General features: G+C 61.4%; 7 protein-coding genes and 1 long non-coding RNA gene across 10 annotated transcripts; 3 read left to right on the top strand and 5 right to left on the bottom strand.

Moving 5' to 3' along the window:
- Positions 1–11,436: 11,436 nt before the first annotated feature.
- Positions 11,437–20,825, bottom strand: EEF1A2 (eukaryotic translation elongation factor 1 alpha 2). Its single transcript, XM_049650465.1, has 8 exons — positions 20,723–20,825; positions 19,162–19,383; positions 17,313–17,492; positions 16,601–16,897; positions 14,988–15,138; positions 13,366–13,622; positions 12,468–12,702; positions 11,437–11,845 (listed from the first exon to the last, which is right to left on the bottom strand). Exons 2-8 carry the CDS (start codon positions 19,303–19,305, stop codon positions 11,718–11,720), a joined length of 1,392 nt encoding a protein of 463 aa, XP_049506422.1. The 5' UTR covers positions 19,306–19,383; positions 20,723–20,825; the 3' UTR covers positions 11,437–11,717.
- Positions 20,826–23,600: 2,775 nt separating this feature from the next.
- LOC125936410 (uncharacterized) lies at positions 23,601–32,770 on the top strand. Its single transcript, XR_007462011.1, has 2 exons — positions 23,601–23,990; positions 32,041–32,770. It is a non-coding gene; the product is annotated as an uncharacterized LOC125936410 (long non-coding RNA).
- A 3,763-nt stretch (positions 32,771–36,533) lies between these two features.
- Positions 36,534–38,102, top strand: PPDPF (pancreatic progenitor cell differentiation and proliferation factor). The gene is made up of 5 exons (XM_049650463.1): positions 36,534–36,677; positions 37,096–37,177; positions 37,346–37,423; positions 37,522–37,618; positions 37,696–38,102. The coding sequence occupies exons 2-5, from the start codon at positions 37,123–37,125 to the stop codon at positions 37,808–37,810; spliced, it is 345 nt and encodes a 114-aa protein (XP_049506420.1). The 5' UTR covers positions 36,534–36,677; positions 37,096–37,122; the 3' UTR covers positions 37,811–38,102.
- An 829-nt stretch (positions 38,103–38,931) lies between these two features.
- PTK6 (protein tyrosine kinase 6) lies at positions 38,932–47,177 on the bottom strand. Of its 3 annotated transcripts, XM_049650462.1 has the most exons (8): positions 46,797–47,109; positions 45,216–45,337; positions 44,742–44,902; positions 44,116–44,269; positions 42,899–43,060; positions 41,593–41,774; positions 40,198–40,351; positions 38,932–39,963 (listed from the first exon to the last, which is right to left on the bottom strand). In XM_049650462.1, exons 1-8 carry the CDS (start codon positions 47,024–47,026, stop codon positions 39,776–39,778), a joined length of 1,353 nt encoding a protein of 450 aa, XP_049506419.1. In that variant the 5' UTR covers positions 47,027–47,109; the 3' UTR covers positions 38,932–39,775. The 3 variants fall into 3 exon arrangements, with proteins under 3 accessions (XP_049506419.1, XP_049506416.1, XP_049506417.1); XM_049650459.1 differs by lacking the exon at positions 38,932–39,963 and having other exon boundaries at positions 40,260–41,774; positions 46,797–47,134; XM_049650460.1 differs by lacking the exons at positions 38,932–39,963; positions 42,899–43,060 and having other exon boundaries at positions 40,260–41,774; positions 46,797–47,177.
- Positions 47,178–50,351: 3,174 nt separating this feature from the next.
- SRMS (src-related kinase lacking C-terminal regulatory tyrosine and N-terminal myristylation sites) lies at positions 50,352–57,261 on the bottom strand. The gene is made up of 8 exons (XM_049650464.1): positions 56,663–57,261; positions 53,287–53,408; positions 52,652–52,815; positions 51,832–52,015; positions 51,565–51,723; positions 50,930–51,111; positions 50,683–50,839; positions 50,352–50,552 (listed from the first exon to the last, which is right to left on the bottom strand). Exons 1-8 carry the CDS (start codon positions 57,022–57,024, stop codon positions 50,359–50,361), a joined length of 1,524 nt encoding a protein of 507 aa, XP_049506421.1. The 5' UTR covers positions 57,025–57,261; the 3' UTR covers positions 50,352–50,358.
- A 4,032-nt stretch (positions 57,262–61,293) lies between these two features.
- FNDC11 (fibronectin type III domain containing 11) lies at positions 61,294–63,920 on the top strand. The gene is made up of 2 exons (XM_049650458.1): positions 61,294–61,382; positions 62,815–63,920. The coding sequence occupies exon 2, from the start codon at positions 62,818–62,820 to the stop codon at positions 63,817–63,819; it is 1,002 nt and encodes a 333-aa protein (XP_049506415.1). The 5' UTR covers positions 61,294–61,382; positions 62,815–62,817; the 3' UTR covers positions 63,820–63,920.
- Positions 63,921–66,146: 2,226 nt separating this feature from the next.
- On the bottom strand, positions 66,147–81,723 carry HELZ2 (helicase with zinc finger 2). Its single transcript, XM_049650457.1, has 20 exons — positions 81,658–81,723; positions 79,514–80,614; positions 79,062–79,245; positions 78,878–78,985; positions 77,996–78,516; positions 77,264–77,905; positions 75,382–76,165; positions 75,013–75,088; positions 71,143–74,929; positions 70,877–70,983; positions 70,657–70,788; positions 70,410–70,571; positions 70,181–70,328; positions 69,958–70,074; positions 69,660–69,852; positions 69,362–69,496; positions 68,940–69,158; positions 68,647–68,803; positions 68,364–68,531; positions 66,147–68,000 (listed from the first exon to the last, which is right to left on the bottom strand). Exons 2-20 carry the CDS (start codon positions 80,530–80,532, stop codon positions 67,876–67,878), a joined length of 8,784 nt encoding a protein of 2,927 aa, XP_049506414.1. The 5' UTR covers positions 80,533–80,614; positions 81,658–81,723; the 3' UTR covers positions 66,147–67,875.
- Positions 81,724–95,357: 13,634 nt separating this feature from the next.
- Positions 95,358–115,662, bottom strand: GMEB2 (glucocorticoid modulatory element binding protein 2). Its single transcript, XM_049650456.1, has 9 exons — positions 113,023–115,662; positions 109,535–109,632; positions 108,911–109,038; positions 104,121–104,224; positions 101,595–101,752; positions 99,379–99,450; positions 98,997–99,134; positions 98,655–98,777; positions 95,358–98,025 (listed from the first exon to the last, which is right to left on the bottom strand). The coding sequence occupies exons 1-9, from the start codon at positions 113,151–113,153 to the stop codon at positions 97,367–97,369; spliced, it is 1,611 nt and encodes a 536-aa protein (XP_049506413.1). The 5' UTR covers positions 113,154–115,662; the 3' UTR covers positions 95,358–97,366.
- Positions 115,663–119,117: the final 3,455 nt, after the last annotated feature.

The following is a 119,117-nucleotide window of genomic DNA, read 5'->3' as shown; positions in this document are numbered from 1 at the left end:
CGCCGCCTCGCCCCGCCCCCGTTAACCCCCGCGACGCCGCGCCGGCCGCGGGAGGGGAGGGGGGAGGGGACCCGGCTGCTCCAGGCGTCTGGCCGCCCCGGGCCGCCTGGCCCCGCTCCCGCGGCCCGGTGTGCCCTGACGAGGGAATCCGGCCCCCTGGTCGTTCCCTGGCCAGACAAGCGCCTGGCCCCAGTCGGATTCTTACCAGCTGGGCCCCTGGAATGGACGCCTGGGAGCAGGACGGAGGGACGCCCAGGACGGAGAGACAGGCACCGGCTCTTGCCGGACCCTCCGTGAAGGCCCAGCCCACTAGGAACTTATGCTCTTGGCCTCTAGGTGGGCCAGGCATGAAGACCCCTTAGACGCAGGTCCCCTGAGTGTACAGGGAGGCATCTGGAGACACTTCCCAAGAGGTTACCTGAACTGGGCTTTGGAGGAGTCCTGAAGGGAGGCAGCAGGGGAAAGGCGAGGAGGGTTTGCAGAGGCCCCTGCAGCAGGAAGAGGGCCAAAGGTGGTCAGAGACGTGAGACCTGAGACACTTGCCCCTGGGGGGCCTGGGCTTTCTAAGGCAGACCCCAGAAAGGGCCCGCGGCAGGGGGGTGGCCGGTGGGCCCCAGGGCAAGACACAGGCCGGAGGCCAATGGGGAAACGGATGCCACAGTCCAGGAGGGAAGGTTCTGGACACCAGATGGCACGGAGTCCTCCTGAGGGCAGTTGGCAGAGGTTGCCTCCTACAGCCAGGGAGCCAGGGTGTCCTGGGGGGGAGGGGTCTTTCTAGAACCTGCTTCTGGGAAGCCAAAGGACCCATGCTTCAGCCACTTAGAGGCCCCGGTGCACTCCATGCTGACAGTCCTCACCGTGTCCCCCCCGGAGCCTCCCTCTGTCCCCCGTGGGTGGTGTTGGCCGCAGGTGCCTCTCCCGACTGCAACCAGCCTCTCCCCACATTTGCCCGGCACCGAGGGGTCCACTGAGAAAGGCCCTGTGCTGAACCACCCTCACCAGTTACTAGGCTCACAAGCCAGCACGCTCTACCGCACCGGGTCCGCTGTGTCGTTTGCCCCTTTCTTTCTCTTTTTTTTTTTTTAACATTTTTATTTATTTTTGAGACAGGGAGAGACAGAACATGAACAGGGGAGGATCAGAGAGAGGGAGACACAGAATCTGAAACAGGCTGCAGGCTCTGAGCTGTCAGCACAGAGCCCGACGCGGGGCTCGAACTCACGGACCGCGAGATCATGACCTGAGCCGAAGTCGGCCGCTTAACCGACTGAGCCACCCAGGCGCCCCTGCCCCTTTCTTTCTATAGCTTTCTATATTCAGCGGAAAACAGAATGGTCAATGCAGGCACAGTGCTCATTTGTAAGTCATCTAGAATGTTGGGGATGGAGTGCCACTTAGGCCCCACATACACCTGTGCACACAGGTGTGTCCCAGGGACCACACTCTTGACCCCTACCTCCCTGCCCCTCGCTCATTAGCTACGACCAGCCAGCATGTCCCCAAATGGCTGCAGTTTTCTTGAGTATGTGTACCATCGCTGAGGTCAAGCGCAGGAAGGGGGACCCACCTGGTCACTTCAAGGGGAAGACAATGGCCTAGATCGCAAAAGGAAAGAAGCTGCCGAGACTGGCCCTGCTGCTCAGACTCTGAGCAGCCCTCGTTCCCCCTCATCCTGTTAAGAGGAAGCCCTGGTTTGTGACGTGCCACGTATGCTGGGCATGGCCTTTCCTCGGGGAGCCCCTTGTCAGGGTTCGATGTGAGAGTGAAGTGGATCCGTGGTTAGGGTCGTTTCGCAGAGGATGAAGCAGCGACTCCCAGGTATCGTTTTTGCAGACGCATGAGCATCGAGTGGGAGCAAAGTCTGTGCCGTCTGGCGTCCAGGACAAGACGTGGGTCTAAGCGTCTACCTTAGAAAGGTGTTTGGTGCTGTTACACCCTGGACACAGGCGAACCACATCTTTAAACGCTATTTCTACTGTTGCATGACATCGTTTGATAGCGGTGAGACCCCAGACCCCTCCTTGGACGCTAGGTGTCTGCTTTACTCATCACCTGCAAGCATTTTTTTAAAAAGGTGTTCCTAGTATTTCTGTTTGTCCAAGTTGTTCACCCATACCCCACCGCGTGCGCACAGACTTCTCTCCTCCGTGACGGTTCCCACCAGGTGACCCGACGTTGTTCCCTGTTGTAGGTGGACTCGGTGAAGCTGACCTGGAGACATCGGTTCCCAGCCTACATCACCAACTTGGTCTCCATTGTCTTGGTTGTAAGTTCCGGAAGGCTAAGGCGGGAGAGATCAGGGAGGCCCACAGGGAGAGTTGTGTGCTCGCCGAGACCAGAGTCAGGCGTCAACGTGACATTCGTTCTCATCCCAGAGTGTAGGGTGCCCCGAAGGTGGGAGGGGACCAGGATTCCGCAGAGACCCCAAGGGGACCCACATGCCCCAGGTTGCCTTCACAGTCCCCTGGGGGAGGCCCCTGCAGCAGGAGCACCGACAGCCAGGCTGGAGGGGAGGCTGCCGGGGACGCGCAAGCCCGCTGTTCTCTTGCACACGCAGCTTTGCCTCGACCCTCAGGGGCTGTGGCGCGTGAAGCCCACCTCAAGGCGTGAAGATCTTTGCTTCCTCTGTTTAGGATGTCCTTTCAGTGAGCTGGCTCATTGAACATGTATGCTTTCAGTGTTGTGCCATGTACAAGGATTGCATTGTCGGCAACCTGGTCAACAGTGCCCTCCACCCCTGCAGCCCAGGGAAGCAGTTCGTTGAAAATGCTAAGTTGGGGTGAATTCCATACAAGAGACAGGAATTTCATTTATTTAAAAATAGATGGGAAAGACTTTCAGGCTCAAGCCATCTTTGCCAAAACTGCACTGTGGGATCCAGAAAAGAGAAGTGGAAAAATCCAGATGCACACAGCACCCAGCTCGGGTCTGGAGGGACCTTTCACCAGGACGCAGGCGGGAGACTGTGCTGTGCGCTGTCTTTTCAGCACCTCCAGCTCCGGTCACTCCCCCCAGAACCTAGGGCCTAGCACCCTGCTCCTGGCTCTCCTCTCGGTTCCTCCTTCTGTCCCCACATCACTGGCTACACCAAGCAGCCAAGATCGGACTCCTGAGCTGAGAAACGAACATTGGCCACCGTTGCCATCTTACGGAAGGACAGCTCTGAGTTCTCACAAGTCCCCACCTGCCCCCAAAGCGCTCTTGCATGTTCCCTTCCGATCAGGGACTCACCACACGGGGCTGTGACCCCACTTCCCAGCCTGGCACCCCTGCCTTTGTGTGTGTCCTGCCATGTCCCCCAGAGACCGGCACAGGGTCCACAATGTGTGGACGGTACATATCACAGCTGCCGCTAGTGCAGGCCAAATCAAAGCACATCTGGATGATACCCTCCGTGGAGAAGCTACATGGTGACTCTTCCCACAGTGGTCAGGACAGGGAGTGGGCTTGGCATTTCCTGGAATGCAGTCCTGGGAAGTCACGACCCTGGTCTCACAGACAACACGGGACGGCGGGTCCAGAAGACATCAGAGTGCAGGGGAAGTGAGTCTAGAAGGAACAGGCTTCCACTGGCTGCTTGTCCTGGCCGAGGGAGGTCAGCGGTGAGGCTGCACTGGCCCTTCCGTGGTAGAGTAGGGGCTGCTCTGTCACCCTGCCTGTGGGGGCCCTTCTAGTACAGCCCCAGCCTGATGCTCTGTTGACAGACAAGATATTTATGCCCAGGTGTCTGGAGACACTTGAGTTCCGTGGGCCAGTGACCATGGGGACACTGGGGACAGACATTGAAAATCAGACTTCCGTGTACCCACCCGCCTCCTCCCAGTAGAGGAGGACCAAGCTCCTTCCCCAATCACGGTGCCTTCAGGAAAACAGATGATCCTGGCGGAGGCCCAGAGAGGACACTCCACCAGGCCAAGAAACAAGACTTAATTTGGGGAAATGAGAAGAGACAGGCTCTCAATCTCATAACCTGGGTCAGAGCTGTTGTCTTAATTCTGTAATTTGGACAACAGGAAGTGCCTACCCGACAGAAAGTCCCAGCCCTCCCCTCCGGGGAATTTTCCATCATTAGGAGGAGGAAGGGCTGAATTTATCCAGTTCATGGGGGAGCAGGACAATAAGGAAAAGATTCAATACGAAAGCATTGATTTTTTTTGAAACATCTCACACTAAAGTCAATGGAAATTTAACGTATAGGTTTTTTTTCAAGGATCAGAGCCCCCAGAAAGCTTCCCCAGCCCCCAGCAGAACAGCTAATCATATGAGGGCTGATTGGTATTTATCAGCCACAGGCCCTTCCTTGCACCAGGAGCCTGTGGTCGCCTGTGACAGTGGAAATGGGCTGGGGAGTGGAGGTGGATCTGGACAAGGTTCTGGGCCTTCAAGGGAACCCCCTGCTCGTGGCCCCACGCCCTCCCACCCCCTTGCCCCCCTCTCCAGGAGGGAACACGGAACACACAGGGTGGCGGTTGGGAGGGGTAACCCCTGGCCTGACCTCTGCCGCAGCTGCCGGCACAGGGAGGTCTCTGGGCATCTTCTCTGGGAGGCCCTGCTTACGGGTCTTCCCTGAAGTGGACCCCCGCCCTTCTTCTCAGTTCTGGTTCCCCAGAGTGGTAGGAAGCTGTGTCACGTGTTTGCTGCCTCCTGTTCATCTCCCCACTGGACAGGCAGTACACATACTCACAGCCCCCTGCACACACCCACAGCCCAGCGCATACACTCACAGCCCCCTGCACACACTCACAGCCCCCTGCACACACTCACAGCCCACAGAAGCTGTTCATCAACATTCTGTGAATGGCAGTCACTTTGTTCTAGGGCTGGACATCGCTTGGAGCCTCGAGCCAGGATGTGCCCTTGATGACTGCAGCCTGGGGCTTGCGTGGCTCAGGGGCTGCTGGGGTAGACCATGGAGGACATGGGCAGCTGGAGCTCAACGCCATGGAGACTGGCTCCCTGCCATCAGAGTGGTCAGCTCCCCCACACACAGGCTATCAGCATCTGGGCCCTGGCTGCCCGCCCACTGCTGGCCTGGGCTCATTCGAGTGCCCTGCCTGCTTGGCCAGATGTCCAGTAGGCTTTAGACAGAGCCATCTAACCTGGGGCAGAACCCATGGGCTGTCAGAGGCCTTCACCCACCCCTTCACCCAGCACAAGGTCACCACCAAGCCAAGCTAGGAAGAAGGGACGAAAAGGCTGGACTCTCCAGCCAGCAGACCGGCGACACGTCAGCCCAGACAGAGCTGGAGTCCTTGGCCAGCACCAAGGGCTCTGCTGGGGTGGCCCCTGATGACCCACTCTGCCAGCAGCACCAGGCTGCGCCCCAACACCAGGCTGCGTCCCATAGCATCACGGAGGCAGGGTGTTGTTGCTGCAGAGGGCAGCACTGAGATGGCCCGGTGAGCTCATCTGAGCCCTGAGACCTTGGGCAGACCAGGTAAGCGAGCTGGCAGGGCCCTGGCTCCCTCACTGGTCAGGCGGAGAGAAATGGCTCCCACCTGGTGGGGCTGCGGGGGCACTGAATGGAGCAGAGCAGCACAGTGCCCTGAGCAGCGTCGGCTGAGTGGTGTCCGGGGTCTGTGGGGGGGGGGGGGGCAGGAGGTGCCCCAGCAGCCCCGGTTCCCCACTTGGAGGCTCCCTCTCCCCTCATTTCTTACAGACCTCCACACACAGGCTGCAGTTGAAGAAAGTGCTCCATCCTTCCTCCCAGCTCAGGTGTGCTGACCCCATCCCTTCCTGACGTCCTACCCACAGAGATGAGATCCATCAGGCCAGTCGCTGTCCCCTAGGGGTGGTCTCTCTCCCCTAGGGGTGGTCTCGTTCCCCGGACACACCTTTGTCTAACATGCCTGGGGCAGGTGTTACTGGCCCCTCCTACAAGGCACAGAAAAGCCCTCCCACCGCCGCAACAGAGAATTATCTACCCCCGGATGTCAATAGTGCTGAGGTCAAGACACCATGATTTAGGTTAACAAGGTCTTCTCTTAAAATGCAAATATTTCTGGTAAGTTAACCATCCACACCTTAGCATAAAATAGTGCAAATACGTGGATTTTTCTCCCTAAGGCTCCTAACAATACCCAAGCCAAGCGATGAGCATTTTCATGGGAAAGGAGGCAGGAATCTGGGAGGGGTTGGAAAGGAGGGCGCCGCGCCAAGGGCTTTGGGCAGGCGAGCATCTGTGTGAGGGTCCACACAGGTCGGGCTCATCATCAGCTCGTGGTCAGAGCGTAACACAGTAGCCCCGCACCTTCCCCGATGCTTTTTTCTAGCTTGATGACAAAACACCGCGACTCTCTCCCCATCACAGAACAATGGAGTCTTTGCAGTTTCATAGTTCGGAGGCTTAATTTACATGTGTGACTTTGGGCAAGTTGCTGAACCTCTCTGTACCACAGTTCCTCAGCCTGTAAATGGGGCCTAATAACAGTACATACATCACAGGGTTGTTACGACAGTGAGATGAGTTAAGGTTTGTAAGGCATTTAGACCGTGCCTGGCACGAGGGAGACTTCTATAAGCATCAAAGGAAACACAAATGAATCCACCCCAGGGCCGGCTCTGAGTGCATTGAACTTACAACGTGTACTGCCTTCCTCCACCAAGATGAAGACCGTGGGTGTCGGGAGACACACAGAGTGAAGACAGGGAGGAGAGAGGGCACCCAAGGCACCCAACGTCCCGGGAGCACCCCCACCCCAGCAGAGACGGCCGCAGCCTTCCGGGAAAGCTGGGGGACACGGGAGAGCCATTTTACCCAGACGGCAGCCCTAAGGGTGCAGACAGCTGCTGTGCGGGCCCCACCCGCTCTGGGGAGCAAGAGGTTTGCTCAAAGGCCAGGAGGTGAACGGAGACATTTTACAGCCCCCCACCACGGGACCCCTCTGCTCCACCTCCCCTCCCTCCGCGTGCCCCCGGCTCCCCGTTTGGTTCAGCGCTGCCCTACACCGTGCAGGCAGCTGAGCCCTGGAACCCAGGGGCCCCGGCCCGCCTGACAGGCGCAGTTTCAAGTGGCGGCTGGCAGTCGCCAGATCCCGGGGTGGGCTCTCCGGGCCAGGCGCCCCACCAGGGCCATCGGGCACTGTGCGCCAGCCCACAGCCCCCAAGCCCCCTCCTGGGAGCCTGGGGGAACAAAGCTCCCCTTCCAACCAGAGCTGCCAGCATCGACCCCTCGGAGTATCTTCAGGGCCACAGCCCAGAGACTGACTGGCACTCGCCCTCACTGACCCCCTCCGGGCCCACCCACTCTGCCCAAGGTGGACACAGGATAAGGAGAACCCAGATGCCGTCACCTCCCCCAACCCTGGCTTTGGCCCCCACTCAGACCCAGTCCGGGCCCAGACCCTGCTGTGATGAGGCTGATTGGGCCTCCTTGCCGGCCGCCGCCACGGCCCGACTCCCGGCCCACGAGCCCGTGTCTGGGCTGGTCTTGACTCGAGGCCCCCTCCACCCTCTTTCACCTCCTCCCCCGCTGACCCCCACGGTGAGACACCGGGAGCAGCACGTGAGGCCAGGAAAGGAGCCGGCACCCTGAATCTCCTACTGACACCGTGCTCCGCTCCCACGGACTCACCCCAGCGGCGTTGGGAGCAACTGAGACATCGTACCCCTGACGGCGCGCCCGCCCCCGCTAGCTTCTCCCCGCAGGGCTATGGGACAGAGAGGACTGCCGGCAAGGCCTGGACCCGGCCTCGCACAGATGCCTCCCAGGAGCTCAGCTCTGACTCTGCAGCCTGCCAGCGGCACAGGAAGGGCCGGGACACGCGCTCGTGCGTGCACGCACATCACCTACACCCTCAGGCACTTGCACACACACGTGCGCACGCACACCGCACCAGCTCCCGAGGGCTCCGCGACGCCCACCGAGTTCTCCCCACACCCCACGGAGCCACACACGGATGCGCAGAGTTCCACATCCGGGTCACGCACAGGAACGCAGAGCCCACACTGGGAACGCGCCAGGGGCACTCCCGTGGTCCCAGTCTGAGCCACACCAGGGCACCCAGGAGGGGACTCACCCACGGCCACCCACAAGACGGTGGCTCTCTTGTGAGGAACCCCAAAATCCCATTGTTGGGTCTGAAACTGCTGCTCGGACCCAAAACTGTCACTGCCAGGGCTACCCTGGACCCCGGGGGACGGTGAGAACACGCTTTCTGCTTTGAGGGGAGGGCGCCAGGAGCCCCGGGCAGACAAGGGCAGGAGACAGATCAGATCTGGCCAGCTCAGCAGGACCCCACAGACTCATGAATTTTTCAGAGGCACCCAAAGTGAAGAGCGAAGCTGCCAGTGGGGTCCCGGGGGTCCTGCTTTAAATTATTCACAGCCGAGCAAGGGTGGTAGCATCTGGCCCCAAGGCCCCGACTTCAGGTGTAGCCTCCCTGAGCCCAGGCCGGAGCCAGCCCTGTGGCCGGCAGGCAGGGCACCTCCCTGGGCCTCCACATCTTCCTCGGCAGCCCAGGCACACGAGCCCTTTGTGAGTGCCACTCCGTGTCCCCGGCTTGGTCCCCCAGGCCTGAGGTTGTGGCTCCCCCACCCCGGGCGGCACCGTAGGGCTGTGGTGCCCACCCTCCCCCACCCACAACCCCGCCCAGCTGCCCAGGGGGCTCCTCAAGCTGACACCCTACCCCCCAAGCCCGGTGGACCCTGCCCCTTGCCCTGCTCGGCAGCCCCTGCTTGCGGTAGGAAAGGGCCCCCCCGCCACTGGGGCAAAGGAGGGCCCCCCAGCTCCCTCCACACCCCAAGCCTGCACCCCCACCTGACTCCTGCAGGCCACCGCCACGGCCCCAGCGGCCACTCCGGAGCTGGACAGCAGCAGAGACAGGAGGGGAGACCGCCGGCCGCACCTGCGAGCACGCACTTAGTGCCGCTCATTCAAACACCTCTGTCCCTGGCACCTTGCCACCTGCAATGCTACTGAGACCAGGGGCTGTCAAAGTTTGGTCCGGGCCCCTCAGGTCCCAAGAACCTTCTAGAAGGCCCTAGAGGTCGAAACTGCTTCCGTAGTCCTACCAAGACCTTGTCTCTGTCACTACTGTTCTCTCTTATATGTGGAGTTTTCCGGAGGCCGTGACGTGTGATGACGCCACACGTTTGTCACTGTGTGACGGGGTGAGAACCGAGGGCCAGAGTGTCACACGAGAGGCTGTGCGAGTCCCCCCACCCCAGCCCTCCCCTGTGACAGGGGCTCATCTCCCTGCAGTGTCTCAAGCCCGAGGTGTGGCCAGTGCCCACCGGACCCCAGAAACCCACCTTCCGAGTGTGGGCGGCTCCAGGAACAGCCTGGGCACTTCCCGCCGTCCTGCTGGCAGAGTGCTGGAGGCAGGGGAGCCCCCTTGCTGGACCCTGGGGAAAATCCCGGGGAGGCGTGCTGCCCCTGTGGAGGCCCAGAGCCACCGCACCCCGCCGGGCTGAGGCCCCGGGTTTCTGCCTCCTCCAGCCGCGATCCCCTGCCCGTCCCGTGGGCCATACGCTGAGCCTGGTACCAGGCAGGGGTGCTTCAAGGCCCGGAGCCCTGCCAGGCTCCAGATCCGGGCGCTTGGACCTTCCTGGGCCTGCCTCCATCACCTCACCCGGGGCCAGCAGAGGGGCTGTGAGCACAGACCTCTGGTGGGCAGGACCTGACCTCGTCCCACCTGAAGTGTCTAGGTGACCAGGACTCCCAGAGGGAGCCAGGTGGCGACAGCTTGGGACAGGAGGTCAGGGACCACTACAGACCATGAAGTGCTTTCACCCCAGTGGGGCTTTCTTTCACTCGTACCCTGTCCCCGGCTCACAGCTTTCTTCGACTTGACAGCCTCCTGGAGCAGACAGATTGCAGGGTCAGCGGGTCCCCCACCGGTGGCGGTAGCCTGCATCAGGAGGCACCTGGTCTCCCAAGGTCGCAGACAAAACAGACAGTCCAGTTTGAATCTCAGATAAAGAACAAGGACTTTTCTGGTGTGAATACTGCATACGACATATTAAAGAATTATCCACCGTTTATCTGAAATCCAAATTTGACTGGGTTTCCTGTGTCTGTGTTTTCCTGCTCAGGCCATCTCCCTTGGCGGCCTCCACAGATCAACCCAGACCCTTCCCATGTGGTTTTGCCCCACCAGTGCCACTGCCCGGGACACAGACTGGGAACCGCACTCTGCCTGGCTACTCGGCCCTTCCTTCTCATCACACGCTGTTCATGCGCCTGCCTGAGACCCATGCTCACTTTGGGACAGGTGGGGACACACAGCGGCCCCTCCGCGGCCCATCTCTCCTGGCTGGCAGCCTCATCCAGTGTGGTGGCCTGCCTGTGCCCCCGCAGGTTTCCCAATCCCTGGAACCTTGATGGGGCCTGTGAGGCCAGAAAGGGTCCTGCGGAAGTGACTAAATCCTGGATCTCAAGATGAGGAGACTAGCCCGGATTATCATGTAAGCCAACTACATGCATCCTTATAAGAGGAGACGGAGAGAGATCTGACATACAGAAGGGATGCCACGTGACCATGGGGCAGACATTGGAGGGATGCAGCCACAAGCCAAGCCACTTTTGGAGCCACCAGAAGCTGCGAGAGGTGAGGAACAGACCCTCCCTTAGAGCCTCTGGGGCAAACACAGCCCTGCCAAGGCCTGAATTTTGTCCCACTGGTGGTGACTTTGGCCGGTAAGAGAGGACACCTCTGTCATTTTAAGCCACCAGTTTGAGGTGATTTGTTGCAGTGACCCTAGGAGACTCACGTGGTTGACCTGCTGCCCACCCTGGAGGGGAAGCCCCCAGCAACGGAGTCTGCACTGTGAGCCTGGGTGACCCAGCTGCCCATCCCCACCCCCACCCCGAGCTCCTTCTGCAACACCAACACCGGGCACAGGCTGGGACTGCTTTCCTGGAGCAGGGATGGGGGAGCAGGGGTGGGCCTGCCATCCCCCCCCCCCCCCCCCGCCACCCCCAACCTTGATGACCAAAGTCAGGGCTTTCTCTAGGGTTTTGCGCGGCTAGAGCTCCTGGGCGAGGGGAGGGCTCAGCTCCTGGGCGAGGGGAGGGCTCAGCTGAGGAGCCGGGAGCGGGATGTAGGTGGTGGTGCCCCTCCAGCCACAGGTGACTGGCTGGGGAGGGGAGTGAGACGCGGGGGCCAGTGTGCCTGACAATCACTGGTGGGGGAGGAGCCCTCAGCTCTCAGAGACCCTCAAAACAGTCAGCCCCCTTCTGTGGATCCGAAGTGACTGATTGTGCTGGATGCCCCCAGGAGGGCATTCCAAAACTCGCCCCCCTCCGTAGCCAGCCAGACCAGCTGCACTGCGGATCGGGCCTCCAGTACTGGGCCACAGCGTGTGTGGGGACCCCCGCCCCACCACCCACCCTGGGTAAACGCGGGAGGCCATCTGGGCCGGAAGGAAGGGGCTAGGAGAGAGCGCAGGGCGGCCCCCGCCCACCCCACCCCACCCAGAAGCAGGCGCACACGGCTCTGGGGTCGCTCAGTTTATTGGTAAAACGGGCACTGAGCGCGGCGAAGTCTGGGCGCGGAAGCGGGGGCGGCGGGGGCGCTTTTCCTCTTAAAGAACTTCCACTGGACCTTGATGGCGAGCATCCAGTCGCTGACCGAGAGCCTCTTACAAGCGGAGGTGCAGACATGCGCCTGGCGTGGGGGCGGGGCGCCGGGCCGGGGGCGGGGCCGGGGGCGGGGCCGAGGGCGGGGCCGGTACGCGGCGCCGCCGGGGAGGGTCGCGCCGCGGGCGCCCGTGCTTCACTTGCCCGCCTTCTGAGCCTTCTGCGCGGACTTGGTGACCTTGCCGGCGCCGCCGCTCTTCTTTTCCACGTTCTTGATGACGCCCACGGCCACCGTCTGCCGCATGTCGCGCACGGCGAAGCGGCCTGCGGGGAGAGGGCGTGAGGGGTGGGCGAGGGCCGGCCTGGCCCCGCCCCGGCCGGGACACGCCGGGCGCAGGCGCACTCGCGCCCGCTGCTACCTGCCCAGCGGGGCTGCAGGTGGCGCGGTGCGGCCACGGCCCGAGGAGTGTGGGACGCTAGCGCTATCAGGTTCTCGGGTGGCAGGAACGACTGCAGGACCCGCCCCGGGCGTGTGGGGGTCCCAGGACGCGCGGACGCTCTTGGAGCGCGCCTGGCGAGGCACAGCTACGACGAAGCTGGCCGGCAGCCTGCACAAGGCAGCTCTCGCATAGAGGCCGGTGGGTTATCCCAGGGACGTGTGTGCGGCCAGCCAGCTGCTGTCCAGCTCCGGCAGTCAGCCCTAATGCTGCCACTAGACTGGCTATGGGGCCCGGGGCCTTCATCTACAGAGGACACCATCCCATTGCTGGCCGGCAGGGCTGCTTCATGCATGGGATGGAGGCCGCAGGTCTCCTGCTAAACTCTAAGCGGGGCAAACTGAAGGACCCCCCCCCCCCTGCCAAACCCCCCACCCGGAAGTGGTCCTCTGGCAGCCCGGACCAGCCCCACCCAGGCCGCACCTCCCTCCACCACCTGCCCAGCTCACCGAGAGGTGGGTACTGTGAGAAGCTCTCCACACACATGGGCTTCCCAGGGACCATCTCCACGATGGCTGCGTCACCGGACTTCAGGGCTTTGGGGTTGTCCTCCAGCTTCTTGCCCGAGCGCCGGTCAATCTTCTCCTTCAGCTCGGCAAACTTGCAGGCGATGTGTGCCGTGTGGCAGTCGATGACCGGTGAGTAGCCGGCACTGATCTGCCCTGGGTGGTTCAGGATGATAACCTGGAGGAAGAGGTGCACAAGGGCACAAGGCCGTCAGGCGTGCCCAGAGGGGGTGAGACGGCATCGGAGCGAAGCTTTAGGCCCAGGGGCCCAGGTGCTGGCCGTGGGGAAAGGTCAGGGACCCACACCCCTGACATGGACCCCAGGGTCCTCATCAAGCATTTGGCAAACCACGGGAGAGAAACAGCCAGCAAGTGCACTGCATGAAGGGCCACTGGGCAGGACTCATACTGTCTGCACCGGCCAGAGCTGAGGCAGGGGGATGAGAAAAGCGGACCTCAGTTATTACACTTCGGTTATATGTCAAGGAAGCCAATTTTTACACCTGTTGTCACACGAAGAGGTGATCAAGAGGGTGCCGTGAAAATGTCGAGAAGAGAAGAAAAGAAAAATGTAGAGATGTCTCCGGCAATAAACTACTAAAAACATGTTGAGGACTCAAGCGGGACCTCAGTGAGGTTCAGAGGCCGGGCCCCTCCGGTGTCCGCTCTTCCCGTGAGTGTCCTCAGCCCTGATCCAGCCTCTCCAGGCCTGGGTGGCCTCGTTTGTAAAGCGGGGGTCTACGTTTTCCCAGGCGCCAGGCTAAGGGGCGCCCAGCACCGTGCGATGACAGCCCCACCACCCTTGAGGGAACGGGCCACACCGGCCTCTGCAGCCACGCACCTGGGAAGTGAACTGGGCAGCCTCCTGGGGTGGGTCGGACTTGCTGTCCCCACACACGTTGCCTCGGCGGATGTCCTTGACCGACACGTTCTTCACGTTGAAGCCAACGTTGTCGCCAGGCAGGGCCTCGCTCAGGGCCTCATGGTGCATTTCCACTGACTTCACCTCCGTGGTGATGTTGACGGGTGCAAAGGTCACCACCATGCCCGGCCGAAGGATGCCTGTCTCCACTCGGCCCACGGGCACGGTGCCAATGCCTGGGTGGAGGGAAAGAGGGCTGTGAGGGGTGGGGGAGAGGTGTGGCCACATGAGCAGAGTGCAGAGACTGGGGAGACCCCAGACAAGGCAGACACTGAGGTTCAGACGGAAGTGGAGGCTCCCCTGGCCTGTTCTGTCGGGAACAGAGAGGACTGAACAAGAAAGAACCCCTAGTCGTGCTGGGCAGGAGCAAAGTTGGGGGGGGGAGCATGGGCAGAGGGAGGCCCATCTCGACCGGGGGCGGTACTGTGGGGACCCCTCCCTTCTCTGAGGCCCCTCCTGGCGAGGCAGCAGCAGCAGCACGGGTCAAGGTCATCCACCCAGGACTGCCTGCCTGTCTCGGGGAGCCACCCCCAGAGGGACACTGTGGCACCAGCGCTTCTCATGGATCCGCTGACGCCTGTGTGCCTGCTCAGTGGCTATGTGGGGTCCCCCAGCGTGCGTGCAGGGAGACGCTACTCCCATATCCCTGGCTGTGGTATGACAGACATTGAGGCTGGTGGCTGTTTTCTGTGCGAAGTGAGTGTGACACCCCCATTCTGCACGAGCCCTCTGGCTGGGGGTCTCCACGGTGCTCCTTGTGGGCCTCATGTTTGCTTGTGGTTTCTCTGTCATCTCACGAATAGCATTTCTCATGCCTGGGGTAGGTCATGTCTCCCACAGGACTGGGACGGTCATGGGGGAAGGGGACATGTGAGTTACCCTTATGCCACCAACTCCTGGCACAGGGCTCAGTGCTTACTTGAAGAGAGAAAGACCCTGGACAGATGGATGAACGGGTAAGGGTGGGTAGGTGTGTGGATGGATGGATGGATGGGCAGATAAATGGATAGATGGATGGGAGGGGTGGGTGGATGTCTGGATGGACAGATAGGCAGATGGTTGGGTAGATGGATGGATGGACAGATGAATGTGTGGGGTAAACAGTCGTCTGGATAGAGATGAATGGACGGATGGATGAATGAATGATGGATGGATGGTGGATGGACAGGTGGATGGATGGATGGATGGATGGATGGATGGATGGATGGATGTGTGGATTGATGGGTGGTGGATGGACATATGGATGGACGTGTGGATGGACAGATGGATGGATAGATGGCGTGGATGGATGGGTTGGATGGATGGATGGTGGATGGATGGATGGATGGATGGATGGAGCATGGATGGGAGATGGACAGGTGGATGGACGGCCCCCAGAAAGTGTGCAGCACTGAGGGACAGGCAGATAACTTGGCCTCCAACCCTCCTTGTCAGGGGCCCTGGTCTCAGGAGCTGGGTGTGAGGGGTAGACCCGGCCAGGGTGGGCTGGGCCAGCTGCCTGAGGTGGAGCGGCGTGTGTCAAGCACTGAACCATCACTCACCGCCGATCTTGTACACGTCCTGCAGTGGCAGGCGCAGGGGCTTATCTGTGGGGCGTGTAGGGGGCAGGATGGTGTCCAGGGCCTCCAGCAGGGACACGCCGCTGGCGTTCCCCTCCTTACGCTCCACTTTCCAGCCCTTGAACCACGGCATCTGGACAGGAAGAAGGTGTCGTTGGAGGCAGAGACCGCCTCCACCTGCCCCGCCCTGCCCCACAGCCCCAGGGCCTCCCCAGGACTTTCCAGAAATCCCGGTGGAGGCATGTGACCTGAGAGGGCCTGGGGAGCAGGGGAGCACGGGACTCACCGCTACCTAATGGCCAACGGTTCACCCTAAGCCTGTTCATGCCATCGAGACGCTGCGCAGCCTTGCACCATCCCCAGCCCCGGGCCACACTCCCAACATCACAGAAGCCTTGGGAAAGCAGGTCTGGCGAAAAAAGAGCGGGGCCCCTTCCCCAGCCCAGACTGCTCACACCGCACTCAGACGGAGGCGGGTTCTGGCACCCCTGAATAAGCATCCAACATGGAGCCCAGCCCAGCTCAGCCCCTCTTTCTGGCAGCCCTCAGATCCCTGGGCAGGGCCGGCACCGGAGCGGGAGCGGCCAGAGTCCGGCCAGCGGCCAGGCTAGAGGCAGAGGGTCCAGCCTCGGCCCCCAACTGCTATGCCACCTGTCTCCAGGCACGGCTGACCCGGCATGGCCCAGGGCTTCTCCTGCCTGGAGCCCCCCGACCCACTGGCCACAGGCAGGGAGAAGGGGAGGGGGCCGGAAGTGCTGCCCAGTCCACTCCCAGGGGCTGTGTCCTCCCGGCACCACAGATCAACAGACGGCTCCCTGAGCAGCAGGTCAGGAGCGGGAAGTTCAGGGCTAGGGTGTTCTGTCGGCCCTGCCAGGAGGGTGGGGAGTGGCGGCTCACTGGTTGCTCGGTGACATCCTGGGCGGGACCCACCACATGCGAGCATGCAGCCTAGCGGGTCGGGGGCAGGGTCCCCGGCTTCGGCCCAGGGCCCCCTCCACGCCCGCCCAGCTCAGTGTGGGTGGCTGCAGCACTGGCTGGACCAAATGGCCACCCTTCTAGGCCAGCGCCGTCCTCTGCCTTCACCGCGTCCAGGCCCTTGTTCTCACGTTCTGAAAACCACTTCGGGCCCCACCTCGTCACCTCCCGCTGAGTCAGAGTCCCTGAGATGCCGGCTGCGGGAGCCAGAAACTTCCCAGCTGGCCAGGGGAGAGCAGGGCCTCGGCCCTTCCCAGAGCCCAGCCCGCTCCACACCCCGGGGAGACGACAACCAACCCCATAAGGGCAGAGCCTCCTGCGACAGAGCGCTTGGGCCTAGGCCGTGGCGGCCGCTGCTCCCACACTGCCTGCCCAGAGCCGGTACCCCTGGCCAGAGAAGGGGCCTCTGCTGGCCTCATGGGCACAGCGCCTAGGCCCCGAGGAGGCGGCGGCCCGCCAGGCAGACACCCACGGGGCCAGGTGCCCAGGGTCATGCAGGTTAAGGGAACACAGCGGGGCTGAGGGGAGCCTACGGACAGGCCTTCTGACCCAGTGCCCTGGGCTCCCGGGCAGGGTTCCGAGCGGCCCCGTCCCCCCCAGCCCAGCCCCGGGCAACTCACGTTGGGGGAGGGCTCCAGCATGTTGTCGCCGTGCCAGCCGGAGATGGGCACGAAGGGCACAGTGGCGGGGTTGTAGCCGATCTTCTTGATGTAGGCGCTGACCTCCTTGACAATCTCGTCGTAGCGCTTCTCGCTGTAGGCGGGCTCCGTGGAGTCCATCTTGTTGACCCCCACGATGAGCTGCTTCACGCCCAGCGTGTAGGCCAGCAGCGCGTGCTCACGGGTCTGCCCATTCTTGGAGATGCCCGCCTCGAACTCGCCCACTCCTGCAGCCACTATGAGCACCGCGCAGTCCGCCTGCCGGGCAGGTCAGGTGCAGTGAGCCCCGGGCCCCGCCTCGCACCGGGCCCCGCCAGACAGGTGCCCCGGGACGGGCCCTCGGGGTCTGGGCCTTAGGGGCAGCAGCAGGGGCTCGTCCGTCCGTGTGAATGGCCTGACAGTGTCTGGGTCTGTCTGTCTGCAAAGGCGGCCCTGACAGTGGCCAGCGGTCCTTGTGGGCACCTCTGCCTAGCTGAGATGATGGGGCCCTTAGTCAGCTCTGTGGGGGACTCTGTCCAGGTGTGATGAGGTTATCTCTCTCTCCCTCTCCTCTCCCTCTCTCTCCTTGTGCCCTGGCAAGGGAGCAGAGGAAACCCAGCTACCCCTCAAGGCTCCCGGGCCCCCAGGTGTGTACTGTACGGGTGCCCCCTCGGCCCCCTGCAGCCCTGCCCACCTGGGACGTGCCAGTGATCATGTTCTTGATGAAGTCGCGGTGGCCGGGGGCATCGATGATGGTGATGTAGTACTTGGTGGTCTCGAACTTCCAGAGGGAGATGTCGATGGTGATGCCGCGCTCCCGCTCCGCCTTCAGTTTGTCCAGCACCCAGGCGTACTTGAAGGAGCCCTTCCCCATCTGGGGGGAGCGGGGGGGGATGGTTCAGGGAGGGGCTTGGGACTCAGCCCCTGGACCACGGCAGCATGTCACAGCGGAGAGACCTGGGTGACAGCCTCCCTCGCTCCCCACTGGAACCCCAGGACCCCGATCCCATCTCCGGAGTGAGGGAGTCAGATGCAAGGACCTCTGAGGGACACCTCGACCTCAGCCCTGCCATCCTGTGTCCCCAGGTCTGGCCTTTGCCACCTCGATGCTTGCCATCTGAATGTCCACCAGTAGGTGGCGCAAGGGCCTGGGAGTCAGGCCTGCGGAGAAGCCCCCAGGCGATTTAAACCCCTCCCCTGGCTGGGGGCTCCCCTTTATCTGAAGCTGGCGACCCCCGCACCCACAGCCGCACCCGCAGGCGCAGATCGCGGCGTCAGCCACAGGCCTGCAACACCACTGTCGAGGTGTCAAGCCCAAAATCCCTCTGTGATTTTTTTTAAGACAAAAAATAAAAAGGAAATCGGATGAGGTTGCATGGCAGGGCCGGGCTTTCCAGCTCTTTCTACAGACAGCCAAGGCTTCCTAGTAGCTCTGAGGCCCCTCCTCCCCTTCCTCGCCCCACCTGCAAACACCTGTGCCCAGCCCAGCGAGGCCCCCGTGCCGGGCCCAGAGCTGTGGTTACTGCCGCCCAGCTGGGCTGATGTGAGGCTGCCCGGCCAGGAGGGCCGCCCTGCCAGGACCCAGATGGGACCCAGCTAGACCTGAATCAGACATCCTGCGAACACCCACGGCCTCCCCCCAGCGCCAAACCCGCAGGGAAGGAGGGAGTGACGCAGCGTTTGGGCCCAGGCGCGGAGGGAGGCGGCCCGCACCCCCACACACACACACACACTCCGAGCGAGGTCAGCCCAGGCCAGCAACTGACTCCTCCTGGGCCCTGGCCCCCACCCCTCTGTCATCCAGGAGAGGACCCTTACAGCCCCCCACACGGGGGCTTCTCCCAGAGCCCAGGGGTGGGGGCAGGGATCGCAAAGAGCGGACCCCCACTCCGTGACCACTTCCCACTCGGGGGTCTCTGCCACTTGAGAGAAAGCTCAGTCACCGGGGCCCCTCTCATCCTCACCAGGCAACCAGGACCCCCCCCCCCCAAAGAGTGCCGCCCTGGACAAGCAGCCCTCCCCAGCCCAGCATGAGAAAGTGGAGCTGACAGGCTGGGGCCGGTGCCCATCAGTGAGCTATTAATAGCCACCCTGAGTCGTGGCCCAGCCCCGGGACAAGTGAGGGCAGCAGTGCCTGCAGCCCCAGCACTCGGCCCTGGGGACACGGGAACCCCACCCGTTCCAGGTTCTCAAGTCCAGTGTGGCAGAGAGTTCCGGAGCCTGCTGTGGCAGGGGGGGCAGCAGAAATGCTGCGTCCAGGCCACCTCCCCTGCCCCAGGGGCAGAGCCAGCGGGCCACCCCTCCCCCGCCAACACCAAGCACATCCTCAGAAGGAGGCAACCCCCCCCCCCCCCCCCCCCCCCGTGCCACTCCACCTGGACTCTCTCAGATATTTGTCCCCCACGCGGCTTCCTTTAGGGCTCACGCCCTCGTGCCCTGGAGGAGATCAGCTGTGCCTGGAGTCAGGGACGCGCCAGCCCGGCCTCCAAGGCGGGAAGCTGTCCCCTCAGTGTGGCGAAAAAGACAGGGGCCCCCAGGCTCACCTCCGCTGCCTCCTTCTCAAACTTCTCGATGGTCCTCTTGTCGATGCCTCCGCACTTGTAGATGAGGTGGCCCGTCGTGGTGGACTTGCCAGAGTCCACGTGGCCTATGACCACGATGTTGATGTGGGTCTTCTCCTTGCCCATTCTGCCCGGGGTGGGGGGAGGGGCCGGACCGAGCTGGAGCGCTGTGGCTCAGGATGAGGGGGCTGTCGGGCAGTGATTCTGTGGGGTGGGGTGGGGTGGGGGACAGGCCACGGAGAGCCTCAGACGGAGGCCAGCAGAGACACTGCCCTGCCCAGGTTGCCAGCACACCCCCACCCCTGCCCACGCACCTGGCCCCGAGGCAGGGGCCGCATTCCCACATTTAGTAGGGAGGGAAGACCACCCCCCAGCCTGGGCCTGGCCCTTTCGGGTCAAGTGGCAAGCCCCAGCAGTCCAATCTGCAGTAAATATCGGGGTGCTGTGCCCACAGGGCACCCCCATGAAGGAGGCTAACCCCCCCGAAGGGGGGGGGAGGAGCGCCAAGCTGGGCGAGCCCCATGACCAGCCAGGAGCCCGGTGATGAGTCACCCTGCCCCGGCTCTCCGGGGCTCTGTCCCTGATGCTTCTCCCCTACCAGGAGTCCCGGGCCCACTGCTGTGCCCCACCCCCACCAGCGTAGCTGTCGCCTGGTGGAGAGAGGGTCAGTGCTCCCCACTCCTCTCCTCCAGCAGAGAGGGAGCCATCTTCCCCTCATCCCTGCCAGGCAGGCTGGCACCAGGGGAGACAGGCTGGGCCAGAGCTCCGACAAGGCGGTGGTGCCCAGACAGGGGGCCTAGAATAGCTTGGGCCCTCCCCGGACCCGGGCAGGGGGCAGACAGTAGGGCAAGGGAGTGGGGTGCCGGCTCTGAAAGAGGAGAGAAGAATCTGGCCCCGCAGCCAAGCTCAGCAAGAGCCAGACAGAGATGCCTGCAGCCTGGTGGGGGCAGGGGGGCACCCCCTCCCCCTCTCCCTCTGGTCAGAACCCAGGTCACAGCCCCTGCCCCATCCTGGAGGTCAGTGAAGAAATCTGGGCAGCCCGGGAGGGGACAGGTGCCTGGGGGAGGGAAACAGTGCACCCTAGGGTGCAGACACCAAGCGGACACCCCTAGGCCCACCCGGTGGGGGCAGGGTGGTGAGTGCCTCCGGGCTCTCACTGCCTCCCCCTCCGCGGGCGTCTCCAGCAGCCCCCAGCAAGGACGACCCTGCCCCAACCCCGCAGGGCCCCAGCCGGTTCCAAGGTCACGGCAGCAGGGCGATCGCCACCGCCCAGAAGACCGCTCCGCTCCCCCGCCGCCACCGCCACCACCGGATAAACAAGCGCCACCGCGGTGCCCCCACCCCAGCCCCTGTCGCCCGAGGGGACCGAACCCTGGTGCCGGTCCGGGCGCGTGGGATGGCTGGCCGAAGCCCGGGGCGAGCCGCGCAGCCTGGCCAGGCGCCTCCCTGGCCCCTCTCTGCCTCCAGGTCCGGTCCCCCGAGAGAGGGCCCTCTGCGGAAAGCTGGGGATGGAGCCGGAGACCCGGAGGCCGAGCGTCCTTACCCAGAGCCGAGATCTCAGCCAGAGGGACTAGCAGCGCCGGCGCGGCGGTTTTATCTCTCCGGGAGGGGGTCCACCTATTGACGGAGCGGGCGCAATGCACCGCGCCCCTGCAGTACGGCAATGCGGTACCGGCGGGGGAGGGGGGCGGGCGGGGCCGGGGCGGGGACGCGAGGGATGCGGGGATGCGGGGACGGCGGACGCGCGCGGGCGCGGCAGGGACGCGACAGAAAGATGCGGCGAGGGAGCGAGCGACAAAGGCGCGGACGCACCCGGAGGGAGTGCAGGCAGGGAGGCGCGGAGAGAAGAGAGGGGGGCAGGGGGAGGGAGACGGAGAGGAGGGAGGCGACGGGAGAGAAACAGCCAGAGATGGAGGGCAGATGAAGCAGAGCCCGAGTGGCCAGGCTCTGGCGCTCCTGGAGAGAGCGAGACGGCACTGCAGATGCCGAGGGAGGTCTCCGGCCAGGGGTCAGCCCCAGGTACCGGAAAACACAGGTGGGGCCAGGGTAGCAGCAGGTAAGGCCTCTGCCAGGAGGGGGCAGGGACTGAGGTCAGGGGACTGAGGTCAGGGACTGAGGCCTGGCCTGGCCCTCCACGTGGTTGGTGCCCGCGGAACTAACAAGCCTCCGTTCTGCCTCCTCAGTGTGGCCTCTGCGGAATGGGTCCTTCCCCCGAGACCCTGGAGTCTGCTTGCTTCCAGGCCCCTGTGCCCGGGTGTCTGCCACGTGGCCTCACCCTGGCGTGCCCCCAGTCCGGCCCCATGGGACAGACTGAAAATACTGTGTCCAGGGTCGCCTCAGTTCGGCAGAGTGACCTGAGGCCCGAGGCGATCCACCTCCACCACCGTCCCTGCGAGGCTTCTGGAAAGGACTGTTTAACACCCTGGGCCTCTCTCCACGCAGGGAGCACTCCAGGTCTGTTCCCAGAGCCCACCGGTGCCTCCTGGGCTGCCCTGGTGTGCACGACGGGCAGGAGCCCCCAGGGAAGCAGAGTCCCAGGCCACAGATGGGGGACCTCTGAGGGTCCTGGGCAGACCAGGGCGATGGCCAAAATGGGTTTTCAGGGGAGGGACGGGGAAGCGATGTGTTGTGTGAAAACCAAGCGTACAGGCCTCTCCGCCGTTGGCACCTCTCCCCGTGGCCTCGTCTGCCATCGTCCGGCCACCGCTCCTGTCTTATTCTTCTTAGTGACTGCAGGGTCTTTAGAAATGTGTGTTGAGTGGGTGAGAGCAGAGGCTTGGTGCCCAGCTCCTTGCACGGGGGCAGTGGCTGAGAGAGCCCTCAGAGATGGGACCCTCAGAGGTCGGGGGGGGGGGGGGGGGGGGGGCGGCACAGGGGGGGGGGGGGGGGCAAGCAGGTCTCCCCTGCTCAGGGAGAGGTCTCTGAGAGAGGGACAGGCTGTCCCATTGGGCTGTGAGGACGGGGGGCCCTGCCCCACAGGACCGAGGTCTGCACCCACAGACAGACGGACTCCTGGCCCTTTCAGGCAGGGAGGGGCTCACAGATGACTCTGGGCACCTCCAAGTGCTGCTGATACTATCACGCAGGAGCCAGGAATTAAAAATAAACTCCTGGCAAGAAACGGAGACCCACCCCACCCCACCCCCCCAGCTGCCCTCTATATTTAATGCGTCCCTCCCGCCTGAAGGTTAGCAGGGGTCTGGGAGACATCGGGATTGGCTGAAGCTGGGATGGGCCAAACCAAGGCTGAGGGAGGCCCAGGCCCCTGGAGACGCCCACCCCCATTCCCCCAGAGGGACCACCAGCGCCCAGGACCCCGGGCTGCCTGCAGACCGCTCCCCGTCAACAGGTCTGGACTGCGCACCTACTCTGGGCTTACCCACAGCCGTCAGCCTGGTGGGGACGGAATCACATTGGGACACCCCTGCCAGGGGCAGGCCGGTGCCGGGAGGTGCTGCTCAGGGGAGCAGCCGCTGCCGGTGGGATGCAGCATCCTCCCTGAAGGCCCTACACGCTGACCCCGAGGGGTCTCAGGTGGTTTCTCCAAGGTGCCTCTGTGTCCCCAGGATGCGCCCCGTGCACCTGCAGCGGGGCAGCCTGCAGGGCCCTGGGAGGCTGGGCGAGGTGGCGACACTCAAGCTCTCTTGGACGGTGAGACTGCATAATGAGACACCGACAGTGCTGAACAAGCCCGTACGACTGCAGAGTCCCCAAACTAACTAACACCTCCTCGCCGTCGCATAGCATTTAATAACTACAGGTCACTGAACAGAACCGAACACCAAATACTAAATAACCCATCTCCAGGCCTTGTGAGTTCATCAAGTGCTGGGTGGGCCTACCAGGCGGCAGGGCACCCACTGACCAAGAGTCAGCTGGGCACAGACAGACAAGCCACAGTACCCAAGGTCACACAGCAAGGAGAGCGGAACCTGCCGGCAGCTTGGAAGGCCTGAGTCCGGCCAGTGTCACTCCTGGACAGAGGCCAGCCGGTTCCCGCTTGCGCTCCTCCCCTCCTCCCAGGTCAGGCTTGCCACGCCTCCCCCTCCAACTCCCCCCAACCCCCCCTCCCAAATCCGAGCCTCTAGTCACAACGGCCCCCAGAGCAGCCAAGGGGGTGGTTAGGGCGGGGGAGGGGGAGCAAAGAAGGGGCCACCGCCTCACGGCACACCTTCTGTCCCCTCCGGTGGCCCCCAGCTACCCCCAGCGGGAAGCTGTTTGGGGAGACACAGACAGCCCCCACTTTGACGGGCTGAGGTTTCATGAGCCCGTGGAAAGAAGACCCAGCTAAAATTAACCGTTATCAAGCTGTCAGCCTGGAAATAAACCCTCCTCCTATTGGCTGCTGGTGATGTCACTGCTGGGTTAATAATAACCTGCGAATGCATAACTGACCAGCTGGGCATGTGCCTTCCTGCGGGGCCAAGGCCAGTGGTCACCCTGGGAGCTGCTGCCCGGGCAGTGACTTGGGGGCAGGATGGGGGTCAGGGCTGAGCACACCCTCCAGCCTTGGGGTGTCTCAGAATGACCTCAACTCCTGGCCTCGGGCCACAGGCTCCTGTCTGTCCCCAGGACTTCCGGTGTTCACCCTCACGTGCGGGGTCAGTCACATCTCATCTCCCAGCCTCCCTGGGCAGCAGGACCCTGGACGGCCTTGGGGTCAAGGTCCTCCCTCCCCCAGCTCCCCAGGCTGGACAACCAGGGAACTGAGCTGCCCATGAGTCCGCACATTAGGTGGTGTCCATGGAGGAGGAACTGTCGGCTGCTGAACTCCCCACGGAAAAGCGAGATCGTGGCCCCAAATCAGAGAAGTAGGGGCCAGAGGGGGCGGCGGGCGGGGCCTGGGGGCCCAGCCGCCTGGTGGCAGGGCTGGGGCGGGGCTGGAGGGGGGGTGGCGGGCCGGCCGCTTGCGCCCCAATTAGACCCAAGGCTAGGCAGGGGCCCCACCGAACGTCCAGCCCTGTGATCGGTCCCTGGGCCGAGTGGAACGGGGTGCGGGGCGTGACTTACTAGACAATCTAGGCCCCCAAACGGTCCACCTTAAGAAACCCAGCGTGCCTGGAGGGTGGGAAGCCCCAAGGAGGGGGACGCAGCCCCTCAGGGAAGGGAAGGTCAGCGGCAGGGGACTGCCCTACCCGCCACCAGCCACCAGCACTTGGGGCCGCTGGTCCCCCAGCAACACAGCGGGGCGCTGTTGCCATGGCGAAGGAGCAGCGCTCCACCCAGAGCCTGGGTTAGTGTCATCAGTGCTTGGGAGGGCAGCTTCCTGCCGCCACCAGAGCTCCACCCCTGCCCTGCCCAAGCCCAGCGCCACCACCAGGGAAGGGGTCTGGCGAGCTTTGCCCTCTGAGCCCCCCAGAGTCCGGGGCTCCAGCTTAGCACCAGGAGGGGGGGGGGCCCAGCCCCCCCCATGTGGTCCATGGCAGGCTGGGGGGCCACTGGAGAGCCCAGGGGATGGGTCAGCCTCTCTGGCCAAGAAGGGGCCTCCCCTATGGTGGGGCCCAGAGACGGAGGGAGCCCCTGGGGAGGGTCTACAGACCCACTGCCCACTCCTCAGGTGCTGCAGGGAGAGGCCACAGTGCTCAGTTCAAGGAGGAGTGTCTCCAGGCAGACAACCCTGGGGATCCTGAGGCTCCTTAGCAACTCTGGGCCCATGTTTTCACCTCGTAGGTAGAGCAAACCCTCGGCAGGGCAATTGGGAATAACCTGCCTCCAGAGCAGGAGGCCTCGTGGGTGTCTTAGGGTGACTGGCGCAGGAGGCTGTTGGCGGCCTCCATCAATGGTGGAGGTCCAGAGCCTCCCCTGCCCCAGGGGAGACCTCCTCCCTACTGGCAAGACTGAGGAAGCTGGTCTTTGGTTAGAGAAAAGGTTGGGGGGTGGGTGCGGGGACTGTCCTTGGAAATACTTAGAGAAAAGTGCACAAATGACAAATGTACCTGGCCACCCAGATCAAGAAACAGAACACTCCCTCGTGCCCTCAGAGGTGACCACTGTCCTGACTTCCTAGACCGTGCATCATGCTGTCTACTCTCAGACTTCACATACATACACGGTCTACACGGTAGTTGTTTCTTCTCACTGCCGTACGGGGTTCCGCGTTCAGTGTCGCTCTACGATAAGGTTGCCGTGTGCCGCTGTGTGTGAACTTGTGCGAGGACACCGCGGGGATGGGGTTCGGAGCCACAGGTGTGCGCCGTCATCTGTTCACCGCCTCTTGGCTCTAAACTCCTGCTTCAAAACCTGCTCTGTGATGACGGACAGAATTACTTGAAGCATTTCTGCTTTACGGTGAGCAGATCGTTCCATAGGGCAGGCACTGAAGGATAAATTCACCGCTGAGAGAAAATTGATTGCTCGCTGGCTTTTTTCCTTGCTGGTATGAGGAAATTCTCCTATTTCTTTGCACATCTAGTAATTTTTGGTTGAATACTGAACGTTCTGTAAAGACTCTGGATTCTGTTATCTTCCTCTGGAGACTGTGGGTTCTTATTTTAGTGGCCATTCAATCGCTGGGCCTGTATGGGCTTGTTTTCATGCTTTTTGGTGTTGATTTGTGGAACACCCAACATAACTTCCCTCAGATTGATAAGATTCAACTTTCAGTCTTGGTCCCCCAGCCTTTCATGAGGCTCAGCTTTAACTTTTCTTAGATGGTCCTAGAGTAGACATTACTGTAGGTGGGTACTCTTCTCTCTCTCTCTCTCAATGTTTATTTATTTTGGAGAGAGAAAGAGTGTGAGTGGGGGAGGGGCAGAGAGAGAGGGAGACATGGAATCCAAAGCAGGCTCCGGGCTCTGAGCTCTCAGCACAGAGCCTGACACGGGGCTTGAACCCACAAACCGTGAGATCATGACCTGAGCCAAAGTTGACTGAGCCACCCAGGCACCCCATCTCTCTATTTTTTTTTAATTTTATTTATTTAAGTAATCTCTACCCCCAACATAGGGCCCAAACTCATGACCATGAGATCAAGAGTTGTGTGCTCCTCTGACTGAGCCAGCCCGGTGCCCCTGTAGTCTTATCTCTTAAAGAAATAAGTCAGAAGGTCTCTCCACCCCAGCCAGGTCCAGATACCAGTGGTGCCCAGCATTGGATGTCTGCTGATATTCTGGCTCTGATCTCAACTCACCCCCCCTCCCCAGGATTCATGCCCTGGAGTAACTTCTTCCCCTTGAGGGCAGAAAGAGCCTGTGGCTTGCATCCAGCCAACAGAACATGACAGAGGGGGTGAGCTATAACTCCCTTACTTGGCCTACGTTATTTAAGACCCTGTCTCGGCAGACAGACCGGAACGAGGGATTCTCCTCCTGGCCTTGAATAAGAGAACTACCAAGATGCGAGAAGGCCTGTAAGGGGCCACAGGTCAAGGAACCCCTAAGAGCTGTGAGTGGCCTCCAGCTGTCCAGCCAAAGAAAGCAGCCATGTGACCTTAGAAGAGGACCGTGAGCTTCGTAAGGAAACTGATGGCTTGGTGGCACCCTTCTGAAGCCCTGAGCAGAGGACCCAGTAAGCCGTGCCTGGACTCCTGACCCAGGGAGCTGGGTGTGCACAATAAACACATGTTTTGTAAAGCCACTAACCTGTGATCGTTTGTTATGCAGCAATAGATAACTAGTACACTAGGACACAGACCGTAGTGTCTGCTCTCCGTGAGCCCCCCACGCTCCCCCAGCCAGAAGGCACAGACCCGAGCTGCTCCCCGCGCTTCAGCCGGCCTGCGCCCCAGCCTCAGCCTGAGCCCACTTGGATGACCCTGCAAGTGTGGGTCTGCTGAACCCACCTCCCTCCACCCGCAGCCCTACTCCCTGGGCCCCCCACCGCCTGGGGCGGCTGCCGCAATTGGGTCTAGCTCCACGCTTCCTCATGGACACAGGGCTGGCCTGCCACCTGCCACTTCACCGTGGCCGGAAGCAGTAGATTCCACACATGTACATTTTTTATTCTGAAATCATTGCAAACTTAGAGAAATGTTGCAAGAGTAGGTGCCCCCAGCGTCGGGCGCCCTTCGCCGGCACCCTATTGTCAATGCCTGCCCATCTGCGTTCTCATTCTCTGTGTGTGTCCATGCAATTCTGTGTGTGTGTCCATGCAATCCTCTCTGTGTGCGTCTATGCAATTCTCCGTGTGTGTGTCTATGCATATTCTTTTTTTCAAGCCACTTGCGAAGGGGCTGTGTAAATCATTGCCCTCAGCACTCGACTGCGTCCTTCCAATTGGCACAACACTTCAGTCTTCAAGCCCTGTTCCGATGGCGCCAGCCACCCCGGCAGCTTTTCCCAGTCTGGGACCAAATGCTGGTTTCCCAAGTCACATGTCCCGATCTCCTCTAATTGGAAATAGTTCCTCTGTCATTTGTGTCTTTTATGACACTGACATTTTTTAAGAGTTGAGGCCAGTTGCTTTGAAGAGTTCCGTCTTCTGGAGCTTCTGATGTTTCTGCACAAATGAGTTCAAGTTTTATTTTTCTGGTGGGAATCCCCGCCGAGCAACACGTATTCCCCCAACGCATCCGAAGGGGAGGTGCCTCACATCAGTTAGTTCCCTGACGGGGACGTCACCCCCGACGACCCAGTGACGGTGGTGGCCACTAGCTTTGCCTGTAGCAAAGTTTTATTTTCCCCTCGTAAGTATGAGCTAATTAATGAGGATGCACCTTGGATTCTGTAGATATCCTGTTCCTCATCGATATCCTCTTTCAACCCAACACTCATTGATGATTCTTACCTGAATCCATTTTTACTATGGTGGCTGTGCTTTTTGAATTATTTTTTGTTTTTATCTTTTAAGTTGTCACACAGAAAAGGGACTCTCTGGGGAATACACAGTTGGATGAATGTTAGCACACGCACAGATGACTGTAGCCACGTTGATCAGGACACAGACTGTCCCATCCCCAAAACTCTCCTCCACGCTCTCGCTTTATGCTTAGATGGTCCTCTTGCCCCGGCGGCCGCTGAGCTGTTCTCCATTACTGTGGCGTCGTCTTGGGAGCGTCATGTGAACGGAAGCTTACACCATGTCCCTTTTGGGGCGGGTTTCTTTCCCTTAGCATAACACCTTGGAGATTCATCCAGGCCGCTGTGTCGCAACCTTTTGTTCCTTTTTATCGATGGATAATATTCCATATACAGCGAAAACACAAGTTATCTACCCGCTTCTCCCCTGAATCACATTTGAGTTGTCTCCAGTTGGGGCAGTCATGAATAAAGCTGCCGTCGACATTTGCACGCAAGTTTTTGTGTGAACACATCTGGGTTCCTCTCGGGCAAATGCCAGGAGTAGGGGCTGCTGGGTCGTGTGACAGGTGTCTGTTTAACCTGTTAAGAAACTGCCAAACTAGGGGCGCCTGGGGGGCTCAGTCGGTTAAGTGTCCAACTTCGGCTCAGGTCGTGATCTCATGGTGTGTGGGTTCGAGCCCCGTTACAGGATCTGAGCTGTCAGCCCAGAGCCCGGAGCCTGCTTCAGATTCAGTGTCTCCCTCTCTCTGCCCCTCCCCAGAGCTCATGCTCTGTCGCTCAGCAATAAATAAATGTTAAAAGAATTTTTTTAAATCTTTGTTAGATATTTGATTTGCAAATATTTCCTCCCCACCGGTGGCTTCTCTTTTTGTACTTGTATCCACAGCACAAAATTTTCCATTTTGATAAAGTCCAGTTCGTCAATGTTTTTCTTACACAGATCATGCTTTTCATGCTTTTGACATAGGCTAACCCCAGATCACAAAGATTTTCTCCCATACTTTCCTCCAAAGCCGTGAAGTTCTATGTGTCCCACCTGGAGACATTACCTGTTTTTGAGTTAATTTTCATAGAAGGTGTGGGATTTAGGTCAAGTGTTACTTTTCTTGCATAAGGATGTACAGTTCTCCCAGTACCGCCTATTGAAAAAATTATACTTTCTCTGTCGAATTGCTTTCACATCTTCTCAAAACACCGTTGGGCATGTGTGTGGGAGGGCTGTTTCCGGACGCTCTTCTGTCACAGTGATTTATGTCCGTGTCTTTGCCAAGGCCATGCTGACCTGATTACTATAGTCTTATAGCAACTGCCAGACTCAAGCAGCATGTGGAAAGCATGGTCTCTTCAACAAGTAGCACTGTGATAACTGGATAAATACACACGAAAGAATGAATTTGGACCCCTACCTCGTGCCATATACAAAAATTAATTCAAAATGGATCAAAAGCCCGAAAAAACTATACAACTGTTAGAAGAAAACACAGGTGTAAATCTTCATGACCTTGGATTTGGCAGTGGTTTCTAAGATGTGGCACCAAATACATGGGCAACAAAAGAAACAATAAGTAAACCGGACTTGAAAATGTTTAGCTTCTGTGCAAAAAAAGGACACTATTAAGACGGTGAAAATGCAACCTACAGAATGGGAGAAAATATTTACAGATCATGTTGGATAAGGGTCCAGTGTGCGGAATATATAAGGAACTCTTACAACTCAATTTAAAAATGGGTGGCAGGGGGAGGGGCACCTGGGTGGCTCAGTCAGTCAAGTGTCCCTCTTCAGCTCAGGTCACGATCTCATGGTTGTTGAGTTCGAGCCCCGCGTCGGGCTCTGTGCTGACAGGTCAGAGCCTGGAGCCTGCTTCGGATTCCATGTCTCCCTCTCTCTCTGCCCCTCTCCTGCTCACATCCTGTCTCTCTCTCTCTCCCTCTCTCTCAAAAATAAATAAATAAACTTTTAAAAAATGGGCAAGTGTATGAATATACATTTATCCAAAGGAGATCTGCAGATGGTCGATGGGCACACGAAAAGATACTGAACATTATTAGGCACTGTGAACCTATATAACAGATCATCAAAATACATGAACCCAAACTGACATAACTGAAGGGAGAAACAGGCATTCCTACAACAATTGTTGGAGACATCGGTACCCCACTGTCCATAACAACCAAACAATCAGATGGAAGGTAAGGAAACAGGACTTAACATGATGAACCAAGCAGGTCTAAGACACACACACAGAGCACGCATCAGCAGGACACGGGGCGGTCTCCAGCAGAGAGCTGACGACAGGCCCCAGGCTGCATCTTGCTGCATTTTAAAAGATAGATCCACAAAATATCTCCTTGAACCACAATAGGATGAAGTAGAAAATCTACAGGTTTGTAGAAACTAAACAACACACTCTGGAAGAAGAAACCACTAGGAAACTCCGAAGATACTCGGAGAGGAGAGAAAAGGAAAACATAAGGTATCAGAACATAAGAGACTCGGCTAAAATACCGGAAGGAGGACGTTTATGGCGATAAACACATGTGAAAACACAAGAAAGGTCTCGTGTCGACAATGTAACGTTCAGACTTAGGGAACTAGGAGGAGGAGAACAAGTTAAACCAGAGGAAATAAAGACGGGAGGGAGCCCCCGTCACAGCCAGACAGGAGATGCTGACACCAAAGTCCCAGGGACAAAGGGCCGAGAGGTGGCCGCCGGGAGACAGGACACGGGACGGGGGTCAGTGGGGACAGAGTCGCAGCTTCAGCGGATGAATCCGCCGCGGATGCAGGTGGCTCTGAGGCCGCACAACATCGGGAGCACATTTAACGCCACTGAACCGCACACTGAAAATGGCTGAGGTGGTAAATGTTGTTACGCGTATTTTACCACAATAGACGTTGTTTTGAGAAGAAGAAAGTACTGATCCGTGCTGCAGTGTGGATGAACCTGGACAGCACTAGGCTGAGGGAAAGAAGCCAGACACCGATTCCACGGAGACAGACACAGATTGGTGGTTCCCGGGGCTGGGGGAGGGACTGCTTGCTGGGCACAAGGTTTCCTTTTGGGGAGATGAAAATGCTTTGGAACTAGACAGAGGTGATGGCTGCACAACATTGCGAACGTGCGAAAATGCGCGCTCTAAAATGGTGACGTCCGTGTTCTGGGAACTTAGAACTTACCCTCCATGAAAGGATCTGGGTACCGCGATCTTTCCTTGTTCTTAGGCTTCAAACATGTTGCGGTTAGTGTAGCTTATTTGTCTTTTCACACCAACTCTAGGACCTGCTTGTCTGTTTTCACTTGCATGGCCCTAGGTCTGTGTATCAGTTCGGAGGAAGCTGGTCTTCGCTGTGTTGAGTCTCCGTTTACTTAGGTCTGGCTTGACATCTTCCTTTGGCATTTCACTTTGGGCACACACGTCTTGCTAGGTTTATACTTAAGTGCTTCACGGACAGAGGGTAACTATTAAAAATGGTATGTTTTAGGGGCGCCTGGATGGCTCAGTCGTTTGAGTGTCAGGCTCCTGATTTTGGCCCAGGTCATGATCCTAGGGTCATGGGATTGAGCCCCGCATCAGGCTCTGCCCTGAGAGCGTGGAGCCTGCTTGGGATTCTCTCTCCCTCTCTCTGCCCCTCCGCCACTCACACACACACGCTCTCTCTCTCTCTCTCTCTCTCAAAATGGGTTAATAAACTTTAATTTTTTTTTAATGTTTTTATTTATTTTTGAGACAGAGAGACAGCATGAACGGGGGAGGGGCAGAGAGAGAGGGAGACAGAATCGGAAACAGGCTCCAGGCTCTGAGCCATCAGCGCAGAGCCCGACGCGGGGCTCGAACTCACGGACCGCGAGATCGTGACCTGGGCTGAAGTCGGACGCTTAACCGACTGAGCCACCCAGGCGCCCCAATAAACTTTAAAAAAATAAAAATAAAAAAATGTCTGCTTCCAGTTGTAAATTGCCAGCGTGTCACAATATGGCTGACCCCGCCTCGTGCCGGTCACATTTGCTCTATCCGCTTGGTGTACTTTCCGTGACCACAGAGCATCATGTTGTCGGTGAGCAGGGATAGTTGTATTTCTCAGTCTCAACCCATACCCTTTGTGTTTCTTTTCCTTGCCTAGCGTACCGGCCAAGACTCCCAGGAGGTGTGGAGGAGTTGTAGCGAGAGTGGACGTCCTTGCCTCATCCCAGTCCTGGACGGGGGGTGCAGACCTTCTCCAACGTGTGCAATGCTGAACGTGCTTGGCACGAGTTCTTCGCCAGTGCTCTGTATTAGATTGAAAACCTTTCTGATCCTCGTTTCCGAGCTGTCGTCACGGACGGATGCTGGGTCCGCAGCACACGGTATGAATGCTCCCAGTTGCTGGTAACAGGTGCTTTCGAGCCTGAGTCCGATCATCCAGCATCTGGGCCTCCCAGGCCTGTTTATTGTTTCCCACACCAGTTGAGATTTTCCTGGGGCTTTCATGCCAAGTAATTTTGGGTTTTGTCCTGAAACTCAGAATTCTTGATGAATGAACTCTTTTCAGTTTGTTGTGTGCCTTGAGCACTAAAACGGTTGTTTCTGACAGTTTTCCCAGGTGTATAGTCGCATTCTGGGGAGAACATTTGTTGACCTCCTCACCCCTTCACGCCCGAAATCTGTAATGTCTTTCATTACTCAATTCATCCTTTCATCAACTGTATCTATTGAATGTCTACTACATGGCCGATTCTTTCTTAGCCATTGGGCGCACGACGGACACAAACTCTCTTCCTGTAGATTTTGTTTAACCAACAAGTAAACAAATTAGGCTATTCCCAGCAGTGAAAAGCACTGTTAATAAAGATCATGTCTAACTTTCACCACTACGTGCTCAGTGCTGGTCTAAGCGTTTACATCTTACAGGCAGGAAAACGGGAACAGCGGTGGGGCTTGTGGCCCCCGAGGACATCGTCCGGCCACACAAAGTGCCCCCACATCGTTCACCAAATATCAGTCAGCTGTTTTATTTTCTTCTGCAAATGGTGACTCCACCTACAGAGGTGCCAGTGCGTGTGCCGGAGAAGCCTGCAGAAGCTGCTGCCTGGGGCACCAGGGGCTGGGGCTGGGCTGCTGTGCTCCCGGGGGGACCCTCATTCCCCAGGAGTAGGCTGAGCCCTGAGGGCCCCAGCCCTGGCCTCTGGCTTCGGCACAGGTCTTACCTCAGGGCAAACACCTGCGGCCAGGGTGACAATCCACAGGCTCTCACAGCCTCACAGCAGGGCCGTGCCTGGTGTGCCCACTTGGGGGGAGGCAGAAGGACGCCTCGCCCGCTGCTCCCCACCAGGACGCAGGACATAGCTTCAACCTCCACGCACCTTGAGCCCAGTGTGCGAGGGGTTCTGGGTCCAGGGCCTGTGTACCTCCCTGCCCTGGGGGCTGTGACAGCACGTTCTCAAGCTCTGGGGACTGAGCCTGGGACTGAGCCCTGGGAGAGCAGGGGCTCCCACTCATCCAGCTCTGCACACACAGGCCTTGCACTGCCAGGCACAAAGTAGGCTTCCAGTACTCTCTGGAAGAACAGACAGACGAGCCTCAGCCGGGAAAGCAACGTCAACACCGGCCTCCAGCACCAAGCCCCTCCCAGCAGAGGCTGGGCAGCCCTTCTGTCCCTGGGAGCCCCAAGCTGGCCCCATCCTTCCAGGTGGCCCCCAATCCCAGCTGTCTCTGCTCAGACCCCCTCCCCCCCCCACAGGATGGGTCTGCCCCAGGGATCCCAGCCTGTCCTCCTCCTGCTCACACTGGTGTCTCCCCACCCCCAGGACACTCTCTTTGACCCACCCAGGCCCCCCAGAGTAGCATCAGCTTTTGCCATCCCCCCAACCCCAGCTGCGCCCCTTTTGAGTGACCACCATGCCCAGGATTCAGAGCAGACACCCCACTGCTTCAGAGGCTGTGGCCTGACCTCCAAGCCCCGACCCCATTTTCTGGCCATAAGCGCTGTCCAAGGTCCTCAAACCCTGAAACCACAGTCCTGTTGGAGACGTGTGTGAGACATACCACAAGACAGTCACACACTCAGCCACAGACCACAGGTCTGTGGGTCTTACTAGAATGTTCCTCCCTCCTGGTCAGTACACTGACCAATCTGCCTTACGAGTGACCCTCGGTGGCCCCAGTGGGCCGGCCTGGACCCTCCCCATCCCAGGGTCTACCAGCCTCCCTGCTCTTGCCCGGCAGCACTGAGAGCTGGGTCTCAGGGTGTCCCTGCCGGTCCCTCCCCCCATCTCCACCTTCCTCAGATCTCAGCTTAAACCTGACACCCCCTCTGCTGTCTTCCCTTACCGCATTGGGTCCCCCTGCACTCTGGACTGGCCTTTCCACTCCTGTCCGGCTCAGCCATTTGCTCATACTAGATATTCAACAAACCCACGTACTGAGTACCAGAATGGTGCAAGGTCTGAGTCAGGCCCATCTCTGTGTTCTTGGGGGCATGAGAAACCCCTCCCCAGCATCCCTCCCTCGCTTTCTGTGTCTTTACTGTGAAGAGAGTGCAGGTGCTATTGGCCTCGGTTTCCCCCACAGCACCCAGCACAGAGCTGGCACCCAGCCACCCCAGCCACCTTTGTGGACCACAAAACACCAAATCCAGTCATGCTTCAAGCCTCCTAGGAGCTGCCCCTAGCTTGGGAGGGGGGTCCGGTGCTTCTCAGGGGAGGAAGAGTCAGGCAAAGGCACAGGCACCCCGTGAGTTGGGGGGGTGCACATGGGCCTGGCCCATTCCAGGCCAGCATCAGGGGCTGGCACTGAAGCCCATGGCGGCACCCCAGCACGGACCCCAGACAGCCACTGACCCACTAACCTGACGGAGGGGCTCGAGGTGTGGTGAGTGTGAGGGTGAGGTAGAGGATGACAAATGTCCTTTAACAATTAAATGTGATTCGCACCAAGTCACACCTAGTTTATGATCCAGAATCAGCCTGACGCAGGGACAGGAAACTGGAGACAGTGGGAGTCGACGAGAGGGGAAGGTCGTCGGCTGTGAAGGCGGCTTGGGGTTGTGGTGAAATGAGAGCAAGCTGGCGGGGGCCAGGCTGTCTCCTCCATGCGTGTGGCCTGGTTGACCCCCTGCGTGAGAGCCCCCCCGGAACTGCCAGCAGGGGACTCACCCACGGGGAAGAGAGGGTGAAGGTGGAGAAGGAGTGGGCATTACCCAGACTGAGCTCCTCTTACAGTGCCCTGGGCCACACCGCTGCCCAAGCCACGTCCTGGTCAGAATGTCCGAAGCCTCGACCCCCCACCCAGCCAGATAAAGGGTCACATCCAGGGGCTGCCAGGTCCCTCCCCTCCTGAGGCCTTGACTTCCTGTCTGCTGGGTGAGAAGTTGGACTGAGGTCCAGGAATCCTGGAGGGGTCCTTGCCGGGGTCTGAAGATGGGGAGGGCCTGGCAGAGGCATTATGAGATCTCCCTGGCTTCTCCCTGATGCCCGCAGGGACTTCTCAAGACCCTCCCAACCATCAGGGAAGAGACACCCAGCCAGGGCCTAGAATGCGAAAAGCCAAGTTTGCCTCTCCCTGCAGAGGGAGGTTGGGGCTCGGGGCCTTTGACAAGGAGCTGAGGGGCTGGGGGGAGGGCTGATTTCCACAACAGAAAAGGAAGTTGTCGTCCTGGTTGACCAACCGGGGTGTGGCAAGGCCCCAGACACTTCAGGGAACATTCTGTGGTTGCCCCAAACAGGGGGCCTCTGTTTCCTGCTGGGGGAGACATCCCCAGATGGCAGTTCTTTACCTCCACTCATTCAAATGAGGCCCCCTCCCTGGCCCGCTGCCCTCCCACCCCCACCCTCCCCTGCAAGCTGTGCTCACAAGCAGGGGGATGCTGGCTGAAGCTGGAGGCCTGGGGTGTGGGTCCCAGAGCCACCAGAACTGGGACAGGGACACCCCGGAAGGGCCTCGTCCGCCACAGCCCAGCTGGAGGGCTCCAGGCACCACCCCGAGCCCACGGAGGCAGAGAAGGGAGCTGCTGGGGACCCACATCTGGTTGGAGGGCTGGGCACCAGAGGCCCCAGTCTGTCCTGGGTGACAGTGGGACTGGCTCTGTCCCCAGTGGAGAAGGCTGAAGGAGAAAGGCACTGCAGGGGCTGGGCCTGCGTGGCCACATCCAGCGCCCCCACCGCCTCTGAAGGGCTGGAGAGGTCGAGACAGGTTGGACCACCTGGGGTCCCGGGGTTTCAGGAAGGGTGGACAAGCCTTGCTCTGGGACAGGAGAGAGGGTCTCTTTAGGACAGGGGAGGTGGCGGGACAGGCACTGCTCCGGGACGGGGTAGGGAGGTCATTTAACCATCCCAATCCCAGGCCAGGCCGAGACGGGCTTCCCAGGTGGCCCCAGACTGGACCGACGCCGCAGGTCGGCACTTGCACCCTGGCCAGCCCGCGGGAGCCAGGCCACTAAGGGCGGGGCTCGGACGGACCCAGGGGCGGGCCCAATGGGACTGGAGCGGCCCGGGGCCGAGCTCGGGGCGGGGCCTCGCAGAGGCGGGGGTCGGGAGTGGGGGGTGTGTCTTGGACGAGCGGGGCGGGGCCAGTCTCGGGGCGGGGCCTCGCCTGGCCTCGCCCCCGTGACGCGAGCGCGGAGCCGCTATATAAGCGGGCGCGGCCGCGCGTGCGCACTCCGCGCGCGCTTCGGTCGTGGAGCGGCCTTAGGCGGTCTCGTCTGCAAATGGGCTCCGTGGCCTAGCGTCCCCGTCCCCGCCACCCGTGATCGCGCGCCGAGGCCCGCGAGGGGTCGCCGCCTAGGTGAGGACCCGGGCGGCGCGTGAGTGGGGTCGAGCGATCCGAAGGGGCGCCCCCGTGCGCCACGGCTGGCGGGACAGACAGACTGGCGGACGGAAGGCCGGACGGCCGGGGGCGCGGGCCGGGCTAGGGCCGGACGGGCCGGGCGGGCTGGGCAGGTGCCCGGAGCCCCGGGCCCGCGGCCCCGCGCACAAAGAGCCTTTGTTGCTCCCGCGCGGCCGGTTCGGGCCGGTTGGAGCCGCCCGCGCCCTGCGCGATGAAGGCGGCCGGGAGTTCCGGGCTCGGGCTCCGCCTCCGCTCGGGAAATAAACTCAGCGTGGCGGACTCCGGAGTCTGGGTGGGGGCGGGTACCCGAGTGGGGAACGCCCCTCCCGAGGGCCGGCGGGTGACCAGGGGGGCTCCCCGACCCCTGTGTGCGCAGGCTTCCACCGGCCATAGAAGCGACAGCATGGCAGCCATCCCCTCCAGCGGCTCGCTCGTGGCCACCCACGACTATTACCGGCGTAAGTCAGCGCCCTCGTCCTCTGCCCTACAGGTCCCGTCGGGGCGGGGGGTGGGCCGCTAGAAGCGCTGGCTCTGCCGCTGTGCTGCCAGCCAAGCCAGCTCTTGGCCTGGTGGACAGGGCAGGGGACTCGGGGCCCTGCAGAGCTGACCAGGCCTCTCTTCTCCAGGCCGCCTGGGTTCCACTTCCAGTAACAGCTCCTGCGGAAGTGCGGAGTATCCTGGGGAAGCCATCCCTCACCACCCCGGTGAGCGCAGGGCCACTCCCCTTCGGTGGGCGGCACTATGTGGAGGGATCCCACCAGGAGTAGGCAGGGGCACCACCACCCTACTTTGCCTGTCTCAGGTCTCCCCAAGGCTGACCCAGGTCACTGGTGGGCAAGCTTCTTTTTCGGGAAGTCCACTCTCCCGTTCATGGCTACAGTGTTGGAGTCCCCAGAGCGGTGAGTCCACATTCCTGGGGGCCAGCATGGGAGGTGGGGGCAGGTGGAACCCCCCCTGACCCCAAGCTCTCCCCCAGCTCGGAATCTCCCCAGGCGTCCAGCCGCTCCATCGCCTGCGACCTGGTTCTGGAAGCCGTGAGGAAGCAGCCTGGTGGCCAGCCTGGCAAAGCCAACGCCAGGCCCCAGTCCTGAGCGGCCCGTGCCAGGCTGCAGGAGGCGCTAGGCTCATCAGAGCCCGTCCCCTGCCCTCCCCCCCTCCCCTCTCTCCTCCCCTCCCCTCTTCCCCCCTCTCCTCCCCCCCCCCCCCCATAGACTAGGCGGGCTGCGGCAGAAGCACTTGGGTTCTTTTATATCAAAATAACAAAACACCAAAAAGGAAGTCGAGAGAACCCCTCTCTTTACTATCCAAGCCACACGCAAGCCTTCCCGACACCCTGTAACCGTGTGCCTTGCACCAAGTGGAAAATAAACCGAGCAGCCAGTAGCCCTGATGGTGTGTGTGACCATGTGCCCCCGGGGCCCGTGGGAGAAGCTGATGTTTCTCAACCTCACTTCCTGGCAGAGGTGGAGAGTTGGCCCTGTTCCCTGGGCCTTCCTGGGTTCCCACACTGGGGAGCCACCTCTTGGGTCTGGCCCAGGTTCACAGCGGCAAGCCACCACGGCGAGTGTGGAGCCTTGGCACCTGAGAAGGGGTGGGGGGCCTGGAAGAGCAGGCAGTTCAGAGGTTGGACGAGAAGCTCCGGGGCAGCCACTGGAGTCCTGGGCCTCTGCTTGTGGGTTTAGGGACCGTCAGCTGGAGGGACCTGGTGCCCCTGGAAGGACCTTGGCAAGGGCCCCTGCCCTTGACACCCTGGAGGGCAGTGAGGGGCCGGTACCAGAGCTGTCCCAACTGGTGTGCAGCTCATGGGGCCGGACTGTCTCCCGGAGCCTTCCTGTGAGGGTGTCGTCTCTTCTAGCCTGTTGCAGGACGCGCTCAGGGTAGGGTCCCCCAACTCTGGGGGCGGGGACCCAAAATTAAGACTGAGTCCTAAGTGGTATGGGGGCGTTCCCAAGGGACCTTCCCACCACTGGTGACCCGGCTCTGGACGAACTCCAGCCTTGGGAGGGTGTGGCTGTGTCATCCTCCGCCGGCCTCCATGGGCGGGTGTGATTGGTGGACTGTGTGTCCACACACCTTCAGTGGCCAGCAGGGATTGGCCCGGGTCTGTTGGGCAGGAGGGGGCAGCTTAGGGAGGGCGTGGATGGGGGCTTGGTATGAAGTTAGGGGCCCCACGGGCCACTGAGGGAGCCCAGCCTCCTCTTTGGCCACTCTGCCCCCACTCTGTGCTAGAAACGGCTCAGTCCAATCCAGGGCATCCCACGTAGCTGATGGCCCTCAAGGGCCTCTGTCCCGTCTGCCCTCATCGTGTCCGGGCAGGCTGCAGGGTCGGTGCAGTCTTACCCAGGCCCCCTGTGCTCCCAAAGCCAGTAGTCCGTGCTGAGGCCTGTAGGGGAGGCCTTCATTCCCACCTCACACGGACCCAGGGTGGGGGCAGGTGCCCAGTCTCCTGGCTACAGCGTCCAGATGAGGCCCTCAGGACTCCTGGTGGCGGCTGCTGATGGCCACGGCCCTGGGTAGCAGACCGCAGTGCCCCACCAGCAAATAGCCCGTTTTCACAGAGCACTGAGAAGGCCATGTCCCCCCATATCAGGAGCTGCACACAGGCCAGGTGACCCAGGGTGAGCCCGCCCAAAATCCAGGCCCCTCCTCATGCCCCACCTGGGGGAGCTGCGCCCTGGTCCTGACAGCTGATGGGCTTTGAGTCAGGACCAGGGACAGGTCCACTCCCTTTGGAAAGAAGAGTGGCCAGGCTCCTGGAGGGTTAGAGCTGGCTGTGGAGAGTCCCAGCGCTTTCCAGGAGCTGGTGTCTTTGAAGGAGCAGACAGGAGGAACGGGCAGCCTCAGCCCCCCGACTTCAAGGGGACTGCTTCCCCCGGCCCCGGGGCAGGGTGGGCCCCTGGCTGGAGGATCTCCGTCCCCCAAGCGTTCAGCCCGGTCCTGCGAACTTGTCCACAGCTTCGTCTGCCCGTACCCTTGATCCGAGGTCCAGGGCGGCACCCAGGCCCCCCTTCACAGGGCCTCGTGGCCTCAGAGGCAGCACCAGAAGGGTGTCCCTTTCACAGCGGGTTCTCGTACCTGCTGACACTGGAGAACTTCTCCCGCAGGGCTTTGAAGCAAGGTCTCTGCTCCGGGTCCCTGTTCCAGCACGACAGCATCAGCTTGTACGCAGCGGGTGGGCTCTCGGGGGGACAGGGCATTCGGTAGCCCGAGTCCACCCTCAGGAAGGCCTCGTGGTTGGACATGCCTGTGGCGGGCCGGTAGCAGGGGCTGCAGGGGCTGTCCCCTCACCACCGTCTTCCACCCTCCCGGGGGACCCCGGGCCGCTCTCCTGCGCTCTGCATCCCCTGCACCCTCCTGACGCCGTCTGGAGGCCGCCCCAGGGAGGCAGCCTGGCGCTCTGTGTGGTGCACGCCCCGAGTCCAGGTGGCGGCACCCTCCCACCCTGCCCACGGCTGGGGACGTTGTTGGGGGCCAGTACCTGCATAGGGCATCTGACCCCTGCTGAAAATCTCGTGGAGGAGAATCCCGAAGGACCAGACGTCCGACTTGATGGAGTAAAGCCCTCTTGACAGGGCCTCCGGGGCGGTCCACTTGTAGGGGATGTTGCGGCCGTGGGAAAGGTAGATGTCCTCCTGCGAGCGGAGACGTGCTGGGGCAGGCCACGGGGCAGCCTGCAGGCTCTGGCCCCGCAGCACGGACGCACGTGGGGACGCACGTGGGGAGCTGGGGTTCGCGGTGGGCCAGACTGGGCACTGATGATGGACGGTTGCCACTAGAGGGAGGTGGTGCTGGCACTGGGAGACAGGCAGGCCCTGGGCCACCAGATTCAGGGGCTGGGGGCGGGGGGTGCGCAGGAAGCACTGGGATACACGTGCCCCTCCCAGGTGGCATCCGTGTCCCAGAGGTCGGCCAGCGTGAGCACGAGCAGGGACAGTGCCTGCCACGCTGGAGGCTGCCGGTGTGTTCAAACCATGGGTTCATAGAGACAGCCCGGATGGGCTGGCCACCAAGTGAATGAGGGAAATGCCTTTCTAGAAGTACCCAGCCTCCAGTCAAGGACTACAGCATCAGGATATCAGCCCCTGAGTGGAGGGCCCTGGACTCTGGCCATCGGTGCCCCACCATGCCAGGGGAACTGAGGCAGAACCCACTCGCCCACCGACAGACCCCGCCCTGAGTGGAAGGCCCTGCCACAAGGGGGGTTTCTGGGAAGAGGGAGCCAGAGAGCCAGGCCCAACACTGAAGGAGCCGCAGGGGAGCACAGACTGAAGGGGTCAGGCAGTGGGAGCAAACAAATGAATTCTTGGCTCTCAGGAATTTGGAAACTTAGCTCCGAGGGGGCATGTGATGACCTTAAGGAGTCCCGTTAATTGTCAGAAATGTGTCTGTGTCTGTTTCTGTCTGGAGTCTCAGTGTGCACGTGTCGACCTGGGTCTAACCGTGGAAGGAGGGGACACCGGATGGGGCTGGGGAGGGGGCTCGTTACACCATTTTGTCCACGTTTGTCTTCAGAACCCTCCACGATAAAAGTGTCTTCTGTGGGGGGGACGTTTGCCCTAAGCTCACAAGCCACTCCCACCCTCTCCCCTCGCTGAGCGCTGAACGCAAGACACCATGAAAGAGTGAGCAGGTGCCCCACCCACCCAGGAGCGCCCCACGGGCCCCCCGTGTGGCTTCTCTCTCCTCCGGGGGTCCCCCTGCCCCTCCAGCTCTCAGTCCCCGGAGAGGCCTGCCCACCCCATGAAGGCTGCGCCCCGGGCCTCACCTGGGAGCTGCCGCTACTCCGGCGTCCCGCCCTGTGGCTGCTCAGCCGGCCTCCCTTGAACCCCAGCTCCATGCGCAGAGGGAGTCCTGCGTGCTCCCCGGGCCCTACCTTGATGAGCCTGGCTAGCCCAAAGTCCCCGACTTTGCAGATGTTGTTTTCCCCCACGAGGATGTTCCTGGCGGCCAGGTCCCGGTGGATGTAATTCTGCGATTCAAGGTAGCACATGCCCTCGGCCACCTGCGATGCGAGGTCCACCAGCTCCGAGACGGGCAGGGCTTTCTCGTCAGAGCCTGCAGAGGCCAGGGGAGGCCACGGTCAGAGGGGCAGGGGGCCACGTCCTCCCCTCCACCGGCCCTGTGTGCTGCTGGGACAGAGGGTGGCTGCCCGACTTGAACAGTGCACCTGTCATGGCCCTTCTGGAAGGCCAGATGTGGTCCCCGCGTGTGCCCTTTGCCCCACTCCCCGGTTCCCTTCCTGGGAATCCACACAGAAGTGTCAGTGCAGAGAAGCTCATCACAACGTTATTCACACGACTAAAAACCTCAGAAAGCTTCAACGAGAGGGGACTCGCTAAACAGGCACAGCTCGTGGGTGCGGTAGCGTGCCATCGGTGGGGCCGCCTTCTGGAGAAGGGCTCTTAGCAACGGCGCCCCAGCTAATTGGCAGTGGCCGCGTTCGCTTTGGGTGTTCGATGAGGTCCAGATGACGAGGTCTGTGAGTCCGCGCATGTTGAAGTGTGTGCGTGTCTGTGTGTGTGTGTAGCACATGAGGGCGTCTGTGTACATGCGTGTGCAAGCGTACGTGCCCATTCGGACACCAGAAGAAGGTCAGCACCTTCTAGAAAGAAAAGCCGTAAGAACCAGGCCGGCGTGTCCCCCAGGCTAAGAGGTGGGCCGGCCACGCCTGGCATTTGAACACAATGGTCTCAGTTAATGGTGAATGGAGGGCTGGCCTGTCTAGTCTTCTCTCACTTGACCTGCGGTAAATAGATAAACGGATGGTGCATTTACCACAGGATATTTTAAATCATTTCTTAAGCAGGTAAGGCTGTCAAGGAGCCCCCGGGCTGTCCCGTCCCTGGTACGGGCGCAATTTGGGTTTTCTCTTTCTTTTTTTATTAAAAATTTTTAAATGTTTATTCCTGAGAGAGACAGAGAGTTGAGCAGGGCAGGGGCAGAGAGAGAGAGGGAGACGCAGAATCCGAAGCAGACTCCAGGCTCCGAGCTGTCAGCACAAAGCCCGACGCGGGGCTCGAACCCACAAACCGCGAGATCGTGACCGGAGCCGAAGTCGGACGCTCAACCGACCGAGCCCACGTGGATTTCCTCTTTGTGCAAGTTTCCCATGCCCTCAAGCACATGGCACTTTTATCCCCAGGAAAGGAGCCCCGAGTGCGGCCCCGCGGCCAGCTCACCCCGCAGCAGCTCCAGCAGGGCTCCCCTTGGCATGAGCTCTGTGATGATGTACACGGGGTCCCCCACGGACACCACGGCATACAGCGGCAGAATGTGTTTGTGCCGAAGCTTCTTCATGGCCTGAATCTCCGCCTGGAAGGTGTGCTGGTGCGGGAGGTCATCTGCGGGGGCAGGCGGCCTCCGTGGGTGCGGCCCAGTCCCGGCCTCCTCCCGCCCGCCCACCCGCCCGCCGGCTCGCGGCAGCGGCTCGGGACGCGTGGGCGCCCTCCCCGGGGCGCCCCAGCACCGCACCACAGCGTCCACGTGAAGGCTGTGCCGAACCCACCACCTGCCGGCCACACACCGGGCTCCGCATTGATGCCCTGTCCCCAGCCTGATGTGGAGTGGCTCACCCCCCGGGTGTGTCCCCACGTGCCCCTGCCCCAATTCCTGAAGCGGGGGGTCCAAACCTCTAGTGGGTTCACAGGAGACTTTAGACGAACCCTTTCAGATGTCTAGTGATCTATTTATTTTAATAGCTTTCCATGTACGTTATGAATTTAAAATTGCCTGGGTGCCCGGGGGGCTCAGTCGGTTAAGTGTCCAACTCTTGATTTTGGCTCAGGCCATGATCTTAGGGTTCATGAGTTCGAGCCCCGCATCGGGCTCAGTGCCAACAGCATGGAGCCTGCTTGGGATTCTCTCTCTCTCTCTCTCTCTCTCTCTGCCCGTCCCCACTTGTGCTTGCTGTCTATATCTCTATCAAAATAAATAAAACTAAACTTAAAAAGAAAAGAATTTAAAATTCCCTTTTAAAACAAATGCCTTGAAGGATGCCTGGGTGGCTCGGTCGGTTAAGCGACTGACTTCGGCTCAGGTCAGGATCTCACAGTTCACGAGTTCGAGCCCCAAGTCGGGCTCTGTGCTGGGAGCCTGGAGCCTGCTTCCGATTCTGTGTCTCTCTCTCTCTGCCCCTCCCCTGCTCGCGCACACTCTCACTCTCTCTCTCAAAAATTAATATACATAAAAAATTTTTTTTCATAAAATAAACGCATTTTCGGTAAAAACATGCACATTGAAAGGAAGACGCCACGTGGACACTGTTGGAGACGACGCGTGCGATGCACATACGGCCGCAGGTGGCGCGGGGGATGCTGGGACGCTTGGCCACCCCGCCCGTCCCCAGGGCGCAAGGCCCGAAGTCCCTGCTGGGGCGCCTGGCCTGGGGCCCACTCACCTCGAGCAATCACCTTAATAGCCACTCGGACCTGGTCTTTCCAGAGCCCTTCAAAGACCTCCCCGAAGCAGCCGGACCCCAGCTTCCTGCAGAGTGTGAACTCCTCCCGTGGCATCTCCCAGTCGTCGCAGTGGGGCAGGGGCTTGGGCTCATGCTGGAGGGACAGGCAGGGTGCCGTGCCCATCACCCAGCCCACCCACTCTGACCCCAGGATGGGAGCCCCTGATCTATCCTCGGATTCAGGGCAACGCCCCAGGGCCCAGCACGCAGCCAGGCTTTCCCAGGAACTGCCCTCGTGACCCCAGCCATGTGCTGCAGACACCCTCACCTGCCCACTCTAGGCCGGTGACATCCACCTGAGTGCCAGTCCCACGGAGCTCTTGGCCCCAGGCTCCCACTGCCCCAGAGAGACTCGGGACTGGCAGGAGCACAGGCCTCTCCCTGGCCCAGGGGCAAGGGTGACCCAGCAAAGGAAGGCACGGCCCTGCCCCCACGCCCCGCTCTGTGGGAACACGGCTGGAGACGGCCAGAGTCCCCGGGGCCAGGTGTCCCCGTGCCCCCTCCACCCACGTCAGGAGAGAGGGAGGCGGGCGACGAGTGGGGGCAGCAGGTGCAGGCGACCCTACCTTCCAGCAGGGCACGGTGAGCCGCAGGCCGTGGGACAGGCTCTGGGCTTTGTGGTGGTCCACGAGCTCGGACAGGCCGGGGAAGGACACGGCCTCGCTGAGGTGCAGCCGGCCAGCACGCCTCCAGATCCTGTAGTGTCGCACGACCTGGTCGTCACGCACTGGGGTGCGGGGAGGGTGGGCTGAGGCAGGGACGCGCGTTGACACGCGCCCACCATCACGGTCCCCTCTCGAGAAGCGCTCGCGGGCCCCGCGTCCCGCCCCCGGCACGCCCAGCGGCGATGGGAGAAAACCCAGACCCAGGACCGCTGGGACGAGCCGCCCCGGACGGCCGAGTGTCCGCCCGCCGGAGGGAGGTCCTGGCTGTGGCAGACAGAGAGGCATAGGCCAGCGGGGCTGGGTTTGGGGGCAAGCAGCCCCAGGGTCAACTGCACGGGGGACACAGAGCGGGGAGAAGGGCCGGGGAGGCCGTACCTGAGAGAACATAGTCGGCGCCCGGCTTTTCGCTGACCCTGACCAGGAAGGCCCCGGCTGTGTTGCCCTCTGCCCGCAGCCTGTGCAGCGCTTCGGAGCGGGAGATGCGGCCAAAAAACCAGCTGCAGGGCAGGTTGCGGCGGGGGGGGGGGGGGGGGCAGTCCTGAGCCCACACTGACCTTCGTCCCCTGCCCTCTCTGCCCCCGCTTCCTCCCACCTGCCCATGCTGAATCCCAGCCCCCAGATGGCCCGTCCGGACACCAAGGAAAGGCCTGCCCGGGGAGTCCCCTGTCTGTGGGCTCAGAGCCACTCCTGTCCCAGAGACGTGCCATCCTGTCCCGTGAGAGGGACCACGTTGTTCCGTGACCCTGGCCGCAGACGCTCTGCTGTAGGACTGTGGGGCCTGGGTCGGCGTCTGAGCGGCAAGGCTCTGCACGTGCGCCCTCACACACGGGTACCCACACTCACGCCTGCTCATACACACTGGTGCCCAGGCACGGGCGAGCCCCGGACTCTGGGCTGCAGGGTGGGGTCTGCAGAATTACCCAGGTGACTTCTGCTGCCGGCTGCTCAGCCCTCAGCTCCCCCTTTTCCTGCAGGGGTCCCTGGAACAGGAAGCCCCCGCGGGGGGCCTCGTGAGGGCCACGCCCCACCCTGAGCCTGGCCGAGGTAGCACCTCTGGAGTCTCTCTCATTGGCTCACCCCTGCAACCACCCTGCTTCCTTCCTGCTTTACAAATGCACTAGGTTCTCAGGACCTCGGGGCCTTAGCACCAATCACGCCCACCTCTGCACGATCCCCGTGGCCGGACCCTGCCTTCTGAAGCTGTGCGGTTTACGACCCTGTTGCTCGGCCCTCTTCAGCAGGAGGAAACCCCCACGCCCGTTCACCGTGCGACAGCACCGGCTCGCAGCAGCTCCTGGGGCCTCTCACGCTGGACCGTCCTGGCCCAGAGCTCGGGGGGCTGTGCGGACGCCCACTCCAGGCTGCCCTTGTGGCCCAAGTTTCCTGGGCAGCCCCTTGGGACCAACCACCACCTCCAGGAGCCTCCCTGCCGGTGATGCGAAAGCCCGTGGCCCACGCCCAGACCCGGCATGTCGCAATTACCTTCCTGCTCCCTCTAACTAGGTCATGCATCTGGTTTGGGTTGTTTGGAAGGTGAGCGAAGCTTTGCTCCCCAAAAGGCTCAGTCCCTGCCTCGGACGCCTACGCAGACCACATCCCTGTCGGCTGGCCCGGAAGCCCACCGTGGACCCTTCTGTCCTGTTTGGGTCCTGGCACCTCCAAGTGACCGTGGGGGAGCCCAGGGAAGGGGCCGCCTGCCTCTGTGGCTCTGTATCCCCAGAGGTCGCACAGAGAAAGCCTCGTCAGCTCTCCCGGGACAGCGTGGTGGGGTCTGGCCCCGACTAGGGACCATAGGGAGATGGCGTCCCATGTCCCCCATCCTCACCGGCCTCCCCAGAGGCCGCAGCAGTGCAGAGCTCTGTCCTGAGGGCTGCCCTGCCCTGAGCTCCCGAGGGGCCACAGGGCCCAGAGTGGGGGGGCCTTGGGGTGACCCACGAGGGCCATGGGGACACTCACGGTTCAGACTCCACCGTCTCCTTCTCGGCCAGGTAGCTGTGGGGCACGTAGCCCTCAGCTAGGGCCCTGCCTGCCTCGTCCAGCTGCACAGCCCAGCACCACTCCTCCCCCTTCCTGGCCACGTGGAGCAGGTCCCCGGCCCGGAAGCTCAGCTCTTTGTCCGTCCGGGCCTCGAAGTCCCACAGGCCCACGTACCGGGGGCCCGGGTGAGGCTGGTCCCGGGACACCATGGCGGGTGCAGCGGCTGGACTGGCTTCCTGGCCTCAACACCTGTCACCGGGCTGGTGGCGGCACCACCTGTGGCTAGGAACGGCGGGTGGGGCCCGCCCTGACAGGCCACTTCCACCCGGCCGAGAAGCCAGCCCACTTCCTGGTGCCGAGGCGGCTAAGCCAGGCCGGCCGCACCTGCAGCCGGGATGGGCCTCTGCCCTGGGCTCCACCCATCCTCCTGCCCACCGAGGCCAAGTCAGTCTGGGTACCGCTCCCGCCCACCTGCCCTGGAAAACGTGCCCACCACATGGTCGAGTGGCTGGACCTGAGCCCCCGCCCTCCCGGGGGGGGGGACGAGTAACGGGTCAGACAGGGCCTCCCTGGGGTCCAGTTTAGCAACCGGGGCTCCGGTGTGAGTGGAACCTAGGTGGGAGTGAGCGACAGGGCGGTTGGAGACCCGTGGGCACATCAGCGCTGCCCGACCCCCGGGGCCACTGGGGCTGAGCTCTCCAGAGTCACCCCTGGAGCCCCGGTGGGTGTGGCCTCCCATCCCCTCCCTGAAGGCTGACCCCTGGGGGCCCACCACACACTCCCTTCCCCAGACCTCCGACCACCCAGGGGAGCTGCGCTGGCCTCCAAGACACAGGAAAGGGTGGGCAGGCGCCGGAAAGAGGGAGCGGCACTGAGGCCTCGGGGTGGGGGCAGGCGGGGCCCAGCCCCCAAGGGGAGCCGGCAGCCAGGGCGCGGGGAGGGCTCCGGGTGCGCCGTCCATCTGTGGTCGGCCTGCCCCAGCCTGCCCCCTTGATGGGAGGTCCGGGAGGACAACGACCAGGGAAAACCAGATACCAAGCCTGATTTCTCGGCACTTCCCTCTTTTGGAAAGGGAAGGCTCAAGAACAGGAGTGTGGTCACTCAGTAAGGTCACAGTCCTACTGGCAGAGCAGGGTGGGGAGGGGGCCCGGCTGGGCGGGGCCTGCGAGGCATCTCCCGTACCCAGGGCTCCAAGGCAGCCCCCCCCCACCACCAGCCGCGAGGCCTCCCTCATTGTGGGGCCATTTGTTCCAGTCGGCTCCTGGGTACGGACGTCCCGGTTCTGCCCGGGCCCCACCTGGAAGCCCCTGAGCACCAAACCCGTCCAGCTTGTGGCTGATGACACACGCCAGGCACGCACCGGTGACCCCCACGCACACCTGTGTCTGGTCCAAGCCCAGCTGTTCCCTCCCTTCCTTCCCTCAGAGGCCACGGCCCGGCCCCACGCCACACTCACCTGCTCCTCCGTCTGTCGCAGGCAGGACCGGGGGGCAGAGGGGGGGAACCAGGGGCTGCCACCAAGCCCGCCCATTCCTCCCGCCCCCCTCCCCCGTAAGGGCTGGCCCACGCCTGGCACCCAATGTAAGGAGCCCCCGTCCTCTCCCCGCTCAACCCTGACTCACACCCGGGCCCTGCCGTGTCCTCCCTCCTCCCTCTGTGCGGCCCTCCCCTTGGTGACCTCAGCACCCTCCCCTCTGGGAAGCCCCCCACCATCCAGCCCTGCACAGCCTCCGTGCCAGCCGGAGGGCAGGGCCTGTCATCAGTGGTGATGTGGGAAACAAAGGCCAGCTGAGGGCTGAGCACAAGCTACCCCCTCCCCCGCCTCGGGCCCCTCCCCCATGGGATGTGTGTGACTCTCTTCACACTCTCCTGGCCCCCAGAACAAAGGAAAAGGGGCAAACAAACAGATAACTGGTAGAGATCACAGTCACGCAGGACACGAGTCTGTCAGTCTATAACCGTCTTAATGATTTACAAGGAAAAAAGCCATTTTATCAACAGCCAAACTCCCAGGAACCTACGGATTCAATTTCCTGAAGCCCTAACGTCACCTTCCCCTCCATAGAATAGAACAGTTTATATAACCCATCACCCCCCACAACCCCAGTGCGGCTCTTGCTGCCCACAGGTCCTGTCCTCACGCTTTAATAAAACCACCTTTCGCACCAAAAACGTCTCAAGAGTTCTTTCTTAGCCGTCGGCTCCGAACCCCAACACTTCACATCAAGCGGGGCGGGGCTAATTGGCCTCAGCAGGCGCACCCCTGCCTCGAACTGTGCACATGGGCGGTTCTCTCCAGGGGACAGTAAGCAGACTCAGCCGCCTCTGTCCTTCCATCCCACAGGCCTTCGGGGCGCAGCTGTCATCATGGGGGGCACAGGAGTGGAGGGTAAAGACCCTGAGCATAGACCTCCCCTGCCCGGCCCCCGGCCCTCCGTCTGTCTTAGTGACCAGAGCTGGGCAGGATGATTGAGAAGCAATGCTGTTCGTCCCCCCTCCCCTCCCAGCCCCCAGCTCCTCATTCAGTGACATCAACAGTGGCTTGAAATCAGCCTCTGGGGGAGCAGTCACACGCTGGAAACCGCCCGTTTCCTTTTCCCCAGAGACCAGGTTGTGACCCAGTTGCCTGAACACCGTGGCATCCAACCCCACCCCTGCCTGACCCTGCACGGGCAGGCCAGCACTCGGGACCCTGAGCGGCTGAGGTCCAGACTCTGCCTCCCTGACCTTTGCCCCGTCCCCAGAAAGAGCCAGCCAGCCGCACCTTCCCCATGGCCTGACCCAGTCCCTCCCTCCGCCCCTTCAATTCCGGCCCCAGGGAAATGGAAGGGGCTATCACACAGCTCCCGCGGCCGGCACAGAGTCCTGCCAGTGGCCCAGAAGTCATGCTTCCTCTGGGTCCCCGGTCTGGGCGCTAGGATCCTGGGCCGGGGGCCTGGGCCGCATGGGGCCAGCTGTCTGTCTGCCACGATGAACCAGCTGGTGGGCCATGACAGCTCCGGGTCTGTTCCGGGGCTGGGGCTGCGGCCTGTGGGTGACGCGTGTCTGTGCGTGTGTCTGAGTCAGCTCGGTGTGCATTTATCGCGTGCCCGCTGCCTTCCCGTCTGCCCGGGTCTGTTCCTGAGCCCTGTGTGCCCAGCGCCTGGGGTCTGCCCGCCAGCCCGACATCGGCCACAGGGGGGCCCCGCAGAACACTGGGAAGTCCGGCCTCCGGCTCTCGACCTGGGAGGGGGTGGAGGGCGTCCAGGGCGGCAGGCCCAGCGCATCCCCCCACCTGGACTTCTATGCCGAGTTCTTCCCTCGGCAGGGACACCGGGTCACGCGGGGCAAAGGCCATCATACCCTCCTGTGCCAGCGGGAGTCTGCGTGTGTCTGCCATCCACATGCACAGTGTGGGTCAGCGTGTGTGTCAGGGCCCTCGGCCCTCGGTCAGAGTCGGCTCCAAGCCGCCTGCACCCGTGTGTGTTGGCGGCCAGTGCTGTCCTGCGGGGACACGCGGGCGGGGAGGAGTGGCCCCAGCCCCTGCGTCCAGCGCCCCAGGTCACGTGAGGGCGGGGTGGAGGCGCCTGCGGGCTGCGTCCAGCGTCTCCTGCAGCGCAGCGAAGGCGGGCCTCTCCTCGGGGCTGCTCCGCCAGCATTCCAGCATGAGCGCATAGACCTCGGCCGGGCAGGACGCCGGGCGCGGCAGCCGGTACCCCCAGGTGACCTGCTGCAGGGTCTCGTGGTTGCTCAGTCCTGGCGAGGGGCAACGAGAGGGCTGGCGGGGGGGGGCCTCTCTTCCGCTGAGGGCTCAGCGTGGGCGCTTCCCCCCAGCTCTTGGCCAGACCCTGCCCGGCCGGCATCAGGCCCCCCCCTCGCGGCCCACCTTCATAGGGACACTGGCCGTAGGTAAAGACCTCATAGAGCAGGACTCCGAAGGACCAGACGTCCGACTTCTGGGAGTAGACACGGTAGTTGGCTGCCTCGGGCGCCGTCCATTTGACGGGGATCTTGGAGCCGCTGCTTGGGGAGTAGATGTCCTCCTGGGTGAGGGGACACTGGTGGTGGGCGGGGCGGAGTGGCGCCCTCGCCTCCCAGCCACGGCAGGGTCGGTGGTCTCAAGCTGAACTGACCTTGAGCAGCCGGGCCAGGCCAAAGTCGGCCACCTTGCACCCCAGGTCATCACCCACAAGCACGTTCCTGGCGGCCAGGTCGCGGTGCACGATGCGCCTCTCCTCCAGGTAGCTCATGCCCTCGGCCACGTGGCAGGCAAAACCCAGCAGGAGGGACAGGCCCAGGGCCCGTCCCTCGGGGCCTGCGGGGCGGGGCGGGCTATCAGGAGGGCGGGCGTCTGCACTGGTCACCTCCCTGTGCCTCAGCGTCCTCACCCTGAAGAGGGGGTGAGGGCAGGGCTACCCACCAAGGCTGCAGGGTCACTGTGCTGTGCAGGGACCGTCAGTGAAGCAACCCACCTGGGCCCCCGGGGGGAGACCAGACACAGAGGGGGGCCAAGGCAGGGAAGGCGCGCAGGGCTGGTGACACGGGCGGGCCCCCACCCCTTGTGCACCCGCTCAGCCTGGAACCTCGACGCTCCGAGTGCCCCCACAAGGCACAGCACAGGCCCGGGGCCCGAACCCGCTGTGGGCCGGAGCCCTGACAGTCGAGCCTGGCACGCCACGAAAGGCCCAAGCCGAGAAGGGGGCCGACGGTCGTGGCTGCGCAGGGAGAGCCGGGTCACCCGCGGCCCCTGGTCGGGGGCAGAACTCACTGCCCAGGAAGGCCTGCAGATTGCCCTTGCGCATGAGCTCGGTGACGATGTACACGGGCTCGCCGGCCGAGCACACGGCATGCAGCCGGATGAGACGCTCGTGCCTCAGGCTCTTGAGAGTCTGGATCTCCTTGGTGAGGTCTCCCAGCTTCACGTAGGCTGCAGGAGAGGCACCGCTCCAGGCCCCGCCCGTGCCACCCTGCGGCTGCCCCCGGGGCGAGAGGGGTCAGAGGGCGGGACGGACAGGGGCGGGCAGGCCTCACCCACCTGACTTGATGACTTTGACTGCCACCGGTGTGGAGTCGAGCCACAGACCTTCCCACACCTCCCCGAAGTAGCCTTCACCCAGCTTCCTCCGCAAGGCAAACTCGGAGCGAGGCCGCTCCCACCCGTCCTGCAGGAGAGGCTGCTGAGGGGGTGGGGGGCACTCGGGGCCTCCGCCTGCTGCGCCCTGGACAGAGGGGACAGTTCCCCCTGGAGCGCCGGCCTCCAGCACCTGTGCCGCGGCGCTCGCCCTACGCCGGCCTGGCGGAGGCCTGGGGAGCCAGGTGCTGAGCTCCAGGAGTCTAGCCCCGGTGGCTCCGGGCTCTAAGTGGCCCCTTTGCCGGAGGTGGACACCCACCCACGCGCACTCATTACTGTGCCTGGCCAGACTGTCATTAGAAACCAGAGCAACTGGATGGCTGCCTGGCCCCTGGCAGGACGGCTGGTGCGTGGTGGCCCGGGGGCTCCAGCTCTGGCACGGGTGTGCAGCCGGTCCCGGCGTCTCCTCCTACAGCTTCCTCCTGGGGCGCACAGCTGCTGTGGGCACCTTCCCCAGACGCCTCCCCACACTTGTCCCGGCCCTCACCTGTCCCCCCACAGAACTGGGTATGGGGGGGGGGGCACCAGAAGTCCTTGGAGATAGAGACACAGTACCTGTGAGAGCAAACCCGACCCCAGGCAGGGCCCCCAGTGCTCCGGGCCGTGTCAGACCCCTGCAGCCGCGCTCGGAGACCGGCCTGGGCCTGCTGCCTGGCTCGCACCCCCTCTGCCCTCCCCTCTACGTGTGCTGGGCAGGGGGCGGGGGCGGGACTGGCCCACCCACCTGGGGCACACAGGGCTGCAGCAGCGGGTTGTGGGTCAGCTTCCAGTTGGCCTTGTAGTAGGCGAGCAGCTCCTCCAGGCTGGGGAAGAGCCGGCCCTTCTGCAGGTAGAGGCCGTTAGCCGCCGTGCAGATGCGGTAGTGGCGAACGCTGGCCTGGGCCCGGACTGTGAGCGCACAGAGATGAAGCCCTCCTCCGGCTGCTGCCTGCCCCAGACCCTCCCACCAGCCCAACCAGACGGCCACCACAACCTTCCACGGGCCGGGCTCGGAGCCCGCCTCAGGGGCCTCCTGGAAAAGGAGGGAGCGTGGGCAGCCGCAAGCCAGAGGTGCAGCGAGAGGGGCACTGGGGGCTCCTGGCCACAGGGCACAGAGCCCAGGGCACGTGGAGAGTCCGAGAATGAGCGGAAGAAGGGAGGGAGGGTGAGTGACGGCCGGGCGGCTGTGCAGGCCGGGCAGCTCAGAGGCACAGGAGGGAAGGTAACCAGCAGGTTGGTGAGCTTCGAGGTGACCAGCTGCAGGTGCCTTCGAGCTCGACGTGCGGCCAGCGAGGCCTGGGGAGCACCTGCCCCAAGGTCAGGGGTGTTCTGGCGCAGGCTCAGCCCGGGGACAGAGGCGCAAGCGGCCGCCGCCGTTACCTGACAGTGAGTAGTGGCCGCGGCTGCTCTCGCTGGGTCGGATGAGGAAGGCCCCAGGCCCGTTGGCCGGAGACAGGAGCATCTGCTGGGCCCGGGCACGGCTGATGCCGCTGAAGTACCAGCTGCGAAGGGCAGGTGGGTGGTCACCAGCAGGCCCAGACCTGAGCGACCCCTGCCCCCACACTGGTCAGAGGCCCCGATGCCCGGCTCCCACCGTCTTCCCAGGCACAAGGTGCACCCAGGGCCCAGCGCAGGGTCCCGGCCCAAGGTCTGCATCTGCCCCGGCCCTCGGTGCCCAGCCTCTGGAGCCATCGGGGAGGGGACAGGGGGACCACTTGGGCCGGGCGCCAGCAGGGACCTGAGTCAGGAGACAGACACTGTCCACACTCCTCGGCCGCAGGTTCTCCGCTAGCCCTGCTCGTAAAACGACCACCGGCCCCGGCCCCGGCCCAACCTGCCCGGGGGAAGGGGGCACCAGGAACCAGGGCCCCCGGGGAGCGGTCCCAGCCGGGCTGCAGGGGTGTATGGAGGACCACGAGCAGCCGGGCCAGGCAGAGCCCACCCGCCCAAGGGGAGGACAGTGCGGCTGACGGTGGCTTGGCCAGGAAGGCCCTGGAGGAGGCCGCTGAGCCAGGCTGGGCAGGCCTGCAGAGGCGGGAGGGGCTCAAAACACCTCTGCCTCTGAGGGGCCCCGGCCCCCGGCCCTCCACACGCTGAGATGCTCCGAGCACCGGGTGCCCAGATACCAGGCGGCTACACAGCCGAGTGTGGAGCGGGGCAGGGGGTGAGGGCTTGCCCGGGGCTCCCCATCTGACACCCGTTTGGGCCGTAACACACCTGGGCCACACCAGGTGCAGCTCCCTGCTCCACATCCTTGGAAGGAAAATGGAAAGGCACCAGGCCCCACCCCATTGCCTGTGTCTGCCTCCCAAGGCCCAGGTCGGGGAGCCCTACGCCTGAGTCAGGTTCCCACGCTGGAGGCTCCTGCTTCCCGGAGATTCTGGGGACCCCGTGGCAGGAGGCCTGCCTCCTATAAGGGGGAGCCACAGCCACTAGGCGACTAGCCCTGTGAGCATGGCTCTCATCCCCTCTGATGGGGGGAAACTCAGGGTTCTGGGGGCTGGAGGGTGGGCTCTGACCCCCACCTGGGCGTGTGGGACTGGCAGTTATCCCAGGGGTCCCCAGGCATGACTCGAAGTGAGTCGACACAAAGTGGGGGTGCCCTGAAAAGAGGGGACTGGGTGGTCAAACCTGTGCCATCCCAGGCAGGCGGATGCTGCCGGAGGCTGGGGTGAGGCCAGTGCCTGGCAGGAGGGAGACAGAGGGAGGCTGGCACTGGCACAGAGGCCTCTGGGCACCTGGGGAGCTATGGGGGTGGGGGAGCTAGGAACTATGCAGCCAGACCCCGCCTTCCGCAGCCCACCAGCCAGGAGGGCATCAGAAGGGCTACAGAGGCCCCTCCCAGGACAGCAGGGCGGGGGGTGGGGGGGAGAGGAGGGGCAGAAGGGTCCCCAGCCCCACAGCAAAGGCCGATGGCAGGCCAAGACCCTGCACACTCCGAGCTTCAGGCACCTTCTCGGGAGTCTCTCCCCGGGGTGGGGCACTGGCTGAGCTAAGATTGGAGGAGCCTCGTTCTCAGGTCAACCCTCAACCCTGAGAACGAGGCTCCTCCCCTGCCCAGCCAGTCTGGCCCCGAGGACAGACAGCCAGGTTGTCTGGGGCTAATGACACCGTGAGTGTGGTCGGCCCTTTCATCCCAGGCCCAGGCAAACACTCATTACTGCTTCCTCCCAGCACCGCCCCCTCTGACGCTCCCAGCCCTGCCAGCCACCTCTAAGAGTGGCTCATGGGATCTGCCCTCCACACCTGGAGTGACTGTGGGCCCCCTCCCCATCAGAACGGCTGCTTGGTCCCTCCCATTGCTCCCAGCAGGCTGGTCACTGGGTGGGAGTCCCCTCAGGAGGCACCTTCCTAGGACTTGGGCTTTCCAGGCCACATGCAAAACCCCCAGGGGACTGGAGATGGCTTGAGTGAAGTTGAGACCCAGTGCTGGTCTGCAGAGGACATGTCTAGGGCTCAGTCCTAGCCTAGCCGGGCACAGGATAAGAAACCAGTGTCAGCCTGGGCAGGTCTGACAGGGCAGGGGTCTGGGCAGCTGGGCCTGGCTTTGCTGAGCCTGGTCACCGACCAGCTTCTGGCCTGTTCTCACCCAGCACGTCACCTCCATGCATGCCGGGGCTGGGGGGTGGCGTCTCTGCCGCCCCCGGAGGTCCTCCTAGCCAGTGCCACATCTGTCTGGACGTCAGGCATTGCGACGGCCATGACATCCAGGCTGACCCACTGCATTAAGGGGAAAGACAGGTGGGGCCACAACCAGAGTTTGGATCGAATGGTTGAGGCCCGTGCACGATGTCTACGAAGACGGGGCCGGGTGGACCCACGGCTACCCTGTCGTTCAGACCCTAAGCCTGGGCTGAGAGGTCATCTCCTCCTCCAAGCCCTGCAGCGGAGCCTCCACTGTCTGTCTTCCTCCCTCCACGATTGCAGACGGGCGTGCGACCCGCCAGGTGTCCGTGCCGGCCAATCCCTGCCTGTGGAATGCCCCGGCCCTGGGGGCCTCGGGCATGCTGGGGGGGGGGGGGGGGGATGGGTGAGCCCCCCCATCCACCCGTGTCCCCCTCTCAAAACAAGCTTCTTTGGGAGCAGTTCCAAAGGCCGGGGTCATGTCTGCCCCGCACCTGGCCCAGGGCAGCAAGGAGAGTTCTGGGTGAATGTGGACCAGTGAGGGGCAGGTGAATGCAGACCTCCGACTCAGCATGGCACCCCCTCACCCCCTCACCCCCTCACTGCATCTAGATGGCCCCTCTGGTCACTTACGTCCTGATCAGGAGCGCAGGGAGGACAGGGGCCGTGTCGTGTCTCCCTTGGAACTACACTCAGGAGCCTAGCCCCTGCCCTCCAAGCAATGGCCACTCGGCTTAATGTTGTGGAGACCCCCAGAGTGCTCGGCTCCCCAGGCTGAATCCCTGTGTGAGGGCAGGAGGGCCCGGCTGGCGGGACAGGGTCCCAGAGCGACCACCGTGCTGGGGGCCCGGCCAGTGGCGTGTGTACACGCCGTGCAGCTTACTCAGCACGGGACCCGACCACGCCTGCAGGAGCCACTACCGTCCTCCCTTTTGGCAGGACCAGGAGACAGTCACCGGCGTGCGTGCGCCGCCCCGTGTGCTCGCTCACCGCCGCATGGCAAGGCCTCGTGGGTCCAGGCCACAGGAGGGAGGGCGTGAGGGACAGGAGGGAGGAAGGGTGGGTCGGGACATGTGATCCTAGGGCTCACTTGGTCCTCACTCCTGACGCTGCAGAGCAGGCTGATACTCACGGTTGGTCCAAGAGCGTCTCCGGGGTGGCCTTGGCCAGGTGGGTGATGGGCACCAGCCCGGCCCTGGGCGGACCGGAGAGCCTGCGGGCAAAGATGTAGCCGCCCTCCTCCTTGAGGCCATAGAGCCTGTCCCCGCGGCTGACACTCAGCTCGTCGGCGCACCGCGCGGTGAAGTCGTACAGCGCCCTGAAGAGCTGCGCGGGCGCCGGGCAGCTGCGGGGCTCTGCGGCGGGGGGCTCTGGCTCCGCGCCGGCCTCAGGGTCGGGGAGCCCCAGGACGCCGTCGTCCGGCGCGCCCACCGGCCAGATCTTGTCCCAGAAGAAGGACAGGAAGGCCAGGCGCTTTCTGAGGAAGGGCTCCATGCTCCGGGGCGTCCCGGGGCCAAAGCCGGGGCCCTCAGCGGAGGGGCCGCGGCCGCAGGGGTCAGCGGGTGGCGCGGAGCGTGGGCCACAGGTCACTGCAGAGTCCTCCAACAAGGCGCCCGCCTCCCGGGCTGGGGTTGAGACCAGGGAGGGGCGCAGGGTGGCCACGCCACGGCTGCTCCCCAGCTGCTCGTGCCCAGGGGCTCACAGCCGCTCTCCCTGGCCCGGGCGGAAGCGGCCCCGGGACCTGCCGGGGGGGCGGGGCCTCTGGGGGCAGGGACTCTGGGGGCGTGGCCACGGGGCGGGGCCTCGGGGCGGGGCCGTGGGTGCAGGTGGGACGACGGAGGTGGGGGCGCGCGCAAGAGGTCACGCTCAAGTGAACCACGCGCCCGCCCTCGACCCGAGCCTTGCCCTCAGAGAAGGAGGCACCGCTGCGCAGCGCCTGGCAGTGACCCGGATTTGCTAGAAAACTGTCTAGTTCTTTATGTGTTGACCAAATCCCTCAACATAAAACCCTGCGCAGGACAGGCTCACATCCTTGTCCAGGAACGTCTGCAGCCAAGTCTGAGTCCGGCTGGGGACAGCCTGGGACCTTGCGCAAGGCGGGCAGGCTCCCTGCACTCCGGTTTTTCCCTCATAAGGTGGGAGTTGGTGACCGCCAGGGCTCGGTGAGCACCAGAGTGGGTGCCGCACGGAGGATGGGGCGATGTATCTTCTGGGCCCTTGGGGGTCAGGAGACCCCCCAACAGGCACCACCGGGAGGGGGAGGCTCTGATGTCTGACCCCCACCTCAGGGATGTGAACTGGGGTTCCAGTGGCGGAGAGGCCGGGCCAAGCCCTGCCTCTGTCTCTGGGCAGGGTGGGGAGACCAAACCCTGAGCAGCCTGGGGCAGGGTGGGGGAAGGGTGGGGGCAGGTGGGTCCGGGCCCAGGCCGCCGCATGCTCCTCCCCACCCCCCAACCCCACGCTGGCCTCCCCCCAGCTCATCCACTTTAGCGCTCGGAGCCCACACCCCTCTTGTGACAGCCGCAAACCCCCTTCCCAATCCTGCCCTGGATCCACGGCTGGATGTTCATGTGGTTGAGCAGAGCCAACGGACGGGTGTGACCGCTGGTCACTGAGAGGCCGAACAGCCACCTACCCGGGCCAGACCCGAGGCAGACACTCCTCTCTGGAGCCCACCCACTGAAGGGGCCTGGAGCTCCCACTCCACCAGCCGCTTGGCGACCCTGCCGCCACACCCACGACCTGCTCCTCCCATCCCTGGGCGAGTCTGCCTTTCACACACGGGTCCCCTCAAGTCCTTTATGCCTGTGCCGCTCTCCTCCTGGGAAGCCATGCTTCCTGTCTTTGACCCACCTGGTGCAGGGAGGCCTCTTCGGGTCCTGGAAGGGTCCTGCTTGTGCTGACCGTGCTTGGGGTCCAGCGCTCGGAGCACTGGACACAGATTCCTTCTGGTCACTCCCAGTCCCTCCGAGCCCCAGAGCCCCAGGCTCTCGGATCAGCACGTTCATTTGGCGGCCAGAGCAGGCAGGGAGGGTTCCTCCTCATCCTCTGGCCTGGCCCCAGGCCTGGTGCCCAAAGGAAAGAGCCCAGTGGGCTGCCCACCCTGTCCCCGCTACAAAGACCTCCAGGACATCCTACAGGTGAGGAAGCAAGGTTCAGTCCACCTCGTCAAGGTCAGAGCAGGGACATTTTCTAGCAGGAACCTGTGCTGGGCGGTGGGGACCCGGCTCACAAAGAATGCCTGCCCCACCTCCCGGTGACCAGGATGGGTCGTCCTCCTCGTCTGCCCCGCGCAGCGGGCTCTGCAGGGAGCACCCCGCGCCTGGCAACCCCTGCCTGGGCCCTCTCCCGTCCCCTCACCCCACAAACCCCCAGACGGCCTGCCGCCCCGGCACCACACACACCCGGCATCAGGCAGCCGGCAGCGAGAGCCACCTGTGTCCGTGTTGTCGTTGGCGGCTCTCGGGGCTCCCTGCCCACCCTCCGGCCTCCAGGTTCTGGGACCCGCCATTCCCTTGCTCACCTCACCCACCTGACACAGCAGCGTCCAGGCCCCCGGGACGGTCCCTGCCCTGACTCTGCCACTCACGCCCTCCATCGGCCCTGACCACAGAGACAGTGCTGGATGGGGCGGGGCGTGTAGAGGTGTGTGAAGGGGGGAGAGGACCCCCGACCCCGGACGGGGTCAGATGATGGTGTTCTAGCCCTGCTGTCGGGCTCACTAGCCGTATGGTCTCGGGTAAGGTGCTAGACCTCTCTGCCTCCGCATCCCCGTCTCTAAGAGCATTGGGCTTGCAGGGGCCGAGTGAGGGTTCAGACCAGATCTGCCGGGATGAGGAGGGGGGCCCCCCGGGTATCCGGGCCGAGGCTGGCAGCCCAGAGTACCACACCGTGGGTTCGGTTCATCTTCCGGAGGACACATAATGGGGGCCTGCGGTGGAGGTGAACCCTCCCCCCGTGATCTCACTACCGCCGGGCTCCCCACCCTCGCGGCTCCTAGGACCAAGGTGGCGGCACACAGCGCTGGGCAGACTGGTCCATCCGTGCCAGGCACGGTCGCTCAGCGATGAAGGGAAATGTGCCCAGCGGAGGAGCCAGTCCCCAAAAGCATCCAGCTGTCTTACACAGCATTCTGGAAAGGACACGGCTGTAGAAATGGAGATGACGTTAGTGGTCGCTGGGGAAAGGAGGGCTTGGGGTGGTGGCAGAAGGCCACGTGGGGGTCCCTGCGGGATGGACCAGTCCTGCTCTTGTTGGGCCACCGTCACTGTCCTGGGTGGCCCTTTGTGACAAGATGTTCTGAACGGGACAAGAGTATGTGGACTGTGCTATACTGCGTGGGAATCTGCAACTCTCTCAAAACTGGGTTTAATTCTTCACTAGAACTGAAATTGAAATTTGAAAAGAAACACAAGAGGCTAATTTTTTAAAGTTAAACAGAAAAAAGGGGGTGGGACACCAAGGAGACGGCAGAAGTCCCAGACATGCCCAGGACAGGGTGGGGGCAGGGGCGTCTCTGTCCCCTCTGCGGGGGCCGGGCGTCTCCCTCCCCCCCCCCCCCTCCCGGGGCCAGCCCCCCCCTCAGCCTTCAGACAGCACCCCCCTTTCCAAATGATCCAAATAATCCTCAGACCCCCGAATAACAACACCAACAGCTAGCATTTACTGAAAGCCCAGAACAGAGAGAGGAGGGCGGAAACGCACCCACCGGCCCCCCTCCAGGTCTGACCTCCTGGGGGCGCCATACCCAGGCCTGGGCCTGAGGATAAACTGATGGACGCCCAGCCAGGGGAGCCTCCTCGCAAGAGTGGGGTCAGCCGGAGGGGAGGGGTGCAGTGGAGGGAGGCTCTGGACCCACCTCTGTCGTCCCCCGTCCCCCGAGGACAGAGACCCGGGGAGCATCCCTCCCTCCCCCGCCTCCCTCCCTCCCTCCCGCCTCTCCCAAAGGGGTACAACGAGTGTCTTGGGTATCTGAGACTGACTACTGCCTGAGGGAGGCCCCAGGCTTGCTGAGAGAGCTCAGAGGTCCTGAGTCCAGCTGGGGGCTACAGATGGGGTCACGGAGGGGGCTGAGAACCCCTCTGACAGGCTCCCTGGAACTGTGGAGACCCCGTTTGTCCAAACCCAGGTAGATGAGCAGCGCCAGCACCCCCGCACTGTCAGAGGTGGGAGAGGAAGCCTGCTGTCGCAGGAAAGGCTGCTCTGATCCCTGCGCTGTTCCCTGCGGTGACAGGTGTTCACTCCGAGGTCACTGCTGCTCCCCCCAGGTCCTCCCAGGGCTTCCTGGAGCAGGTCTCAGGCTGGGACACGAGCAGGAGTCCTCTTCCCCACTAGCCCCCCCCCCCCCCCCCCCCCCCCCCCCCCCCCCCCCGGCTCTGGCAGCCCCACGTGAGCACTGTGTCCACAGGACTCTGGGACAGGGGCACTCGCAGAGGGACGGCCAGCCTCAGTTACTCCTCTCCGGGGAACCCTACTTTAGGCTTGGCTTTCGCAATAGCCACTCGAGGTGGTTCCCAAGTCAGGGCGCAGGGCGCGTTGCCCCAGGTTCCTCAGGGAGGGAACGAAGCCCCCAGATAGTTCCTGGCACCTGAGACCAGGGTGGGGGGCGGGACAGGAGGCTGACACCAGCGGCTCCTGTCTGGGTGTTGAGACCAGAGAGCGCCCCGCCCCCGCCCCCGCCCCCGCCCCCCGGCGACGTCTCACCGCACCCCTGGGCCCTGGGCTCCCGCTCCACCCTGTGAGACGGGCGGGGCGTCACAAAGGCCCGCGGTCCCCATGGCAACCCGCGGGCCTCGGAGGTGCGCGCTGGGCGCACAGTCAGCCGCGTGGTTCTCTCCGCTCCGGGAGGCAGGGCAAGTGGGCGCGCCAAGAGGCTGGGCGCGGGCCGGGGAGGCGGGCGGGTTGCTGGGGGAGGTGTCTGGGGGCTTCTGGAAGGCCCGGGAGGGTGTAGGTCTGGGCGCCCAGCCCCGGGCGCAGAGCGGCCCCTTCCCCGGAACTCACAAGCAGCCCCGCGGCGCTTTTCCGACTGACAGCCTGGGAGGCATCCCTGAACCGGTGGTCAGACCCAGGGGCCAACAGGACTCGGGCTGGGATTGCTAGAGGCACGCTTCACTGCATCCCAGTACCTTTCTGGCGGTGCCCAGGGCCTGCTCTCGTTTCTGCGCCCCTGGAAGGTGGCCTCTGGGGAGGGAGGCAGACTTGGGTCCCGACCTCACTGCCACTTGGCAGGTGTGGCCTTGGGCAGGTCACTCAACCTGTGAGCTTTCTTCATAGTTCATCCAACCCTTGGGACAACCTGAGGTCTCCCACGTGGTGCTGATCCAGCGGCTATCTCACTGCCCTGGGGGTGGCCGGGACCCGGGACGCCAGCCAGGTCGCACCTTCTCCAAAGAGCCCCGGCGTGCAGGGCCAATCCTTGTGTCCCGGTCCTGGAAGGACAGCTGCACCGGCCCCTCCACGGCCCCCCCGGAGGTGGGAACCCAGGCAGGAGTAGCACAGAAGGAGAATCAGGCTCTGGAGTTGACGGCTGGGGTCAAACTCTGAACTGAGAGCAAACTCCGAAGCGTTTCAGCCTCGGGGGCCCCATCTGTGAGATGAGGTCAGGGGACCTTACCACTCTGAGGGGTTTTGCGTGCAGTGAGCTCGTCAAAGGTAGAGAGCGTGGACTTGGTAACTAGGAGCCGGCGCGATTATCCCTCAGAGCCGAGGCTGGGGCCACCCTGCCACCCTCGCTGGCTCCAGCCACCAACTGGCCTTGTCTCCGGGCGAGCCCTGGCGCTGTGCTCTGCACCTGCAGCCGGGCACGGAAGGTGTCCAGGCCAGTGGTGTCCCCAAGGGGGGGTCTGGTGCGGCGCGCACAGGATCACACCGCAGCCCCTCCACTGTCCCGAGGGAGCATCTTCACCCCCTCAGACGAGGAACTGAGACCTTGGCCAGGCCACGCAGCTGCTCAGTGGGCTGGGGTTTCTGCCCCAGAGCTCACTGTGTCAGCTCCTCCCCGTGCCATCACGACTGACCGTCGGTGGAGTGCCGGCCCCTCGGTGTCCAACTTTATGCCCGCCTGCAGCCTGCCGGCCTGGCCCTCCATCGGCCTCTTTGCAGAGGGCCATGCTCTCCCCGCAAGCTCCCCTCCTCCCGGCCCAGGGGAGGACAGGGGGCCCCGTAGGGAGGGCAGTGGGCCCGAAGTCACCCCCACACACAAACGCTGCCCTGAGCGAGCCCCTGGGCGGGTGGCGGAGGCCAACTGCGTTCAGCTCACACCCCGCCCTCCGCCCCTGCTCCCAGACAATGAGCTTCCAGGTGACGGGCCTGGGCCCGAACAAGACGAAGCTGGACAGTCCCCCGTCCTTCCTGGACCAGGAGGAGGCGGAGGAGGCTGACGATGCGCGGCTGCTGGAACCGGAGGTCTGGAGGACCTACATGGAGCGCCGCACCGCCCTGCGCGGCTTCCTGACCTCCGACCTGAGCCCCCACCTGCTCAGGCGCCACCACGCCCGCACGGAGCTGCTCAAGAAATGCTCCTACTACATCGAGATCCTCCCCAAGCACCTGGCCCCGGGCGACCAGAACCCGCTGCTGCTGCCCACCGCCACGTTCCAGCTCATCGACCCCTGGAAGTTCCGGCGCATGAAGAAGGTGGGCGCGGCCCAGACCAAGATCCAGCTCCTCCTGCTCACGGACCTGCTGGAGCAGCTGGACCGCGGCCGCGCCGAGCTGGGCGCCCTGCTGGGCTCACCCGACCCGCAGCCCTTCCTGGCGGGCTGGGAGCTGGTGGAGCGCAGGCTGGCGGACCTGGCGGCCGTCATGGACAGCTTCCTGGCCATGACGGTGCCTGGGCGCCTGCACATGAAGCACCGCCTGGTGTCCGACGTCGGTGCCGCCAAGATCCCGCACATCCGGCTCATGCTGAGCACCAAGATGCCCGTCATGTTCGACCGGAAGGAGTCGGTGGCCCACCAGGACTGGGTCAGCCTGCGGTGGTTTGCCACCATCCAGCCGGTGGCGCCGGAGCAGTTTGAGCTCCGCTTCAAGCTGCTGGACCCGCGGACACAGCAGGAGTGCACGCAGTGTGGCATCATCCCCGTGGCCGCCTGCACCTTCGACATCCACAACCTGATGCCCAACCGCTCCTACAAGTTCACCGTCAAGAGAGCCGAGAGCTACGCGCTGGTGTACGAGCCCTGGCGGGACAGCCTCACGCTGCAGACCAGGCCGGGGCCCCCCAAAGGGCCCACCCCCAGTCGGCCGGGCAAGCCAGGCCCGCCCCTGACCGCGCTTTCCGAGAGATGATTTTCTAATATTTATCCACTAGTGAAGAGGAGTATAAACACACACACACACACACACACACACACCATTAAAGAAGCAAACCTGCTTACGTTTTAGAGGCAGCGGCAGCCGTGTGAGTGCTTCTTCGGACTCCGGCCAGCCTCCCCTCCAGCCCCAGGCCCCCCAGGCTCCAGCCCCCTTTCCCGGGTCGGGCCCGGGGCTGGACCTTCCAGGAGAGCTGACCCCTGGAGAAAGGAGCATCGCCCCAGCGAATGGCTACCACCGCCAGTGAAGGAGAGCTTCTCCGGGGCTTTGTCGCGTGGGCCCAGCCGCTCCCACATCTCTCCTTCCCACTCTGTCACAACAGCCTGGCTCTGCCCGTCCTTTCCTGTGTCCTTGGCCCGTCTCCAGGGGGTACAGTAATCTCGATGGGGGCAGCCATGCCCCATACTACTGCTCCCAGCTTCACTGGAGTTGGCACCAAGGCCAAGAGGACATTTTATTTTATTTTATTGTAAAATATATGTTAAGTTTTATTTATTTTGAGAGCGGGGAGGCAGAGAGAGGGAAGGAGAATCCCAAGTAGGCTCCACACTGTCAGCACGGAGCCCAGTGTGGGGCTGGAAATCACGAACCGTGAGATCGTTGCCTCGATGGTCTGTCCTCGCCCTCCAGTGTGGTCATCTGACCACCAGTGTGGCCATCTGACCGCCAGTGTGGCCAACAGCTCGTTCCCTCCCGGTCACTGCTTGGGGCGGGCGAATGCGTCTGGCTCCTGCCGCAGCTTGGCTGGGCCTGGGGCCAGGGTGGCCAGCGCCACGAGTCACGGCCGAGGGGGACTGTCGGGACGCTGACATCTCATGAGCTGCCCGCCCGCGTGCCGTGGTGGTCACTAGGACAGTGGGCCCTCTGAGAACATAGGGCAGGGTGACCAGGAGGAGGGACTCTCTCCCCCACTGGCAGAGAAGTGGTTTGGACAGAGGCAGGTTTGGACAGAGCAGGCCCCCAAATGAGCCGGAAAGGCCCCAGGACCTGCCCCCCAGCCATAGGCCATGCTCTCTGAGAGGTAGGGTGGGTCCTCCCAGGCGTCTGCAGTTGCTGACCCACTGTGTGCTGCTGAGGCATGGGTGTGCTGGCCCACATCATCCAGGGGCTCAAGTCAGACTGTCACACACTCTGTGACATCATGTGGCTATGGGGCGGACACTCCTGGATGTTCCTCAGGGTCTGGTCATCCCAAGGCTTCCGGAGGGTGGGGGGCTAGAGGGTGTTCCGGGCAGAGCCAGGGTGCTCCTAGCAAATGGCGGGTGGTGAGGCAGGGCACAGGGTAGAGCGGACGGGGCAGGGATCAGAGATCAGGGTTTGTGCGGGGTCACACCGTCCCACCGAGAAGGAGGCGGGCTGGGGTGGGGGGTGCCTCCAGCCCTCACCAAGGAAGGCAGCTACACAGAGGCCGGCCCCACTCAGGTCCCCGCTCTGAGACCACCGCACCGCGCCGGCCTGGGGTTCCCGAGTCTTTGAACGGCCGCACACAGGGCCAGACGCTTTTTCTGAGCTCGGGCTCGCTGGGTTCGCTGCCTCGAACAAGATCGCCCCTAACTCGAAACCACGACTCTTCTTGGGACGAGGCTGACCCTCCACCAGCCACCGGGCTCGCGAGCGCTGCCTCTGGGCGCAGCTGCCCGTGCCCTCGGGTCGTCAACCACCCCTCCTCTGTGAAGCCCTCCCTGACTCCAGGCTGAGAGGTTCTGACTTCCTGCCTCGGGGCCCCTGTCCATCCTCCTTTCAACTGCTTTTCACCAGCCAGGAAAACTTCTCTGAGCCTGGATGGCTGCTCTTCCAGGTAATGCCGCGTGGCCCCTCTGCAGTCCCACAGTGAACACACGGGCCTTAGAGACTCCTTTTCTCTTTGATTCTCTGTCACTTCCAATCCCTGCCAAGACCCACGCTGGCATCTAGGGAGGCCAGGGCCCTGGCGTGCCTTCCTCCGCACAGCTGGTGCTGTGGCTCTGGGGGCTCGGCCACAAGCATGCCGAGTCCTGAGTAGCTCAAGTTGGCCTGGAGCGGGTGGGTGTTGGTCCAGGGTCAGAGCCTGGACCATGCAGGACTCCAGCAGGACTGGCAGCCGCGGGGACTCTGGACTTGGACTGTGAAGCCAGCCCTGCTCGGGGTCAGAGTTCAGTAGGCAGGCCCTGCCCCAATTCCCTGGACACAGCTTGGGGCTGTAGCCCACCCTCACCAAGTCAGCCGCCCCCCGCCCCAGCCTCCTCCGTTCTGGCACAGACGCCACCCCCTCACCCCACCCCCACCCCCCACCCTCCCGGCAGGCCGAGAGCTGTGACGTGGCGACGCCAGCTTCTCTGAGCTCGCTTGTCCGGCATCTGGCTGTAATGGGCTCCTAACTCTTGACAGACTGGGTAGCCACCCTGTGACCCAAGAGGAGGGGCCACCCCTCCTTGCCCCCCAGTAAAACCTCAAACACCCAGAAGGGAGAACTTTCAGAGTGGTCTTTGTAATAAAATTATTATTCAATCATATAACACAGAGCCAAAGAAAAGATATAAAAATTGGAATGTAGACATTGGATTTGTAGAAAGCGCGGAACGCAGAGACACATCCTCCCCCCTGCCCCTCCCCCGCCAGCCGAGGGTTCAGTAAGGCCACAGAGAGGGCACACCCCTCCTAGAGTAAGCGGCTTGTTTGCAGCAAACCCTCAGGCCGTGGGGACCGTGGAAGTGGGGGGGGTGCGGTGCTGGGGTCTGGGGTGGCCTGAGGTGAGGGCTGATATTGAGGCAAGAGGTTTCCAGAAAAAGCAGGATATAAATACACCCTGAGAGGCAGGTGAAGGTCCTCAACCTTGCAAAGACAGACTCGCAGCACAGGTTGTCCTGAAGGCCCTGAAGCAGGAGCAGGCTTGAGGTTGTAAAGGGGAGGAAAGCTCAGGGTGAAGGCACAAGGCTGCCCATCCCGGGGAGCTCAGTCCCAGCCCCACCCACACACCACAGGGGTATCGCCCAGTATAGGCGGGGCCGTGCGGGCATCTGGTTCTGCTCTGCCCTTCCTCCTGAGAGGACACAGGGCTGTGGGCCCCAGTCAGGTGGGGCAGTGATGACAGAGAAAAGGCCCTCTCTTCCAGGGAGGCCTCTTGGCCCTACGTTTGGGCGAAGGACCTTGTTCCAGTAATAAAGACACTGGTTTTTGGTTTATTTAAAAATAGAAAATAGGGGCACCTGGCTGACTCCGTAGAACAGGCAACTCTTACTCTCAGGGTCATGAGTTCAAGCCCCACATTAGGCATGGAGCTTACTTTAAAGAAAGAGAGAGAGAAAGAAGGAAAGGAAGGATGGAAGGAAGGAAGGAAGGAAGGAAAGCATAAAGAAAGGAAAGAAAGGAAGGAAGGAAGGAAGGAAGGAAGGAAAAAGAAAAAAGAATAAAGAAAAGAAAGAAAGAAAGGAAGGAAGGAAGGAAGGAAAGAAAGGAAGGAAGGAAGGAAGAAAGGAAAGAAAAAGAAAAAAAGAAAGGGAAAGAAAGAAGAAAGAAAGGAAAGAAAGAGGAAAGGAAGGAAGAAAGAAAGAAAAGAAAGAAGTGAGAAAGGGAAAAAAGGAAAATCTGAGCTCCACAGCCAGCGCCCAGTGTCTCAGGGATGGTGTTCAAAGACCAAAAAGTAGCCCCAGCAGGATTTCCTTCTGACCCCAAGCCTTCCTAGTAACACCAGAAGGTCCAGAGGACCTCCCCGAGCCCCTGACCCCTGAGATGTCCCCTGTCACCAGATTTCCAGATGCAAGGCTCAGCAGGTAGAGAGGGATTCTTCCTCCCCAGTGCAGGCGCACAGCACAACGGTATGGTGGGGCCTGGCCTGCTCTCTGCCCTGGGGAGAGGCCAAGACTCCAGAAGGAGATTATTGCTCAGAAGTTGGCCTCAGAAACCCAGTCCGATAGGCGGGGTGGCCACAGTGCCCACCGAAGGCACATGGGATGCTCCTGAGTGGTGCCTGACTAGGGAGCCCTCAGAAGAGGGCACGGTCTTTTCCTCCAAGTCCTGGCAGCTTGAGAGCGGTGGGCAGATGGAGAGGGCTCTTCAGGGAGACACGGCTGGCCTCTTCCGAACTCGCACCTGGTTGGCGGGCACAAGGCTCCGCTGGGCCTCGCAGAAGTCCAGGAATCTACGCCAGAGAGGGCAACAACGCAGGAGGCGGTGGTCTCCTGCAGCGGTGGGGAGAGGGGAGACGAGTCCATGGTAGACCCCGGTCCCGCCCCAGTCCTCCCCTCCCCCAGCCAAGCAGCCACCACCCCCACCCCAGGGAGGAGCCCCGCCCCCGCCCCGCCCCGCCCCCCCACCTCGCCCAAGAAGCCACGCCCCCAGGAGGAGCCCCGCCCCAGCCCCCCCGCATCCCCAGCCAAGCAGCCACTCCCGCAGGGAGGAGCCCCGCCCCAGCCCTCTCACCTCAGCTAAGCAGCCACGCCCCCAGGGAGGAGCCCCGCCCCCGCCCTCCCCACCCCCAGCCAAGCAGCCACACCCCCAGGGAGGAGCCCCGCCCCAGCCCTCCGCCAGCCAAGCTGTCCCACCGATGAGGCAGAGCCCCTCTTGGGCCCGGGTGATGGCCACGTTCACTTGGTTGGGGTCCACAACAAAGCCCAGGAACTTCTTAAGCCAGCTCTTAGTCGGCCGCTGGTCCAGGTCACTTTCCTGGCACGTGCGGACCGTGCTCACCAGCACGTAGCGCCACTCGCTTCCTGCGCAGTTGGGCAGGCATGCTGAGGCCCCTGTCAGCTGCCGCTGACCATGCTGCTTGCATCCTCCCTCGAGACCCGCTGGCCCACGTGCCCCCTGCCCCAGAGCCACCCTCACCCTGGCTCTTGGAGATGGAGCACACAGTCACTCCAGCGACACCCTCCCGCAGGAGGCTCTTGCTGATCTCCGCAGCCTGAGCGTTGTAGGGAGTGAGAACTGCGATGTCCTTGGGGTCCACTGTCCTGCCCAGGGTCATCTGTTTGGCAATGCGGACCTGAGGGACCAAGAGGGTGTTGTCGAAGCTAACCCTGGGCACCGGAGCCTCACCTGTTGCCTCGGTTCCTCTGCCTCCTCCTCCAGGAAGCCCTCCGTGACCAAGGGGCAGCAGGAAAGTCCTCACCGACACTCACCACCTCTGTTACCTCCTCCAGGTTGGCCTTGGAGTTTTCATTCCCTTCGTCTGTGGACACCAGGAGGCTCTGTTCATGGCCTTGCACGTGGCCAAAAATGACAGGGCAGCTCTCCTTGTCAATGTGGCCTAGGATGCTGGGTGGCCGCCTCAGGCCCTGCCAGGTCTTCAGCTTCCCATTGTAGAACTCCATGGACGGGAAGGTACAGATGCCCTCGTGCTGCAAGGCAGGGCATAAGCCAGAGCAGGTCCCCCGTCCAGCTGTCCTGGGGCCGAGGGCCGGGGTCTCGGGGGGGCCTGCTGTGGCCCCAGGACAAGGCCAGGGTGGACACAGGAGGTAGGGGTGTGGGCAGCAGCACCTGTGGCACCCCTGGCCTCGGGTCACATCTTGGGCGGGAGGGGCAGAGGCTGGGACGGGCTTACCATGCGGTACTGTATGTCCAACATGTAGGCCTCCGTGTGATACCTCTCGAAGAGAGACCGGTCCAGCCCCAGATTTTGCAGCTGCTCATTCTTGACCACAGGCCGCAGCTGCTTGTGGTCCCCGAGAAGAACCACCTGGAGGGACAGGCAGGTGTGGTCCTGACACCCCCCAGACCCAGAGGTACCCGGCTCCGTGGCCGCTGCCACTTGGCCATGCCTGCGGTGCTGCCCTCGTAGGCGAAAGACCACGCCAGGGACGGCTGCCTGGGGCTTCCGGCTCCCCGCCCACCTCACTCACCTTCTCAGCCTTCGAGAACTTCACCAGCGGGATGAGGGTCTCAGGCTCTGTGGCCATGCCGGCCTCGTCGATAAGGATCTGCCGGACGTTGAGCTTCTTGAGGCCGGCCAGGGCCGCACATGAGCACGTGCACAGGATGACTGTGTGCCGGTCCAGCTCGAACTTGCGTGCCTTCCCCAGGACATTCCTGTACCTGCGTGCGGTCACCGTGTGGTCATCCGGGGACACCGTTTCCCCCTCCCCCCTCCCTCTGCCACCTCCACGGCAGAGGACAGACTCCACGCCCCTAACTGCTTACCAGCTGAGATCCTCCTTGGAAAAGATCTCCCCTTTCTGCAGCCGGGCGTCAAGCGCCCTGATGTCTGGTGCGTAGGGGTTGGAAGCCTGCCGGATCCTGTGGTGCAGGGTGATGCTCCTGGGGTGCGGGGGGACATCCGTGAAGCCCCGCGTTAACCCCTGTCCGAGACAGGACGGTGGGGCCTTTTGCCTCCACCCACAGGCAGACAGCGGAGAGACCGCACCTGAGCATCGGGTTGGGACTGCCCTCCCGAGGGCTCTTCTTGGGCAGACGCCTGCCGCCCACACCCGGCATCGGGAAGTCGGCAGCCTCCGCCTGCTCACTGTACACTCGAAGGGGCTTCAGCTCCGTTCTCCTGCTCAGGAGCAGTCCTGGGGGCAGCGGGGCATGAGGGACCGTTCCCCGGGGCCAGCACCCCCAGGCAGAGCCCCCACACCACCAGCCCAGCGCACCTGCCAGGACGTCCACCGACTTGTTAGAGGGGCCGCAGTACAAGATGCAGGGGCCCCCCGGCTGCTTCTCCTCACTGGGCGGGGCACAGGCCCCCACCTGCTCCTCGTTTGACTTGTGAAGCCAGAACACAATGTGGAAGCCCACCACCGTCTTCCCTGCGCCTGCGGGCAGAGGGCACCATGAACAGGGTCCCCCGGGCCCGCCCCGGGCAGCCGGAAGCAGCACCTCCCCCAGCGTGAGCCCCACCTGGAGGGCCCTGGATCACAGTGAACTGCTTCTTCAGAGCCTCCCTGATGGCCCCATTCTGGCTGGGGTTCAGCGTGTGGCGGCCTCCGGGGAGGTCGAACGTCTGTTTCTCCAGGAGCCTGCCGTAGGTCCCTAAAGAAGGCCCAGGCCTCCCTGAGCAGGGGCCCAGGGCAGGGCTCAGGCACGACGAAGGGACATGGGGGAAGCCGGAGGGACCTACCCCGGCAGAGGGTCTGCTGGCAGTGCGGAGGGATGGGCTGGCCCAGGGCAATGCTGATGACCAGCGGGGACGCGTCCTTCAGCCCACACACGGCTTCTTCCTTGCGGCTGGGGGCAGGTGGCAATGAGGGTGGACACCGGAACCTCCACGGGACTCCCCCCTGGGGAGGGGCCGCAGCCCCACCAGCTACGCCCTACCAGCCGAGGGAACCCAGAGTGTTCCCCACCCACCCCACCCACCGGCCTCTCCCTGTGGAGGCCACTCACATGTCAGGAAGCTGCTTGGGCAGCACCTCGACGGTGAATGGGGTGCCAGGCCTCAGCACCTCTTCTGGAACCTTCTCCATGGCCATGTGCTGGATGGAGAAGTGCACCTGCTTGGGGATCTCCTGCCGGTCCGCCTGGCTCTCTCTCAGGTCCCAGTCTTCTGTCAGCCCGTGGGCCACCCACGTGTACGTGTCGGGGTCGATGCTCAGGAAGGGCCCGAGGCTGCTGGGCCCGGAGGACGGGGCGGCCGGGGGAGGCTGGCCGGGTCCAGCACCGGGCCCAGCCGGCAGCCCCTCGAGCCGGACGCACAGGTAGCAGTGCCTGAAGCTGAGGTCGATACAGTGCTCGCTGAGGAAGGAGGTTTCCAGGCAGAAGGCGCCCCGCAGCCGCCCCTGCGACGTGCGCTCCCAGGATATGCGCACGTGCTGCAGCGTGACCGAGTCATTCTCCGAGACCGCGCTGGTGGCCGCCTCCAGGGAGCAGAAGGGCCCCCACACGCGGCAGTGCTCGCCCACGTCCGAACACCGGTCCCGCCCCGCCTGGGGCATCTGGCCCGAGAAGCAGTCGCCTGGCCTCTCCACGTGCTCCAGGCAGAGGGTGAGGCCAGGGGCCACAGTCCACAGCTGCAGGGTCGGTGCCAGGAACCCGCGCTGCAGGCTGGCGCCGAGCTGCACCTGCAGCGTGTCCCCCGCGCCCAGCTCCCGGGCCACCTCCACAAAGTGGCCACAGTGGCTCCGCCGCACCCGCCCCAGCTCCCGCCGCTGGGGCTCCGCCGCACCTCGCTCCTGCACCAGGGCGGCCGCCTGGGGCCACCGCTGCTCCTCCACCAGCCGCAGCAGCTGTTGCCACAGGTCGGCGTCCACAGGCCAGGTGTGCGGGTCCAGCAGGGTGCCGGGCGGCGGGGAGCACGGCCTGCCCTCCTGCACCGAGTAGACGCGGCGCCGCCACGAAAGCCGCAGGCCCGGCCGCCTCGCCAGGCAGCAGGGGTGCTCGGCCAGCTGCAGGGCGCGGTAGAAGATAGGGCAGGGGTCGGGCAGGGTCTCGCGGTTGGCTGGGAAGAGCAGCTTGAAGCAGCGGGCGCCCGCCTCCACGTCCACCGCGAAGCCCAGCTTGCTGCGCGACCGGGTCTTGAGCTGTACCGCCAGGTGCAGGCTCCGGGCCCGGCGCTGGTAGCTCTGGGCGCGCCCGTGCCGGTAGCTGAACTCGTGGCACAGGCCGCCAATGTCCCGGGCGGAGTAGGCGGAGCCGCCGTGGCCCAGCGCCAGCAGGATCAGCCGCTGCAGCACCACGTCCAGGTACCTGCGGATGGGGGAGGTGGCCCACGTGTGGCAGCCCACCTGCAGCGCGTAGTGGCCGGCCAGCGGCCGGCCGCCCTCGCCGGAGCGGCCGAACACGGAGCGGCCCAGGGCCTTGCGGAGGTCGAGGCCCACGGGCGCCAGAGGCGGGTGCACGTCGTCCGTGGTGACGAGGTCCGCCAGGCGGTCACCGTCGTGGGCGCGGGCTGCGAGCTGGACGTGCCTCCACAGGGAGGCCAGGACGTAGAGCCGCGGCGGGGGGGGGCCGCAGCCCCCCAGGTGGTGGCGGAGGTGCAGCGACAGGGGCACCAGCCGCCCGTGCTTCTCGCGCAGCGCCGCGAGCTGGCGCTCGCTGGGCGCGGGCTGCCAGCGCAGCGGCGTGACCGTCCGCGTGCGCTCGCTGCTCACCAGGAGCTCGGCCACCAGGCTGTTGAACTGGATCATGTACTCTTTGACCATGACGTGGGCCGCGCGGAAGCCCAGCGCGCAGTCCTCGGTCGGCTGCTCGTAGTGGGAGTCCGTCCGCAGGCGGTGCCGGCGCAGCACCCGGGACAAGTGGCACGCGGCCGCGACGCAGGCGTCCACGGAGTCCAGCTGGGCCGGCAGCTCCCGGCCCGCACCCGGGTGCCCCTTGATCGCGCGCTCGGCCTCCTCGTACGACAGCTGGCGGTCAGAGCGGATCACGGAGGGCGCGAAGCGCAGGCTTTTGAGCTGGTCGCTGCCCTTCTCAACGGTGAGGAAGAGGGAGATGGCCAAGCGGTCCTGGCCCGGCAGGAGGCTGAGCACATCCTGGCAGAGGCCGTCGGGCAGCATGGGCACCGGCTCCCGGTCGGGGGCGTAGAACGCGGTGCCCCGCCTGCGGGCCTCCACGTCCAGGGCCCCGTCCCTGGGGACAGAGCTGGCCACGTCAGCGATGTGCACGGCCACCTCGTACCTGGGGCCCAGATCTCGGACGCTGAGGGCGTCGTCCAGGCAGCGGGCGCCCTGGGGGTCCACGGTGAAGGTCAGGAAGCCGCGGCAGTCCTCCCGGCGGCCGGGTGCCCGGTGCTTCTTCGAGGCCCTGCAGGCGGAGGCCGGCTCCGGGGGGGGCTCCCCCAGGCCGTGCTCCAGGTCCAGGACGCGGAGGCCCCGCTCCCAGGTGCTGGCCTCAGGCAGCACCTCCAGGACGATGCCCAGCGGGTAGTAGAAACGCTGCCGCCACAGGACGATGCGCACGCGGAAGAACCGGCTGCTCCGCGCCTCGGCGGTGAGCCGCTCGTGCCCCACGCGCTGCACGCGGCCCTGCAGGACGCGGTGGATGGGCACCCGCAGGGGGTCTTTCAGCTCGGCCACGAAGATCTTCGTCACGGAGCCGTCGATGGGGGTCATGATGCGGGGGTCCCACTCGTCCATGCGGCACACGAACGCCAGCTCCCGGTGCTTCCTCTTCAGCACGCCCACCACGCGGCCCTGCGGCCTCCCCGAGGCGCCTCTGTCTCCGCCCAGGACCTCCACCAGCACCTCGTCCCCGCTGAAGGCCATCCCACAGCGCAAGCGGCCCCTGACCTGGATGGGGCCGGGGTCCACGCCGTCCAGCGGGACGGCCGTTGCCCGCTCAAAGGTCTCCTGCACGAAGGCACAGTGGCGGTACAGCTCGGGCTGCGAGCGGAGAAGTTTCCGCAGCTTGGCCCGCGGCAGGTTCGTGTACCCCCAGGCCTGGTGCGGGGACTCGGACCTGGCCACGGTGTCCAGAAGCCCATCTTCCCGGACGGTCACCGCCACGTTCCGGCCTTCGTCCAGGAGCTCCTGCAGGATGGAGTCATCGGCGTTGAGCTCGCTGTCAGGCCAGAAGTCGGACTCGGAGTCCTCAGGGTCCTCGGGGTCCCTGCCTTCCGTGGCCATGCATCCTGCTCCCGCATCCCCGGGGGCCACGTCGCCCCTCGCTGAGCCCTCTGCTGATGTCGTGTCCTCCACCTCCGTGTCCCCCGCTGCTGGGCGCCCCCCGGCCGCAGACCCCGACGCCGTATCCCCAGCCTCTGCCGCCTGGGTGGCCGTGTCTCCCGCCGCCGTGGTCCCGGACAGGAAGGTACCGCCTTTGGCCACCGCCCCTGGCTCCACCTTTTCCACGGCTGTGCGCGCTGTAGCTGGGCCCTCGGCTGCCCCCTCCTGGGGGACGGTGCCCTGCGCCACAGCTGCCAGCATTGGCTCTGCTCCGAGGGCCCAGTGCCGCCTGTGGACCACGGCCTGCTCGATGTGCCCCAGCGACAGGCCCTCGGGGCAGACGCTGCGATGTTTCACACACTCGCAGATGAAGCTCTTCCACAACTTGCTGCAGGCCCCGAAGGAGCAGAGGGCCACGGCGTCCCCCACAGCCACCAGCTGGGACTGGGCGCGGGTCATGACGGTGTTGAGCACGCGGGCGTCCGTGAAGAAGCCCAGGGCAGGGGCCTCGGGGCTCCGCAGGCTGTGCGGGCTGTGCACGGTGCTCAGCACCACCACCCGGAACTCGCGCCCTGCGAGGGGGTGCCGTCAGGCCGGGCCGGGCTCGAGGGGGGCCCCCGCCCTGCCCGCCCCGCCCCCAGCACCCAGCACCCACCTGGCAGGACCTCGAAGCTGCCCACGGACACCTGGCCCAAGTCCCTCTTCCTCAGCTCCTGCCTTAGCGCGCTCACCTGGAGACACACGGCCGGAGCAGCAGGCCCGGGTGAGCGCTCTGTGTGCCGTGAGGGTCCCCGGCAAGGGTGGGACACTGGCCCCCGCACCCTGGTGCCCTCGAGCCGCCCGGCCCTGGCACCAATCACATGGTGTCTGGAAGATTAAGTCCACGGCCACCCTCGCAGAGGCTGAGAAGGCCCACCGGGGCGGGGGCGCGCGGGTCCCCCAGACCACACAGGGACCCCCCCCCTCCTCTGAGCTGCTCCGACGGGAGTGGGGAAGGGGGGCTGTCCCGGTGGCCGGGGCTTACCTGGGCGCCGTGGGACACCACACAGATGTGCCTCTGCTCCCGGCGGCCCCAGCAGTGGGGCCAGGAGGCATAGATCTCCTGCACCTTGGCGATGACCTGGGCAATCTCGGCTGTGTTGAGCCAGGACGTCCTTGACACGTCACGCTCAGGGTTGCCCGCCACGTGGCAGAACGCGAGCGGGTAGTGCTGGGGGTGGCGAGGAACCTTGCCACTGGCGTGGATGGGGCTGCCCTTGGCCACGTAGAAGTGACGCGAGACGAAGCTGAGGATGGCCTCGGTGCTGCGGTAGTTCTGGTGGAAGATGACGCGGCTGCGCCGGGCCACCTCGTGCGCCTCCTGCTGGTAGTGCTGGAAGAGGCGGTACAGCAGCGTGTGCCTGGCCGCCTGGGCCGGGGCCACGCTGAAGAGCTTGGGCGCGACCTGCATGTGGTCGCCGGCCAGCACCACGCGGGTGCGGGGCGTGGCGTAGCGCAGCGGGGTGAGGGCCTCGCACTCCAGCATCTGGGCGGCCTCGTCGATGAGGATGTGCGAGAAGAAGCCGGCAGGCACCCTGAGCTCGCGGGCCTGGGAGGTGGTGGTGATGACGATGCGGTGCCTCTCCAGCTCCGCCCGCGTTGGGAGGCGGAAGGCCCGGCCGTCCTCCGTCAGGCAGCAGTACCGCAGCGTGGCCGCGTCCGTCTGGCTGGGCGGGCGGTCCGTGTACATCACCCGCAGCGGGGTGGCCTCAGGGTGGCCGCTGCTGACGTGGCCATGGAAATGCTCCTCGATGTAGATGTCGGCTGCACTGAGGGGACAAGGGCCCACGGGGCCTCAGCTGCCGTCCGCTAAGACACCTACAGTGAGCCCAGCCCAGCCCGGATGCCAGGAATTCAAGAGAGGCAGACAGACCTGTGTCCTGCCCCCACGGAGCGTAAACGTCAGTGGAGGGGACAGACAGACAGAGAGACAGGGAAGGTCAGAGCCGGACGAGGGGAGACGGCAACGGCACAGAGGGTCTACGTGGTCAGGGAGGGCTTCCTGGGGGGGGGGGGGTGGTGAAAGAGCTGGCCGTGCAGAGAGGCAGAGAAGGGAACAGCCGGGCCACTGCCCGAGGCAGCCCAGGGTGGCCAGAGGCTGCGGCTGGCCCTGAGCTCAGCTCCCAGTTGGCTGTCAGTGGGCGAGCAGTAAGGTTGGGCGTGGCTGGAAGGGGCCCTGAGGCCAGCGCGTCCTGGGGACGCGTCACAGCTCTGGGGCATCTCAGAGACCCAGGGACCCCCAGGCCCACCCCGGGAGGAGTGGTGGGGGGGAGGGCTCTGCCCAAGCAGCAGGAAGTGTTGGGAGCTAAGAAAACCATACTGACCGCGGGAGACAATCACAGCTGAGACAAGAGTCTGTGTTTCTCTGGAAGACCACAGCAGAGCCCCCCTCTCCCCGGGGAAGTGCCAGATGGGCCATGCCGGACCCCCTACCCGCTGCTCTCTCTGGCTCGGGGCCTTTGTGGAGGCACCCGCCCCTCCCCCAAACAGCAGACCCTGACCCCCGGGGCACCCTGTGCTGGGCCTGAAGCACAAACGTCCCCTGTCCCTTTCGGCCCAGGACCAGTCAGCTATCAGGGAGAGTCCCAGGGATCGGAGTGACCCTGACGCAGCCCAAGGGCTGCACCGTGCTCCCCCCCCCCCCCCCCCCCCCCCGCCCCTCTCCCCCCAGCATGCGCAGAGCAGCCAGAGGAGGAAGCTCCGCCAGGCAATCCCGGCAGGTCTCCTCCGGAACCAGCTGCCCGGACCTCCAGGGAACCTGAGAACCCGGGCTCCCCTTCTCCTGCAGCGACACCCCCACAGCGGTGCCCTCGCCCCAGCCCAGGAAGCAGGTGGCGGGCAGGTCCCAGGGGAGGCTCCGGGCTCACCTGTTGGTGTGCGTGCAGATGAGCACCTTGGTGTGCGGCTGCCGGATGACCTCCAGGGAGGCCACGGCCAGCGTGTAGGTCTTGCCGGTGCCGAAAGGGCCGTAGAGCAGCAGCGGGGCGACGGGCCGCACGCCCCTGGGGCTGCTGCCCGCGATGAACGCCACCGCCAACTTCTGCTTCTGGTTGCCGCGCAGCACGGGCAGGGCGGGCAGGGGGCGCGGCAGCTCACAGGCCGGCAGGTGGGGCAGCACCAGGCGCTCCTCGGGCAGCGCGTCCACCGCCTGGTGCCAGAAGCGGAAGGTCAGCGGGTCGGCCTGGAACTGCACCTCCAGGACGGGGCTGGTGTCGGGCTGCAGACCCAGGGCCGCGCAGCAGCGGGCCGGCAGCAGCAGCCACAGCGCCCTCTCCGAGCCGGCCTGGGCCTCCAGCCGCGCTTCGAACACCGTGTCGTCAGGGGCGGGCACGGGGGCCACCAGGGCGGTGCGGACCGCCCGGCTCAGCAGAAAGCCCTGGTCTGTGTCTGGCGTCAGAGGGGAGGGCGTGGGCACCTCGGCGTAGAGGGCCCCCGGCGGCGGGAAGACCATGCCCAGGGCCGGCGTCTCCAGTACTGTCCTCAGGGGCACCGGGCCCCGGAAGTTCAGCCTGGCGGGCAGGACAGGGGTCAGCCGGCCGGGGCCACGGCTCTGCGGCCGACGCCCCGGCGCCACCGCCCGCCCGCCGGCCCACACTCACTTGGCCACCAGCTCCTGCCGAACGGCTTCCTCCTCGTAGAGAAACTGGTGCATCCTCTGCCGGTAGTTGGTGCAGGAGATGGGACCTGGGGCCAGGCCGCCGGGGCTGAAGTCGAGGGCCAGGTCAGGCACCTTGTACTTGGCCAGCAGGGCCACCTGCTCGGCGCTCCGCTCCACGCCAGGCACCACGTGGCGGCTGCCGCCGTGCCAGCGCTGCAGCGCCTCGGGGCGGCCGCGTGCCGGCTCCCCCGGGAGCCCCGGGCCCTGCGCCTGGCCCAGCCGCAGCACCAGCTTCCGCAGCAGCGCCGGCCTGCGGCCAAAGTCGAAGACCACCCACTGCTCGAAGGAGCCGAAGGAGGTGCTCTGCACGCGCACCTCCACCTGGAACCTGGCCGGCGAGGCCGCCGGCACGCGGAAGCGCTCGCCCCGTGCGTAGAGCCGGCCCGGCGGGAGGCAGGGCGCCACCAGCGAGAAGTCTGCTCCCAGCTCCTGCTTGAGCAGCGCCACGTGCAGCAGGGGCTCCTGGGGGAGGGACTCGATGGCAAGGTGGCCCCTGGACCCCACCCGGCGGTCAGAGACCAGAGTCCACCCTGCTGTGCTCCCAGAGGGGTGCTCGGCCCGTCCGGACCTCGGGGTTCGCCTCTGCAAGTGGGTCACCGAGCTGGCCCAGGCGGCCCCCACGGACGCCGAGCAAGGTAACGGTGCAGCACGGGATGCTCAGGGCGCAGGTGGTAACCGGCCCGGTCCTCGTTCTCTGTGCCGGACAGCCCACCAAAAAACCCTCACGGGGCTCGGCCCAAGCGGCTGAGGCTCGTGCTCCGGATCACAGACACGGGCGAGATGTCCGAGGCGGCAGCTCAGACCCCAAACCCCGACCCCTCACCTCAGAGCGGACGTCGAACATCCAGCTGTGCTGCGTTTTCTTCTCGCGGGCCTGATGCACCAAGGGCTGGCTGCAGGTGATGAACACGCCGTCCACGGCCCCGGCCAGCTGCACGGAGAGGCCCGGCTGTGGGCAGGTCGTTCTGGCCCCAACGAGCCCCACCCGCTCACGAGGCCCCACTTACCACGAGGACCTCACTGCTGCTGTGCTGGTACTCGGCTAGCAGCCGCGCCTGGTAAGGCACCAGCCCCTCCTGCCACGCGGCCTGCTCCCGCAGCTCCACGTTCTGTGCCCGCTGGATCCACTCCTGCAGCTCCTCGTCCGAATGCGCCTTGGTGCAGGTGTCCCCGTACTCACAGAGGTCGGATCTGGGGAAGGGGAGGTCGGCAAGCAGAGGGGTGTGAGCCCTGGCCGCCAGATCCTGGCCTGGAGGTGGGGGAGGGGCACCTGGGGGCAGGGCTGGGGGAGGAACGGGGACCTCCTCCATCCCGTGCCCACGAGAAGAGGCCTGAATGGACCCGCCTTAGCCACGCCTCAGAGGCCGGGGTGGGGGTCAGCGGGTAGGGAACACAGAGGGGACAGGAACCCCCCGGTTTCTGTCAAAGGCGGGTTCGTCCCCTACCGCACGGTCCTTACTTCGGGCAGAGCTCAAACTCGGAGAGCCCGGCAGGCGGGCTGCGGTGTTTCCAGGGCACGGCCGGGTCCAAGGCCACCATCCACGCGTGCTCCAGGGAGGAGCAGTGGTTCTCAAAGGCCTCCTGGGAGCAGCAGGTGACCAGGCAGGCGCGGCAGTACAGCTTGGCTCCGGGGGGCTGGCGGTGGGGAGCCGTGTGCTCCTCCCCGCCGGGGCCGGGGGTCGAGAGCAGGTCCCGCCTCTGGAGCCCGTCCAGCTGCTCTGCCTCCCACACGGCCATCTCCACGGCGCTGTGTGCGTACTGGCAGCGGGCCGCCCCGTGCCGGCAGGGCCGCCCGCGCCCCACGAACCTGCAGTAGGCCAGGGGCTGGCCGTACTGGGGCTGCGGCCGCACCTCCACGACCTGCTGCCTGCGGCGGCCCTCGGTGCTCACGTGGCTCAGGAGCGAAGGGCAGGCTCCGTGCTGGGGGCACCGCCCCTGGGGGTCCACGGGGCAGAGGCGTGGCGGGCAGCCTTGGAAGCAGTGGGCACAGAGCAGCTGGAAGCGGCCGCCGTACTCGGCACGGATGGCGTCGGCCGGGCTGCGCGGGTCGCCCTGGGCCCCGCTGCCCTGCAGCTCGCACTTGAGCCACAGGCGCCGGACGTCGTGCTCGCGCTCGAAGGTCCAGACCAGCGCCTCCTCCGGGCTCCGGGCAAACGTGCACTGGTGGTGGTGGCGCCGGCAGCCCAGCCCCGGGCTGTAGTAGCGGCACACTTCGTAGCGGGCAGGCCGCGGGAAGCTGGGCCGGCGGTCCACCTTGCGCCAGACGTGCTTCTTGGTGGCTCGCTTGAAGCGGGCCAGCAGGACCTCGTGGCGACAGCTGTGCTCTACCCTGCGCAGGAGGTAGGTGCTCTCGTTGAGCCGCTGAGTGCACCGGGAGCAGCCCAGACACAGGTCCAGCTGGGCGCACAGCCTGGCCAGGGACAGCTCCTTGGCGGCCGCCGAGCTGCTGGGTGGTGGGCCGGGCCCTGGGGACGCCATCTCCGGCCTGGCTCTGTGGGGTGGCGTCCGAGGCTCACGGGTTCAGCCGGCGGTCTGGGGCTGTTCGCTCACGAGGAGGAGTCTGGAACGGGAGCAGCAGGGAGCAAGGTCGGGTCCCGAGGCCAGGAGGTCCACATGCGCCCAGGTGGGGGCTCAGACACACTCTGCCTCTCGGTCAGGCAGGGGCAGAGGAAACAGAAGCAGGGAGAACCCTGTCCCCCAGATGGGAGGAGAGGGCTGGTAGGTCCAAGGAGCTGGGCCCCATTGACCTTGACCCAACCAAGACCCCTCCCCTGCTGAAAGGTCTCTGGGCCCTGCTCAAAAGGAGCCAGCTGGCTGGCCAGTGGGAGGGAGGTTGCCCCGGCGACAGGAGCCCTGCAGGCTGGCAGAGGCTCTGGAGGCCCCTGGAGGCTTGGGGCTCCCCGGCAGCCTCCCGCTAGGGCCCTTGTATTGAAACGCTCGCTCCTGGAGCACTGACTCATCTGAACACAGCACCTCCCTGTTCTGTGAGATGGTGCACCCTGCACCTGCCTACGAGGGGAGACTGGGCTCCTCCCCGTGGGGGCAGGGGCCGAGGCAGGCGGAACCTTTCAGAGGCCGGCCCTGCCAGACAGGACAGGACAGGACGGCACATTTTCCTCCCAGAGGAAACAGGGATGCCCAGGATCTAGAACTTTCACAGGAAACTTTGAGGACAACACAAAGACGTTTTAAAAGGAAATGATTGCAGCCCCAGCCTTGAGCGGGAGAACCCACCCCACTCCAAAGGGAGTCTTGCGTCCACCTCCAGAGGGACCAGGGTGAGAACCCAGAGCCAGGTGGATATTCAGAAATAGGAGGACCTAAAGGGGTCCGGACTTGGGGTCCAGAGATCACGGCCCCTCCCCAGGCGGCCAGTGTCGCGGCTTCTCGGGGCTGGGGGCTCAGAGGTAGCTTCTGGGTCCCCCCCACCACCTCACCACCCCAGCACCCCCTCGGGCGGGGTGCGGCCTCCCCTCCTCTCCCTCTCGCACGGGGATCCCACAAAAGCCGGAGCCTGGAGGGCACTGGGCAGCCGCCACCTGGCGGGGGAAACCCCAGGCCCGGCCCCCAGCCCCCTGTTCACCCTCCCGGCCCCCCGCTCACCTTCCTCGATCCTGTCTTCCCCGCAGCCCGGTGCACCGTCCCCGCCCCGCCAAGCGATCACTTTCGATTCTGCCCCCAGGGTGACTCAAAGCGCTGACGCCCCATCGCGGAAATTACCTCACCGCCCCCCACCCCGCCCCCGGCACCGCCCTCAAGTGACAGCTCGTCTCCCCGCCCCCGGTGAGGCCCCGGAGCGGCTGCGACCCCCGCCTCGCGTCCCGGTGTCCGGAGCGCACAGACCCGCCCACCCGCGCGGCGCCTGGGGCTCGGGGAGGATGGGATCCTCCGAGGTTGGCAAGCCGTCCCCTGGGGCGGGGAGCGGGAGGGCGGGTGGAGAAAACCAGAAAACGAGAAATCAGAGCAAAGGGGGAAGGTGGTCCCAAGAACCCCGGGTGGGTGGCCGCTGACTGACCCCGGCAGCAGAGACCTGAGCCACAGCGCACCTGCAGGGAGAGGGCTGAGGGCTGGGGCAGTGACCCTTTCCTAAAGGGCTCCATCCAGTCTAGGTTAGAGGGGACCTGCCTTCTTACCTGGCGATGACTCTGGAGTTCTCTCCAGCCCCTTAAAATACTCAGGACATGTTTGGCCCATGCCAGCACCAGGACCGAGGGAGAGCTTCCCCCTTCTAGACGCAGGAAGCGTCAGGAGAATTTTGCAGCTTAATCGCATTTGACCCCGCAACTTTCCCTTGAGGGAAACAGGTCTCCCTTGAAGAAACAGGCACCGTGGTCACTGGCTGAGGTTCAGCAGCTAGCAGCTAGCAAAGCACCCGATCCCCCCACCATTACCTGACGTGACCCCAAGGACCCTTGCTTCCTGGATTCATATCCCTGTAGAGTCTCCTTGAACAATGAAGAGAGCTAAACCATGGCAGCAGTGTGACGACTGAGGCCGCGTCACAGTACACGGTGCTTCCTCCCCGCTCTCAGGCCGACTGTGGGGGAAGCCAGCCTCCACGGCGTGGGGGCACTCAAGCAGCGGCCTGTGGAGAGTCCCATGCCAAGAAGGACGGAGGCCTCCCGCCCAACCCGGACCGGTAGTTGGGAACGTGTGTGAGTCACCCTGCGAGGAGACCCTCCAGGTGAGTGCAGCCTCGTGAGAGCCCCCACGCGTGAGCCACCAGCTAAGCCACTTCCAGCCATGAGCTAACCGACGTTTAATGTTGTTTTAGGTCACGAAGTCTGGGGGTGATCCCTCACACAGCAATGGGGACCTGATACAGCAATATTGTTCCTCAGTGAAACCCACCTCTATGGAACCAAGGTCAGCGTCGTGTTGGGAGCGGCCAGTCAGGAAGTCGGCCGGCTGCACCATTAGCAATCACACCAGAAGACTTGACATACACAAGCGTCAAGTCAGAGGACAAAATAGAGGAGATATTCCATAAGCAATGGCAACAAAAGGCCCAGGGATGAGCTTAACAAGAAATATGCAGGAAAACTGAAACGTTCCCAACAGACACCGTAGAAACTGGACCAGAATACCACATTCTTGGATGAGGGACTTAACATCGCATAAAGACATTAATCCTTCCTAAACTTATGTATGGATTTAATACCATCTCAGTAAACATACAAGGAAGAATCAGGGGTAGACGTGCTCGTTTTAACTCATTAAGGAAAGCATAACACAAACAAGCAAGAAGAGGAGGGAGGATTATGCCAAAGAAGGAGTCACAAAAACTGAAGAAGGGAAAGAGTCCCAAACTCATGTTACAAGCCCACACTCACCCTGGTACCAAAGCCGGATGGATACCACAATGAAAGAAAATCAAAGACCAATTGTCCTGATGAACATAGATGCAGACATTCTCACCAAAATATTAGCAAACCAAACTCAACAGCACATTAAAAGGATCATCCACCATGACCAAGCGGGATTTATCCCTGGGACGCAAGATGGTTCAACATCAGCAAATCAACAAAAGTGATACATCACATTCACAGAAGGAAGGATAAAAATCGTATGGTCGTCTCAGTAGATGCTTCTCTGCATGTGACACAACACTGCATCCTTTCATGATAAAAATGCTCAACAAACCGGGAATGGGAGGAATGTTCCTGGCATAACGAACACCATATGTGACAAGCCCACAGCTAACATCCTACTCAATGGTGAAAAGTTAAAAGCCTTTTTTCTAAGATCAGGACCAAGACAGGGATGCCTTCCGTCACCGTTTCTAGCCAACATAGCACTGGAAGTCCTAGGCACAGCAATTAGAGAAGAAAGAGAGATAAAAGGCATCCATATCAGAAAGGAAGAAGTAAAATCATATCTGTTTGCAGATGACATGATATTATATATAAAAAATCCGAAAGACTCCACTAAAAAAAACTGCTAGCACTAATAAATTAATTCAGTGAAGTTGCAGGATACAAAATCAACATACAGAAATCAGTTGTATTTCTGTACACTAACAACAAACTATCTGAACAAGAAATAAAGCAATCTCATTTACAATAGCATCAAATATAACGAAATATTTAGGAATACATTTCACGAAGGAGGTGAAAGGCCTGTACGCTGAAAACAGTAAGACACAGATAAAGAAATTGAAGAAGACACACACAAAAAATGGAAAGATATTCCATGCTCATGGATTCGAAGAAATGATGTCCTGAAAATGTCCATACTACCCAAACCGATCTACAGATCCAACGTAATCCCAATCAAAATTTCAATGGAATTTTTCATAGAAATAGAAAAAAACTATCCTAAAATTTATTTGGGACCACAGAAGACCCCAAATAGCCAAAGTAACCCTGGGAAAAAAGAGTAAAGCTGGAGGCATCACACTTCTTGATTTCAAGCTCTAAATACAAAGCTATAGTAATCAAAACAGTATGGTACTGGCAGAAATAAGGCACACGGGCCAGAGAAACAGAACAGAGAGCCCACACGTAAACCCACACATATACGGTCAACTAACTTTTTATAAGCGTTCCAAGAACACACGATGGGGATAGGCGCGGTCTCTTCACCAGATGGTGCTGGGAAAACCAGATGTCCACATGCAGAAGAATGACACTGGTTCCCTATCTTACACCACTCACAAAAAATAACTCAAAGTGGATCAAAGACTTAAATGTAAGACCTAAAACCACAAAATTACTAGAAAAAGAAAACAGGGAGAAAGATCCTTGATATTTGTCTTGACAACGATTTCTTGGATATGACCCTGAAAGCACGGGCAGGGAGCACTAAACACACAAGTGGGGTCACATCAGACTAAAGAGCTTCTGTTCCACGAGGGCGCTATCAGCACATTGAAAAGGCAACGTACAGAATGCAAAAAATATCCATACATCCGATGAGCGGCTAATATCCAAAATTTGTAAGCAGCACATACAACTCAATAGCAAAAATAAAGAAATAATCAAATTTAAAAATGGGCAGAGGACCTGAATAGACATTTTTGCAAAGATGACATACAAATGAGCACCAGACACATGCAAAGATGCTCAGCATCACTCACCGTCAGGGAAAACACAGATCAAAAGCACCAGGAGACACCTCACACCTGTTGGGATGGCGAATACCAAAAAGACAAGAGATAACAGGTGTCGGTTAGTGAGCATGTGGAGAGAAGGGAACCCCGCGCACTGTTGGTGGGAATGTAAACTGGTGCAGCCACGATGGAAAACAGCATGGAGGTTCCTCAAAAAATTAAAAATAGAACTACCGTCTGATCCGGTGATTTCTGGGTATAAATCTGGAGGAAATGAAATGAGGGTCTCCGAGAGCCATGTGCACTCACGTGCTCCCTGCAGCACTGTTCACAACGGCCAAGACACGGAAACAACCTCAGTGTCTGTAATCAGATAAATGGGTGGAGAAGACATTAATTGAAAACGAGTAAGAGGATACTAGCCCTACCAGATATGAAAACATGCTGTAAAGCCACTAGGAGTGTATTCCGGGAGTGCAAGCGGGCAAGCGGCTCAAGGCGGCAGAACAGAGTCGGGAACACGACTGACTTGCACACAGGGTTCCATACACGATGGAAGGCGGTGTGTCGGGTCCCCAGGAAAGGAGGTTCCCCTCCACCCAGGTTCTGTTAGAACTGCTGGATTTCTAACCATTCTGTTAGGACAACTGCTTAGCATCTTGAAACAAAAATAGGGCAGGGGGATTCTCTACCCAAGACCTTACACCACAAATAAAACAGCAAATGGACCAAAGATTTAAACAGGAAAAACAACAACAACAACAACAACAACAACAACAAAAAAACAGCCATAAAGTCACTAGAAGAAGCCGAGGAAGAATGTGTTTATTTGTTAGTAGTCTTGTGGTGGGAAGGCCTTTCTCAGGAAAACCAACCCAAGCAGCCGGTGCTCCCATCTCCTCCCACGTGGTTCATTGACTTCTAGTTGACGGTTTGAAATCGGCCATGGAAATCAGCAAATGCTTTTTTTTTCCTTCTCAGAGAACCAGTAGTTAACCATCTACCAATGCACCATTAACACATTCAACCACAAAAAAAAAAAAGGGAAAACAAGAGTCAACATCCAAACACAAACTGACAAAGAATTATACCTCATATCACAGCTAAGAGCTCTAAATGTAACGAAACCTCCTTTTCAGGAAATGCAAGTTCCAACTATATAATTTTTTCCACCTCTCCATCAGCAAGGTCCCCAGACATGGCACTGGCGGGGAGGGGGTGTCAGAACTGGAACCACAGTGGCAATCGGGCAGCACCGGGCCAGAAGCGCCAGGACACATCCGTCCAAAGGCTGACGGACGCACGTATGCAGAACCAAGTCTACACATGGCGTCTGTGGCAGCCTCCTGTCTAATCACAGTGGCCGAGGGCGCCCCGGTGCGCGTCATCACCAGCATCCCATCCCTTGTGCCACCAACTACTCTGAGGCCATAAAAGAGGAGGCATCTCAAATGTCGTGAAATGCAGTTTTTTCCAAGATACTTTGTTAGAGAAGAAAATTGAGGTGTACCACAACGCACCTTGGGTTTTTAAGAAAAGAATTAAAAACTATATAAAGTTCAAAAGTCAGTTACAGAAATCAGAAGTAAACTGCATGGCCAGGAGAGGAGGGAGACTTAGGTTTTTCCTTTACTTTTTTGGACATTGGAGTTTGGATTCAGTGCGCATATTCCTTAAGCAAATACAAAGGCAGAGTGTGAAAGGCACCACATTGGGTACTGAATCGTGGGCTCTTGCGAAGTAACCATCCTCTCTGGTCACTCACATGCCGGGATGACAGCCTCTCCCCTTCCGGCCCTGCAGACCATCCAGATGTCGATGGTGCCAATTTCATCTCCAAAACCCAGACCCACACAGCAAGCCCCAGCCTCTTCCCCTGCATGTCAGGCAGGCCTGTCACACTGCACTAGGCCCACACTTTCCCCTGCTCCTCCAAAAGCCTCCCGGGTTTAAGAAATGAGCACCCCAACCTCCCAGGTGCCCAGGCGCCCTGGACCCCTCCTCCCACTCCACCTCCAGCCATCAGCAAATGCTGCAGCTCCAAACCCAAGCCGCCCCAGAAAGCGTCGACGCCTACAGCAGCCTCCTGGCTCCCAGGTCCCCGCTACCAACATAGCATACACTCTGCTCCGCTCCGCCAACCAGTAAATGCAGCGGGACGAGTTCGGAAACGGATGATGTTTGCAACCTTGACAGTGACAACCGAAACAGATATTTATATTGTCTCCAAGTGTCTCCCCTGGGATGCCTTATAGTTACAGTGGAGAGCCCTCTCCTGCCCTTGGGACCAGGCACAGCAGGCGCCGGGCGCCATGCAGGAAGGGACACCGCCCCCTCCTGTGGTTCCAGCCCCAAACGCAAAACCTCACGCCAATCACAAGGAAACGTCACAGACAAAATGCCTCCTCAGAAGCGTCCAGGCCGTGAGAGACCAGGAAGAGCTGGCCGTTCGAAGAACCCATATCCGTACCTATGGAATTATGAGACGGTTAACAAAATGTGAATGTGGGCTGAGAACCAGCGATGTGTAAGTTTCCTGGTTTAATGATTGACAAAGTACGTGTTCTTAGGAAACAGGTGCTAAGGGGCGGGGGTAAAGGGCGTCATGTCTGCAACTCACCTGCAGACAGCTCAGAAATCACCGTGTATTTATATAGTAAACCAAATGGGACAGGATGTCAGAAACCGGTGAATCCAGATGAAGAGTGTATACAAGTCCTTTGCACTATGTTTGCAACTTGAGTGTAAGTTTGTTTGAAATTATATCAAATTAAAAGGTAAAAGCCTCCACCCAACACCTCCCCCTGTTAAGCAGCCGTCCCTCATCCAGCATGTTTCCTGGTGGACTAGCCTGGCCCTTGCCTCCTGTGGCCCTCCTCCATCACCAGAGCCGCTGGGAAAGCCCCCAGATAACCCTGCCGGCATCACTTGGGAGTGAGGGGCTCGCAGGCCTCGGGGCCAGGCCTCAGTTCACCTGCCTGGTCCTCAGCTACCCCTAGCAGTCTCCATTTAAGAGCCACCCAGAGAGAAATTTAATACCCAGGTACAGTCCCCCAAGGACCCTCCCAGGGACTCACCCAGGGGTCCCACCCAGAAGGTCACACCCTGGCCTGGGAGCAAGAAGGCGATTGAGTCTACCAACTGGAGGGTCCCAGTTTACCCTGGGGGTGGGGAGGGGACAGCCTGGAGGGCCTCCTAGCACCATCCTTCCCTGGGGAGCCTTGGGATGAAGGCCTCTGGGGGCTGCATCCCACCAGACCCAAGGGCCGGTTGTCCCAGCTGCACTCCCCACCCCGACCTACAACGGCTCTGCACCACTGTCTGTGCACCCCCACCCCACACTCAGAACCCTTCCTGGAGCCCCCCAGGCCAGGCCTTGAGCCCCAGGAGAGTGAGCTTTGTGTTGCTGATGAGATGGTCACTGTGAATATTTAGGACCATCTCACCAGGAAGGTTGAGGACAATCCCCAAATCTCCCTTTTGTGCCCCCAGGAAAGCGGAGGCCTCGCTGGGGGTGGGGCCACCCTATCCTCTAAGGTGACACGCTGGGGGCAGGTGGAGGATGTGTCTGCACTCCCAACAAAGGGAGGAGCTGCCCCTGATGGGAACTGGTGCCCTGGAGGCAGACCCAGGCAGACCCCAAGCCTCCCACCAGTGCCTGACCTCTCCCCCCACCCCAGGGGCTGGAAGCCTGGTGTGCTGTCGGGTGGGCTGTACCCGCCTTGACCCCCAACCCGCTGGGGGAAGAGAGGGAAGCTGAGGCTCCGTGCACCGGCCCCAGCCGAGCAGGCTGCAGGATGGGAGCAAGGTCCTCGGAGGCCAGAGCCCCGGGTCTCCTCCGAGGAAACACAGACGTGGCCAGAGACTCGAGTCCACACTCCCGACCTCTGGGCATCATTCCTCAGCATGCAGCCAGCCTGCCCTGTTGCCTCCCAGGTGAGGTCCAGTCCCCAGCTACCCCATGGCCTGCAGGACCAGGGGTGGTCACAGGGGTTGGTCGAGTAAGGAGAAAGTTCATGACGATGAACGCACACTGCGTGGCAGGCACCGGGCAGGCGGGGGCGACAGGGGAATTTTCCCTGCAATCCAGAACAGGCGGGACGCTGGCCACGTGGCTGTAAGTGTCCAGAGAGCCACTGGATGGGTGCAGCCGGCAGGCATCCGGGACTGACCCGCACCCGGTCTTCTCAAAAGGGCACCGAAGCAGGGAAAGGGTGGCTTTCCAGCCACTGGTGCCGGGACAACAGGTGGTTGAGGAAGGAATGGACCCCAGCCCTACCTCACATCACACAAACTCAGAGCATGGGCCATCTAAATGTCAAGGCTAACGTGTGAGGCTTCTGTAAGAAAACAGAACAAATCATCACAGCCTTGGGGTAGGCAAATATTTCTTTCAAAGGACATGAGAAGCACTCACATAAAAAAGAAGGTTGATAAACTGGATTTCATAAATATGAAAAATTTCTGTTCTTCAAAAGATACCAATGAGAAAAATAAAAAGGCAAGCCATTGGCTGAAAGAAGATATTCAAAATACACGTATCAGATGAAAAGATGCGCGTAGATTATTTTTTATCCTTAAAACTCAGTAATATTTTTAAAGCATGGTTTTAAAAAAATGAACAAACTAGGGGCCCCTCGGTGGCTCAGATAGTCGAGCATCCAACTCTTGGCCTCGGCTCAGGTCATGATCTCACGGTTGTGGGATTGGAGCCCCATGTCAGGCTCTGCACTGACAGCTTGGAGCCTGCTTGGGATTCTCTCTCTCCCTCTCTCTACCCCTCCCCTGTTGGCTCACATTCTCTCTCTCCCTCCCTCACACACACACACACACACACACACACACACACACGAACAGAATCTTTGAACACACACGTCACATAGGAAGATATACAAATGACCGCAAGCACGTTAAAAATGTACCCAACACCTCTGGTCACCAGGGAAACGCAAATCAAGTGAGATGCCACGCGGAACACAGGAGAATGGCTGAGTTTGAAAAGACTGGAAGCACATGGCACCGTCGCACCGCACTCAGACATCACCGGCGGGTAAAATGGAGAAGCCGCTTTGGAAGACAGTTCGCTGGGTTCTGCTAAACAAACATCTACCTGTGAGCCAGCGATTCTCCCTGGTCTGCTACCCCAGAGAAGAACAGCATCTCCATTCTCATTCTTGGGGGGAGCTCCCCCTGCTGGTTGCGTGGGGTGGTGTCAGTCTGTCCTCGAATTGTGCCCGTGGGTTCCTGGGGGCTTTATTCATTGCTGCCCAAAACCGTAAACAACGCGGATGTTCTTGGTGAGACTACCAGATAAGCAAATTCTGGTGTGTGTGTGTTTTTTAAGTTTATTTATTTATTTTGAGAGAGAAACACGGGAGGGGCAGAGAGAGAGGGACAGAGAATCTCAAGCAGGCATCCACACTGTCAGCACAGAGCCCGGTGTGGGGCTCGATCCCACGAACCGTGAGATCATGACCTGAGCCAAAGTCGGGCGCTTATGCGACTGAGCCCCCAGGCGCCTCCACAAATTCTGGTGTGTTTGTATAATGGGATGCTACTCAGGAAACCACAGCGTGGCAAGCAAGCTCACAAGAGCACGAACGAAACCCAACTACGTTCTGCTGAGCGAAAGCCGTCAGGCCCGAAAGAATATGTATGTGTGTATGTATCTATCTATTTACTTTTTTTTTTTTAACGTTTTATTTATTTTTGAGAGAGAGACAGAGCATGAACAGTGGAGGGGCAGGGAGAGAGGGAGACACAGAACTGGAAGCAGGCTCCAGGCTCCGAGCTGTCAGGACAGAGCCCAATGAGGGGCTCAAACTCATGAACTGTGAGATCATGACCTGAGCCGAAGTCAGACGCTTAACCAACTGAGCCACCCAGGTGCTCCTCAAAAGAGTGTTTAATATATGCTTCCATGTAGATGACGTTCAAGAACAGAGAAATTATTACAACACCAGGGCAGTGGCACACAAATTCATCATACTCTCCTGGTGCAGGTACCCTAAGAAGAGAAAAGTTGCTCGAATCTGATCTGGAAATCCGTGGGTCCTGGCCGAGGCCACGGCAAAACTGTCTTACGGAATCCTGGTCTCTTGCAGAAGAGCCATTCCAACGGAAAGGAAACCATTGGATGACCCCTTCCCTAGGTCTTGGCCCCAAACAGAGAATAGGACCCAGGTGTGGCCCCGATGGAGAGAAGCTGATGACGGCACAGTATGTCCTGGTAAACGTGGCTGCGTAACAAACACCCCAGAACTCGGTGAAATCAAACGGCCATCCATCACCCTCAGGAGGTTTGCAGGCCAGTGATTAGAAGAGACCCCGGGTCCATGGTGTCCAGAGCCTCAGCCAGAAGGAGCCTCGGAGCGATGCTCCCCACTCTGTGTCTGGGACCTGGGCTGCAACCGGCATTCCTGAGGGCTCTGTGTGTCTCTACCTGGCCGCCTGCTCCAGGGCAGGCGTGTTCTGAGAGGACACGGCAGGTGGAGGTACTGTTGCCTTTTGCCGGCCCAGCCCCATACAGCATGTTTTCTGCCACGTCCCGCTCGTCAGAAGTGAGCCACTAAGGCCAGCCCACGGCACGGGGAGGGAAGTCGACTCCAACTTTCGTAGGAGGAGTGTCACAGAATGTGTGGATACGTCCTAAAGCCACCACACGGAAGAGAGCCGAGTTGTCCACACAGTCGGAAAAGAGCGAGCAAGGAAAAGGCAGAGCCAACCCAGAAGAAAGCCCACAACAGCTCCTCACAAACACTCCAGCCTCTAAGACAACCTGGTAAGAGACAGGATGCAAACGCATCAGTAATTACAATAAACATAAAGGACTACATTCTATCAAAGGATTGAGAATCTGAGATTGGCTTTTGAAAGAAGGAAAGGAACACGGCCATTTGGCACTTATCAGAGATGCACCAAAACACAAAAACGCAATATGGTCAAAAGTAAAAAAGGAGGGGCCCCGGGGGGCTCAGTCAGTTGAGCATCCGACCTCAGCTCAGGTCACAATCTGGTGGTTCACGAGTTCGAGCCCCGCGTCGGGCTCCGTGCCGACAGCTCAGAGCCTGGAGCCTGCTTCGGATTCTGTGTCTCCCTCTCACCCTGCTCCTCCCCCTGTTCTCAAAAATAAAATAAAAACATAAAAAATAATAAAATAAAAAGGGAAAAAGATACTCCAGGCATCTACCAACCAAAAAATAAATGCTGACATAGCAATATTGATTTCGGACAATCTAGAATTTAGGGCAAAGATTAAAAACGCCCCCAACCTAGACATAGGAAGGCACGCTGCTTAGCAAAAGAGGGAATCATCCACAAAGAGTGTTTCTCAAGCTTTTTGGCTCAGATCTGCAAGCAGAGTTTCCAAAGTGCTGCTTTTGCCACCCAGGCTGCAAGGCCTGTGGTCCCTGGTGGGGGCCAGGGGGGCTGAACTGCAGGCGGAGCTCAGAGGGTTTCAGGGCAGTGGAAACGCCCAGCGAGACACTGCGATGGGGGCGCCTTATACATGCGTCCGAGTGCACCGAAGCTACGACACGGAGAGCGACCCCACCGTGAACCGTGGACTCAGGCAATGAGCTGTCAGTGCAGGTTCTTTGGCTGGGTGGGGGCAGGGGGCATGTACGAAATCTCTGTACTCGCACTCAATTTTGCTGTGAACCTAAAGCCACTCTGAAAATAAATATTAATAATAAATATTTTAAGTGTGTCAAACAAGTTCACCGTTTAAAAGTGGGGTTGTAACTCACCTCTCTCAAGAAGGGGACAAATCAAGCGGACAGAAAAATAAATAAAAAGACAGCAATGCTCCACAACACAATGAATGAACTTGATCCAATAGATAAACACATTTGGCCAAGAGAAAATACGCATTTTGTCCTCAAGCACACATGGCCATTTTCAAGAATGGATGTGGTTCCAGAGCAGAGATCCAGAGAGTCAAGGGTTCAGGCCTCTGGTCCCCGCGGAGAGGCAAGATAGAGGTAGAGGGCCTTGGGGAGCGAGGCTCATCTGATTTAGGTCTCACTCAGGGCGGTAGGTTAGACAGGTAGAGCAGGAGGCCAGTCCGAGGGTGGCCTTAGCAACCTGTGACAACACTGTGCCTGCCCGGCAGGGTGCCCCACGAGCAGGGAAGAGGAGGGGCTCTCTGGAGGGAGAGCCCAGGGCCCAGCCCGGCTCATTTCCAGCCCCTGGAGGAGTGCGGTGCCCCACCTGACAGGAAGCCCGGGGAGGGAGGCCTGGGGGACATTTGGGAGAGGATGGCTGCAGGAGAGCGGAGGCCCAGGTTCTCGAGCCACGGGGCAGGCCCTGGACACAGGATGGGAGGCCCAGCCCAGCGGCCCTGCTCCCTGAAGGACACTTGGCTCCTGGATATCCGACACTCATTTGGAGAACGCCTACCGCCTACACATCACTCTTCCCGGTCCCCGAGTTCTTCTGCCGGCTACCCCTGATGTGTAACTCGGGGCTCGAGGCCCAGAAGACGCTTAGTAAGTACACGTGGAGGCACGCGCGTGCCGGCGGCGCCCTCTCCGGTCCGGGTCGGAGGGCGGCACTACATTCCCAGTGGACCCTCAGCCAGCCCCCAGGAAGGGAGGAGGGGGCCCTCTGTCCGCCCCACCGGCTGTGCCAAGAGGCTGCACTCGTGCCCTCTGACCCTCTACAATATGCTTGCAGGGATCACAGAAGGGAGGGCGCCCCGCGACCCCGGGAGGGTACAAGCTGAGTCAGAAGGGCCCGCCTTGGGCCTGCAGTGGGAGCCGCCCTCAGCTCCACAGACCCCTGTCGCCCAAGTCCCACCCTCTCTGGCCGCGACCCCCCCCCGCCCCCCGCCAGGGCCCGGCACCGGGTCCTGCTCCCCCGGCAGCCCTCCCTCCTCCCGGGGCGTGGGGAGCCAGCGCACGTGCATGGTGGGCCTCCCACACCCACAGTGAGCCAGAGAAGCCAAGCGGGGCTCGTTCCGTGCGACCCCCCAGTACATGCGGGAACTCTGGACGCAGAAACTGTGCTCTGCAAGTCGGGGCCCTCGCTCCCCCTGCTCCGGGCGCTGGGGGCAGAGGGTCCCCACCGGACACCCACCCTTCTGAGAGGTGGGGCGCGTCTCTGTGCAGCACATCAGGAGCTGACGGGTGTACCCGCCGCCCGTCCGGCTCACTGGGGCCCCTTCTCATGGGGTGTCTGCAGGCACACCTCACATCTGCTCAGGCGAGCCTCCCGAGACCCCACCCCTGAGATGCTTTCCTACCGCCCACTTTCCAGCAATGGGCTCTCCAGGCCACCTGAGCACGGACACCGCCCGGACCCCCTCTCGTCCTCTCTGCCCGTGGAGACGGCCGTGCCTCTCACTAGTATCCCCATGACAACTTTCACTCTGACACTTCTTGTCCAGGCGGGTCACAGGCCACGGGACACAGATCCACAAGCAGGAGCCTCCAAGCTCCACCACGCCCAATTAGCGGATGTCCCCGGGGCGGGCTCCCACACTGGCAACTCCACAACTGAGGACTGCCCTTCTGGGCTCGCGGTGCTCCTGCGGTCTCCCTGGAAGCGGGCCACTGCAGAGACCCCCGCGCCCCACGCCTCTCCACCAACGAGGGCGCGGAGGAGCCCTGGGCATGACGGGACGGGCTCCCCCTGAGAGGAGTGGGGAGCCTTCAAAGCATCTGTAGCGGGAGGCCTGGTGGTCAAGGGACCCCTAGGAAGGGCGGTGGAGGGCAAGAAACCAAGGACAGCAGACCCCACAGACGACTGCGGAGAACGCCTCGCTCCTGGGGAGCCCGCACGGGCCCTCCCTCTCCCAGCAAACGTCCCCAGCTGCCCGGCCGGAGCGCCCGACCAGGGCCAGGGAGCTCGGTCCACACCCCGGCCCTGCCACCCTCTCCTGGCTCCACCTTCTCCCACGTGAAAGCAGGGGTCAGGCGGGTCCACTTCAGCGTGGTGGCCCCGAACTCTCACCTCGGGAACCCCTCCCATGCAGGACCCCGAGGCCCGGGCAGGGGGGCTGCCGCAGCGACACCATGAGGTGAGCCTGACCGCCTTTGGGCGTGTGGATGTGCGCCACTGTCCGCGGCCCACCCACCGCTCAAGGACATCATCACGCCCCTTGGCCTCCAGTAAACTGCACGGGGAGGGTGGGGCGACGGGGAGGGCCCCCAGACCACCCTCTCAAAAGCAGGCGGCAGGCCGAGTGCGCCGTCTGCAGTGGGCACACGCCTGCGCGAACTTGACCCGCATCGTAAGAGTCGGACACAAATTACGAAAAATGTTTTTACTTTAAATCAAAGTACCAAGCAGATACTTGCAAAACAACGTACAAAGTAGAACCCGGATGCTTCCCTGCCCCAGGCACCGACCCTGCCCCCCAGAAGCAGCCTGCGGTTCTGGCCCCAGGGGACTGGAAGGCGCGCTCGCACCCTCCCGGGGTGGCACAGGTGCCAGGCAGGGGGAGGGGCTGCGGTCATTTCTGAAGCTCTGGTGTGAACTTCCCTCCAGTGCCCTGTGGTCTGAGAGCAGGGGTGGCAGCTTCAAAGGGGGCGGGTGCGCCCGACTTTGACAAAGGCTCGGAAAGCAAACCGTGGTCTTATCAGCCACATAGTTTCCTGTATGGTCTGAGCTGGTGCAGACGGGCAGGACTAGCTGGGCTGTGCCCACACCCGCGGGGTCACACTGCCGAAGGCGTCAGGACTCAGTGGAGAGGAGTGTAGACACCAGCTGACCCATGACAACAACAAACTCGTTCGCAACAGAAAGAAAACGGAAAAAGACCACCCCAGTGGCTTGACTCGGGGGCCAAGACCCGCTCAGGTAGTACTGGGGCACCTGACAGATGGAAGGACGGACAAACAACCCAGTTCCCTTCAAAGCACAAAGTGGGGCAGTGGCTTGTCTCTGGAGTTCCCCCCTGCCTTCCCCTAGAGAAGGAAGGGTCTTCAGCAGGCAAAAGATCTGGAGGGCTGGGGGGCAGGGGGGGCACGGGAACCTGCCACTTGAAGGCTCGGGCCTGCCGTGGGGCCCTGATGGAGAGGGCGCCAGGCCTCCAGGGGACCCCTGCCTGGTCCTCCTCCTGGGTCTCAAACAGACCTGCTGACAGCCCATGGTGGCCGTGGCCGTGCCTGTGGGCAGTCTGGGCCTCCCAAGTGCCCTCAGGCACCAGTGTCAGCCAGCAGGGGGCCAGGGAGTCCCAGGGAGCCCAGGGGCCAAGCTGTCACGGTGGCCCCACCAGCGGACTGAGCACAGGGGTCGATACTAAGCCCCCACAAATCTTCCTCCGCCCCTGACTTATTCTGTTTGCAGCCTACCACCCCCCCACCCCCTCCCCCAGGGACCAAAGCCCCAGGGGCACAGCCACCGTCACACTCCCCTGGGGTGGGCCTGCTGGTGCTGACAGCTCACAGCAGGAACCACGAGCACAGTCGCCCGCGGGCCATCCCTATGGTCCTGTACAAAACACTCTGGAACCCAGAGCGAACTCGGGAAGCCTAGGCACTCAGCATTGTTTAGTTTGAAAATGCTATAAATTTGACTCTTGCAAGAAGCCTACTAAACAATTCACTTAAAAACACCCACAGTGCGTGTGCAACGGCCCCTGGTGCTGAGCACCTGCCGGGCAGAGGGAGGTGGGGGTACTGCCCCGTTCTCACCCCAAGGCAGATGGCAAACTCAAGCTGTCAGGGCCCTGGGTCCACACTCCAGTCCCAGCCCCCCCACCCCCCACCCCGAGACCGGGGCCACGCGCAGACCCGCAGCAGCACCCACGCCGTCCCGGAGACAGGGGGACAGGGTGCCAGGCCACACTAAACCTACAGAAAACTGTGGGAAGAAACCAAATCCATAGGATCCATGGGTTTCCACACTTGGGGACGGTTCCCAAGACATGTGTTAGCGACACCCCCTCCCCCAGCCGGCTCCGGCCCACCCAGGGGCCCCTCGCACCCACAGAGTCCGCACCCCACTCCCCGGCTCTGCCTCCTCATCCTCTCTGACCGGCTCCTCATCAGGCCTGACGTGTCAACAGTATCAACAAGCAACAGATGGAAAAATGTATTTCCCAAGAAAGAAGGGGGAGGAGGCTCCGAGCGGAGGGCTGACCGCACAGGTCTGTTGTGTTCGATCCCTTTTTCTCGCCGTCTGTTTTGGTGTTTCCTCTCTTTGGTTCAGCCCGACGTGGCCCGCAGGGCGCCGGCACCGTGCTCCCGCCCGGCCGCAGCCTGAGGAGAGGCGGCTGGCCCTGTGCCCACGGCGGGCCTCGTCCTCCACCCACGTCTACTTGTGCTCACGGCCTTCCGCCATGGCGGCCACCTCGATGGTGGCAGTGTGCTCCTCGGGGCCTGAGGCGGCCACGGCGCTCTCGACGGCCCCTGTGGGCACTGTCACGATGGTGCTGCCCCCGGGCGACACCTGGGCCACGTTCTGCAGGGTGGGGCCCAGGCCAGGCAGGGTGAGCAGCTGTAGGGGGCTCACCACCTTGACCACAGTGCTGCCGTCCTGCATGGCGGCCGTGCTCAGGACCGTGAGGCTGGACGCGTCCGGGTGGATCTCCACCGTGCTGGGGAAGGTGGCACCCGACGAGGCCAGCACCGTGTAGCCCCCGAGCAGCGGCGAGGCTGGCGAGCCGGCGGGAGCAGCCTGCGTGGGCCCCTTGCCCAGCGCAGGGGACGGCAGGGCGGACACTACTTTGCCGAGCGGCACGCCGGTCAGCTGGGAGACTGGCACGCCGGGGCTGAGGGCGATCTGGGCAGACTGGGTGAGCACCTGCGAGGCGATGGCGGCCGGCCCGGACGTGGCCCTCGCGAGCCGCGGCCGCTTCGCGGGGGGCGGCAGGGAGACGGGCGTGAGTGTCATAAGCACGTTGCTGAGGTGCTGAGATTTGTGCTTGAGTTCCTTGGCTCGACGTCGGTGCTCATCACACTGCTGTTCCAGGGCTGCGGGAGGACAGGGACAGAGCGTCACCGTGGGGATGGGGGGGGCGGCAAGCCTAACGGGGGGATGGGAGCATCACTGCAGGGACACGGTACGCAGAGCAGGGACAGGGAGGGAACAGAGTGTCAGACCACACACACCCTGACCAGGGGCCTGTGCGGACACCACAGTGATGCTCTGTCCCTGCCCCACCCCACCCCGCCTCCCACAGTGACATTCTCTGTGGGGCCTCCACTGACTGCCCCTCCGAGCTGCCGGACGAGGGGACAGACCTTCCCCATCCTAACCCTCCAAACTTCGTAATCTCTGCGCGAAAGGTCTTGTGACACGGTAGGATAAAAAGCAGGTCAACACCCACACATAAGCTCCCCAAGTGTAGACGCCGAGGGAGACCCGGAAAGACAGGCACAAATGTCAGAGGTGACTCTTAATCACCGCCCCCCTGCCTAGTTCTCCCCGTAAACAGCCGTGTGTTGAATTCCACACGCTCCGGCCCCGCGTCACGGCTTCCCTGCATGACAGCGCGAGGCTCTGCTGGTCTTTCCCGACTCCCCGGCTCTGCCTCAGGCTCTCGGGCTCTCCCACAGTCCCTATCTGGGGCTAGGGATGGCCGGGCGGCCACGGGACGCACCTGCCAGGTCCCGGGCGTACTGCTCCCGGGAGCGGTCCATCTGGCACTTGTGGCTGGCCAGCACCTTCTTCACCAGGTCCAGCATGCCAAAGTTCTGCACGATGTTGTTGAGGAGGACGGCATCTTAAAGGGCAGGGCGAGCACACGCTGAGAACGGGGCCTGGCCTGACAGAGGAGTCCCAGGGACACACGGCGTCCCGCACACGGCCCTCTTCCGCCACCAGATGCCCAACCACGGTGAAGCGGGGGCAGGCTGCATATCTGGCACCCTGAGGCCACCAAGCACTGCCCTCCCCCCACCCCCGCAGAGTGGAAGATGCCAGGCAGACACAAGCCCCTTACCTCGGAGCTGCAGGGGAGGGTCCTGGACCCGCTGCTGCAGGCCCTTCATGGTCTCCATCAGCTCCTGGTGGAACTCATGGATGACCTCATCCAGCAGACCAGCATCCTTGAGCCCTCGCCAGAAGGAAAATGTGTCATCTGTGGGGGGCGGAGGGCTCAGAAGAACGCACAGAGCAGCCCCTGCGGGCCTCTAACCACAAGCAGGGGCAGAGAGCTGCGGATCAGGGGCCGAGGCCCTGCAGGCAGTGCTCTGAGCTCCACACCGGCACCTCCTCCAGGAGGCCCTCCAGCCCGCCTGCACCCCTCCCAGGGCTGCCCTGCATGCGCCGCCGCCCCCACACTGCCACCCACCAGGAGCCCGCCTGCCGAGCAGGACCCGTACCTGCGATGGCCGTGGTCCAGTCACCGGGGTCCTCACAGGTCTCTATGGTGATGGTAGCGGGAGACCCGTTCACTGCAACCCAGACGGAGCCACAGTGAGCCTTGCCTGACAACGAGAGGCCCTCCCAACCCGCCATCGAAACGCCAGCTCTGAATCTCCCCCTCGCACCAATTTTCACAGAATCCGCAAACACGTGTACCTGCCTGTTAAACTTCTTAATCGCGGATGTCTCCAAACGCACACGACCAAGAAAGAGCTAAGTAAGCCTCCCTGACCCCATCGCCAGCTTCCGCGACTGCCCACATTCTGCTCTTCTGGCGGCATTTACGCCCTTACCAGCACCCCCAAGGCCCTCGACACGGCCCTGCACCTCCCTGGGTCAGGAGATGTGGGACTTTGAGAGGGACCCGCGCCGCCCACACTGGCGCACCCTCTGGTTCGGTTCTGGGGCCCGCACAGCTGCGCACACAGCTGGCGCTTGGCCGCGTGGGGCTGCCTGTGACAGAGGCCTGGCTTCACACAGACCTGTGGCCTAAGGCCGAGGCTGCGTCAGCTCCCCAGCCTCACGCAGGCCTCTTCTACGACCAACAAAGATGTCCCGCTAGGGAATATCACATGCTTAGAATAATTTGGGGCATAAATGGATCTTTTCCACAGTCTGGATGATACACAACCTTTGACTAATCACACCGCTGGCTCAGGCTGAACAAACCACCACATGGGTGAGTCACAAAGAGCCACAGACGGGCCTGTCCCAACCGTCAGGCGATGACAGGGTTCAAAGAGCTAAATCTCAACTAAACCCGACGTTGCCTGCCCGGGACACTGTGGTTTTGCCTGGAGCGCTCAGAGCCTGGTCCTTTCCTGGAGACGAGATCACTCACCCTGGCTGACTTTCATGAGGCAGAGCAGACCGTCTGGACCCACAACCCCACCGCCTCGTAGCAGCCTTATTCTCGTGAGAGCTACTGGCCCACCAGCAGTGGGGAGAGGGCTGGGCTGGGACTCAGGCCATCCCCACGCTGCACCGTGCTATCCGAGAAGCCAGACCGGGCCCAGCCTGGGGCTGTGCCCAGAAAAAAGCCGAAGACCCGAGGCCCCACATCGTTGCAAACCGGAGCCACCGGAGCCTCTGACCACCAGCACCGACGTGTTCCTGGAGCTGCCAGGAAGGACTCTGCAGTCTGGCCAGCCCGTCGGGAGTCAACAACAGCCTCACCATTGCCCCGGGCCTCTCCCACCGTGCTCCCAACATCCCTCAACGGGCCACCGTCTTGTCTGGCGACGAGGACGGCCCCTGGCCACATGGCAGCACACACAGCCCGACCCCGTAGAGAGACAAGGTAGGGACAAGGCAGGTGACCTCACTGGAGGGGCAACCCCAGGCAATTCTCACCAGGCCACAGCACAGGGGACTAGGGACCTAATTCACTCTAACTTCAGCATCAAAAACAATTTCTTCCCAACAGCTAGAAGGCCTCCAGCGAATACTTAGTCCATCCACAGGGCACAGCTGCAGGCGTCAACGTGGAAGGTCACGGACACATCAGTCAAGACCCAAGTTGCGGGAAACACGCACGTGAGCAGAGTGCCAGAGGCTACGGGCTGTGCAGCCCCAGGGGGTGAGGTGGGAGGCTGGGCCGGCCACGTGGGGGCACCCCTGAACCGGTCGGGGCTGGTGACGGGCACTGGACACCTGTGCTACTGTACTTCACAGGCTTTTCCACAAGTGAGTCATCGTATTTTATAACGAAGATGGCTGAACAAGAAAAAGTACCTGAATCTTGTCAACGAAAAGGGCAACTCAGCTAGCCTCTCTCAGGGAGGAAGGGGGCGGTGCTGACAGCGTGGGCCCGGAGGGACTAGCCGAGCTGGGGAGGGGAAGGCCAGGCTGCCCTGCCCAGGAGCGGGTGTGCAGAGGCCCACCTCCGTGGGACGGCCGGAGTGGGACTGGATCAAATCGCCGGCAAGAACAAAGCCTCTGAGGGGCACCTGGCTGGCCCAGTAGGTTGAGCGTCTGTCTGACTCTTGGTTTTGGCTGAGGTCACGATCTCGCAGTTCATGAGCTAGAGCCCCGCATCAGGCTGCATGGACAGCACAGAGCCTGCCTGGGGTTCTCTCTCCCTCTGTCTCTGCCCCTCCCCTGCTCGTTCTTTCTCCAAAGTCAAACATAAAAAAGAGAAAGAACAGAACAAAGCCTCTGTGCCAGTGCGTACCATCGGCCGTGGCGGGTGTGAGTGGAATGTACTCGGCGGAGGTGGGGCTGCTCAGTGACACGCGGGCGCCCGAGAGGTCGATCTTGGTGCTGCGGCAGGTGTTGGAGCAGACCTTGTCGTGCTGATAGAAGTCCAGCTCCCCGGAGTCCATGATCTTCCTGTGGCAAAGGAGACCAGAGACTGAGGACGCGGCCAGGGCTCCAAGGGTGCGGCTGGACCCGAAGGGGACCTCACTGATGTCCCTTGACCCGGCTCAAGTGTCCTCAGGTCCTGGAGGCAAGGAAGCGAAAGCTCGGCCCGGGGGCAGGTCCCAGGAGGGGCAGGTAAACTGGCCAACTGAGGACACGCCCCCACCAGGTGGGCGGTAGGCGCCACTGAGGCTCCAGACAGGCCTCTCCGACACCCTCCAGCCAAAATTCTGTTAGCCAGCGTGGGGACTGCCTGCCGCAGAAGTGGAAGGTCCGTGGGGACCGCCACCCTGCTGCCTGGTGCCCAGGAAGAGAGAGGAGGGCCCCGCAGGCAGGCATCCCGGAGATGCCCACTCAAGCAGGGTGGGGCTGGGCCCTCCAGGGATGTTCCGCTGCCCACTGGCCCCGGGGCAGCACCCACGGCTACCAAAAGTGCTGACAGTGCACCCACAAGGTGACCGTGAGGCAGAAGAGATGCTCAGGAGCGGCCCGGCCCCGTGCACGCACAACAGGGCAGGGCGGTGCGAGCACCTCTGGCTTCTCGCTGCGCACTCGAGGCAGCTCCCTCCCCAGCCTCGGTTTTCTCAGGAGAGCACAGCATGTCCCCCACCTGCCAGGGACAGCCGTCCCAGGGAGGCCCTTACTACGGCCTCTCTGAAGGGCCTGGGTTTAAGTTTGGGGATGTCTCGACTCACCCGCCTCAACCTGTGAGAGGGTGAGGTGCCTCCACGGGACCTCTGCACTGCTGGGCCTTTGACAGCGTGCCTGACTTCAAGGCTTGCAGATGACCCAGGGCGCACCTCCCCCCGGGGCCTCTTCCAAGGAAATAGCCCGTGGCCTTCTCACAGCTGGGCCACCGCGATGCTTTCTAGAAAGTCAGGGGCTCGCTCAATGGACAGGGTGTAGAGGAGAGTCATGAGCGCTGAAGGAAGGGACCCGGGGCCAAGTGCAAGGGTGCGAAGCGGCAGGCCCACTGGGTCTCTGGCCGCCCGGACGGTGGTTCCCGGGCAGACTGAACAGGGCGGCGGTCCAGGACTCAGCAGAGGCTACAGGCAGTCCCATGGCAGCAAACACAGCTGACACAGCTTCTCCCCGAGAGTAAACACGTGAAGGCGAGCAGCCCCTTCAGCAGCAGAGTGACCCAGTCCAGCTATCCCAGACACTGTCCCAGACAGCAGCGGCCCCCAGACAGGAGGGGCTGTGTGGCGAGCACAGGTGGGGGTGCGAACAGCCAGCAGAGGTGGCCTTGGCCCCATCAGGCGGGGTGAGTTTGTTACCGCCCAAGCAGGAAATAGGAAACACGAATACTGGGGATCTACATTCTTGGGGGACAAACTTACAGCCTAGACTCTGTCCTCAGGGTTCTGAGAAGGGGCACCACCATTCCCGTTTCATGGTGACAGGCAGGGGACAGAAGTCCATTGGGGACGGGTCACACACACCCAGGGTGGCCGGCAGAGCGGGCACTGGCCTCGCAGCTGCCTGAGAACTGGCCCACACAAACGAGCAAAAGGCCCCTTGGGGGACTGAGGCACAAACTCCAATCCTCTCCTTTCTGGGACTCGATGTCACTGAAGGAGCGGAGAGCCAGCCCAAACCCTCCTCCAGATTCCTGATTAACCCTAAAGGGAAAAGGAGGTCTAGGAGCAAGGGAGACCTGACCAAGAGCACACCGCCATTGACAGGCAGGCACGGGTGCCAACCCAGCACAACCTCATCCAATGACAGGAAAGGTCAGGGAGCTACACGAAGACCGACACGTGGCCCCCGAACTCAGGTGTGGTCTAGACGGGATCCCTGGAGGCAGGCCGGCCAGGCCAGCAAGGGACGATCGGCCAGACGGACATGAACCACGGGTCAGAGACACAGGCCCCTGATCAAGCGTGCCCAGAGACACAGGAGTACCTCCTCTGTCATGGCAGCACACAGGGAGGCGGTGCGGGGACAGCAAACTGACACAACAAACCCACAGGCCTGAAAGCCACGTGCAGGCAGGGATTGGGCCGGTGCTGTCCCTGGGCACCGCCGGGTCTCATCCTGTTTACAATGTGCCTCAGCTTAAAAAGCTCAAAACCCAGGGCACCCAGGTAGCTCAGTCGGTTAAGCATCCGACTCCTGATTTCAGCTCAGGTCATGATCTCAGGGTTTGTGAGTTCAAGCCCTGTGTCGGGCTCTGAGCTAACGGCACAGAGCCTGTTTCTCTCTTCCTCTCTCTCTTTCTCTCTCTCTCAAAATGAATAGACTTTAAAAAAAAAAAAAAAAAAAGCTCAAAAACCAGCAAAAGAGCAGCGGAAAGACAGCTGGCGGGTTTGCGCTCCGGCCCCACGCAGGCCCTCACCTGAGCATGATGCCGTTCATCCGGATGGCCCTCTTCCAGTCCTTCAGTGTGGACTTGCCAGCCAGGTGCACAAACTCCTTTGGGCTGATCACGTGCTCGTCATACTGTGGAGGGAAGCGCAGCAGAGCAGGGTCAGGACGACCTGGGGTGGCCCACCTCCCCGGCCCGACCCTCTGCCACAGCCCAGCCGCAACGGGCACAGGGGGACAGGGCGGTGGTGTGGCTCCGTGGCCGCTGGCTTGCTCTCCGTCTGACAGTTAGGTCTCAACCAGCCGCGATCTCGACCCGGCGGGGAAAGAACAATTCAGGGGCTGGGGCGGGGAGCTGGCCTCCGGCCGCCCCCGAGCCTGGGGAGGAAGCTGGGGGCCTGGGCCCTCAAAGGAGAGCTCAGAGAGGCAGTCCCCTCCAGATGGGACTCCGCAAACCCACTTGTGCGTGATTTGTTCCAGTAATAACGTATACACGCGTGACACGAAAATGATACAAGACGGGGTGCAGGGGGAGGTGTGAACTGTTGCCCTCCTCCCACCCCGGCCCACCCTCCTCCTGGAGCACATGTCCCTCACACTGGTGCACACACATCCACTTCAATGTCAGGGTTCTGGGGCCAGTGTCACCCAGGGTCGGAGCTCAGGTGGCCTGAGAAGCTAAAATATCTTATTCAATCTTGTTAAGCAAGCAATTCTTGGAACCAAAAAAGTCAGAATAAAACTGCATTTACTCAGGAAACAAGCAGGCAGGAGAGAGGGGGGTCACCGGGTGTCGGCAGAGGTGGAAACGGAGGTGCCGCTGGGCCTCCGCTGCTGTCTGGGCTCAGGCCTGGCCGGGAGCAGCCTGCGCATCCTGCTGGGAGCACAGAGCACCGAGCATCTCCGGCAGACTCAGGGCAGACTGGGGTCACGGCCAGTGCAAGCCGCCTGGGGCCCCCTGCCGATGGGAGGGGTTCTCTGAACTTCCGGAGCATCTGCACACTTCCTTCCACCGAGTCCAGGAAGCCACTCGGCCCCTCACCCAGCCGGTCGGGGAGATGGGCTGCGAGCCCAGGCAGCAGAGTCAGAATACCTCTCGGCCGCTGCCCAAGCCGGCAGGAAGCCCACGCTGGGCTGGGCCGAGCCTCTGCCCGACGCCTCCCACCCCCTGGACAAGACACCACCTCTGTCCCCCTACCAGGCGTGATGCCCTCTCCCCCCTCCCCCGGGCGTGACATCAGCTCTGCCCCCCCATCAGGCGTGATGCCCTCTCTCCCCTCCCCCCAGGCCTGACATCAGCTCTGCCCTCTCCCCAGGTGGGACACCACTGCCCCCTCCACCACCCCACACGACGCCATCTGGGGCCACGGTCTCTGGCCCACCCTGGCCTCACCCACCGGTCCACCTCTCCCGGGTCTCGCCTTTCCTCCGCTCTCGCCTCCACACGCTGCCTTTGCTCCTCTCCTGCCACCGTCTGGGCTGACCGGCACGGGCAGGCTTCCCGAGTTTTGTCCGCCAGTTGGCAGATCGCACGCCACTCTGAGGGTGGGTGCTGCGCCCACCTGCGCTGTCAGAGTCAGGAGCCCGCTGGCCCCACTGCCAGGCAGCCATGTTTTCTCTGTTTTCGGTCTTCCTGCAATGTGTCGTCAGAGCAGGAGACACGCTTGTGCTCGGATCACCCACACGTCTCTACATCCTTCGCTCGTCACACCCTCTCGCACCTAAGGACCCCCACGTGGAGTCGCTTTCCTTCTGCCTGAAGCACACTTCCCAGGACACCCTTCAGCGAAGCCTCGCTCGTGGCAAACGCAATCTCGGCGCAAACAGACGTTTCGTCCCCTCCAGTTTTTAAAGAGGATTCCGCCGTGCGCAGCTCTTCTCCCTCACGCAGGACGCAGGACGCAGTGCCACCGCCCTCCGGCCACTCTGGGGACTTCCAGGAGCTCGGCCGCCAGCAGACTCTTGCTCCTGAGTAACCGTCTGCTCTCGGCTCTTCCGGGGTCTTCTCTGTGTCTCAGTCTGCAGTTCCATTACGATGCTATCTGTGCTAAACAGGTTTTGGTTTCTAACTTATTTTGCTATTATTTTGAACTTACAGAGTAAACGGAAAACTAGCACGAAGAATGTGCATCTGCTCCTCCCAGGTTCCCCAACCCCCCCACCTGAACTTTCTGCCCCTGCTTCTCGTCCACTCCCCTCCACACTGTCGGCGGGGGGAACTGTCGGCTCAGGTCCTTGTTCTGAGTTCCGCAACTATTTCCTAAGAAAAAAGGTTCTGCTAGGGAAGCACCACTCCCCAGATCAGGAAATTGCCACTAATATTTAGTATCTAACTGGGTGGCTTGGTCGGTTAAGCGTCCGGCTCTCGTTGTGGCTCAGGTCATGATCTCACAGTTTGTGGGTTCAAGCCCCGAGCTGGACTCTGTGCTGACAGCTCGGAGACTGCTTGGGATGCTCTCTCTCTCCCTCTCTCCCTGCCCCTCCCCTATTCATGCGTGCACACTCTCTCTCTTTAAAAATAAACATTAAGGGGCGCCTGGGTGGCTCAGTCGGTTAAGCATCCGACTTTGGCTCAGGTCACGATCTCGCGGTCCGTGAGTTCGAGCCCCGCGTCAGGCTCTGTGCTGACAGCTCAGAGCCTGGATCCTGTTTCAGATTCTGTGTCTCCCTCTCTCTCTGACCCTCCCCCATTCATGGTCTGTCTCTCTCTGTCTCAAAAATAAATAAACGTTAAAAAAATAAATAAATAAATAAATAAACAAACATTAAAAACCGTACACACACACACACTTGTAATCCAACCAACAGGCAACACGCAGAGTTCACAAACTGCCCCAGTAACAGCCTTTGTAGCAATTTATCCTAAGGCACCACCCTGCCCAGACGTCACACCACACCTGCTTCCTGAACAGCCTGCCTTCATCTTCCTGCCCTCGACATTTCTGAAGTACATACGTGAATTTTTTGTGGACTGTCTGTCCCTCATGTCTATTCATGAGTAGATCCAAGTTATGGATTTCTGGTGGGAATACCAGAGAATTACTGCCCATTCGATCAGGAGCCCTGTGACGGAGGTCCCCTCACTTGGTGAATGAGCCACCTGCCAGGCTTCCCGTGCGGAGTTGCTATTTTTCCTCTACAGTGAGCACCCAATTGATGGGGGCTATCCTGAGACTGGCAAACACCCTAACTGGCTCTCAGCAGCCAGTCTGGGCAGACAGTCTTGGGGCTGAGGCTCCATCCATTTCCACGTCTGTTAGCAGGCATCCCAACACGAGGGCTTCGCTTCTATTTATCTGACATAAACACCATAAAACATACTGCAATAAATACAGACTTACAGACTCTTATCTTGAGTTATAATTCAGACTATCATTAATTATCTCGCTGTTAAATTGTCCCAGATGGAGCCAGGCCTTTGAGTTGGCATCCACAGCTGTTTGAAATTTGGTTGTTTTTTTGTATTCATTTAGTGTGGGATCTGTTAAATCTCTTGGACTGTGGACTGCGATCTTTCTTCTATCGTGAAAGCTCTCAGACCCTTCTTCTTGCCTTCCAGAATTCAACCGATGTATCAACTTTTCTTGAGACTCTATTCCCTCTTTATTTATCTGGATTGTATTCTGGATAACTTCCTTACTCCTACCTTCCAGTTCACGAATTATCTCTTCAACTGTGTCTAATCTGCTGCAAAAGCTACCCACTAAAGTTTCTATTTTGTTTCATTCCTAGTTTGTTTTTCTAAGTACGTTAATGCTTTTCTCATGTCCGAGCCTCTCTTCCATTTCTTGAGATAAATTAAACCTCATTTAATGTTCCACGTCTCAAAATTCCGACACCTGAAGTGTCTGTGGGTCCCGGCCTGTCCATGGTCTCTGGGCATGCTCGCTTGGGTGCTTGTCTCCCTGCAAACTCAGTTTCACTTGTTTCAGCGAGCTGTTCCTCCCCAGAGACTTCGCTGAAATTACTCAAAACCTCCAATAAAGACAAGTTTTTCCAAATTCCAAAAGGGAGTTTTCATTTGCTTCTGTATGATTCCTGGGGGAGCTACCAGTCACTTACAATTTTCAGACCGTATGGTCCCAATGTGAATGCTCCTCAAGAGGGTCCCTCTTTCCCTCAGTGCTAAGATGGGGGGCAGGAGGTCCCTGTCCCAGGGACAGAGGGGGGCCGGGGGCATGTTATTAGTGGTTTGCCCCAACACCGAGGGGAGAACCCCTGAAAAGTAACAGTATTCCAGGGGACAATCCCTGCCCCCCACCCACACAGCTGAGGGGAGCACTGGGCCCTACAGGGCGGAGGCGGTCAGTGTGAGGCCAAGGCTCTGCAGGCCGAAGCTGGAGTGACGCTCTGCCTCCCTCCACAGCCCCACCTATACTCAGTGCCTCGGCTGGAGTATTCCATCCATTTGTGCCAGCTTGAGGAAGCATCTGGAAGACGCTTTAGCACACACCTCATTCAACCTGCCAATAAGACAGCTCCCCCCTAGGCGACTGTGGCGCCCCCAGCGTGAGCACGGCCACTTCCCCAGCCTCTCCCCACGGCTGCGCTACAGAAACAAGGAGTCAGTACCTCCTGGTGGTTTCCCCTATGACCGCAGCAACAATCCTGTCTGTCCTTGAGGGCTTATGCCTGCTCCTCTGTTCTCCTGAGCATATGGGACCGCCGCCTTCTGCGCCACACACGGCACGGGTCACGCCCCCGCCCCTCCAACCCCAGCGGGGTCTTCCTTTGTTTGCTTCAAGGCTGCTGTGCCGCGAGGGCCTCCCTCCCCTGCAGCCTGGCACACGTGTCTGCGTCCTGGCTACGTCGGAGCCTCACCTGAACACACTTCACATTGATGCCCGGACACACAAACTTCCTCCAGATCAGGTTGGCCCTGCTGTCCCCGCAGGTAATGGGGTACACGATTTCAGCCTCCAGGCCCTCCTCCTCTTCAGCCACCTTCACTTCTCACAAGGTGCATCGACAGGGAAAGGGGAAAGACAAAATCAGTTACAACCTCTCCAAAGTACCTCCTGCAAAAGCACAACAGCCGCCACACAAACACCAGACATTAAGGTCCGGGGGGGACTGCGACAGGCCCAGGTGGGCAGCGACATCACTCATCAGTCCCTCCGGGGTTAGAGTTTCAGGCAAAGTCACAAAAAGCGATTTTATGATAGTAACGTGAAGATAATCATGTTCGAGTGTGGTTCAACTGAAGAGCCACTTAAGGAAATAAAATCAAGCTTTACTTGGAATCGTTCTAGAGAAACTGATTCCGTTCTGAAGACTTCTGAGGCCTTTGGCTATTTGCTGCCGGTCACAACGGCAGGGGCCTCCGCCCCCCATGGCTGGGAGGACTCTCGGGCAGGAGGGCCCCTCACGATCAGAGGACTGTCGTCAGGCAAACCCTCTCCTGACCCGTCTGCGGGCACAGAGGCGGGAAGGCAGGCTCCCTACCTAACACGGCCTCCTTGAGCTGCGAGGATGCTGTGAACGCGGCCGCGGCAGCCGCCGCTGCATTTTCCGTCTCCATACTGTCTTCCGCCAGGTCGCCCCTAGGAGGGAGGGACACGTCAGCTGGCCCCAAAGACAGCGTGCCTGGCGCACCGTCTGCCGGCACGCCGCCCCTTCCCTGAGGCGCCGCAGGGTCTCAGCAGTGGCTGTACCGGTCAGGGACCCTGCGGTGACGGTCACTGTGCTGCTGCCCCAAGCGGGCATTTCCCCGAGTGTCCCCGGGGCCACCGGCAGGGCACATCTGTGGAGGCAATAACACCTAAGTGGGAATTTTAAATCTCCTCTTCTTTCTTTAATAAAGCTGTTTATTTCTATTCTAATGACTTCACGCGGTTACAGAAACTGTCAAGAAACGCGGGAGAAAGAAAGAAAAAAGGATGGCCCACAGCTGCCCTCACGTTCCACCACACAACTTGCGTGCAGATCAAATGCACGAGGAAGCGCAAACCACAGGAGCGTTAAACGCAGAAGAAAAGGAATTAAACGGTTTGAAAGCGGTGAAGGATTTTCTCAAATACAAAACCCCAGGAATAAAAGGGAAGGTAAGTTTCCCTTTAAAAAATGCAGATAAAAACTTTTTGTGGGGAGGAGGGGGGAAACACCACGAACAATTTTTTTTTTTACAGAGAGAACCAGGGGAAAGGACGCAAGGACAGACAGCTTGTTTCCTGCTGTTATCTAAGGAACCCTCAGATTGCCACGACGGCATCCGAGGAAAACAGGCCACGAGCTGGAGCAGAGACCCCGACCCGAGGGGTATGCGTGCAGCATACTCGAGCCGGGCCCACCTGCACAGCAGGGCCTGGGAAGCCAGCCGGGGGCCTGCACGGGGCTCCCCTCCAGGGCGGTGCACACCCTTCTCCACACACGGGCCCCGTCGGGAACGGCTCCCGGACGCCCGCGCCCTCCCCTGGCCCGGAACCCACGTGGCCGCTCTCACCCCCCCAGGGTCTCAGTCAACACTCCTGACTCAAATGCCCCCAGCCCTCCTTCCTCCCACAGGGTCGGACGGCCACCCCTGCGCTCTCCTCTCCCCGCCTCTCTGCACATGCACCTGTTCCCGGCCAGGCCCCCCCGAGAGCAGCACGCCGACGCTGGGGCCCCCACTCCCCTTTCGGCCCACGGCGCCCAGTCAAAGCCACTCTGCGTCTCCGAGACCTCACTCCACCTCCCGCCGGGTCAGGACGAGAGCTGACGAGAGCAGACTCAGAGTCCGTGGTCTGGGGCCTACGAGGAGCGGCTCGTACGTGAAGCATCACACGGACGGGACACCGGCGCTCCTACCAGGACACACCAATTCAGGGCAAGTGTCTTTCCAAGCCAGAGTCTGGAAGCAGGAAGGACAACATCCAAACAGGGAGCAGGCCCCTCCACACAGGAGAACCGGGACCGTCCCCCAGAGAGAGCGAGGAAGGAGAGGGAGGCAGGGAAGCGCCAGCCCCGGAGAGCTCGGCGTGCCACACGCAGAGCGGTGGCCCACCGCGGGCCACGTGCACATACAGCAGGCCACCCACAGGGGCCACCCTGGGGAAACCCAGCCGTCCGGCCCCCACCACGACCAACTGTGCCCTGCTCTGTGCCCACCCACCGCACACACCCCGCGGGCAGGAATCTTTAGTTGGCAAAGTCATTGGCGTTTGTCGTTCAAATTTCATTTGAAAAACGTCCACCTCACTTAGAGCAAATGTTCGTGGGAATGGCTGGCTATCTACAAAATGCTACTCGCTTCTTCCCAGCGTGGCCCACGTGCCCGTTGCCGGGGCAGAGCGGCGGGTGGGTGGCAGGCCCAGCGGCCTTCCCTAAGCGAGGGGCACTCCCAAGCTCTCCCCCAAACACCCGGCCCACAAAGCAGTTAACTGGCCCTTCACCCCACCCTTTTCTAAACACACAGCAAGGGTGAATCTCGGCTTCCATGCAGTAGGGTAGAGGGTAAAATCTGCCACAGGAAAAGAAGAGAAATATGTTTAGGTCCCTTGAGATAAACCTGCCTCCGCTGGGGCGTGGGGTTTCCTCCCCCAGGGAGAAGCCACATGCGGCCCCTCCTTTCCTCCGTAAATGACCAACCATTTGGTCATCTGGGCCCCTGGAGGGGGGGGGGGGGGGGACACGAAGCCGGGCTTGACCTGGACCAGAGCACCTCGGCGAGAATGGCCGTGGGTGAGGGCTCCTTACAGCATCCAGGGCGCCTGGCCCGGGGGAGGCAGCTCAGCCTTCCCCAAGTGAGTGTCCGCTCCTGACACGGGCCGTCCTGAATCCAAGGGAGGGGGCTCGGGCGCCGCCTCCTGCTGGGGAGGGCAGGTCACTACAGGGCACGTGGACGAGAAGCGGTGGTGTCGCCGTCTGGAAACCTGCCCTCACCGCCTGCCCGCAGCTGGGACACGGACCACGTAAACACTGACCAGAGTAAACGCGAGAACGCAGGCAGGAAATCCAACAGGAAGGCCCTGCGCTTCCAGACACAGTTAGACCCTCTGTCAGTGAAGCCCTGAGTATCTGGACACGGAACCCAGCAAGCCGCCAAGAGCCGGCCCTCCCTCCATCCCATCTGCAGGACGGTGGGTGACAAAGGCCCGGTCTGGTTTCAGCCCCGACGCTACGCGAGTGAGGCCGGAAGAGTCTCCAGGCCCGGTCCGTAAGGTGGCCGTGCAGAGCAACGGAAACACAAGCATCCTCTGTGCCAGCGACGGGAGTCGGCGCTCAGGTCAGGTCCTGGGTCCAGAACCTTCCTCTCAAAAGTTCTGTCGGGCAGGGAAAAGGCCACGGCTCACCCCTGCCGCAGCGTGGCACCGACGTCAGTCTGAACGGGTCACACACCGCAGAGCGGACACCGACAGCAGGCCTGCCCCAGCCCGGGTCCCTCTGGCAGGAAGCACGAGGGGGCCACCAGTCCCCCCCCCCCCCGACCCCCGGGTGACCTGCTCCTGTATGTCAGCCCTTCCAGAGGGGGCAGGGGTGACAGAAGGCACACAGGCAGGAGCCATTCTGCCCCACGAGGCAGCTCCCTCAAGTCAGACGTGAACTTTCTTGCCGATGGCTACTCTCTGCACATCTGCCACGAGAGAGGAGGAGGAAAAGACAGTTTCGTGGGGTATGTCAAGAAACTCACTGGCTCTTCAACCTCATTTTGCAAAAACAGTTCCCAGTTGTTCCCACTGTCCACCTTCTCGAAAGCCACATGACCACGCGTCTCCAGAAACGAGAACCACGTGACCGTGCTGACGCAGGAGGAAAAGGCAAAGGTAAAGCGCTGTCCCTGCCTCCTGGCTGATGTGAGGGCTCCGCTTCTCCTCCGACTCTCTACTCACACTGACACGCGAGTCCGGTTTGGAAGCAGTCAGTCCGGGAAACTCCGGACGCCCCCGCCCTCACGTGATGCCCAAGGCACCCACCAGGGCCCGAGCGGCCCTCAAAGGACAGAGGCCCTGTCTCACCCGTGAGGAGCCAGGTTGGTCGTCACCAGCACAGTCTTCACCTCCTCCACGCCGCTGCCATCCACCGCGGTGTCCGGCGTCGTCACCACCACCACCTCCTCCATGTGGACGCTCACATCCGGGGTTGCCATGGCTCAGCAGGAGACGACGCCGGGACCGACACGGTCCTTCGCCAGGGTCCCAAGCCCTAGAGGAAACCACAAGGCAGGGCACGGCGTCTCAGGTGGTCTCTGTGTCTGCACAGCGGAGCTCACAGCACCTCCAAGAGCCCCCCTTCGGTCCGGGCCCGCTAGTTTGGGACAGAAGTGACAACAAGAGGGCTCCTCCAGGGCAGAGGAACAGCACGGCCACAATCCCTGAGCAGGATGCAGGGAGCCGGCACGCGCTGGCCCAAAAACCCCACGGTCACACAGCAGGGGCCAGGGCAGGAGACCAGGACCCAAGTGGACTCCTGTGGACGGGAGTCCCCCCGGCCCCAGTCCAGAGGCAGCCTGCATTCCAGAACTGCGCACAGTAAGTATCTGGGGACAAGTCCAGTCTCCAGTCTGCAGAAATGGAAGGGAAACCCACACAAGACAGAAAAGGGAGAAGGGCCTTGCTCTTATTATTACTTTTGCTGCTACAGGCTCTGCCTTCAGGCCAGCCCCAGTCCCTGCTAAAACTGTGATGCGAGTAGCCCAGCAGCTCCTAAAGCGCTGAGGGCCTAGAGGCACACTGGTCCAAGGGCTGGGGGACCCCACTTCTCTCCTGCCCCCATGCTGACGCTTGCCCAAGGCAGACCCTGTGCTGAGGTTTCACAGCACTGAGGACACACGAGAGCCACAGGTCTCTGGTCGGAGGAAGGGGACCCTGGGGTCAGAGTGTCGGGGAGGCTGTGCAGAGTAGGGAGGTGTGGAAAGGGTGCCTGTCTGCGAGGGGGCCTGACCCGAAGTGGCACACCCAGGGTTTCGAGAACTGACTTACACGTCAGCTCCAAAGAGCACAGCACAGGCTCTGAAGACAGAGCTGATGTGAGGACGCTGCCCACAGAAGGAGCTCACAACCTGCAGCCTGAGCCTGACCAGGTCGCTTTCCTGCTGCTACAGAAATGTAACATTCTCTCTGAGTTAAACAAGACCCAGAGCCTCACAACACAAGACTCAGAGCATCCAGGATACAATCCAAAATTTTCTGACATAAAAAGAAGCAGGAGGGGCGCCTGGCTGGCTCAGTCAGTTAAGCATCAGACTTCAGCTCAGGTCATGGTCTCGCAGTTCGTGACTTCTAGCCCCACGTCGGGCTCTGTGCTGACGGCTCGGAGCCTGGAGCCTGCTTCAGATTCTGTGTCTCCCTCTCTCTCTGCCCCCTGCTCGCTCGTGTTCTGTCTCTCTCTGTCTCTCAAAAATAAATAAACGTAAAATATAAAAAAATGAAAAAAAAAAAAAAGAAAGAAACAGGAAAGTCTGGCCAATTCTCCAGAGAAAAAAATAATCCAAAAAAGCCCAGTCTGAAATGAATCGTCAGAGCCTTTAAAGCAGCTGGTGCACCAGGCTTCAGGAATGAAGCCAGATATTCTGGAAACAAACAGAAAGATAGGAAGTCTCAGCACAGGAACAGGAGTTACAGCCAAATGGAGATCTGAGAATTAGAAACATAATAACAACAGAAATACAAAACTCGCTGGATGGACCCACTATCAGAATAGAGACAGGAGAAGACGGAGGCAGAACAATGAAATGAACAGAGCCCAACAGAAACTACCCAAGCTGGCCCACAGGAACAAGGTGGAAAAACAGAAGGAGCAGAGCCCAGGGAACGTGGAAGCGTAGAAGACAGCTGGGCATCTGCAGCACGGAAGCCCCAGAAGGAAAGAAGAGAACAGCGTGAAGCTGGAGAGATGGTGTGAAGAAATAACACCCGACCGCTTCCCCGGTTGAGTGAAAGGTTAAACATGCGCGTTCAAGTAGCCCGGCAAATGTCCGACAGGATGAGCTCGAAGAAATCCGTGCCCAGATGGCAGTCACACTGCTGAAAACCAAAGTAAGAACGTTTGAAAAGCAGCCGGGCAAAAAAGGACGCACGACCTGTCGAGAGCGACCCAAGGGGCCACAGGGCGCTCCCGGAAAGCCACGGGCCAGCGGGCAGGGGCGCGTACACCGTGCTGGCAGAGAGCTGTCCGCCAGGGTTCTGCCAGAGTGAAAGGATCCTCCAGAAATAAAGGCAAAACAGAGACGTTTTCAGCTGAAGGAAACGTAAGAGAATTGGTCACGAGGAGACCTGCTCCAAAGGAGCCGTTCTGCAGACAGAAGGGAAATTCTACAGAGAAATCCCGTAACTTCGAGAATGAGAAAAGACCAACGGAAACGGTGACTATCTGGGGAAATACACACTACACTACGTTCTTTACACGACAGCTCGAAAGCAAACACTCCGCACCGTCTGGCGGGACTCGCGACGCGCATGACAAGTAACACGCAGCACGCACGAGGGGATGGTGGGGTAGGGGGCTTCTCCGTCCCACCTGAAGCGGGGAAATGCTGCTCGAAGCACGCTGTGAAAAACCGAGTCCTTCAAAAGGTGAACAGAGAAACACATGGTTCGGTTTATGTTCCGAACGACAGAATATTACTCGGAGGTAAAAGCAAATGAGCTATGAAGACACACAAAGACACGCAGGACCTTCCTGCACGCTGCTAAGCCAAAGAAGCCAGTCTGAGAGGGCCACACTGGGGAGACAGTGAAAAGATCAGCGGCTGCCAGAGGTGTGCGGGAGAGAGGGTTAAAGGTGACGCACGGGGGACTTGAGGGCAGTGAAAACACGCTGTATCGCTGTATCGGTGGCTCGGTGGCTACATGACGTTATACATTTGCCAAAACCTCACAGCACGTACGACACCGAGGTGAACCTAACGTAAACCCTAGACCACGGCGGTCCTGATTCCGATGTGTCCGTGTAAGTTCACCCTTCGTCAAACACGCACGGCTCCGAGGGAGACGATGTGCTGTGCCACGGGGTCCTGGGGCAGGGTCTCCAGGGACGGGACCTGAAGGCCGTCTTCACAACGCCTTTTAGCCAGGAAAGCTGCCACAATGAATTCATTGACACCAACAGACTTCCTCCCCGTCTCTAAAATGTAACTTCTGTGTTCTAGATTTCAGCTTTGAAACCAAATCTTTTACACAAACATGAATAAAAGTCTACTTTAAAACTGTACTCAAGGGGGGCGCCTGGGTGGCTCAGTCGGTTAAGCGTCCGACTTCGGCTCAGGTCACGATCTCACGGTCTGTGGGTTCGAGCCCCGCGTCGGGCTCTGTGCTGACCGCTCAGAGCCTGGAGCCTGTTTCACATTCTGTGTCTCCCTCTCTCTCTGACCCTCCCCCGTTCATGCTCTGTCTCTCTCTGTCTCAAAAAAAATAAATAAACGTTAAAAAAAAATTTAAAAAAATAAATAAATAAAACTGTACTCAAGGGGCGCCTGGGTGGCTCAGTCGGTGGAGCGCGTGTGACTCTAACTCAAGGTTTTGAGTTCGAGCTCCGCGGTGGGTGCAGAGATTACTTAAAAAAATAAAATCTTTGATTAATTAATCAATCAATTAATTAAAACTGAACTTAAAATATCGATCTTTGGTGCTAATTTCTCAGGGTTTAGCTATCTTACCAAGCGAGGACCTCTACTTTCATTGGGAGAGCTCCACGGGGTCACAAAAGTCACACTTCAACCGAAACTGCAGAAAGGCAGGAATCCGATCTACACGTCGGTGTCCTCCCCCAAACCCCGTGTCCTCCCCCAAATTCCCAAACTTTGCAGAGGACTAAGCAGCATAAACGCACAAAACTGAGCTCTTGCCTCTCCAGTGGCAACTGTATCAAGTTTCCAAAACAACACGCCCGGAAGTCACTCCACAGAATGTGGCTCAAGTCCTTGACACGGGGAGGTAGACACCGAGCAGGCACTAGGGTGTCATCGAGCCCCCAGCACAGGAACCGCACCTCCCCAGCGGGTGAGCGTGACCTTCGGAGCCCCTAGCACTGGGTGGACTTGGGACGGAAGCCCGGGTCTACTCCCAGGGCCTGGGTTCCTGAAGTGTCAATCAGACCCCAATTAATTGTGAGGTAAGATACGAGGAAACGTTTTTTTAAATAGCATTCTTGAGCATAAATATATAAAAACGACACAAAACTGTTAGTGTCTCATCAGGACATCAGGACATCAGATTCAGACCTGGCTTCCCGAGTCTTCTGCAAGATCACAAATGTTTTCCTTTGACAAAAACACCACTAAGAACACAGTTGAGGTCACACGTGGTGGCCTTCGGGCGCCATTAGCTGGATTCTCCCAGGGTTTCCAAACTTAATGAGTTGCCAACTTTGTCAAAGTTCACGGGGTTCACATAAAAAAAATCCAGATTTTCAGCTGCCTTGTTCCATGGAGGCGGTCCCTCTGGTCCTTCCTGCCTTTCTGGGAGCATCTGGGCCTCACCTGCCCTCCTCTGGGAGTCACAGACCATAGCTCCCCAGCGTCAACCACAGCGTCCCCGTCCTACCTGGCCAGGCTGTGCCAGACACGCCAGCGTGCGGCCCCCTGCACACGTATTTGTCTTCCGGCTCTGAGAAGGCATCTCGGCGGCCCCCTTTCTCAGTTCAGGCATGATATGGGTTGTGATTTTAAATCCTAGACTTGAATGTAGTTTTGTAGTGTTCTCAATTCATAGAAACTCTGCCGTGCTTGTACGCATATATACAAATTCCTCCCCCCTCCAGGATGTCTTCCCCCAACTTTTTTTAAATGTTTGTTTTTTCGAGGCGGGGGGGGGGGGTTGCAGACAGAGAAGAGTCAGAGAATCCCTAGCAGGCTCTGAGCTGTCAGTGTGGAGCCCAACTCAGGGCTCAAACTCACGAACCGTGAGATCATGGCCTGAGCCGAAATCAAGAGTTGGACGCTTAACCAACTGAGCCACCCAGACGCCCTGCCTCCTCTTACCAAAAATTTTAAGATACTTCCTATGAAGAAACAATTCCGGGACAAGCAGTCTGCCTAGTTCATCTTGTTATGTTCCAGTTGTATTTAATCCACGGATTTCACCGTTAACAAGACCAACAGACGCTGCAGCAGGACGTCAGGCACTGTTGGTGGGAACGTACATCAGTGCAGCTACTGAGGAAAACAGTACAGGGGTTCCTAAGAACCACCACCTGACCGGACAATCCACGTCTGGGTACAGATCCAAAGGAAATGAAATCAGTGCCTCCCAGGGAAATCTGCATTCCCATGTTCCCAGCAGCACGATTCACAGCGGCCGCGTCGTGGAAACAACCAAAGGGCCGCGGAGGGACGAGTGGGTAAAGAAAACGTGGTGTACGTAGGCGGACTGTAATCTAGTGACGACACGCATGAACCTGGAGGCCAACACGCTGGGTGAGGGAAGCCAGGCACAGGACAAACACCGCATGACCCCGCTTCCCTGAGAATCTACAGAAAACTCAGGGGAGCAGGGGCCGGGCGGAGGGAACGCACGCCAGCAGCAGTTCAGGCTGCGCACCAGCAAGTGCAGACATTACAGCACAGCGCGGTGCCCGCCGTCAACACGGACCACGTACTGGAAAATTCGCCAGGGAGGTACATCTTGCGTTAAACGTTCTCATCACGAAATAAGAGGGTGGGAGGGAACTCCGTGAGGCGAAGGACAGGATGGGGTAATGGTTTCCCCGGCGTATACTTATCTCCCAATTCATCAAGCTCTATTAATTGTGCTTATCAATTAAGCTCTATTAATTTTCTGTACGTCAAAGCAAGACTGATGTAACCGACACTTGTATTTGAGGCTTTAGCGGAGAGAACCTGGACTCCGTGTAAAAGTCAACCAAGTGAATTGCAAAGTTAATCAACTTTGTTAACAGGTCGTTACTGGCTCTGGTCCCCCACCTACACTGTACGGGCCCGCACGGGCACGGCCCACGGGGCGGGGCGGGGACCGAGTCCACACGGCTCCCAACCGACGCTGGCCGCGGAGGGGGCCCGCGTGGCCGCGGCGCCCACCGGGCGGGGAGGGGACCCGCGTGGCCGCGGCTCCCACCGGGCCGGGGGAAAGGGGGGCGTCCAGACAGCTCCCACAGG

The sequence above is a fragment of the Panthera uncia genome, assembly GCF_023721935.1.
Source record: "Panthera uncia isolate 11264 chromosome A3 unlocalized genomic scaffold, Puncia_PCG_1.0 HiC_scaffold_11, whole genome shotgun sequence".
Lineage (NCBI taxonomy): Eukaryota > Metazoa > Chordata > Mammalia > Carnivora > Felidae > Panthera > Panthera uncia.
Note: the sequence above shows the minus strand (reverse complement) of the source record. Positions and strands in the feature narration are given on the sequence as shown.

Bases quoted from the DNA above. Each gene is read 5' to 3' on its own strand.
- EEF1A2 (XM_049650465.1), bottom strand. From the start codon at position 19,305: ATGGGCAAGGAGAAGACCCACATCAACATCGTGGTCATAGGCCACGTG. The intron at 17,493-19,161 runs GTGAGCCTGGGG...CGCTCCCCCCAG, and splicing joins TTGAGAAGGAGGCAGCGGAG to ATGGGGAAGGGCTCCTTCAA. The intron at 15,139-16,600 runs GTGAGTTGCCCG...CTTCCTGTCCAG, and splicing joins TGCTGGAGCCCTCCCCCAAC to ATGCCGTGGTTCAAGGGCTG.
- PPDPF (XM_049650463.1), top strand. From the start codon at position 37,123: ATGGCAGCCATCCCCTCCAGCGGCTCGCTCGTGGCCACCCACGACTAT. The intron at 37,424-37,521 runs GTGAGCGCAGGG...TGCCTGTCTCAG, and splicing joins AGCCATCCCTCACCACCCCG to GTCTCCCCAAGGCTGACCCA. The intron at 37,619-37,695 runs GTGAGTCCACAT...GCTCTCCCCCAG, and splicing joins GTGTTGGAGTCCCCAGAGCG to CTCGGAATCTCCCCAGGCGT.
- PTK6 (XM_049650459.1), bottom strand. From the start codon at position 47,026: ATGGTGTCCCGGGACCAGCCTCACCCGGGCCCCCGGTACGTGGGCCTG. The intron at 44,903-45,215 runs GTACGGCCTCCC...CCCGCACCCCAG, and splicing joins CGCCGACTATGTTCTCTCAG to TGCGTGACGACCAGGTCGTG. The intron at 44,270-44,741 runs GTAGGGTCGCCT...CTGTCCCTCCAG, and splicing joins TCACCGTGCCCTGCTGGAAG to CATGAGCCCAAGCCCCTGCC.
- SRMS (XM_049650464.1), bottom strand. From the start codon at position 57,024: ATGGAGCCCTTCCTCAGAAAGCGCCTGGCCTTCCTGTCCTTCTTCTGG. The intron at 52,016-52,651 runs GTGGGTGGGCCA...CCCTCTGTCCAG, and splicing joins TGCAGCCCTGTGTGCCCCAG to GGCGCAGCAGGCGGAGGCCC. The intron at 51,724-51,831 runs GTGGGTGAGGCC...CCTCTCCTGCAG, and splicing joins AGTCAAAGTCATCAAGTCAG to CCTACGTGAAGCTGGGAGAC.
- FNDC11 (XM_049650458.1), top strand. From the start codon at position 62,818: ATGAGCTTCCAGGTGACGGGCCTGGGCCCGAACAAGACGAAGCTGGAC.
- HELZ2 (XM_049650457.1), bottom strand. From the start codon at position 80,532: ATGGCGTCCCCAGGGCCCGGCCCACCACCCAGCAGCTCGGCGGCCGCC. The intron at 78,986-79,061 runs GTAAGTGGGGCC...CTCTCCGTGCAG, and splicing joins GCAGCAGTGAGGTCCTCGTG to CTGGCCGGGGCCGTGGACGG. The intron at 78,517-78,877 runs GTGAGGGGTCGG...TCCCTCCCCCAG, and splicing joins TGTTCGACGTCCGCTCTGAG to GAGCCCCTGCTGCACGTGGC.
- GMEB2 (XM_049650456.1), bottom strand. From the start codon at position 113,153: ATGGCAACCCCGGATGTGAGCGTCCACATGGAGGAGGTGGTGGTGGTG. The intron at 109,039-109,534 runs GTAGGGAGCCTG...CCTTGTGAGAAG, and splicing joins GCTCAAGGAGGCCGTGTTAG to TGAAGGTGGCTGAAGAGGAG. The intron at 98,026-98,654 runs GTGCGTCCCGTG...GTCCTCCCGCAG, and splicing joins GTACGCCCGGGACCTGGCAG to CCCTGGAACAGCAGTGTGAT.